The sequence below is a fragment of the Plecotus auritus genome (genome assembly GCF_963455305.1).
Source record: "Plecotus auritus genome assembly, chromosome: 6".
Classification (NCBI taxonomy): Eukaryota; Metazoa; Chordata; class Mammalia; order Chiroptera; family Vespertilionidae; genus Plecotus; species Plecotus auritus.
Window position 1 is genome coordinate 178,071,313 of NC_137773.1, and position 120,475 is coordinate 178,191,787.

Consider the following 120,475-nt stretch of genomic DNA (forward strand, 5'->3'; position numbering starts at 1 on the left):
GACGCTTGTCGAAGGGAGCAGGTTCCCCTCCCCCCCAGTAGAAGCGATGCCCTGCCCTGCGGTTGCTGAGAGCCAGCTGCCGGCCAGGAATTGTGCAAACAGCGCGGCCCCTCGCGATGGCCCTGGGGACACGGGCCTTGCCTAACTTGTTTTCCTCTCCCCGTGGCCAGCGGAGCCTCTTCTGCAAGGTTCCTCATCTGCTCACTGTTCCGGGGATGTCCTCCGGCCTCCCCTGGGGCTCCCTGTGTGTCCCGTTGGCCTGGCACGTGGGGCCCCTCTGGCCATCTGTTGTCCGCAGGGCCTGCCTGGGGACAGAGGTGCCTCGGCACCCCGACTCCCAAGGGCCTGGGTGCAGAGGCGCAGCTCTGTCCTCAGCCGGGCGCTGCCAGGGCCGTGCAGAGGGCACCCACCGCTCCCCGAGGGGCTCTCGCTGGAGATAGCGCTAGAGCAGCCGTGGGCAAACTACGGCCCGCGGGCCGGATCCGGCCCGTTCGGCTGTTCTATCCGGCCCGCGGAGCCGAAAGAGCGGAGGGTTCTCTTGCTCTCCCCTCCGCTCCTTTACGTTGAATTTATATTAGTTCACACAAACACTCCATCCATGCTTTTGTTCCGGCCCTCCGGTCCAGTTTAAGAACCCATTGTGGCCCTCGAGTCAAAAAGTTTGCCCACGGCTGCACTAGACCCTCCAGCTGAGGACGGTCTACACGGGACCCTGCCCGGCCGGCGTGGCTCAGGGGTTGAGCATCGAGCTATGAACCAGGAGGTCACAGTTCAATTCCCGGTCAGGGCACGTGCCCGGGATGCAAGCTGGATCCCCAGTGGGGCGTGCAGGAGGCAGCCGGTTCATGATTCTCTCTCATCACTGATGTTTCTGTCTCTCACCCTCTCCCTTCTTCTCGGAAATCAATAACAATATGTTTAATGAAATTCACAAACGACAGGACCCAGGCCCCTCTGACCCCTGCCCCCCAGGCAGGGCTGGCCCTGGGCCACGGCAGTGTCAGGCCACGGCGCCTGCAGCCACGCGGGCTAGTGAAGGGCCTGGCAGGTCCCGCACTGGGCCGTCTGTCCCTGCGGTTGCACCTGGCCCAGCTCCTGAGGCTTCCCAGGTGAAGCCAGCTGAAAGCTGTGCTGGGTCCGGGAGGCCGGCGTTCTATGGTTCGGTGCCTGGTCAGGGACACAGCCCCCCTCCAGCCTCCGCAGCTTCTCTGACTGGTGGCAGATGGGACAGCAGGGCGGGCTGCCGCAGGGTCCACCCTGTGGACGTCGGCTGGGTCTCTGGTCTCGGCCTCTGGCAGCCTCACCCTGCTTCCTTCCTTCCTCCTGCCCATCACCTGTGAGCACCCATTCCGTGCCAGGCCCCGGCACCTGGCTGGCTCCAGCGCTCGCCTGCTGTGCTCCAGGCGCTACGTGGGGATCAGACTCCTTGGCGAGGTGGCGGGAGGGAGGGAGAGGAGCCTGGAGGACGGTCTTGGGGACGAAGCCGTTGGGGAGCTGGGCTCTGTGTGAGCAGGAACGCGCAGCAGCCACTGGCCCCCTGGGTGGCAGGCAGGGCGCTGCATCCCGCTGGGTCCTGGCTCTGCCCTGCTTGCCATGGGATCGCCCATCCGTGGCAGCCGGGGCGTGGCCGGTTCGGCTTTCTATCTGGTAATGCCCAGCAGGTCAGGATGGCAAGGTGCCCCGGCATCTGCTGGGGCCCAGGCAGGCCTGGGGGCGGGGGTGGAGGGGCGGAGCCAACTTTCCTCTCCCCTAAGGTCCACCCTGCCAGTGTAATACTTAGACAGGAGACAGATCAGCAGGAGAAAATAACCAAGTTAAACCCACACGTCCACTCGCGTACGGGACCCCATGCACGTGAGCGGGTCAGAGAGCAGGAGGGGCTGAGGGAATGGCCTGAGCCGGGCTCGGTCCTGCACCGGGAGCTTCAGAGGTGGCTGCAGGAGGAAGAGCCGCCCTTAGCAGGGTGTGCCCCGCCCTATGGAGGTCCAAGAGGTGACCTCTGATAGCAGCCGTGGGCAAGGCTGGAGTGTATTCTCCGAGTTCAGGGCTGGGCAGAAGGTTCTGCGTCTGCGGCTAACGTTGCCTTTAGCTCAGGACACCCTGCATGGCACAGGCACATGTTGGGATGACGATGCAGGGCCCCCACGGGGCAGCATGCCGGCGGCGGCGTGAGACTGCTCAGGGACTTCAGGGTGTGATGCCAGCCCTGTGCCCCGAGGCTGAGGGGCCCGCAGAGGGCGGCACGCCCAGGCGTCCGGCCTGGTCTGATCTGCGTGCCTCGCCTTCCAGTGTGCATGACCAACTGCCCCACACTCATCGTCATGGTGGGGCTGCCCGCCCGGGGCAAGACCTACATCTCCAAGAAGCTGACTCGCTACCTGAACTGGATCGGCGTGCCCACGCGGGGTGAGACTTGGCTGGCTCTCCAGTGGGCCTTGGGGCCGAGTGGGGGAGGGATGGGAGGGGGCTGGACTGCCGTGTGGCAGGGCCGGGTGGGCCGAGGTCCGGAGTGGGGAGGGAGGGCTGCTGCCGTGGGAAAGCCGGCCTTCCTTTCTCTCCTCCAGAGTTCAATGTGGGCCAGTATCGCCGGGACATGGTCAAGACGTATAGGTCTTTTGAGTTCTTCCTTCCAGACAACGAAGAGGGCCTGCGGATCAGAAAGTGAGTGAGTGTGTGTGTGTATGCACATGCGGGTGTGCGTGCACATGTGTGCGCGCTTGTGTGTTTTGTGCACACGTGCATGTGTGTTTTGTGCACACGTGTGCTTACGTGTTTGTGCATGTGTTATGTGCACATATGTTTGTGTGTTTTGTGCACATGTGCATGTGTGTTTTGTGCATGTGCGTTTTGTGCACGTGCATTGTGTTGTGCACATGTGTGCTTACGTGTTTGTGCATGTGTTTTTTGCACATGTGCATGTGTACGTGTTTGTGTGTTTTGTGCACATGTGCATGTGTGTTTTGTGCACATGTGCGTGTGTGCATGCTTGTGTGTTTGTGTGCATGCGTGCGTGCTTACGTGTTCGTGCGTGTGTGCGTGCCTGTGAACAGAGGGCCCGGGAGCCTGTGGAGTCCGGTTGCCGGTGAGGACAGTTGCTCCTGAGCCCTGGCCTCGCCTGCCCGTGGGCTGTGCCGGGGCTGGTCCCTCGGCCTCTCAGGGCTGGTGTTCGGGGTGTGATGGGGAGGCAGGGGAGAGGGGGTGGTTTCTTGGTGCTGGCCTGGTGGTGATGAGGACGTCCTGAGGGCGGGAGGGGAGGACAGGGCCTCAGGGAGGCTTAGCCAGGGAGGTCAAGGCCGCCCTCCATGGGGACAGCGTCTGGGTGGGAGGAAGCCGAATGGGTGCAGGGCACAGGCCTCGGGTGGCCAGAGTGGGCCACCTCCTGGCAGCTCGCAAAGCCGGAGGGACAGGATCGGGCCCAGAGCTGGGTCTTCCCTCCCGGCCCCGGATAAGCCCTCCCGGTACAGGCGCATCTGGAGGGTGTCCGCTTGTGCCGGCGGGCGCGGGAGACCCTGCTCGGCTTTGAGGGCTGGGTGGCTGGTTCACCCGCCTGCTGTGGTTCTTGAGATGGGCATTTGCATAGGACGCGCGCCCCACCCGCCCTGACCTGCGGCCCCGGCTGGTGGTCTGAGGAGCGGCTGCTCTGGGCAGGTGGCGGCTGCGGGCACAGGAAGCCTCCTCGCCCTCGGTCCTGGCCCGCCGTCGGAGCAGGGCCCTGAGCAGAGGTGGCCGAGCTCCGCTGACCTCCCCACGGCCAGCACAGCCGCGGCCTCCAGGTCAGACGCCCGCTGGGCGAGGGCACTGGGCGGCCAGGGCTCCCCACTGTGGCCTCCGCTCTGGGGACGGGGCGGGGCCAGGCCGCTGCACCGGGAAGGGCTGCCATTCCGGCCGCGGGGACACTCAGGGTTGGGCTCTGGTGACACCGACCCAGACAGAAGGGAGGGGCTGGAACTTGAGCTCCTACTGTGCGCTGGGCATGTGAGCCCGTGGTCACCCTCCCCCATTTTACGGAGGAGGGAACGGGCTCAGAAGCCTCTCACAAGATACCAGGTTATTTGACACCCCCCGTGGGCACACATGGGTTCACACACACACACACACACACACACACATTTCCATGTGTACACGGTTGCACTATACACGTGAGTCTGCACACGTGTGGACACCTCACTCATACGTGTGCAGCTAAGATCACACAGCACACAAGAACACGTGCGCACATACCTGCATACCTCATGCACACACAGAGGCACACTCGGGGTCACCTATGAGGACGTATTCACACTCAGGCACTAAGACAGGGTGAGGGGTCCCCAGGACCCCTCAGGTTCAGGGTCAGTGATTTGCTGGGACCTCAGCGTGCGGCCCTCCTCCTGGCTGGGGTTTATCACAGCAAATGGTACAAAGCAGCACCGGCAAAGGGTTCAAGTCCCGAGGACACCAGGCTTCCGAGCGTCCTCTGCCCCGGACTGCGGCCGGACACACGGCTCCTCCAGCAGGAGCTCGGCCCGGACCCGGGCCAGGGTTTATCGGGGCTGGTCACCCTGTGCCGCGTACACGGACGGCGTTTACACACGCACGTCCTGTATTACACACACCTGCTGAAACCTACACTCACTCACGTGTGTTGGTGCATGCACACATGCCCCGTGTACACGTGTGTGCACCCAGTCAGACCTGTGCCTTTCCAGTCACCGCACACGGGGGCTTGGGGACACGGTGTTTTCTCAGACGCCGTGACGTCCCACAATTCAGTTCACTCCGTCCTGACACTGCTCCCGAGTCAGCTCAGTTTCCAAGGTTACGGGCTCAGTGCCCAGCCCTCCCCGCCGCCCCCCCCCCCCCCCCCCCCGCCGCTGCGTAGCCTGTGACCCTGGCCCTCCTGCGCCAAGGCGGCTGGCTGACCCCGTGTCTCCTCCCGGAAGGCAGTGTGCCCTGGCCGCTCTCCGTGACGTCCGGCAGTTCCTTAGTGAGGAGGGGGGACACGTGGCGGTGAGTGTGACACCCCGTGACACCTGGGGTGATGTGGGAGCCCACACACATCCATCCCCGTTACTCACAGGGCCTCTGGAGGGAAGGCAGGTGTGCGAGGTCTGGACGCCGGGCAGGAGGGCGCGAGGGGCTGGGAGGGGCTGCCTTTGCCCCTGGAGACTTCCCTCTGAGTGCTCCTAGCCACCCCCCCCCACCTCCCTGCCGGAGGGATCCCCTCCCTCCCCCCCTCCCCTCTTTTACTGGGGTCTCAGGATAGAGTGGAGTCCACATGGGTTCAGTGCTCCGGGTTTAACTAGCTCCATGGCATGTCCTGTGCGGCCCTGGGCGCCCCCTCCTGCCAGCTCCCCTGCGGGTGGAGGAGACTGGCCCTGAGCACCCCCTCCCTGAGCACCCGCTCCTGCCAGCTCCGTGCGGGTGGAGGAGACTGGCCCTGAGCACCCCCTCCCTGAGCACCCCTCCTGCCAGCTCCCTGCGGGTGGAGGAGACTGGCCGCCAGCAGCCACCCAGTGGGAAGCCCAGTAGCCTCCACCTTCCCGGGACCAGCGGCGCGTTAACCCCGTGTGGTCCTAGGTTTTCGATGCAACCAACACCACGCGAGAACGGAGGGCGACCATCTTTAATTTTGGGGAGCAGAACGGCTACAAGGTGAGACCTGGGGGCTCACGTCCTGGTTGGGCCGTGGCACGTTGGACCTCCGGGCCCCTTCCCGGCTCCTGATGGGACAGGGCGGCCCCAGGTGGGGTGGGGGGATTGGGGTGCGGGGGCTGCTTTCCTCACCAGCTGGGGCTCCTTCCTGGAGCCGGGTCGCGGTGGGTGCGCCCAGGGTGAGCGGCCCCGCTGTGGCCCCGGGGGAGGAGGGCCTGGGCCTCGGCTTCTGCGGGGCCTGGGCGGGGAGGGCGCTCTGTGGGGCCAGCCCGAGCCCTGATGACCCGGTCCCTCCCTCCTGCCCGCTCCGTCCTGGGTCCCGGCCCCGGTCCCGGCTGCAGACCTTCTTCGTTGAGTCCATCTGTGTGGATCCTGAGGTCGTCGCGGCAAACATCGTGGTGCGTGCCTCACCGCCCTGGGCATTGGGCCTCCACGCTGGGGCGTGTGCCTGGGCCTTACTGGGTCTTTCTGACCTTGGGGCGGCGGGGAGACAGGAGGTGCTGGTCAGGGGAGCCTGGGCCCCCCACCCAGGGCCACTCATGTTGGGGGGCTTTGTGGCATGTGGCATTCATTCTGCCCCCTCTTCCCGTCCCCTCATAGTCCCTGGGCATGGAGAGAAGCGTCAGCCCCTGAGTAGGGGGTGGGGGAGGGGGGTGATATATTTAAAAAATAAATTTTTATTGATGTCAGAGAGGAAGGGAGAGGGAGAGCGAAACAGCAATAATGGGGGAGAACCATTGATCAGCTGCCTCCTGCACGCCCCCCACTGGGGATCAAGCCCACAATCCGGGCCTGTGCCCTGACCGGGAACCACAACCTCCTGGTTCATTGGTCGAGGCTCAACCACTGAGCCGCACCAGCCGGGCTGGGGTGATGTTTACATTTTGAGAAAGAAAGAGACTTGGCTCCTCGTCCCTGTCCCCGCCTTCCACAAGGAGTGAGCATCTGGGTTTGAGGAGCTGGTTCTGGTGGGGAGGGCCCGCTGGCCTCCCCTCCCCCCTCTGGCCTGCCCTCCCCCCTCTGGCCTCCCCTCCCCCCTCTGGCCTCCCCTCCCCCCTCCCCGTCCCACAGAGATGAGGCCTCCGACCTCAGGGTGCCCAGTCACACTCCCTCAGCACCAGCGTGGGAACTCGGACCAGGAGCCACTGCGCCCTTCCTGGTGGGACCAGCCCCCCAGCCCCCAGTGCCCCCCAGCCTTGCCCTCGGCCTCTGGCCCCGTGTGGCCTCCGGCCTGACGCGCGCTTGCTCTGTGCCCGGCCAGCAGCAGGTGAAGCTGGGCAGCCCCGACTACGTCAACCGCGACAGCGACGAGGCGGCGGAGGACTTCCTGAGGCGCATCGAGTGCTACGAGAGCTCCTACGAGTCTCTGGACGAGGACCTGGACAGGTGGGCGCCCGGCGGGGCAGGACCGCACCCCGGCAGACAGCGCGCACCCGGGGCCCCTGCGGACCTGCCGATGCCTGAGGCCCGCCGCCTGCTGCCTCGCCTGCCTGCTGCCTGTGGGGGTGGCAGCCCCTCTGCCCGGGTGCCCAGGGGCCCCAGGGAGTCCAGGGGCGGAGAGGCCTGGTCCGTGCTGGCGGGGCCGGCAGATGGCGGGAGGAGCGTCGGCCAGCGGCTCCCGGGTCCGTTCCAGAAAAGACGGTCTCTGCTCACCTTACGGGCAGGGCACTGAGAGCTCAGAGGTGGGCCGGAGGTCGGGGACACAGCGCGGGGACCGTCACAGGGTGGCCCCACCCACCTCGCTTTGGACGTCGCCTTTAGGGAGCGTGAGCGTTACTTACCTCCCTCAGGGTCTGTCTGGGTGTCACGCGTGGCTTTTTCTTTTTAATCGACTTCAGAGAGGAAGGGAGAGGCAGAGACGGAGAGAAGCATCCATGAGGAGAGAGCATCCCTGATCGGCTGCCTCCTGCACGCCCCGTCCTGGGGATCGAGCCCACAACCTGGGCGTGTGCCCTTTGACTGGAATCAAACCCTGACCTCCTGGTTCATAGGTCAACGCTCAACCACTGAGCCACGCCGGCCGGCCATGTCACGCTTGTCTTGTGGCCCCCTGCACCCCCATCACTTGTCTTGTGGCCCCCTGCACCCCATCACTTGCAGACCAGCTGACACCCGTGTGGTGATGTCAGGCCTGGCGGTCAGAGAAGCAAGGGTCCCCGGCCCCACCACAGGCCTCTCTCTGCACAGGGACCTGTCCTACATCAAGATCATGGACGTGGGGCAGAGCTACGTGGTGAACCGCGTGGCCGACCACATCCAGAGCCGCATCGTGTATTACCTCATGAACATCCACGTGACCCCGCGCTCCATCTACCTCTGCCGGCACGGGGAGAGCGAGTTCAACCTCAAGGGCCGCATCGGTGGGGACCCGGGACTGTCCCCCCGGGGCAGGGAGGTCAGTGTGTGCGTGTGTGTGCTGGGCTCCAGCTCATAGCTAATATGTAGTCGTCGAGATGGATGACCTTCATTCAGTCTAGAAGGTTTCCATCCTGTAGGGCAGGTCACCAGCACCGAGCAGATGCCTGGAAATCTGGCTTCCACTGAGCTGTCACGTGGGGGAGGCGTGGCGTTCGGGGAGTGGCCCGAGCCCCCGCAGTCAGCTGTGCTGGGCCGTGGTCTAGGGGAGATACGGAGGCCTGAGCGGGAGGCCCTGCAGCCTCGGCGTGGTCGGGGCCGGGGGCAGCGGCGGGGCCTCCTCACCGACAGCAGGATCTGGGGAGGACGCACAAGGACAGCCCCTGAGGGTGCGGGGGCTGCCGCGTGGCTGTTCACGCGTCCTCGAGGCGCGCGTGGCCGGGGACCCTGGGGCTGCGGGGCCTGAATCCCCGGCGCCGGTTCAGTTTGCCAGGAGTCTGGCCCAGTTCATCAGCGACCAGAACATCAAGGACCTGAAGGTGTGGACCAGCCAGATGAAGCGGACCATCCAGACGGCCGAGGCCCTGGGCGTGCCCTACGAGCAGTGGAAGGCCCTCAATGAGATCGACGCGGTAGGCAGCCCTGGCCCTCCTCCTGGCCGGCCACGGCGAGTGTCGGGGCAGGGAGCCTGGCTGTGCTTTGTGGTTTCGGGTTTGTTGTTATTAAATCTATTTTTATTGATTTCAGAGAGGAAGGGAGAGGCAGAGAGAGAAACACCAATGACGAGAGAGAGCCGGCTGCCTCCTGCACGCCCCACGCTGGGAATCAAGCCCACAACCGAGGCTCGTGCCCTGACCGGGAATCGAACCCCGACCTCCTGGTTCCCAGGTCGACGCTCAGCCACGGAGCCAGGCTGGCTGGGCTGTTGTTTAGGGTTTTGATTTCTCCCTCCCTCGCTGCCTTTCTTCCTTCTTGCCTTTCTTTGGCATTTGAGTCTCCAGACCAGGCAGAATTTATTCTGACACACACCTTACAAGTGGTCCTTTCCCAGTTAACTCCTTTGCCTCTAACGTCCGTCCTCGTCCTATTGATGTACTTTGCCTCCTTCTATTTTAACCTGACGTGTGACTGTGTGTCTGTTCGTGCACCAGCATCACGGTTTAGTTACGACGGTGTTTCGCTACGTGTACTGGCCAGTTGATGCTTTTGAGATGAGAGGTCTTCTGCTCTCCCCTCCCCCTGTTGGGTTGTCTGCCTTTCCTTGTTGAATTCTAGGAGCTCTTGGTGTGTTCTCTTCCGGATACGATGCCGCCTGGTGACTTTCTGTTCAGTGCTGGACACTGTGCAAGGGATTGTGGAGATGACTGGAGGCTCTGGTTGATGTTACCTTTCTCCAGAGGCAGGCGGGTGGGGGACTGCCTCTCGGGGAGTGGAGTTATTTACTAGAGGCTCGGTACACGAATTCGTGCACCAGTGGGGTCCCTCGGCCTGGCCTGTGGGGATCGGGCTGAAACCGGCCCTCCGACATCCCCCGAGGGGTCCTGGATTGCGAGAGGGCGCAGGCCAGGCTGAGGGACCCCACCGGTGCACAATTGGGGCCGGGGAGGGACATAGGAGGTTGGCCAGCTGGGGAGGGACCGCAGGAGGGCTCCAGGGTGTGTCCGGCCTGTCTTGCTCAGTTCCGATTGGCCAGACCCCAGCAGCAAGCTAACCTACCAGTTGGAGCGTCTGCCCCCTGGTGGTCAGTGCACGTCATAGTGGGCTGTTGAGTGGCCTTAGCATGTCATTAAAGCATATTACACTTTGATTGGTTGAACGGACGACCAGACACTTAGCATATTAGGCTTTTATTATATAGGATTTCGTTTTCAAATATGTTTTTATTGCTTTCAGAGAGGAAGGCAGAGGGAGGGAGAGATGGAAACATCATTGATGGGAGAGAATCATGGATCGGCTACCTCCTGCACGCCCCTACTGGGGATCAAGCCTGTAAACTGGGCATGTGCCCTTGACCAGAATCGAACCGGGACCCTTCTGTCCATGGCTGATGCTCTGCCCACTGGGCCACACTGGCCAGGGCCAGGGGCTCATCCTTTCAGCGGCCGGCGTGCAAATCCACACTGCCTCCCAGGGGAAGGCGGCGTTCCGGGTCAGGCTCACCTCGCGGGCTCTCTCTCATCCAAGGTCCCGGCCTCCTGGGTCTCCCTGCGGGGCGGCTCCATGACGACGTCAAACAGATCACATTGGCGGGTGAGGGGGAGGTCCTGGCTTTTCTAGTTGCTGTCCCTGGAGGCTCAGTCTGAAACAAGCCTGAAGTGGAAGGCGCTGATGCGATCAGATGTGAATCTTAGGACGATCTCCCCAACTGGCATAGAGAATGGTGGTGTGGGGCGAGGGGGTGAGGTGGGGGGGCTGGAGAAGGGAGCCTCAGGTGTTTGCAGGGAGCGGCTGGGAAGGGGATGACGTGGATGGACTCGAGGGGTGTCTATTCATTTATTTGTCACGTATTGATGTGAGCCTGCCCAGTGCCAGGTGCTGGGCCAGGTGCAGGGTGCTGGGTGCTGGGCCAGGTGCAGGGTGCTGGGCCAGGTGCAGGGTGCTGGGCCAGGTGCAGGGTGCTGGGTGCTGGGCCAGGTGCAGGGTGCTGGGCCAGGTGCAGGGTGCTGGGCCAGGTGCGGGTGCTGGGTCAGGTGCGGGTGCTGGGCCAGGTGCGGGTGCTGGGTGCTGGGTCAGGTGCAGTGCTGGGCCAGGTGCGGGTGCTGGGTGCTGGGTCAGGTGCAGTGCTGGGCCAGGTGCGGTGCTGGGTCAGGTGCAGTGCTGGGCCAGGTGCGGGGTGCTGGGCCTGGTGCAAGTGCTGGGCCAGGTGCGGGTGCTGGGTGCTGGGTCAGGTGCCGTGCTGGGCCAGGTGCGGGGTGCTGGGCCAGGTACGGTGCTGGGCCTGGTGCAAGTGCTGGGCCAGGTGCGGGTGCTGGGTGCTGGGTCAGGTGCAGTGCTGGGCCAGGTGCGGGGTGCTGGGCCAGGTACGGTGCTGGGTCAGGTGCAGTGCTGGGCCAGGTGCGGGTGCTGGGTGCTGGGTCAGGTGTGGTGCTGGGCCAGGTGCTGGGTGCTGGGCCAGGTGCTGGGTGCTGGGTCAGGTGCAGTGCTGGGCCAGGTGCGGTGCTGGGCCTGGTGCAAGTGCTGGGCCAGGTGCGGGGTGCTGGGCCAGGTGCCGGGTGCTGGGTCAGGTGTGGGTGCTGGGTTAGGTGCCGGGTGCTGGGTCAGGTGCGGGTGCCGGGGATCAAGCCCCGGTGAAGTGTAGACCTGATGATGACTGATGGGTACAGGGAGGTTCCATCACTTCGCCGGGACCTCGGATGGCAGCCAGTGAGGCGGACGGGGAAGCAGGCAGATGGGGTTACGAAAGGGAAGGCAGGGAGGAGGCAGTGGCCGTGGGCAAGACGCTCCAGGGAGGCCAGACTCCAAACTGACCATGCGGGTGGAGTGACCAAATCAGGGGGGGTTCTTGGCGCGAGCCGGGTGCCGGTGGGAGCGGGTGGCGAAGTGGCGGGAGGCGAGTGCAGGGAGAGCCGGCAGATGAACCGACCGGGCCGGGCAGGGGGGAGAGCGTGAGCGCAGGGGCCTGCGAAGAGGCAGAGGCCGGGTTCCAGGGTGCCAGGTGGGGTCGGGGCAGCGGCCACAGCGCTGAGTCTGTGTCTGCTTCTCAGACCCTCACGGAAGTTCTCCTCATCGGATGGTGACCCCCCTCGGTGGTCACCTGCTCCGCGCTAGGGCAAGAGGAAGCAGCTCTGTAGCCCGCTCTGCAGACGTCCACCGGCCGTGGCTGGTGGGGTGGGAGTCCCCTCCGGCCCCCGGTCTCTTTCTCCCAGAGGCAGGCCTGGGGCCAGCGTGTCCTCCGGGGACGGACCGGCTCTGGCGGCAGCCGCGGCCCTGATTTCCCTTTGAGGTGACCCTGACTGCTTTCCTGGCTGCCTCTGGACCCCCTCCTTTATCTCCACGTTGGGAATCATCCTAGGACCTGCCACCCATTCATCCTCTTCCCGTTTTACGTTTGTTCTTGGCCTTGTTCCGGAGCAGCCTGGGCAGCTCTTCTGCTTCAGCGGGTGGTTTTCCCTTGACCCAGGCCCCAGCCGACGGCTGCTCTCTCTCTCTCTCTCTCTCTCTCTCTCTCTCAGTGAAGCTCTGCCGAGCAGGCACTCCCCATCCTTCCGCGGTGTCTCTTTTCACAGGGTACAGTCAGCTTTAGGGCATTGCACTCCACAAAGCAGCCCTGTGCCCGCCCCCCCCCCCCCCCCCGGGGCAGCCGGCCATCTGCTTGGTGTCTCCATGGCTTGTCCTAGTTGGAAACTTCCGAGAGATGGAATCATACGATGCGTGGTCTTTTGCGACTGGCTTCTTTCACTTAGCATGTTTTCAAGGTGCATACGTGTGGTAGCATGTATTAGTCCTTCGTTCCTTCCTATTGCCGGATGACACCTGACGGATCTGCCGCGTCCGATCTCTCCCTGCTCAGCCGCCGGTGGTCCCCACGCTTTGGCCGAGTGGTCAGGGCTGCCCGCATTCCTGTGCCGTTTGCCTGGAGGGTCTTCCCTTCCCTTGGGGGTACTGAGGCGTGGGCTGGCGGGGTGAGGTGCTTTCTGAGCGGCTGCACCCTTCCCGCCGGGGAGGGCTGACCTCTGCACGTCCTCCTGGGCTGGGGCGCCGGGCAGGGTTCTCGCTGCTGCTCCGCGGCTGTTTGGTCGCTTCAATGGATTTGTCCGTGGAAAGCTTCCTGTGCCGTGCGAGCGAGTGTGGCCTGACAGCGGGGAGTCAGCCGCACGGAGGGGGGTCCCCGCTCAGGAGGCGCACAGCCCGTCCTCCCGACGGCTGATGGGCCGGTAACTGTGGCGCACAGGGGCCGCCCCTGCTCGGGTGCCCACCGGGCCTGCTCTCCCCAGGCGGGCCCAGGCTTCGGACTGGGCGGGCCTCTGTGGCCCCGGAGCCTGGCCCCTCTGCCTGCCACTCTCCCCCGACCCCCCCAGGGCTGATCCCCGCCCGGCTCGGGGGTGACCACCGCGTGTCTCCCAGGGCGTCTGCGAGGAGATGACCTACGAGGAGATCCAGGGCCACTATCCCCTGGAGTTTGCCCTGCGGGACCAGGACAAGTACCGGTACCGCTACCCCAAGGGGGAGGTAGGTGGGGTTCGGGGCCTGGTCCCCCCTGGGCTGGGGGCGGAGATCCCTTTCCCGGACGCCCATCCTCACCGGCCCCAGCGTCCCTGTCCCTCTCGCGGTGACATGTCCCTGTCAGTCAGTCTGGGGTGGGCAGGCCCCAGCACCGAGCGGCCGCCCCGGGCGTGGGGAGGGGTGCCCCCCATGGCTCCTCCCGCCCTGAGGCCTCCGCTGCCCTGCAGTCCTACGAGGACCTGGTGCAGCGCCTGGAGCCGGTCATCATGGAGCTGGAGCGGCAGGAGAACGTGCTGGTCATCGGCCACCAGGCGGTGATGCGCTGCCTCCTGGCCTACTTCCTGGACAAGGCGGCAGGTGCGGGCTGCCCGGGGCGGGGCGGGGGGTGAGAGAGAGCGCGAGCGGGCTGTGACCCCATCTGTGCCCACAGAACAGCTGCCCTACCTCAAGTGCCCGCTGCACACGGTGCTGAAGCTGACGCCCGTGGCCTACGGTAAGGCCTCTCCGGCCTGGCTGCAGGGCCCGGGACTGTCCGCTGGCAGCCACTGAGAGCCGCCCGCCCCCTCCAAGCGCCTTTAAATGTCTTTGTCCCATTTCTGTGGCCCTCCTTCCCCATCGCCACCCCCATGACGGCTGCAGAGCCCACAAACCCGCCCGCGGCCCCGGGCCAGGCGCTCACGTGTTCTGGGAGGCGTGGGTTCGAGCCCACGTCTCTCCGGGGCTGAGACCAGGCGCGGGGTAGCTGGTGGCACCGCGGAGTGTGCTGGTCCCACCGCCCGGGGCACCGCTCGCCGTGGAGACAGGGAGGGGTGGTTTGGGCCTGAGGACTGAGCCAGGGACTCGCTGCGGGGCTAGGCCTGTGCTCCTCCCACCCCCCTCGGCCCGAGGCTGCGCGGGGCATGGCATTGGATGGGCAGGGCCTGGCGGGTGCCCAGGGCGGGAGACCCGGCGAGGCTGCCCCGCCTCCAGCCGCCCTCAGGACGGACGTGCTCTCCCTTCGGCAGGTTGTAAGGTGGAGTCCATCTTCCTGAACGTGGGGGCTGTGAACACGCACCGGGAGAGGCCGCAGGTACCACGGGGCCACTTGGCGCGGGGCTGGTGGGGGCGGCCAGCCGGGCCCAGCAGGGCGGAGGTCCCGGGAGCCCCACAGTCGAGTGAGCCGAGGAGGGGTCCCGGCGGGAAGGGGCGCCTTCAGGCATGGACTGGGTTTTGGGGGGAGGGCCGTGCGCGCCAGGGGCCGGGGCGGGTTCCTGCCGGAGAGCAGTCGCCAGCTGGGCTCTCCGCTTCTGTTTAAGGCAGGAGCTCCGTGAAGTGTCCCCAGAACTGCTTACTGTCCCGGGGTGCCCCTCCCACTGAGCCCGGGCACCCCGCCCTCCACACCCTGTTCCCCAGGCCCTGCTGCCAGGAGGCTCGGCCGCTGCTCAGCGACGGGCTGGGCCTGGGCTGCCTCTTGGCCGAGCCCCTCTGCCCGGCCTCTGCCCCGTCCGCCCTGAGGGTCCGGCCCAGCCCAGCCCGTGGGCCCCACAGGCCACAGGGGGAGTCTGACAGGCGGCCTTTGTGCGGGCCGAGGCCTGACGGCTCCCCAAGGAGCAGGAGCGCGGCCCGGGGCGCCCTCCCCCCGACTCCTGTTCCTGTGTGTCCAGCAGCCTCGCACCCAGGGCCGCGGAGCCCTGGCTCGGGTGGGGGTGGGGGGTGGGGCTGTGTCCGGCAGCCGGGATCCGGGAGGAGAGGGAGCCCAGCGCCCACGTAGCGCCGGCAGAGGGGCCGCGGCACGGTGGGTCCTGGCGGTGAAGGCCTGTGTTCGTTTTCGTGCAGAACGTAGACATCGCGAGGCCCCCAGAGGAGGCGCTGGTCACGGTCCCTGCTCACCAGTGACCCTGCCTCCTCCACGGCGACCCGGAGACCCGGCGGCCGCGATCTCTGCAGACAAGGTCGTTCCGGGCCCTGGCCGCCCGCAGGCACCAGGCAGGGACCCGTCCACGCCCCCGTTTCCTGCCAGCGGGACGGCCATGGGGCTGTCGCACCTGCTGCCTGACCTGCAGCTGGAGACCCTCCAGCCAAGCTTGCCGGCACCTGGCCCTCCTGCGGCCCCGTCAGGCTGGCCTCGTGAAGTGTGAAACGCGGAATGTGAAACGGGGCGTCCCCACCGTGGCCAAGCTGCTGGCATGGGCCCCGGAACCCCTGCAGGCACCCCGCTGGCCCGGGTGCGAGGAGAGCCCTTCCCATCCCCCCTGCCAGGGACGGAGGGCTCCCGCCATGGACACCCGTTGGCCAGGCCGTGTCTGAGCCGCTGGGGAAAGCGCAGGCCCGTGTCAACCCAGCCAGGTGCAGGGAGCCGGCATGGCGGCCCCTCCCGGGAGCACTGAGGAGGAGCACTGAGGAGGACACTGAGGAGGAGCTGTTGGCCAAGGCCCCCCACGACGGCTTCTCAAGAAACCGGGAAGGGTGGGCGGAGCGTGTGTCACCCGCCCAGGGTGCCTGCCCCAGACTCGGCCACAGGGTCTGGATTTGTGGCTGCACCCCGCCGCCCACGGTGCATCGCGCTGATGCCAGCCCAGGACCCCAAGCCCGCTTTGCACCTGCAGCCTTTCCTGGGGTGTCCCTGCAGAACAGCCCGCCTTTCCCAGCACCGGGCTTTGCAGCCGCAGGGGCCCCGGCCCGAGGGAAGTCCGGCGCTGGCCCGGCTGGTGGTGGCAGCGGCTGTGGACAAACAGGGTGGAGGGGTGTCCCGTGAGGCCGGCGGGGCAGGTCCTCGGGGCTTGCCTCCCATCAGAGCCCAGGCCAGGGCGCCACGGCAGCCTCGGGGACAGGTCTGCACCTTTGCTTCTGCGGTGCGTGCACTGGAGTCTTGGTGACTTGTCACGTGGACACACTCATTAGCCATAGTGGTCCCTCCGGTGAGTGGCTCGTACATCCGACGTCCCCGCCTCTCCGGACCTCTGGCTGCCCGAGGCGAGACCGCAAGCCATCTGCTCTGTGTCCATCTGCCTGGCCTGGATGTGTCCCCAGGACTGGGCTAGGGCCGGGGGACGCCGGGGGTCACAGCAGGGCCGTGGGCAGCCCTCCCGCCTCTGCCCGGGACTGGTCTCCGCACAGGCCGCTGGGCCGCCGCCTGGCTGCTCGGCGTTTGGCCAGCACAGTCCTGTGTGGGCTGCAGGCGTTCTCCCGCTCGCCCTGGACTGGGTGGGGTGGGGTCTCGGCCACATAGCACACTGTGTCCAGGGCTCTTTGCAATAAACAGTTTTTAAAATCAAAAGGATCCTAAGGAGAGGCTGCATTTTGTGGCAGCTCTGTGAACCCCATGCCGTGGTCTCCCTCACGGTCTGTAGTGAGGGCCTAGGTCCCGCCCCCACCCCGGGCCTGCCCTCTCTGGAAGGAGGACGGTCGCTCCTGGAGTGAGCCCTGAGCCAGAGGCAGATGTGGGGGGAGAGGGCGGGTCCGGGGTGGAACACCATTAAGCGCAGGGTTCTAGGGTCCCTGGAAAGGTGGGTCCCAAATGCTGGCACCCGTGGGGAGGGGAACCAGGCTTTGTGTCAAGGATGGCCCCGGCCCACGTGGCTCCGTGGTGAGCGTTGAGCTATGAACCAGGAGGTCACGGTTCGATTCCCAGTCAGGGCACAGGCCCGGGTTGTGGGCTTGAATCCCAGTGGGGGGCGTGCAGGAGGCAGCTGGTCCATGATTCTCATCATGGATGTCTCTCCCTTTCCCTTCCTCTCTGACATCAATAAAAATAAACGTTTTGCAAAAGAAAGAAAGACCAATTAGCCCTGCTGGTCGGAGCATCGGCCGCTGCGCGGAAAGGTGGCGGATTCAGTTCCAGGTTGGGACGTTTAAGCGGCAACCGATGGATGTTTCTCTCCCCCTCCCATTTTCTAAAATAATAATAACTTTAAGAGGGGCTATGTGTTGTCATGTTGAAGGGTTTTGCAGCATGTTGGGCTGCTAGGCAATGACGGCCATTAGGCGGAATCAGAGGACACTGGGAGTGAGATTAGTTTCGGCAACATGTGAGTCACACATATCATGTTACTGAGTAAAGTGAACCGACTGTCACCTGCGAAGGAGCGTGCCGCCAGCACCTGGGGCTGCGCGCAGGCCTGTGGGCCCCGTTTCCTCACGGGGAAGCTTCCCGTGTGGCAGGCCCAGGTCAGCGTCTGCCACACCCCGTGAGTGGCCACAGGCCTGGCGGCGGGAGGGTGGGGGCAGCGTGACCCTGTGCTATTTCCACGGGGCACCCTGAGAGGACGCCCACCCCGCTCCAGGCAGGGCCCTGGGCTGGTGACCTGATGTCTGGGGGACGGCTGGGGTGGGGGGGGCACCCTCTCCTGCAGCCAGGTCTCCGTGGGCAGCCGTCCGGGTACCTTGTTCTACTTGTTCTACACCTCGGGGGGTCCCACTGCGTCTCTCCACGCCTCTCCTCTGGCAGCTCAGCACTGCTCCTGGCCCTGCCACCCAGGTCCTGGTCTCTGCATTGAAATCGGGAACCATTTCTGCCCTGGCCGGTGTGGCTCAGTGGATAGAGCGTCGGCCTGTGGACTAAAAGGTCCCAGGTTTGATTCCGGTCAAGGGCACAAGCCCAGGTTGTGGGCTCGATCCCCAGTGTGGGGCGTGCAGGAGGCAGCCGATCCATGATTCTCTCTCATCGTGGATGTTTCTATCTCTCCCTCTCTCTCTCTCTCTCTCTGACATCAATAAACATATATTAAAAAAAGAAAGGAGAAATCAGAAGCCATTTCAACTGGAGTGTCTCCACTCAGAAGCCCCGGCCCACGGGAAACAGTGACGATGGCGTTTGTCATGGGTTGAACTGTGTCCCCCAACCACCAGTCACACCCTGAAGACTGCAGCCCCAGCACCTCACAATGCCACCTTACCTGGAAACAGGTCATCCAGGGGTAGTAAGTTGAGATGAGGTCACCCTGGAGGCAGGTGGGCCAATCAAAGCTTCCTCGCGCCTCCGGAGGGCGGGCGTGCTGCAGACACCTGGTTCCAAACGTCCAGCCGGGACCCTGAGACTAACCTGCAGGTGAAGCCGCTCAGGTGTGCAGGTCACAGCAGCCCCGCCAACGCAGACTTTCCAGAGCCCCTCCCCTCCCCCCCACCCCCACCCCCACCCCGCAAACGCACTTTCCAGAGCCCCTCCCCTTGCCGAACCGCTGCCTGACGCCTTGTTCAAGGAGCCTCTCTGGTCCTCCAGGGCCTGGGGGCGGGAGGGGGGTGCGGGGAGCTGAGCTGTCTAACCAACGCACCCCACATTTGTTTTATTTTCTTCTTATTTTTGTGAATCCTCACCTGGGGACATTTTTCATTGATTTTTAGAGAGAGAGGGAAAGACAGAGAAACATCGATGGGAGAGAAACACATCCATGGGCTGCCTCCTGCACGAGCCCCGACCAGGGCCCGGGCCAGGGAGGAGCCTGCAACCCAGGTACATGCCCTTGACCAGAATCGACCCCGGGACCCTCTGGTCCGCAGGCCGACGCTCTACCCGCAGAGGCACACCGGCTGGGCCCTCCCACGTTTATTTTGAACATATCAGTGGGCAGAGCATCGGCCTGCGGACCAAAGGGTCCCGGGTTCGATTCCGGCCAAGGGCACATGCCCGGGTTGTGGGCTCGGTCCCCGGGGGGCCTGCAGGAGGCAGCCGATCAATGATTCTCTCCCTCCCTCTCCCTCTCCCTTCTTCTCTTAAATCAATAAAAATATAAAAGAAATAGTTGATTAAAAATTAACATTACAAAAACAAAACCCGAAACCCCACGACGCTCAGGTGCCCAGGACGCTGCTCCCACCGCTGAGCCCACGGGCCAGGGCTCTGTCCGCGTGACCGGCTGGGCCCTGGCCTGGGGGGAGCATGTGGCCACGGTGCTTCCTGAGGTGAGGAGAGGGGTGGGGGGCCCGGGGCGGGGGCCCCACAGGCTTCATGTTCACGCTGGCCACGCGGGCCCTGAGGTCAGCCACCCTCTGCTGCCCACGCCCCGCCTGGCGCTGGCGTTCTGGGCGTCACTGGGTCCCGCTCCCCTTGCCAGCCCCATGGGCAGCGTGGCTCAGGGGGTGAGCGTGGGCCAGTGAACCAGGTCAGGGTGCGCTTCCCGGTCAGGGCACATATTGAAAAAAAGAGTATCTATAGCCCTAGCCGGTGTGGCTCAGTGGATAGAGCGTCGGCCTGCGGACTGAAGGGTCCCGGGTTCGATTCCGGTCAAGGGCATGTACCTTGGTTGCGGGCACATCCCCAGGAGGAGGTGTGCAGGAGGCAGCTGATCGATGTTTCTCTCTCATCGATGTTCCTGACTCTCTCTCCCTCTCCCTTCCTCTCTGTAAAATATCAATAAAATACATTTTTTTAAAAAAAGGTTCCAGCCCCAAAACTGATTCCCCTCAGCGGGGAGTGTGGCTCAAGATGCTGGCACTGGAGGTGGGGCCTGTGGGAGGGGAGAAGGCGGAGAGGTGCAGCCTCATGAATGGGGTCCCCGCCCTCCTAAGAGGCCCTCCCGCCAGGTGGGCGCGCAGGGCGGAGCCATCCGTGAGCCAGAAGCTCCCTCTCATCAGAGAATCTGCTGGCGCCTTTAAAACATATATATTTTTATTGATTTCAGAGAGGAGGGGAGGGGAGAGAGAGAGAATCACGGGTCGCCCGCCTCCTGCACGCCCCCCACTGGGGTGGAGCCCGCGCGGCACGTGCCCTTCCCGGAATCCAACTGTGCCCTCCTGGTCCCTCCTGGTCCCCAGGTCGCCCGGCTGGGCTGGTACCTTTTTTAAAGAATTAAATCTTTGTTGCCTTTTTAGAAATTGTGATGTTTTTACTGCTTTTGGAGAGAGGAAGGTAGAGAGGGGAACACCAATGGACTGCCGCTCCTTTGGGGGTCCCTAGAACTAGGGGCGCCCCCCAGGGGCTGAGCCGCAGGGACGGGGCTGGGGGGCCCTAGAAATAGGGGCGCCCCCCAGGGGCTGAGCCGCAGGGACGGAGCTGGGGGGCCCTAGAAATAGGGGCGCCCCCCAGAGGCTGAGCCGCAGGGACGGAGCTGGGGGGCCCTAGAAATAGGGGCGCCCCCCAGGGGCTGAGCCGCGTCGCGTCCTCTGAGCTAGACCCCAAGGGGGACAGGCGTTGGTTGTGCGCCTCCTGTGTGCCGCCTGGGGGCGCCGAGGTCCGCCGGGGCCACCGCACCTGCCGGGCGGCTCGCCGGACTGTTGGTGCCCATCGCGCGGGCGGGGCCGGGGACGCCTCCCCCTCCTCTTCCCCCTCCTCTTCCCCTCCTCCCCCTCCCCTTTCCCTCCGGGGCGGGGCTCCCGGGACCGCGGGGCGGGGCGGGGCGGGGTGTCCGCGCGGGTCGCCGAGACGGGGTGCGCCCGAGCCTGGCGCTTCCGGCTGGCGGTCCCGCTGCACGTCCGTCCGTCCATCCACCGCGCACCATGGCCGCGCCGGCGCCGCGGGTCCTGCTGCTGCTGCTGCTGCTGCTGCCGCCGCCTCCGGGGGGTGAGCCTAGGGGTCCCGGCCGGGGAGGGGGAGTGGGGGCGGCAGCCACGTCCCCGCCGTCCGGCCCGAGCCCAGCGCGCCCCCAGAGCTCCCCAGCCCGGACCCCGTAACCCGAGTGGTTAGCACACCTCCGGGCCTGACCTCCCCGCCCCCCGCGCCCCGCCCGAACTGACCCCCGCGCTCCGCCCGAACTGACCCCCGCGCTCCGCCCGAACTGACCCCAGACCCCAGGCTGCCGCCATCATGGTCTATCCTGGAGTTGGGGTGGCGGCTGTGGGCCCGGATGTTCTGGGGGTGGCCCCCCGGGGCTGGGGCGCGACTCCCTTGGCTTCTGTTTGCGGCTGGGAGCCCCGCCCTGCCCTCCAGGCCCTGAGATCGGAGACAAAACTCCGAGTGGTGACTGGTTGACTGTAAATCTTTTAAAATCATTGATTGTAGAGAGAGGAGGAAGGGGGAGGGAGAAACATGGATTTGCTGATCTGCTTTGTGCCTTCCCCTTGCGTCCTTGTAAGGCCGCCCTGGGGGTGGGGGACCCCCTGCCGGCGGGGCGGTTGACTGCGGACTGAAGATCCACAGGTGGGGTCCGGGCTGGGCCGTTAGGTGAGGAATGGGCACCCCCAGCCCAGGAAGCCAGAGCCGTGGGGGGTGCTTCCTCAGGGAAAGGGCCTTGTTTCCTGGGGGGCTGGGAGGGACCTGAGGGCCTGGGGTGGGAACGTGAGCAGGCAGAACCCTGGCCGGGGTCCAGGGAGGCCGGGAGAGCCCTGGCCGGAGTGTGCGAGGGTCAGAGGACACTGTCGCGGGCTCTGGGCCGAGACGGTGGCCCAGGTGTTGTGTTTGGCCCCAGCGTGGGGGCGCCGGGCGGCCTGCTGGACTGTCCCACGCTCTGCCCTCAGCTTTGCCCCGAGCAGGGCTCTGCCTGGAGCTGCCAGGGACGGAGCACCTCCCCACTCCCACCTGAGCGCTCATAGCCTCCGTGGGTGGCCACTTGCTCCCGCTGGCCCCAGGGTCCCAGATGCCCTGACCAGGCTGCGGCTCTGGAGTCTCCAGGTGACATGGCCACACCTCGGGGTGTATCCTCAGGCCTCTTCCCACAGTCGTTTGGGGCTTGGGGGACTGGCTGGTCCCACTGGGGACCTGTCCAGGCAGAACCCTGGACTGTCCCGTCCAGCTGGCGGGCACCGGCCCTGTGCTGCGCTGGCGTCAGGGTGCCTGGGTTGTGGGCTCATTCCCCCGGGGCGTGCAGGAGGCAGGTCATTCATGGCAACAGGCTGTAGTATCTGGCTGGACGGTTGCCAACCCCGTGGTCACCCGAAGTCCTGGGCCGTTGTCCACACTGTGTCCTGAGGCCCTGTCCTCACCCCGGCCTGCGGGACGTCCTTCGATCCCCCGTCTGTGGCCGAGAGCCGGGGGATGGTTCGGGCCTCAGAGCCCTGGCCCCCCGGCCGCAGGCCCCGCGCAGGGCTGTAGCCGATGGTGAGTCGGTCAGGAGACAGCCGCCATGAGCGTGCGGTCAGGGCTGGGCCCCTGAATGTAGAGTCCAGCAGGGCCTGAGCTGCTGTGGCCGAGGGCTGGGGAGAGGCGATGAGGATCAAGAATTGGCCGGCCCGGGGCCTGGTCCCGGCAGCTGGCCAGGGTGTTACTGTTCAGCGTGTGACGGGGCCTGGGCAGCTCTGGAGGAGGCCTTGAAGGCGCGGGTGGGAAACGCAGCGGGTGGGTGAGTGGGGACGGCCTGGAGTGGGCTGTCCTCCCGGACCCTCTGCCTCCGGCCCCTGCTCCGTGGGCCGCGGACGTGGTCCTCGAGCGTGTGAACCGGGCAGGCTGAGGGGGGATTGGCCCAGGCAGACCCACCCAGAAAGTTCACTCCCCATCAGAGGCAAGGGGCGGGGGGGGGGGGAGGGGAGCCTCGGGAGCTGGGGGGGCGGGGCTGTGCCTGCTGGCTGGGCTGGGGGGGGGGGGGGCTGTGCTGGTGGGATGTGGCCAGGCCTGACGTGAGGCTTCCCCTCGTGGCTACCAGTGAGCAGTGTCTCTCGCTCCAGCCCACGGGGAGGTGTGCATCGTGGCCGGTGGGGACAGCCTCTCCCCCAAGACCTGTCCCGTGTTCTGCTGCGGCACCTGCTCCAGCCAGTACTGCTGCTCCGACGTCCTCAAGAAGTCCTTCTGGAACAAGGAAGGCTGTGCCAACACTCAGGACAGGTGGGTGCGCCAGGGGTCACGGTGGGTGCGCCAGGGGTCACGGTGGGTGCGCCAGGGGTCACCGTGGGTGCGCCAGGGGTCACGGCGGGTGCGCCAGGGGTCACGGCGGGTGCGCCAGGGGTCACGGCGGGTGCGCCAGGGGTCACGGTGGGTGCGCCAGGGGTCACCGTGGGTACGCCAGGGGTCACGGTGGGTGCGCCAGCAGGGCCGAGCAGGGGAGGGAATGGCCTTGCCCCTCCTGCCTCTCAGCCCTTTCAAGATGGTGGGGGCCACCCAGCCCGCATGGCTCAGTGGTTGAGCATCCACCTAGGAACCAGGAGGTCATGGGTTCGATTCCCGGGCAGTGCACAGGCCCGGGTTGCAGGCTCGATCCTCAGTAGGGGGCGAGCAGGGGGCAGCTGATCCATGATTCTCTCTCATCATTGATGTTTCTATCTCTCTTTCCCTCTCCTTTCTTTCTCTGAACTTAATAAAAAATTAAAATTAACAAAATAAATGATAGTGGGGGGCATTGGGCCAGGGGGCCTGGGGGCGTCTCTGCTCTGGGCTGGACTCCCACACCCCGTTCAGTTAAGCTCCTGGCCCCGCTCTCCCCTCCCCTGGAGGCTCCCGCTCACCCAGCCGGGGCTAAGCAGGGTTCCCCGCTGGCCTCGTGCCCACCCTTGGGTGTACTTACGCCAACATCCCCTCCGGTGGGCGGGCACCTGGAGGGCACGGGGAAGGTCTGAGAGCAGGGATTGGCCCCGTCAGTGTACCATGGCTGTGCCCTCCTGGTGGCCCATGGATTGACACTGCCCTTTTTTTAAGAAAAGTAGCCCTGACCGGTGTGGCTCAGTGGATAGAGCGTCGGCCTGCGGACTGAAAGGTCCCGGGTTCGATTCCGGTCAAGGGCATGTACCTTGGTTGCGGGCACATCCCCAGTAGGGGGTGTGCAGGAGGCAGCTGATGGATGTTTCTCTCTCATCGATGTTTCTAACTCTCTATCCCTCTCTGTAAAAAATCAATAAAATATATTTTAAAAAAAGAAAAGAAAAGTAAAGGCCATTCATTCACGGGAGTCAGCTGTCCTCACATCATTTTGGCAGAGACTCCGAGGAGATTCTGCTGTTCTGAGAGATAGTAAGAACTTTCTCGCTCTCGCTCTCTCTGATTTTTGGGTCCTTTTAAAAGAAACACATTTCTGCCCTGGCCGGTTTGGCTCAGTGGATACAGCGTTGGCCTGTGGACTGAAGAGTCCTGGGCTCAATTCCAGTCAAGGGCACATGCCCAGGTGGCGGGCTCGATGGGGGGGCGTGCAGGAGGCAGCTAATCCATGATTCTCTCTCGTCATTGATGTTTCTAACTCCCTCTTCCTCTCTGAAATCAATAAAAATATATTTTAAAAAAAAAGAAAAACAATTTTAAATAAATAAAAGAAACACATTTCTTCTGGATAAACTTCTGGGAGTGGAATTGCTGAGTCATTGAGTGAAGGTGTTCAGTTTTGGAAGATACTCCAGTTTTTTTTTTTTGTTTTTTTTTTTAAATATATTTTATTGATTTTTACAGAGAGGAAGGGAGAGGGATAGAGAGTTAGAAACATCGATGAGAGAGAAACATCGATCAGCTGCCTCATGCACACCTCCTACTGGGGATGTGCCCGCAACCAAGGTACACGCCCCCGACCAGAATCGAACCTGGGACCTTTCAGTCCGCAGGCCGACACTCTATCCACTGAGCCAAACTGGTTAGGGCCAGTTTTGTTTTTTTAAATACACACACGCACACACACGCACACACATATATGTATGTATGTATACTTGATTTCAGAGAGAGAGAGAGAGAGAAGCATCAATGATGAGAGAGAATCTTTGATCGGCCACTCCTGCACGCCCCGTGCGGGGGATGGAGCCCACAACCCGGGCCTGTGGCCTGACCGGGAATCAAACCCGGGACCCTTCAGTCCGCAGACTGACGCTCTGTCCACTGAGCCACACTGGGCAGGGCGGGCGAGGGCGTGTATTAAAGCGTGGACAGTGGAACACGGAAGGGCCTCGGACAGAAAGGCAGCCGGAGAGGGCCTCGGCGGGGCTGCGGGTGGCTCTCCGGGAAGTAGAAGTCAGAGGCAGCGGTGAGCCAGGCGGGGCCGATGCCTCCCTGGGGAGTCAGAGAAAAGGGGGCCTTGGAGACAGGTTCGGGGGTCAGTCCCGGGCGAGCTGCTGATGCCACTGCTCCCTGGTTGCAAGCCTCGTGGGGACCCTGAGAACTGAGGGAGGAAAGAAACACGCCTGAGCCAGAAGGGGGAGGCCTGGGCGGCTTCTCGATGCTTCCTGCTGGGCGCGCCTCCTCGGAGAGCATGTTTTCCTGCCTTTCGTCGCAGGAGTGCTGGTACCAGGTGTGTTTGCTGGAAAACGCCTTTATTTCCCCTCCTTCTAAAGGGCACTTGCTTGCGGTTGCAGATTTCTGGGTGGGCAGCCACCCCCTTCGTCCCATACTTTAAGGGCCGCTGTCCCATTGTCCCCCGATGTCTGTCGTTTCTGGGGGGACATCAGCCGACAGTGGTGCTACTGCTCCTTTGCAAGTCAATGTGCCTTTTCCCTGACGGCCTTCCAGACGTTCTGCCCGTCATCGGGTTCTCAGACGTTCTGTCCGTCATCAGGTTTCCAGACGTTCTGTCCGTCATCGGCCTTTCAGACGTTCTGTCCGTCATCGGGTTTCCAGACGTTCTGTCCGTCATCGGGTTCTCAGACGTTCTGTCCGTCATCGGGTTTTTAGACGTTCTGTCCGTCATCGGGTTTCCAGACGTTCTGTCCGTCATCGGCCTTTCAGACGTTCTGTCCGTCCTCGGCCTTTCAGACGTTCTGTCCGTCCTCGGCCTTTCAGACGTTCTGTCCGTCCTCGGCCTTTCAGACGTTCTGTCCGTCGTCGGCCTTTCAGACGTTCTGTCCGTCGTCGGCCTTTCAGACGTTCTGTCCGTCCTCGGGTTTCCAGACGTTCTGTCCGTCATCGGGTTTCCAGCCGGTTCACCGCGATGCGCCGAGGTGCGGCTTCCTTTGAACTGGTGCTGCCTGAGGTTTACGGCACCTCAGGGGTCACGGGCTTATTTCTCACCAGTTTGGGGAAGTTGGTGGCCGCGGTCCCTGGAAGGTTAGCTTCTGCCCCACTCCCTCCTCCCTCTCCTTCAAGTCCGACTACAGCTCTGTCAGACCTTCGGTGAACTGCCCTCCGCGTTTCACCCACCGAAACCTGTCTTTACGTCATCGGCCACCTTTCCGTGTCCTTGGGCTTCAGACGGTGTGTTTGTTTGGACCTACCCTCCAGTTCACATGTTATACCCTCAGCCGTGTCTAATTCCTTATTTATTTTAAAACTGTTTTTAATCCTCACCTGAGGATGTTTTCCCATTGATTTTAGGGAGAGTGGGAGAGACAGAGGGAGAGACAGAGAGAAACATGGATGGGAGAGAGACACATCGACTGGTCGCCTCTTGCACGCGCCCTGACCGGGGCCCGGGCCGGGGAGGAGCCTGCAACCCAGGTACGTGTCCTTGACCGGAATCGAACCCGGGACCCTTTGGTCCACAGGCCGACGCTCTATCCACGGAGCCACACCAAGTAGGGCTCTAATTATTATTATTTTTTTGTTAGGATATATTTTTATTGATTTCAGGGAGGAAGGTAGAGGGAGAGAGAGAGAGAGAAACATCCATGATGATGGAGAATCATGGATTGGCTGCCTCCTGCAAGTCCCCCACTGGGAATCGAAGCCCCATAACCCGGGGATGTGCCCTTGACCGGAATCGAACCCGGGACCTTTCAGTTCTCAGGCCGACGCTCTACCCACTGAGCCAAGCCGGCTAGGGCAGGGCTCTAATTATTAATCTGCTGTATTATTTTTCAGCCTTCGAATTTTATTATTATTATTTTATTTTATTATTATTTTTTAAATATATTTTATTGATTTTTTACAGAGAGGAAGGGAGAAGGATAGAGAGTTAGAAACATCGATGAGAGAGAAACATCGATCAGCTGCCTCCTGCACACCCCCTACTGGGGATGTGCCCGCAACCAAGGTACATGCCCTTGACCGGAATCGAACCCGGGACCTTTCAGTCCGCAGGCCGACGCTCTATCCACTGAGCCACACTGGTCAGGACTATTATTATTATTTTAATATTTCAAGTTCTCTTGAATTGTTCCACCTTTTCTTTAGTCTCCCTGAACAGGGCGTGTTACTTGAACGTCCGTGTCTGATAAACCCGTGTTGGGAGCCCCCGCACTTCTGCTGGCTGTAGCGTCTGTTGTTTTCTGTTCGTGCTGTCTGGCGGGTGTTCCTGAACATATTTTTTAAAATATATTTTATTGATGTTTTACAGATAGGAAGGGAGAGGGATAGAGAGCTAGAAACATCGATGAGAGAGAAACATCGATCAGCTGCCTCCTGCACACCTCCCACTGGGGATGTGCCCGCAACCAAGGCACATGCCCTTGACCAGAATCGAACCCGGGACCCTTCAGTCCGCAGGCCGACGCTCAATCCACTGAGCCTTTAAACCGGTTTCAGCGTTCCTGAACATTTTTGACTGTGTGTCTGACGTGGCGTTGGCAACGTTGATTGTAGAAATGTGGAGCTCGGGGTCTCCTCCAGGGAGGATGGAAGCGGCCTTCGTCAGGGACCCGGGAGGAGGAGGAGCTGAGCTGTGTCCTCAGTGTCCCCCTTCCTCTTGGGGGGCAACTTTTCAGGCTGAGGTCTAAGTGATCGGCTTCATCGGGGCCTCCCACTCGGTGGGCTCTGGGGTCCTGCCCCGCCTCTCAGCGGCCACCTGGCATCGGCGAATGCCCCCAGGAGGGAGTCTCGGGTACCAGGCTCACGCCCATGGATTTTCCCTCCCAGCCTTCCCGCCCCTGGGTCCCAGCTGGGTACTCCCCACTATGCCATTGTTTGCCAACGCTTGCACACTGATTTTTAAAAATATATATATTTTTATTGATTTTAAATTTACTTTAGAGAGAGAGAGAGGAAGGGAGAGAGAGAAACATCGATATGAGAGAGAAACGGATCAGCTGCCTTCCCCACACACGCTGACCCAGGATTGAACCCAAAACCTGAGCAGATGTCCTTGACCGGAATAGAACCCGGGCCCCTCAATCCACTGAGCCAGCCGGCCAGGGGGAGGTTATTCTTGTTAGAATCTCGGTTGCGCCTGCAGTCACTTCCCCTTTTTTCATCCCACACTTTTTCCTCTTGTATCATTTCTCCTTCTCACGGGGGCTGTCTTGCCGGATGTCGGCCAGCTTTGGTTCTGTTGATCTCCTCTGACTCTTGGTGGCTGTTTCCGTCTTCGCACTTACCTTTCTGACGTCCTTCCTTCTTTGGGGGTTGGCACGATTTTCCCCACCTTCTTGAGTTTAACACCATCTCACTATTAAAGTTCTGTTCCTTCATGATTTATTTAACCCACTGGGTGTTTTTTTTTTTTTTAATTTAAATATTTTTGTACCAGATTAATTCGTTTCCCAAGGTCTGAGTTATTTTTGGCATTTTTTTTAAACAGCTGTGACATTGAAATCCTCTATGACTGATTTTTAAAAATGTATTTTATTGATTTTTTTACAGAGAGGGAGAGGGATAGAGAGTTAGAAACATCGATCAGCTGCCTCCTGCACACCCCCTCTACTGGGGATGTGCCCGCAACCAGGCATGTGCCCTTGACTGGAATCGAACCTGGGACCCTTCAGTCCGCAGGCTGAGGCTCTATCCACTGAACCAAACAGGTCAGGGCCTATCACTGATTTGTAACTCCATCCCATTGTGGTCCGAGAAGGGACTTTGTATGGCAGCTGTCTTTTCACATCTGTTGAGACTTGTGATGTGGCCTCACGTGTGGTCTGTCCTGGGGAAGGTCCCGTGCGCTCTTGAGAAGAATGCATGGCATCGTCACCCGAGACCCTAGGAGCGTGCGTGCCATCCGCCCGGCGTGTTCCGTGTGTGCTGATGTGGTGTGTGTGTTCCTGGCGTGCTTGGTCGTGTTCATCAAGGGCTTTTCTCTCTGCACCTCGGCCAGCGTCAAGAACCTGCTGGAAGAGGCGTCCTCGTCGTTGGAGAAGGCGTCCTTGTCGCTGGAGAAGGCATCCTCGTCGCTGGCGTTCACCTCCGACATAGACACTGACCCCCTGCCCGGGTAAGTACAGCCGGCGGAGGTGGCCAGGGGGCTCGGGGGAGGGCCGTGGCACTGGGATGAGACCGTCATCGGGGTGGAGCCCCCTGAAAGTGTCCCCAGGAAGCCGTCACCGTGCCTTGATCCTTACGCTGGGACGTTGTATCCTTATCATCGTGCTGGGGATGGGAGTGACCATGGTTGGGGGGTTGGCATTTGAAAGGCCAAGGGTGGGGGTTCATGTTGACTCAGGGACGGGGTGGGCGCACTGAGAGGGAGACACGGTGATGGGTGATGGTGGTGAGTGTATCGGGATGGGCGATCGGGCCTGGCTCCCCGGCACATCCCGGAAGGCCAAGAAAACCAGGATGTCCACGGTCACCCATGTATCTCTATCTATCTATCTCTCTATCTCTCTATTTTAAAAGTTTTTAGTGACTTTATTGAAGGGAGAGGGACAGAGAGATTGAAACACTGATGAGAGAAATCAATCGGCTGCCTCCTGCTCAGCCCCCCCTGGGGATCGAGCATGCAGCCTGCGCATGTGCCCCGACACCCACATTTTAAATATCTCTGTATTATGTTGGGGCCCTTTGAGCCGTAAGTCTCTCTGGGATAAAAGATATACTAGCCCTGGCTGGTCTGGTTCAGTGGATAGAGTGTCAGCCCGCAGACTGAAGGGTCCCATGTTCGATTCCAGTCAAAGGCACGTATCCCCGGACCCGGTTAGGGTGCGTGCAGGAGGCAACCAGTGAATGTGTCTCTCACATCGATGTTTCTCTCTCTCTCCCTCCCGCCCTTCCACTTTCTCAAAAAAAAAAAAAAAAAAAAAAGAATGGGAAAATAGGGTCCGTGAGGATTAACAAAAAACAAATAAAAAGACATGCTAGTCTGAGGTTAGGTCCGAAAATCTGTGGAAGAAAAAAACAGTGTTTCTGTGGGAAGTACTCACAGGGTCCTCTGATCATGAATTCCTAAGTGGGCAGGTCCCTTATCTACGAAGAGGCTTATCTTTTCGTTTTACTTTTCAGAGGGGGCGGAGGGGAGAGGGAGAGAAGCGTGTATGGCCCGAGAGGCTGGCCTGGGCCCTGGGCAGCCCCAAGCTGGTTGCCTGCGAGGTCGCACCTGCTGTGGCTTTAAGAGGCTCCGGCTTCCTGCCTCTGACGTCAGGGGAGGCAGGGCCCGGGGTTCGCTTTCCTTTTCCCCCGAAAGAGGAGGCGAGAGAGGAAAGGGGAGGAGATGAAATGGAGTGACCCAGGATGGGAAGAGGGAAGTTCGGCGGAGGACCCTGAGTGAGGGAGGCGGCCATGGGGTGAGAGTGGGCGTGTGTGTGTGACACAGACAGACAGACAGACAGACAGGCAGCCAGCCAGAGGGAGAGCTGAGCGATGGCCTGCCCTCCGGGTCACTGAGTCTGGGAAAGTGTTTCCTGGAGCTCGCGGGGAGGGAGGGGCGATGCGGGGCCTCTGGGCGGGAAGACACCTGCTCCGGGCTGCGCGTCCCGCGAGTGCTTTGCAGCGAAGGGCCTGCCCCTCTGTCCCCGGGCTCTGGAACCCCCGGGGCCCTGTCGGCCCTGAAAGTCCGTGTGGTGACCCTCCGGTCCAGCCTGCTTCTTGCGAGATCCTGGCTCTCATGGGGCCGGCGGGGAGGCCTCCCTTCCCAGGAGGCAGCCCCGCGTGTCTGTCGCGGGGCGGGGGGGGGGGGGGGGGCTCTTTTCCCACCGGGAAGCCCAGGGGTGCACGTGAACCCCTGGCGCAGGCAGGGCGCCCCGGGACAGCCCTGCCCGGACCGAGCCTGCAGCGCAGAGGCTGGCTCCCCACTGCCCTGGGCACGCGGGCTGCTGCTCTCCTGCAGCGTCTGCCCGTCCAGGCCCTGTGACCTCCGCCACCGCCTGCTACAGGGCCTGCGGGCTCCCAGGGGCGGACTTGGTCTGTCTCGCCCATCACTGCGTTTTTGGCTTAAACCACGGCGCCTGGCCGTGGTTTGTGCTCGATGACCAGGTGCTGGTGGTTGGCGGGTGGACGAGACGTGGGGCCGCGGGGGGGGGGGGGGAAGGGGAGGGGACAGACACAGACTCACAGCCGGTCTACCCCGGAGGAAACGGAGGTTGTGGGTTCCAGCCACACGCCCCGGAAGCGGCTCTGACCGCGCAGCCCAGCGTTTCCATTTCAAGGAGGGGTGCCCGGGGTGGCGGGGTCCTGGCTGGGCCGAGGCCCCGGGTCATACCGGCTCTTTGGCAGGTTCGGGGCCACCATAGCCATCGGCCTGACCATCTTTGTGCTCTTCATCGTCACCATCATCGTGTGCTTCACCTGTTCCTGCTGCTGTTTGTACAAGATGTGCCGCCGCCCCCGCCGTAAGCAGGACCCCGCCCCCACCCCGCCCGCCGCGCCCGGGGGCCCGGAGCGCCCAGGCCCTGATTGGGTTACGCTGGAGGGAGGGCGGGGCTAGGAGCCCCCAGGCCCTGATTGGGTTACGCTGGAGGGAGGGCGGGGCCAGGGGCGCCCAGGCCCTGATTGGGTTGCGCTGGAGGGAGGGCGGGGCAAGCCGAGGGTCCTGATTGGGTTGCGCTGGAGGGAGGGCGGGGCAAGCCGAGGGTCCTGATTGGGTTGCGCTGGAGGGAGGGCGGGGCAAGCCGAGGGTCCTGATTGGGTTGCGCTGGAGGGAGGGCGGGGCAAGCCGAGGGTCCTGACGAGGTTCTCTCTGCAGCGGTGGTGACCACCACCACGGCCACCACTGTGGTGCACACCCCGTACCCCCAGCCTCCAGGCGTGCCGCCCAGCTACCCCGGGCCGTCGTACCAGGGCTACCACCCCATCCCCCCCCAGCCAGGGATGGTGGCAGCACCCTACCCGGCGCAGTACCCACCCCCTTACCCGGCCCATCCCGTGGGCCCGCCGGCCTACCACGAGACCTTGGCTGGTGAGTACGGTGCCCGCTCTGCCCTGCCCGGCTCCCGCTCCCGCGGCGCCCACAGCCCCCTCTTCCTCTTTGTTCTCAGGGGATGCAGCCATGGCCTATCCTGCCAGCCAGCCTCCTTACAACCCAGCCTACATGGACCCCCCGAAGGCCACCCGCTGAGCGCACTGCATCTCTGGCTGCCACTTGATGCGTCGCGTGCGCGTGTATATGCGTGTGTGCGTGTGTGTGTGCGCGTGTGTGTATGTGTGTATGTGTGTATGCGTGTGCGTGTGCGGCTATGCAGGCACGGCCTTTCTCCCTGTGCGGTGTGTGTTGCCCTGTTTGTACACTTGTGATGACAAGGTGGGGACGCTCCTCACCAGAGTTGCTGGAACCGTTCTTGGTTCTCTTCCTCACTTCAAATTATGCTTCCTTGAAATCTCAAGCAAAACTCAAAGAAAGGGGGGAGTTCCTGGCCAGACCGCCCAGGGAGGCCAGGTGGGGCCGTGGTCACTAGGACAGCCCAGCTTTTTGTGGGCAGAGAGCACCACGCTTGGGGTGTGCAGGGGCCAGCCCCCTTGAGGCCATGCCTGACCCGGGGCCAGCCCCCTTGAGGCCATGCCTCCCCCAGGTGTGGCCTCCCTTCGCAGAGCAGAGCTGGGATGCCGGGCAGTGGGTGGGCCGGGCTAAGCTGGATTTTGGTCCCCGAGTTCCCTGGAGCCAGGAGCATTCCTGCACCTCCAGGAGACCATCTGGAGGCCACACCTGCCTCGGTGCTGACTGCCCTGGCCCCAGCACAAGTGGTCAGGGTGGCCTCTGTCCACCTACACACTCAGGTGTCCTCCCTGCAGTCTTTGTTACACTTTTAGCCAAACTTTTTTTTGCCTCTTTTCTGTTTTAAAATGTTGCTGAGGCTGAAACCCCTGGGTCCTAGAGGGACATTGTCCCAGAGGAGAAGGACCAGCTGACCTGACAATTCCTGCCTCACACCAGCTCCTGGACCCTCGTTCCATTGTCCTGGCAGCGGGGACACTGGGCCACCAGCCTCTGGACCCGGGTGGAGGGGCCCCGGGTGGCTGCTGGCCCAGATGCGAATACCTCGGTGTCCTGTCCTCTGTGACTGTCCTGCCAGATCTGTCTCAACTTTGTACTGTTGATGCGTTTCTGAGTCTGGGATCTGCACCTTTGTTTATAATAAATGCAGACATTTGGAGCTACTGGCCTCCCTTCTTCAAAGATTTAAAAAGATTGATTTTTAGAGAGGATGGGAAAGGAACGTCAACGTGAGAACAAATCGTTTGGCTGCCTCCTGCACGCTCTCTGCTGGGGATCAAGCTGGCAACCCGACATGTGCCCTGACCAGGAGTCGAACCAGCAGCCTTTTGGTGCCCGGGAGGTCGCTCAGCCAATGGAGCTGCACCGGCCGGGGCTGCCTTGGGCAATGGGCCCGGTACCGGTTCCATCCAGCACTTGGACTTACGGGTTTTCCCTGCTAGCATTGGGCTCAGACGTCTGACCATCCTGCGAGGGAAGATGAGGGACAGAGGGACAAGGATGTGCTGCCTTCTGGGGGCCTGAGCTGGGCAGAGGTGCAGGGGCTCCGAGGCTGCGAGGAAGTAGAGGCACGTGAGCACTCAGGTGGGCGTCTTTATTGTGGGGCTTTCCTCTCAGCTACTGCTCAGGCGCCCTGGGACAGCCCATACAGCGTGGCCAACGCCACGGTCAGCAAGGCCAGCAGGCTCAGGGGGGCCAGGAGCCCCTCCCTGGGCGAGGATCCAGGGCCCTTCCCCGGAGGAAGGATGCTGGCCCCAAGGCTGGGACTGGCATGCCTGGCTCTGCCCAGGAGTGCAGAGGCCGTGGCAGCAGGTGACCTGGAGTTGGCTCCAGTGGAGGCTGTGACCCCGTACATGGGCTCGACGGCACTGAAGGGCCTGGCGTGGGCATCCACCCACTGCAGCAGGGCCTGGGGCCTCCACTGGCAGATGCTGAGCAGGGCGAGGACGTCCCCCTCGGCCGTGTGCGAGTCCGGTGGCGCCTGCCCGTAGAGGCGGGTGTAGATGCTGCCCAGGCTGTAGCTCTTGCGCGGGCCCTGCTCTGGGGACCTGCCGGCCTGCTCCAGAGCCTTCAGGGCGGCGATGCTGTCCACACAGAAGCCACCATCCAGCGCGCTGGCGAGGCCGAGCGCGGCCAGCTCTGCCCGGAGCAGGGGGAAGTCGTAGCGGTCCCCGTTGTGCGCCACGAGGCACCAGGGCTGCGGCTGGCGCTGCAGGAAGGCTCGGAGCAGGTTGACCAGGTTGGCGTCGAAGCACTGGCGCCCGTGTGCTGCCAGCGCCGCCGTGCTCAGGCTGGTGATCTTGCTGGCCTCGGGGCTGCAGGCCTTCCCTGGAGCCACACACAGGGAGAGCTTGTCCACCACGCGGGGTGGGGCAGGCGCCGTGGGGGGCCACTGCGGGGCGGGCGGGCTCTCCAGGGCACATCTGTGCACGGCCAGCAGGCACAGCTCTGTGATCTTGGGCTGGGAGAAGGGCAGGCCGGTGGCCTCCAGGTCCAAGAAGATCAGGGTCTGCATGGGGCCTGGGGGCGGGGCCTGCGAGCTCATGGTGGACGTCTGCCTGGGCCTGGGAGGACAGAGGGGGTGAGTGCCCGGGAACGTGGTGTGAGGGTGGCAGGCACCGCTCTGGCCCCCGCACAGGTGGGCTCGGTGGCTGAGCTCCAGGACCCACTTTCCGGGCAGGAAGCCAGAGGGGCAGGTGGCGTCTTGTGGGATCAGCTCTCAACGGGGGAGGTTTGTTTCTCCCTAGTCCCACTTGGTCTGGGGGAGGGGGCGGAGCCCTTGGCCTTCCCACCCTGCCCAGCCCCAGGGGTCCTCACTTACCGCGCGGCAGGCAGCCAGGTGGGTGGCAATCACTCCCGCACGGAACACCGCACACGCGTTCTCGCTGCTGGCCCCAGAGGCGGGAAGTGAAACTTAGCCAGAGCCCGCCTACAGCTGGTGTGGCTGGGCCCGCCCTGCTCGTCAGCCTGCCTGGTTCCTCTCTTGCCAACACCCGTGCCTCCCAGACCCTCCCCGCCCCCGTGACTCCCCAAAGGCCTCAGATCTGTAGCTGTGCCTGCTGGCCTGCACGGTGCACCTGGCCCTCCCACCAGTGAGAGCCAGCCAGGACGGGCAGTGGTGCCAGGCTGTGGGGAAGGCCCACAGGGACTTCAGCTTGCCAGAAGCCCCTGCCCTGGCACGTGGCACCCAGCCCTGAGCCCCGCTTCCCCAGGGCTGCCTCCTTCCTTGCTGCACACTGGTTTCTCCCCATGGCCTCAGCCCAAAGCCATGACTCAGGACAATCCACGGGCAGGGCAGGGCAGGGCTCCTTCCTCCAGGCAGGCTCGTTACCATGGGGACGCCTCCCGCAGCGGACCGGAAGGAGGATCCAGCCTTCCCTGGTGTCGCTGCTCCATCCCTCCCCCTCGCCAACACAGACCAGACTCAGGCAACACAAAGGCGGCTGTTCTCAGCGGCACTGCTTTAATCAGCCCTGGCGAGGAAGCCCGCGGGCGCCGTGGGCGCGATGCTCAGCCCTCAGCTGCAGTCCATGTCGGGGTCATCCGCGTCGGGCTCGGCGGCGCAGAGGTCATCCAGGGCAGCCTCTGCGCCAAAACAAGAGGGTTCTGCTCTGGCGGAGGCCGGAAGTGCCGGAGCGGGAGCCCGCCTCCCCTCCCCCTCGCAGGAACTGACCCGTCCCCTCCAGCCCAGGCCTCCTCCCTCAGCTACTGGAGCAAAGTGACACCAGGCAATCAGACAGGGATGTTTCTGGAAAACCCATGGCTCTGCCAGGCCGACCCGACAGGAGCCACAGGCAGCTGGCCAAGGCTGTGGACGGAGGGCCACAGGCCAGGAACCGACTTGTCCCTGCACTTCAGGGAGGACCTGCAGGCGGGCGGGGTGTCCCCCCTCCCCGCCACCCGCTCACCTTCGCAGTCGGTGACGTCGGGGAGACTGCGGATGAGCGCGCTGACCCCGGGCACCGCCTGGTCGTACTGGTGCAGGACCCCCACGCAGTGCACGGCGAAGAGCTTGTCCTTCTGGGACAGGCTGTGCAGCAGCAGCGCCACGTCCCGCAGGCACCGCACCGTGCGCCTCTGCTGTGCCGTCCTCGGGGCCCGCCCTGCCCTCCGCACTGTCAGCCACTGTCTGTGCAGCACCACCGTGAGCACCCGGACCACCTGGGGTGCAGGCCGAGGTCAGGTCTCGCGGCTCCTGCACCCCCACAGCCTGCTCAGCCCCCCAAGTGAGGGCTGAGTGGTGGCACTAGGTTGAGAGACTGCTCACCCACCCACAGACCTGCCACGCGCTGCCCCTACCCGCCACCTGCCTGGGCACTCACCTCCACGTTGCACTGGCAGCTGGAGCCAGTAACCGGGGACAAGGGGCTCTGTACACCCAGCTTAGCCAGGAGCCACACGGCCTAGAGCAAGAGCAGACGGCCGAGACCTGGGCTCAGCGAGGCCGCTCTGGCTTCACAGAGCCCCAAGGCTTGCCTGCATGAACGGGGTCCAGGACACGGTGGGGCGCAGCCTTCCCAGACCAGCTCAGGACCAACACCTGTATCCCACCAACGACCCGCATGCCTCCAGCCCCACCCCAGCCCCAGCCCTGAGCCAAGTCCCAGGCCACCCCCCCCCCCACCCGCTCCACCTCCTCGCATCTGGGCGGTGTGACCTTGTTAGTTGCCCCGGAAATCTTGCTCCAGATGAACTAAAGCTCCCTCCCGGGGACGGGGGACGGAGAGCGTGGCTCCCAGGGTGGGCGTGGCGTGCTTACCTCCTGCTCCAGGTGGAGCCACTGTGTGTCTGTGGCCGCGCTGTCGGGCCTGGAGGTGATGTACGTGTACAGCAGCAGCAGGAGGCACCCTTCTGAAAGGGGGTCCACCTCTCGCTCAGGGTCCCCTACGAGCTGCAGGAGCCCTCGGAGCCCCGGCCGGTCCCTGCGCCCCCTCTGCCCGCCTTACCTGAGCGGGAGCAGAGCTGAGGTGCCAGCGTCTCGTGGTCGGCCAGGAGGGCCAGGAGCTCCACCACCAGCAGCACGCTGGGCAGGGCTACGTCTGGGCGGAGGCACCGAGGCAGCAGCGGGAACACACACTGGAACCTGAAACGCAGGCCCAGAGGTGGACACCCCCCTCAACCCCGCAGCTCACCCCCACTTCCCACTGAGGGACAGGAACCCCCTGGCCGGTGCACACGGCCCAGACAGGCCTGACTCAGATGCCACCGCCCACCTCCTTCCACATGCGCGAGCGGGCACTGCCCTGGCTGGACGGCTGTGGCTGGTGGCAGCCTTGCCCGCTCAGTGCCACCCAGGAAGCGGCCTGGCCACACCCTCCCGAGCTCTTTCCTGCCTCAGCTCCCAAAGGGGGCAGGTCTGAACGCAGGTGAGAACTCGTCCTGTGCCCACCCCCCAGGGCCTGGCCCGGCTCCAGAACGGGGACTTGGCTCTGGTTGGGTCTCAGGCCCCCTCCGGGCAAGGACCACCTTCTCCCTTGTCAGTATGAGGAGGTGCGCACTGGGCGAGCCCGGGGGAGGGGCTCTGGGCACACTCTTCTCCGGGTGCCAGGCCTAAGGCACAGCTATTACCAAGGAACCAAGTCCCAAGACAGCCATTTGCTGTTTGTCCAACTGCACAGCCTCGTGGGTGGGGAGGCAGTCCTCCACGCGCCCCCTCCACGCACCCGCAGCCTCTGAGCACAGCATCGGGGGTTGACTATTCCCAGAGGGCACTAGGACGCAAGATCTCACTATTCCGGCCAAACCCTTTTTAGAGCAAATCCTGCCCGGTGGGCGGAGAAGCCGAAGGTGCTCTGTTGCCAGGGATGCTGGGATTGAACCTGGCTGTTAGAAGTGCCCTAACTTGTCCGCTAATGCCCTGAGACTGGCTGCACGCAAAGCCCATCTTTACATACAGCAGTGGGGTCCACGTCGACAGCACGGAGCCTTCTAACCCCGCGCACCCAGGGCCCCGCTCGGCTGGAGGGGGTGAGGGCTCTCCGCCCCTAAGGCCCACCGTCCTAGTGCCTGGGCAGCCCTGGACCTACTGCTACCAGTGTCGGAGGGTGCTGTGCCCTCAAACCCAGTGGGCACGGTGCCCTTCGTGAGGCGCCAGCCCGTCAGCGTCGTGTACTGCCTTAGAGTCGTGGCACCCTCCCTGGTGGCACCTGTCCTGGCTTTTATGCCAAGGTCCAGTGGGAGCTGTGTGGTGGCTCTGCCTGCAAGCGAAGGGACTTGGAGAAGCTCCGAGTGGGAGGCAGTGTCCGTGACCAAGGGCAAAGGCTGGAGCCTCAGCGGTGGGAGCCCACCCAGCACCTGCCCTCTGGGGTCTCGGACCCATTTCCCCGCCTCCACACAGGCCTCCTCACTCAGCCATACTGAGCGCCGGGGCTGGGCTGAGGGGCGGGGCTGATGTCTGCTGGAGGATGGTGTCTGTCCAGAGAAACGGTGAAGACGTGGTCCCTGGTGCTGTCATCTAACAAACACGAAGCCACCAGCCAGCCCCTGAGCTGGGCTGCCTGGCACGTGGGTGCGGCCCTGTGCCCACCAGCTGCCCACATGCACTGGTCCTGCCAGCCCTGAGCACCACCTCAAGGAGGGGCCAGACCAGCCAGAATACCGTCAGGTGGCAGCCAGGACGCGGAAGTGCTTTGGAAACAGCCTGAGCTCCGGGAGGAAAAGATAATGCGGAGCAGCTCTCGGGCAGCAGGGGAGGTGGGCTACTGGCCGAGGGCACGGGCTGGATGGTGTTTCAGGCGCTCCCAGGCGTGAGACTCTGAACCCCAGGCTAGGAATTGAGGACCATAGTGCTCGTGAGCTGGGTTAACTACGCCATCACTTCCCACGAGCCGGTGGCTCACGCGCGAGGTGGGCACAGCGATGATGGGCAGACCCCCCTGCACCCGCTGCTTCCTCGGGGACCCCTTAAATGTGGTGGTGACATGTGGTCTCCGCCTGATCCATGTCCAGGTTCAAAGGCCTCTTGGCCCAGCCTTTGCCTGTCCAGGGCAGGCCACTCTTCCACAGCGGCTAACAGCCACCTTCCATCACGTGCCTTTTGCTTACCTGCTGTCCGGCGGCAGCATTAACCCAAACGAACCACTTCCTTGGTTCTCCCAATACCCAGTCCCACTTCCCATCACTTCAGAGCTCCCTGAACAAGGCCTCGGAACCTAACAAGGCTTAGAACTGAGCAGCAGAGACACGTCAAGATATGAGCCAAGTCCAAGGGCCTCAGGATAACCCTCAAGAGGTCAGGGAAGACAGAACCGCTCGCAGGCGGCATGGTACCTGGGCAAGAGCTCAAAGGGAGAGTTTTCGGCTGATTTCACCAGCACCTTAAGGCACGGGCTCAGGAGGCTGGCTTGAAGGTGCCCTGTCGCTGCAGAAGAGAAAGCTAACAGGCGGAGCAGCGTCTCCAGCAGGGGGTGCTGGCCTTGGTCCCCGGCGGCCGAGGTGGAAGCGGGCTCCTGGCTTCCTTCCCCAGCAGCAGAGCCCGCCCCCGCTCCGGACAGCAGGCGGCGGACCACGGCCCCGCTGTGGCACACCAGCTGCTGGAGGACGCCCAGCGAGGCCACACAGCAGCTCTCCAGGCTGCACAGGGAGTCCTCGGCGCTGGCCTCCGCCCCGGAGCTCCCGCAGGAGGAGCGCGTGGGCGAGCCCCCCGGTGTGCCGCTTCTCCGGGCTGCTGCCGAGTCCTGCAGCGCCTGGCAGTGCGAGCCGACGAAGAATTGCACCAGGGGCAGCAGGTGCACGGCACCAGGAAGCTGGCAGAGCGGGAAGGCCCCTGGGCCCCCCTCTGCTGGGGCCCCGTCACAGGAGTCCTCCTCCCGGGCGATCAGGTTCAGCCCCGTCAGGGCCAGGCTCTGTGCTTCTCGGAGGGCCGGGAGCGGGAACGGCCCCTCGCGAGAGCCCGTGGTCCTCAGGCCTGACATCGCAGCCCCGGTGCTAGCAACAGACACAACGGAAAGGCGCAGTGTGACCTGGGGGACGGTCAAGGCCCAGACAACTTGCCTCCCAGAGTCTCTAGCTGCCCTGTCCAGCCACAGGCCTCCCAGGCTGGCCAAGTCCCAGAAAGTTCTGGAATCTTCTTTCTAGACCAGCTTTGTAGGAGTCATGCTTACCTGCCAAGCCCCAGGGGCTGCAGCAGGGTGCTGGCGGGAGCCTCAGAACCACAGCTCAGGAGGTGGCACAGACCGAGGGGTGACCCCGGGGTCAACGGCTGCTTCAGGAGAAGCGTTATCAAAATGGAACCTGCAGAAAAGAAGGCGACTCTAGACGGTGCTCACAAGGGGGGCCTTTCTGTGGCCTCGGAAGGAAACGGGGTTCCCTGGGTGCCACTAAGCCCCCGGGTCCCCTGGTGCTGGGGGCTCTGGGACACGCCTGCCGTGCCCCTGCCGTTCTCCAGTCTTCTGCTGAGTCACACCCGCCTCCCGGGACCCTCGGAAGGACCGGCCGGGCCGCCAGCTCCCGGCACCGGCTCAGGACGCCGCCGCCTCGCAGAGCACAGAGGGAGCCAGACAGGCCTCCTGCAGGCGGAGCAGGGATTCCGGTACCTCGAGTGTTGGAGCTCCGCATCAGGCTGCCAACAAGACTCTTCTGGGACTCCTCTTGCTTTGTGGGGTCACCTCCCAGACTGTGGGTCTTATTTTCTGAAATATAACATAAAATGTGAATCAAAACCTGAGCACAAAGCACAGGCATATCAGAAACGCTTAAATACAATGCGCTTAGAACAGATTCTTCTACTTCTGGCCAAAGCAGCCCGAGAACCCTCCTGCCTTTCGTCTTCCGCACATGAAACAGGAACTCCCAAAAGAAAAGGGAAAGACACGCAGGCTGTGCGCCCACCTGGGAATGAGCAGTGACACGAAGCGGCAGCCACCGCGTGCACACGGCGCTGCTTACGCCCAGACAGCTCCGAGCGCTGCGCACGTTAGCGCATTTGCTGCCCAGCGACCCGGCCCGGTGTCGTCAGCTGTTGCACACGCAGGACAACCGAGGCACGGGGTAGGAACTCGCTTAAGGCACACAAGCCGGTAAGCAGTGGCAGGGCCTCCTGGCCGGGCGGTGGGCTCCACTCCCGCTCGTCACCCCCGCCCCCCGCGGCTCCTGGACTCCAGGGTGAGTGGCGGAGGTTCTCAGAGGTGGCGACAGCCAGAGCTTGGAAAGGGCTGCGGGTGGCAGGGGAGGGGAGGCCTCTGAGCGGAAAGACGAGCTGGCACAGCAGTCTCAGTGGAACCCTCCCGCTGCTGGGCTGTCTGTCTCTAGACAGCAGGAGCGTCCCTCCGTCTGGCCTGGGCGGGACAAGCTGGAGGCTGGGCGGAGAGGAACAGGTCCCTGCTACGAGCCGTGTTTCTGGCCGGCTCCGATGCTGCCTGCGGGGCTCTAAAATGGCCTGCCGACGCTTTGGCCAGTTCCCTTCCAAGGTGCCCCGAGCGTCCTTCCCCTTCAACGTGGCCCAGACTCAGCGATGTGCTTCCAACCAACGGAACGTGCAGAAGTGCGGCTACGGCTCCTGTGGCGAGGCCACAAGTGGGACAGCCCCCACCTGGCTGCCCCCCGGCCCCCCCACCTGCCCGCTCTCCCCCTCTCTGGGTTCACTAGCTCCAGTGAAAGCCAGTCACCAGGTGATGAGATCACCAAGGAGCCCCGTGGAGGCGCCCGCACGTGGAGAGGAATCCGCTGCCAGCCACGAGACCGAGCCCTAGACAAGCCCGCTGGGATTCTACCCTGCAGAGGCACCCCGTCCCCACCGGGCCGTCAGAACCGCTGGGATTCTACCCTGCAGAGGCACCCCGTCCCCACTGGGCCCGTCAGAACCGCTGGGATTCTACCCTACAGAGGCACCCCGTCCCCACTGGGCCCGTCAGAACCGCTGGGATTCTACCCTGCAGAGGCACCCCGTCCCCACTGGGCCTGTCAGAACCGCTGGCCCGCAGAGACCAGGAGAAAATAAAGGCTCATGGTTGTTTTAAGCCACAAGTTTGGGAGGTCTGTTACACAGCCATCGGTGACGGACAGACGGACTTACCCTCTCGGCCCGTCAGCGACTTGAGCCCTGGCTGTGCGTGGCAGGGCTGGGGAAAGGACATGTTAGCACTGAAAGACTCCTTTGTAGGGAAAGATGGTTTTCCAAATTGTGGAGAACACGCTTCCGGCTTTAGAACCACAGAAGGGCTTTTCCTAGGACTAGAAAAAGGTAACTATGAATGCAAAGTAAGGATCCTGCTGAAAGCACTTCAAAACCTGGTCATAAACTCCTAACAAGCTTTGAACTTTTCACGCCAGGTGATCGGACCGAAGGCTCTATCTGCACACATCTGTCATTCCGTGTCAGGTCCGCAGGTGACAGGGAGGCATTTCGTAAAGAAAGATGAGCCGCTGCCAGTGACACACACGGATGGGTCTTGAGAGCAGCATGCTAAGTGAACTAAGTCAGACAGAAAAGGACGAGAACCATACGATTTCACTCACATGTGGGACAGAAAACAACAAATGAACAAACAGACAAACTCATAGGCAGACCACATCATGGTGGTCACCAGAGGGCAGGGGGTGGGGGACGACATGGAGGGTCAAGGGTCACAGGTCAGGTGATGAGGAGACTTGACTCTGGGTGGTGAGCTCACGTGGAGCAGACAGATGTGTGTTATGAAGGTGTACACCTAACACTTATGTAACGTTACTAACCAATGTTTCCCCAACAAATGAAAAAAAGAAATGTAGTAAGACTTAGCAATGCGGTAATAAATATGCAAAGCAGAAAAAAATTCAAGGCATTTTAATCCAAAGTGATGAATAAGACTTTCATTTATATCCATATTTTTCTAATCCCCCCAAAATATTGGCCATAATTCTATCAAAACATGTTTTCAATGTGGGATGACCGCTTTTTTCACAGGGACTGAAGTCAAAGATTTTCAGTAGAAAGAGGGTCAGTTAGGAGGTGTGTCGTCACCTGAAACTAATATAATATTGAATGTCAACTGTAATTGAAAAGTGAAAAATGATTTAAAGTTTTTTAAATTAAGAAAAAAAAAAGGTGTGTGTGTCCCGCAGCTTGAGGGGAGCCGGCTCCTCAGTGCCACGTCTCACCCGCTGACGGGGCCAGCCCAGGCCCTCTGTGTGCAGGGTGAGGAGGGTGCTCCGCTCTCCTCTCACCTGGACGGCACGAGGCAAGCCGCAGTTCCACACCCTGCCCATTGAGGGCCGAGGCTGCTCACCCCCCAAAAGGCGCCTGAGCCGCACTATTCAAAGGTCAAGGCTGACACCGACACTGTCCTGCCTTCTCTGGCAGGCAGGGCAGGGAGCGGACACAGACCATCAACAAGCTCATCACACCTGCAGCAAGAGCGGGGCTGCTGGACAGAGACCCCAGGGCAGCAAGTGAGGAAAAATGTCCCACTTGCGCTTGGGGCAGAATCAGTTATTCAACACAAGCGACATACAAGTGAAGACTGACGCACCCCAAAGTCTGGAGATGATCTCGCTAGCCTTTTCGAGCCCCGAGGAGGTGTGTTCATCAGGCCCTCCACAGCGGAAGCACGGCTACAGTGAGGGGTTTTATGCTGTGAAGCCCCAAACCATCCCAGCCCCATCCAAGCCACCGAGGAAGCCTTCAGCAAAGAGGACCCAGGGCCACGGGCAGAGTCTCACTCAGGACTAGCTGACACTGTCCTCAGACTTTCCACTAAACACGCGACACTGGTTCTCCCTCCAGCACCACGCTCACCTGCCGTGGGAAGTGGAGGGAACAGCGGGCTTCTGGGCTCGCTCACTGCACTGAAGCTTTGTCCTTAATTCATTCATCTCCGCATCTTTAAACTGGAGCTCAGACTGCAGCGACTGGAGCTGGAGGCAAAGAAACACATGTCACATACACATCGCACGCGCAGATGCCACCACTTCCAAATCCAAGCCCACGAGGAACACACGGTGAGGAAGGAGAACGAAAATGTGCTAAAAAAAAAAAAAAAAAGGAAAGCCTGCTGTGACTTAAGTGCCCGGAAGCAGCCAGCTGTACCTTCTCTCTGAGACAGCATGGTCTTCTAGAAATACCTGTCTCCATGGTGGGCGATCAGGTAAGAACGCCGCTCCAATGCCCGGCACAGAGCTTGGCAAGGGCCCTACCTCAGTCCCTGTGACCTTTCAGTGAAGGTGGCCCACAATCCCAGGCCTTCTGGGAAGTCGGGGCAGAGCACCTGCAAGTTTCACCAAAACCCACGCGTGTGCCGAGACCTGCTGCTCTGGCCTCCGGGCCCGCAGCCACCGCAGCCGTGGTCCTCCCCCCGAGCACGCTCTGGCAGCACGTGTGGTCTCACCGACCCTCCCGTTACTTCCTGGACAGATCAGGGGTGCGCGGCCCAGAGCTCAGGGCACTGCCGAGGTCAGCACTGTGTGAGGAAGCGGGACGCTAACGCTGGTTTGTCTGACTGCTGAGCCCTTGCTCTCACCACGCGTGTGGAAAGGCAGCCCCTGCTGCGGGTGCTGGTTGCTTCCGTCAAGCTTGCTAAGGTTGCTGAATGAAGTGATGGCGCGGGAAGTGCTGAGGGGGAGGGTGGTAGCCACTGGACACCTGCTCTTTTCCTTTGCAGAACAGCACCCCCTGCCCCCCGAGAAGCAGGCACCCCCTACCTCTGACCATGTGAGCTGCAGGAGAGCCACTGTCTCTGTGCTGACAGTGACTGGTTCAGGGACAGGCGCCTGGCTCAGGTCGGACAGAGCATCAATGTTAGAGCTTCCCCGGAATTTTAAAGCTGGAGATGGAGCCGTGCGCTGAGCCCAGGCGCTGGCCGAGCGCGCCCCGCAGCCCAAGGACGGAGCCTGGCTGCAGCAGCGGCTCAAGACGGGCCGGGCCAGGCTTGCGCCACCGCCCCGGCACACCCCACCCGCTTTCCCCAGACTGTTATGGAAGCCGACACCTTTCCTTCTGGCCTACGCTAGATCGGCTGGGTGTCCCCACTTAAACCTGTTCTGGGGTCTAAGCTAGGGATGTCTTCCTGCCAAGGCCAACCACCACAGCAAAGCGGTGCACCCACGCCTTCCCCGCCGCGCGCAGAGCCCGGGGAGAGCTGCTGCCATCTTCCGGAAGATTCCCGGCAACTCTGGCCGCTGCTTCTAAAGAACTCTGCGAGCGGCCGAGCTGGGTCCGCAGGGAGCACACAACAGCGCGGTCACCTTTCTGGAGAACTCCTTCTCCCTGTCGCTGAGTGCTTGCGCTTTCTCCTGCTCCAGCAGGAAATGCGATCTTCTCTGTTCCTCTAAAATGGATTCTGTCTGATGCAGGGAGTCCCGCAGAATTTTAATTTCTCCATTTTTAATGAGGACTTCTTCTTCCATGGCCTTCATCTGGAAATGCCAAAGCGATCTTGTGAAAGTTTGTAAGGGCAGATTACCTATGTACTTAACGTCCACCTGAGGCTGGGAGGTGGAGAAAGCCCCTGTGAAACGTGTCCCGCAGACCAGTGAGCGCCCCAAATACCTTCCCCCCGGACGGCACTGTGGTTTGCTGGGCCTGTTCACTGACTAGCGGATGTTCAGCAAGGCAGCTTACAGACGCACCTGCCACTCACGCATGCAGACTGTAAACCCAGGGAGTCTTACACACTTCACAGAACGGAAATTCCAGTGTGTTCCTGGTTTTCCTAGGGACCCAGGTTGGTCACATGAAGGCTATCTGCTTTTTGTGCAAAATTGCTCCTGAAAACAGTCAGCACTAGGCTGTGTGCTCCTTAGAGGACGCCTGCTGTGGATTCTCTCCGTGCTAACAGGAAGCTGGCCTGTTCTGGGGGGTCTGGGGCAGCGTTTCCTTTCCCGCCTGGTCTGCTAGGAATCTCAGGATTTAGTCTCTTTCAGCCTCACTGTCCTGGCTTTCTTTTCCCAGCCTTCCCCCATTTATGGGGTGACTTCTGGACTCTTGTTTTAAAACTTTTATGTGTTTTATTGCACAATGCATGCATAAGTGAATGGATTCGCTGTAGAAGCCAAAAGTGAAGCCACGTACCTTTTCTTTAAGCTCTTTGTATTGGGCCTGAAGTAACTCTAATTCAAAATTGTCTTTGAATGCAGCACTCTCCCTGTTTCTCCCTGCAGGACCTCTGGACATCCCATCTGATCTGGGGGCGCTATGAACACCTGGAAGAAACAGTTCCCAGCATTTTCCCACTTCTGCCAGACAATGCTGGAAAGAATCACTCTCGAAAGCAAGTTAGAGAAAGATCTAGTAAGAGATGCAGGTATTTTCCGACCTAGGAATGTGATTCAAAGTCAGAAATGACCCCGATGAAATAATAGGTCCCGCCGCCCTCTCCCCCTCACCCCTCCAATGCTAAGTCTCATCTAAAGGCTGAAAGGCGCTGTGAAGATCTCGCGGGTCAGAACTCAATGATCTATTACGCAACAGTATTTACTGAGCACCTACACCCGTGGTCGGCAAACTGCGGCTCGCGAGCCACATGTGGCTCTTTGGCCCCTTGAGTGTGGCTCTTCCACAAAATACCACAGCCTGGGCGAGTCTATTTTGAAGAAGTGGCGTTAGAAGTTTAAGTTTAAAACATTTGGCTCTCAAAAGAAATTTCAATCGTTGTAGTGTTGATATTTGGCTCGGCTGACTAATGAGTTTGCCGACCACTGCCCTACACTATGTCAGGCCTGGGCCAGCCCCCGCAGGCACAATGGGATGGTGAGCAAAGTGGATTGTCCTTATGCCCCTGGAGCTTACAGGACATTAGGAAGAGCGATGTGCAGAGTTTCTGTGTCGCAAAGCAGGGAGAGTTCAAGGAATAAAGGAAGGTCAGTGTGGCTGAGCCCAGGAGGAAGAGGGAAAGGGACGGACCACGCTGGGCCTGTCAGGCCATATGAAGGGTTTTGATTTTTCCACTAGAAACGGCTCAAGTCATTGAAGGGCTTTCAGGAGGGGTTCACGCGCATCCGTGTGAGACGCAGCCCGATCTGAGTTTGGCACAGATCACGCTGGCTGTGGTGTGAAGTCTGACCCGCAGGGAGTCAAGACTGGAATTGGGAAGACAACATCGTAGACTGTTGTCCAGGGGAGGGGCGATGACACCTTAGATCAGGAAGATGGTAGAGATGAGGCAGAGGCCGGATTCCAGGGTAGATTAAGAAGGTGAAGGTACAGGAGTTGGAGGGGAATTATGTGTAAGGCCACGGAAAGGGAGCGTGGCCTGTGCCAGCTGAGAGGCAGCGGTGCCAGTCACTATGGTGCGGAGCATCTGGTCACCAACCAGTGTTTTCTGAAGGCCTGTTTTGCCAGGTGCCAGGCTGGAGATGCTGGAGGACTGGGTCTCCAGGAAATGACTGTGGAATTGAAGATGCCTGCGAGACATCCAAGTAGAGACGCAAGGTGCCCTCAAAACATTTCTCTCTTTTGCCCTAGCCGGCTTGGCTCAGAGAGTGTTGGCCTGCGGACTGAAGGGTCGGTCCCAGGTTCGATTCTGGTCAAGAGCACATGCCCAGGTTTTGGGCTCCATCCCCAGGAAGGCCGTGCAGAAGGCAGCCGATCCATGATTCTCTCCCATCATTGATGTTCCTCTCCCCCGCTCCCTTCCTCTCTGAAATCAATAAAACATATACTTAAAAGAAAAACTTTCTCTTTCTGGGAGCCCAGGACTTCATTCATTCCCCGACTAGATAGCATATAAGCTCCATGATGGAAGGGGCTTTTGTCTGCTCCTTCTCAGTGAGCTGCAGCCCCTAAGGGTTGGGCTCCTAGTTCAACCACTGGTTGTATAAAAGAATAAGTCTCTTGGATCTCCTGCTTCTGCCGGCCCCTTATGCTCATGCAGCTCAAGGGGGATGGTGGCCTTCATGCGACCACCCGCCTCCCACAGGAATGGGTCTTCAGGCGGAGGCGGGGGCGGGGCCGGTTCTGACGGTGGAGGGAGCCGTGTTCCATGGACCTCTGTTAGAACGAACAACGAGCGGCCTTCACTTCGGAAACTCAAGTTACAGGTTCACCTAGCTTCCTGCGTTTCCAATCGGTTGTGTGACATTCCTGATCCACTTCTCCCCCCAGAATCAAAGGACCTTTTGGGACACAACTGCTGCTTAAATCAAGCAGTTCCTAGATTTTATTTTTTAAAAATGTATTTCTATTGATTATCAGAGAGGAAGGGAGAGGGATAGAAACATCAATGATGAGAGAGGATCGTGGATAAGCTGCCTCCTGCACGCCCCCTTCTGGGGACCGAGCCCGCATCCGGGGCCTGTGCCCTTGACCAGAATCGAACCCGGGACCCTTCAGTCTGCAGGGCGACGCTCCATCCACCGAGCCCAGCCAGCAGGGCTAGCAACTCCTAGATTTTAAAGAAGTGAAGGGGCGGTGTGGGTGCGACATCAGGGCCGCGCCCGCCGCGGGCTCCGAAGCCACAGCCGTCGCCCTCCGGGAGGAGACCCCCGGGCGCACTCACTGGACGCGCCCCGAGCCGCGGGCGGGCCCTGGCTCAGGGCCTGCGACGCCAGGATGTCGAGCTCCTCCAGGTCGTCCGCCGTGAAGTCCCCGTGAAGGCCGAACGGGTCTTCGGGGTCCGGGGCTGCTGCCGAGGGGAGGCCCCGCGCCCGCTTGCTCGGGGGCTGCCCGCTGCTGGGCGCCGGGACGAGGCCGGGCGCCAGGGGCCCGCCCCGCCGCCTGCTGCCCGGCGCGGGGGCTCCAGCCATACTGCCGCCCGCCCGCCGCCTCTCGAGGCGCAGAGCCCGGCCGGGTCGCCGCGAGGCCGCAGGTGCACCAACCGCCGCGCGCCGCCTGCCGCCTGCCGCCTCCCGCTGAGGCCACGCCCCCAGCCCGCGGGCCAATCGGCTGCCGGCCGGCGGGGCGCGGAGAAATGACGCACGTCGAGCGCGCCGCGCTCCGCCCAGTGCCCGCCCCCCTGCCCCTGCGGCTGCTCCTCCCCGGGTCTGTGACCCGGCTCTGCGTGGTGAGACCCGAGCCACCAGGGGGTGCGTCCTGGGCTCAGCAGGCCCCCCCGCGCGGGTGGCTGCGCTGGGGCACACGGTCAAGCTACGGGAGCTCGCGTGACCCCCACACGTGCGCACGTGAATCGAGGCAGCCAGCAGGCAGGGGTTCGGTGTCCGCCACCTCGCTTCACCCCGCCTGACCCACCTGGACCCACCTCGCAGACCAGCAGGTTCCCTGGGGGTGGCGTCCAGGAGAGAGGGGTTAGGCGGGGAGTGTGAATAGACAGAGCCGTCGGGAGCCGTTATGCCTGAATCGGTACATGTTGGGAATGTGTACATTTGAGGCAGGTCTTGGGAAGCAGTCTGCGGGGAAGAGGTGATCCTGAAAGGGTTGTGCCTGTGTTGGAGGGCTGGGAGCTCGCTCCTCCGGCAGGTCACAGCATTCATTCTTTTCTCGGAGCGCTTGGGTGTTGTCCCCCCAAGTGCTGGCCATATAGACACGAGCGAAGCTCCAGAGTCACGGAAGGCCCCAGGAGTGGCACCTGGCCGACAGGCTTTGGGCATGAGCACGTGCAGGACCGGTGGCAGGAACAGGGTGCTGGAGAGCAACGGGCAGCACGCTTTCAGCCTCGCATGCTTAGTGCCGAACGGGGCCTGGGACTGTCCTGGGAACGTTTGTGAAGCCGCAAATGAAAGGCAGGTGGTTGTCAGGGCCTAGCCCAGTGGTGGGCAAACTCATTCGTCAACAGAGCCAAATATCAGCAGTACAAGGATTGAAATTTCTTTTGAGAGCCACATTTTTTAAACTTAAACTTCTTTTTTTAAATATATTTTATTGATTTTTTACAGAGAGGAAGGGAGAGGGATAGTTTGAAATATCGATGAGAGAGAAACATCAATCAGCTGCCTCCTGCACACCCCCTACGGGGGATGTGCCTGCAACCAAGGTACGTGCCCTTGACGGGAATCGAACCTGGGACCCTTCAGACCGCAGGCCGCCGCTCTATCCACTGAGCCACACCGGTTAGGGCTAAACTTAAAACTTCTTCTAACGCCACTTCTTCAAAATAGACTCGCCCAGGCCGTGGTATTTTGTGGAAGAGCCACACTCAAGGGGCCAAAGAGCCGCAATGTGGCTCGCGAGCCACAGTTTGCCGACCACTGGCCTAGCGGGTCTTGAATACCTGCGTTTAGTTTTTGAGGTAGTTGGTACTTTCCCTCAGCTGCCCACACGCCGAAGGCTTAGGTCGTAACTGCTGCAGATCTGCAGAGGCAGGAGCCGCCTTGGTTCGCCGGGAGGGATTAGGTTCCACCCCGGGACACTGCGCTGGCACTGGCTCGCTCTGGGGAGGGCTTTCTCAGCAGCCCGGGGCTGGTTGCCAGCTGGCAAGGCCCCACCGGGAATGCCCAAAGCCCAGAGCCCCAAGACGGTGCTGCTGGCCGTGCGGCTTTCCAGGAGAGGACCAGAGCAGGCTTTCCCCTTTGCTGTAGTACCAAGCACGTTAGTCATAAAGCAGGGTTTAGTTTATCAAAACCTTTTCCCGTTCTGACCTAGCAAAATCTGACCATGTCTAGAGACCTGTTGGGGTTTGTTTGTTTTTATCCTCACCCGAGGACATTTTTCCCCCCATTGATTTTTTTTTTTTTTTTTTTTAGAGAGAGTGGGAGGGAGGGAGGGGGGTGAGAGAAACATCTATGTGAGAGAGACAACATCGATTGGTTGCCTCCCCTCGCGTCGGACTCTAGAGGCCCTGTGAACACATTCTGAGAGCGCTCAGCATTACTCCCATAGTTGTATCAGGGGTTCCGGAGGGGAAATTCAAAGACTTGTGCCTCTGAATTGCCTCAGTACGTATGCATTTAGCACACATTATGGATGGCCCCTGTCCTCCAGGAATTAACTCCTGGAGTGAACGGTGATAATCAACCATTGTCAGGAGAAAAAAGTGAAACACGGCCTCCACTTTAGAGTGGTCAGGAAGAGCCGGTCACCTAAAGGGAGTCTGCAGGATCCAGAAGAGTGACAGGCAGAGAGGAGTCGGTGACATGGTGAGGCAGGAGCTTGCTTGGAACATAGGCCACTGAGGCGCAAGATGGATCAGGAGGAGCAGCAGCAATGGAAGGGCAGGGAGTGGTGTCCCGATCCCTTAGGGCCTCACGGTCATTGCAGAGACTCTGGCTTTTGCTCTTGGAAGCCAGAGAGGAATTTGAGCCCAGCAGACACCAGGTAACTTAGCAGTTCAGCACGATCACCTGGGTCCTGACGAAGGAAACAAGGGTCGGGGCGGGAAGACAAGTTTGGAGGTGACTGCAGCCATCCAGGGGAGGGGCTTTAGGGCCGGGGATGGTTCTCAGGAGAAATATGAAGGGGTCCGATTTAATTTTCCTGATGGGTGGAATGTGGGGTATTGGACCCTAGAACCCAGGAAGGACCTTTCTGAAGCCCCAGTGGAAATGCAGACCTGGGGACCCGGGAGTAAGCTTGGTTCTTAGACTCCCAGGAGTCTCTTTCCCCGTTTGCTTCCCTTCAGAGTGCATAGCGTGTCTGTCCTGCTCCCCTCCTGGAGAAGTTCCTGGACAACAGGAACTCCCTGCCGCACAAGCCCAGCCTGCATGTAGCAGACTCTACACCAGGGGTGGGCAAACTTTTTGACTCGAGGGCCACAGTGGGTTCTTAAACTGGACCGGAGGGCCGGAACAAAAGCATGGATGGAGTGTTTGTGTGAACTAATATAAATTCAAAGTAAAGGAGCGGAGGGGAGAGCAAGAGAACCGGATAGAACAGCCGGATCCGGCCCGCGGGCCATAGTTTGCCCATGGCTGCTCTACACCAACAGTCGAGCAGCCGCGTTAAAGGAAAAGGCAATGTGGATGTCAGAGAAGGGTGGCTTTTCTTTCCAAACACAAAGTCTCCCACCAACGTCATGTATTCTTTGTATGTACGACCACACAGAAACAGCAGCCATTTCCAGCAAGTTGGTTTAATTCCAGGTGTTACACAGAGTATCTTGAAGAACACGCTTTGACAGGATTCTGAGCTGGGTTTATTTACTCTGACCACACAGCTAAGGCTGAAATGGCAGACTGAGAAGAACTGAGGAGATGAGCCGATGCATGATTATCATCATCATTTTTTTTTTTTTTATAAAAGTTTATTCTTATATGTACCACAGCCTCCAAGACAACACTTCATTACTTCATTTTAGCTCTAGGTGGCAAGAGATGTGACGACAGGGAATCCTGATGTTAAGACAGGAATGGAATGAAGGATCACCATTGCCCTAGGCACAAGGAACAGTTCACTTTTTGCCGGATTTCTTAATTCCACCTGTGGCTGCAAAAGGGAAACAAGTGTCAGTTAGGGAAGAATACAGTCTGGTAGAAGCCCGGGGCCTGGAGGCAAGCCTAGCAAGGCTCCGCTCTCCCACTGGGCGTTCTCTTTGACACAAGCACGTACGGGCTTTACGGATGTTATCTTTCCGGGGGAAGTAGAGTGAGGATGCGCAGGGGCACAGGAATGGCTGTGCACGGGCCTGCGGCTACACCGTGTCGTGTGCCTCATCGCAGACTGGCTCACTGAGTCTTGTCTCCTACCAACCCATTTTACAGGTGTGAAGCCTTAGTGTCAGGTGTCATTCAACGTTACAAACGGTTATGTGATGAAGCCAGGATTCTAACCGGGTAGTCTGACTTCCAAACCCATATTCTTAACTGTCACATCATACCACACTACCTTCTATATTATGATCCTGGAGTCTGGTTTACTCAGCATCTTATTTTTCCCTGTTTACAAATGACTATATTTGTGGCAAACAGTAGGTAACTTAAGAAATAGTTGTAGAATTAAGTATGCCCACTATAGGAATGAAGATCCTATTGGGACAAAATAAACTTTAAAAAAATTACACGATGTGCCCAGCCCGTGGCCCAGTGGGTGAGCATCCATCTATGAACCAGGAGGTCATGGTTCCATTCCCAGTTGGGGCACATGCCCGGGTTGCAGACTCAATCCCCAGTGTGGGGTGTGCAGGAGGCAGCCGATCCATGATTTTCTCTCATTATTGATGTTCCTCTCTCCCTCTCCCTTCCTTTCTGAAATCAATAAAAATACATATATTTTAAAAATTACATGATGTTGCCTGGCTGGTGTGGCTCAGTGGTTGAGGTCAACCTATGAAAACCAGGTCACTGTTCTATTCCCAGTTAGGGCACATGCCCAGGTTGGTTGTGGGTTGGATCCCCAGTAGGGGGCGTGCAGAAGGCAGCCAAGCAATGATTCTCATCACTGATGTTTCTGTCTCTCCCTCTCCCTTCCTCTCTAAAATCAATAAAAATATATATATATATTTTTAAAAAGGATACCTCATCACATCATTCAAAAAGGAATCTCAGTGCTATGTGGCTAAACAACAACGAAACCCACTGGGAGAGAAGTCTTGGGGAGCCCTGGATGACACTCCCACGATCCCAGCCTCTACTGCCCCCACGGCGGCTCAGTGGTCCAACAGGGCACAGACCCCTGCGGAGGAGACAATCACTAATTTGATGAACGGAAACAGCACTGAAGAAGCACAGAAAACATTGGGGCTGCGGGGCTTGAAGCATCTTTTGGTCTGAAAAGAGGCAGAACGGTAGGGATCCGGTTTAAAGCAGCACGGGCCCGCCAGGCGGCCTGTGCTTTCCGTTTCAGTCCAGGCACATCCCGAAGTAAAAGGACTCGGGGTGCCAAAGCACTTACTACCGTCAGCAATGTGAGCAGTGCGTCACGAAGCAGTGAATACCGACTTTGGGGGCCAAGCGGCTGTGGGGGCTGCCTGGAAACCCATCTGCATGCCTTTCGTGTGAGATACTGTAGGCAGGGCACCTCGGCGTTTCCCTTCCTGCCGCTTCCCTAAGGAAGCGAAGGCCAGGCTGCTGGGAGGCCCGTCTGGCTCCCGCCCCTTCCTGCGGCGGCAAAGCCAAGCCTGGCCACGGCGGACACGGAGGACCGAGACCTCGCCACTCACCGACGCGGCAGGACCGGGACCTGCTCGGCCCGCCTGCAGGCTGATGCTCAGGACAGGCGTCCGGCTTCGGCTCTGCCCGGCCCTCACTTACCCAGGGGGCCCTTCCCCGCGGCCTTCGCTTTCAGCTCCTCGAGTTTCTTCTGCTCCTCCTTCTGCCGCTGCTTGAACGCCTTGTCTTCCTGGGGGGGAAGCAGAGCGGGTTCCGTCCAGGCGGGTTCCCTCCAGGCGGGGTCCCCACCCCTCCGCGCCCGCCCACGCTCCGCGCCGCCCTCACCTCGTCCATCTCCTTGGCCTGCTTCTTGGGCTGCTTCAGGGGCTTCTTCTTGCCACCTGCGGGCGACACGCGCACGCTCATCCGGGCCCCGTGTCGCCGGGTCCCGTCCCGTCCCGCCCCACCCCGCCAAACCCGCACACTCACCTTCGCGGCCGGACATGGTGCCTGCCGCCCCGGCCCCAGACCCTGCCACCGGAAGCGGAGCTCCCGGCCCCGCCCCTGCGCCTGTGCCTCCACCGGGCCCGCTGATTGGCTCCCAAACAGGAAGTTGTATGCCCGCTGCCGGAAGCGGCCTTCTGAAGGCGGGCGCAGGTGCTCCTGTTGGGTTTGCGGCTCCGGCACTAGGCAGGCCAGGTACGGGGGTGGAACAGGTGGTCCCCTGCCGGGGGAGGTCCGGAACCGGGAGCGGTGCTTACCCGGAAGGCGCCCGCCGCGGACCGTGCGTGGGGAGGGGGAAAGCCCTGCAGGTTGAGGGAAGGGCATGTGCAAAGACCTTGGAGCTTGGCGCGTCTGTGGACCTCGGAAGGCACAGCGAGGCTTGGAGGGAGCTGCTAGGGAGGTGGCGGGGTGGGGGTTAGATCACCCGGCCCTAGAGCCTTGGAGGCCCCCCCGAAGGAATCTGGGCTTTATAATATAGTCCAGGTCGCGACTTGTTGCAAATTCTGCTGATGCATGTGGCGTATTTGTGTTGAGTGTGTACTACGTGCAGATGGTGTTCTAGGCATCGAGGACGCAGCAGTGAACGAAGCAGAGCCTGCTCTGGCAGAGCTGACGCCCTGGTGGGTGAGACAGACTGACTCTAAGCCAAGTAAATAAGAGAAATACATAAAGTAGGTCATGTGACATGTCCCTGGAGAAAAATAAAGCAGAGGAAGTGGGTAAGGAGTGCTGGGGGGGTGGGGGGGGTGGCAATGACGTTTGAGCAGGTCTTGGGAAAGGGCAGGGAGCTCACAGTATAGATAGTGAAGGCTGGTGTGAAGGCCCTGCAGGGGGGATAGGCTAGTGTGTTCCAGCCACACCAAGAAGTCCACGCGTGGCAATTATGTGAGCTGAAGGAGGCGTTAGCTAACCTTATTGTGGCAAACGTTTAGCCGTTTGTAGGTGTATCACATCATCACATTGTACCCCTGAAACGTACACAGTGGTACACGACAATAATATCTCAATAAAGCCGTGGGGGAACGGTCCTTGTGATTGGAGCAGAGTGAGGAGAGACTAGTGGGAGGTGAGGTCAGAGAAGAATGAGAGCAGGAGGTGCTTGCCCAGTAGGCCGTGGGGAGGACTGGCTTTTGCCTTGAGAGAAATGGGGAACCGTTGCGGGGTTGGAGCAGAAGAGACATGTTTTGAAAGGACCACAGGAGACTGGAGGGACTAGAGCAGAAGCAGGGAGACCTGTCCAGAGGCTCCCGGGGTAGCCCAGGCAAGTGACGCTGGCCATTGGGACCCGTGGGGGCGGGGGCAGGGGCAAGAGGAAGAGGGATTCTGGGTTAAGAAAGGAAGCGGCGTTGGCTGATGGATTGGATGTGAGGTGGGAGAGAAAGCCGAGTCAGGGAGGAGGAGAGATTGTTGGCCTAAATCGGACGTGGGGGTTTCCATCAGTCGAGAGAGAGAAGGCTGTGGGAAAGGCAAGTTTGGAGGAAGAATGACTTGGAAGTCATCGGTGCGTCCCCTCACGATGTGAAGTCCCGATGTCACCAAGCTCCTGTTCTAGGGAGGGCTTAGGTAACACACAGAAGGCCATGTGTGTCTGACGGGGAAAAGTGAAGCGGGCGAGGTGGACAGGAGGGAGTTCCAGGAAGGCCTTGCCAAGAGGTGCTCTTGGAGCAAAGACATGGGAAGCAGGGTGAGCGGCTGGACTGGTGGAGGCAGCGTGGCCGGGTGGAGGGATGGCAGGGCAGGGGGTCGTGCCTAGCTGGCGGGCTGGCGGAGTGGAGTGCGGGGATGGAGAGAAGGAAGAGGACGAGGGCTTGCTGGCCCCTCAGGACTGGTGTGATGCCAGGTGAGTTGGGCACTGAGGGACGGGACCTGGCGTAGGAGTGAGCAGCCCCTGGCTGCCACGTGAGGAACAGCTGTGCGGGCAGGGCAGGAAGCCGGGCGTCCTCGGAGGCTGTAGCTGCCATCTCTGCCAGGGATGGGTGTCCTGGGGTCCAAGACTGGGCTGGTCGAGGCAGAGCCGGGAGAGGAGGCGAGGAAGGTCGGAGGAAGCGGAGAGGGAGGCGTGATTTCAGGAAGAGAGGCTGTTGAAAGCTGCAGAGGCGGGGGAGAAATCTGAGGAGCTCCAGCTGAACCTGGCAGGTGGACGCGTTGCGGGGCCTCCGGGAGGGCAACGTGGAGGAGTGGGCTCGGGAGAGAAGGGGGTTGAGGAGGGAGTGACAGCCCCGGGACGCCTTTCTGCCGGGCGCGCTTAGGAGGAGAGTGTGCCGTGCTGGGCAGGGCTGCGGGCTTGGCTCTGAGCAGGGGCTCACCCGCAGGGCTGTTGCGGGGTCACAGCCGGTGTGCGGTGGGCACTGCATGAGGCCTGGGTGGCCTGCCAGACCCCTGGGGCAAGGATGGCATGTGCTCTCGTGGGCCTTAGGGCTGGGACTCAGGGTCAGGGGCAGCACCAACCTGGGACCACTGCTCCAGGGATGCCCCTTCCTTCTGCGGCTCTCAGCTCGGGCCTCGTTGCCCAGGTGCCGTGTCCCCACCCTCCAGCGTGGCGTTCAGGAGGCCTCGAGCTTCTCCACGCTCGGCGTGCGGAGGAGGCTGAGGGCTCTGACCCACCTCTGCTCCAGGTCACCTACATCAGGAAGCCGCTCTCTTCATTTGTACCTGCAGCACCTCCCGTGTGTCTCCCTGTCCCAGCGTCCTCTGCCGTGTGGCCACCAGGTGTCGCTCTGACGGCCCGAGCCGGGACTTGGGGGTAGAGGAGGGGTATGGCCAGAGGAGGGTGCTGCTGGCCCAGGTTTGCCCTCTTTTGGGAAGGGGGGTTCCTCCGTCACAGCGGCTCTGGGGCTCGGCAAGGCCTGACTGGATAGTGGAGACGCCCCGTGCTGTTCCTTCAGGTGGAAGAAGTAGGTTGGGCCCCCATCATCCAAGTGAGGCTGAGCAGGGCGGGGTCACAGGAACCCGAGCTGTGGCTGGAGACAGAGAAACGGGAGCCTGTAACCTGGAGCGTGTGGGCGTGGAGGGCGGACGGACAGGCCGGCGGGAACCTGGGACACCCCGTCCTCTGCTGGGACAGGCCTGGGTCCTCGGGTGTAAGCCTCCTCCGGGGAGTCTGGGAGGTTGATGGTCCCCCAAATCCCCTCAGGTCCTCAGTTTCTTAGGGAGTTCGTGGGGCTTTGCCAGCGTGAACACAACTCAGATTTGACCATTTTTTTTTGACGTCAGAAACCTGGGCCCCAGAATTCGGATCTGAGTCCTAACAGAGACCGGGGCTGTGGGTGCCGTAGGGGGGCTGGTGTGGAGGGAGGGGGAGGCATGGTTTCCCACGCACGTGCTTCCCTGGGGCCCGCTGTCCCGGCACAGCAGGGGCGGACCCCTGGCCGAAGCCGCGCCGCCTCCAGGCCCAGCAGCGTGGCACTCGGTTTGGACCTTTTAATGGCAGCTGGTCGGTTCAGAGCTGACCCAGGCCATGACGCCTGGCGTGGCCAGCCTTTCTCAGCTGGGAGCTGACCTGTCTGTGTCCCCCCCACAGACCTCCCGATGACGGGCTGCAGCCCCGTGTCTGCCATGCAGTACGCCGTGGGCGTGCCCCCCGCCCTGGCGCGGAGAGGCCTCCTGGGACGGGACTTCCTGGCGACCAGGACGCTGTGCAGCCCGGGCCCCAGGCAGCCCCGACAGGACAGACCCGAGGAGGAGGCCCTGCGGCTGCCCCAGCGCCTCGCGGTGCAGGGACGGGCCCTGGGGCACCGCCTTCAGCAGCGCGCCGCCGCCAAGGCCACCGCCTGGTGGGAGAGATACGAAGAATTTGTGGGGCTCAATGAGGTCCGAGAGGCCCAGGGGAATGTGGCGGAGGTGAGGAGGGCCCGGGGGGTGGGCCCGTCCTCTGACCCGGGAAATGGGGCCTGCTGGCTCCTGCCCAACGAGTGGCCACACATCCACGTTTGCCTTTTCTTGAACAAATTCCACTCAGGGGGGGGGGGGGGCAGGATTGGAGTGCCCCCCGGGGCGGCCGGCTTTGCTGCTCCTGAAGACAAGCCGCTGACCAGTGAGCCTGGCCACGAGGTCGCCGCGCAGGCGAGTGGTGATGCGGGTTGCCTGCAGGGTGACCGGCCCCTCCCCGTGCTCTCACGGCCCCGCGTGGAACGGAACCTCCCTTGTGGAGGCGGAGGCCGTGGGAAACTTCACACCGTGAGCTGGGAAGCGCTGCCTGTGATTGTCAAGTCCTTTTTTTTAACTCTCACCCGAGGACATTTCCCTTTGATTTTAGGGAGAGTGGAAGAGAGAGGGAAACATCCACGGGAGAGAGACACATCGACGGGTTGCCTCCTGCATGAGCCCCGACCAGGGCCCGGGCCGGGGAGAAGCCTGCCACCGAGGTACGTGCCCTTGGCCGGAATCGAACCCTGGACCCTCTGGTCCGCAGGCTGACGCTCTATCCACTGAGCCACACTGGCCTGGGCCCGCTGGAGGTTCTGAGGCGGTGCTGTCCCACCCTCGGAGGTCATGACCCTGGCCGAGCAATGCCTCGTGGCGCTGTGTGAGGTGTCGATATGGTGACGCACAGAACAGCCTAACCGCGCGGACCAGTGGCCTCACGCTGGCTGCACCCAGTGGCCGGCTAACGTTCTACATAAACGTGAAAGGCAGGCTTGGAAATTAAATGCCCGGTGCATTTCGAAGGCCCTTATGACACGTTCCCACAGCTCAGATCTTTGTAAAGCCCGATACTTTGTGAAACGCTGTGACAGGAAGCGAGACTCCCCCTGCTCCGCCCGCAACGTGCCGAGAGCAGGCTTCTCTCTGGGGTCGGTCAGACGGCGGTCGCTGGCGTGGCACCGCAGGTTGTGCGCGTTCTCAGCTGCCTCCCAGGTCCTGGGGCGTGGGTTCCCACGTGAGTGGGCGAACCCGCTGGTTCTGACGGGGCGCAGGGCTGCCCTTGGAGGGTGCCTGGCTGAGCCAGGGTTCTGTTTCTGAGGCTCCGTCTTCCCGCCGACTCCCCCCTGACCCCCGCCTCCCCCACCAGCCTCTTCTCAGCCTGTCTGGTTGGGAACGAGCCGGGCCGTGTGGGTGAGGAGAGAAGGGGCAGGCAGCTCCCTGTTCTCCCCGCAGGCCGAGAAGGTGTTCATGGTGGCCCGAGGGCTTGTCCGCGAGGCCCAGGAGCAGCTGGAAGTGCAGCAGGCCAAGCTGAAGGAGGTGAGGGACCGCCTGGACCGCATCTCCAAGGAGGACAGCCGGTACCTGGAGCTGGCCACCCTGGAGCACCGGATGCTGCAGGTGGGCCCCCGGGGGGAGCCCGTCCTCACCTGGGCGGCGCCCCGCGGGCAGGCCAGGGAGGGGCCAGGTGGAAACCCCGGCCGGTCTGATGGCCAGGCCTGGGAAGGAGGTAAACCAGAAGCTCCTTGGAGGGACAGGGCCCCGGGCTTGCTCAGCCCCATCGCCCACGTCCTCCTGGAGCGCTGGGTGGACGTGCCGGGCATGTGCTCTGGCCCCAGATGGCCAAGGAGGGGGCACCAGAGCGTGCCAGACATGCCCCTCCGGCGGCACGTTCCTTGTCTGGCAAACACCAAGACGGCTCGGGTCGGAAGGTAGCGCGGCCGCTTCGGCCACCCCGACTCCTTTGCTCCGCCCACACCAGGCGTACGCTGCCTGCGTCCGTTGGCATGTCATCTGCGCCAGGCACGGGGCCGAGCCTCAGGGGTGACAGTGGGAATCCGCTGGCAGCTGTGGGGCGGGGCCACGATGCACGTCGCTGCTGTGTAACCTGCTCTGCTTGCGCAGGAGGAGAAGAGGCTGCGCACAGCCTACCTGCGGGCCGAAGACTCGGAGCGGGAAAAGTTCTCCCTCTTCTCCGCGGCCGTGCGGGAAAGCCACGAGAAGGAGCGCACGCGGGCCGAGAGGACCAAGAACTGGTCCCTCATCGGGTCGGTCCTGGGCGCCCTGATCGGCGTGGCCGGCTCCACCTACGTGAACCGCGTGCGGCTGCAGGAGCTGAAGGCCTTGCTGCTGGAGGCCCAGAAGGGGCCCGCGAGCCTCCAGGAGGCCATTCGGGAACAGGCGTCCAGCTACTCCCTCCAGCACAGGGACCTCCACGACCTCATAGCGGACCTGAGGGGCCTGATCCAGGCCGAGCCGGGGCTGAGCCCCGGGTCCCAGGCAGGGGCCCCCGCCCGAGACAGTGACGCAGACGTCCTCTCAGCCGCCCTGAGGGAGCAGCTCAGCCGCGCCCAGCAGGTCTGCTCCTGCCTGGAGGGTTTGCGGGAGCAGCTGGACAGCCTGCAGAAGACTTTCGGCCAAGTGGCCGGGGTGGTGCCGCTCGCGAAGGCCGCAGACCCGGCTCGGCCTGGCTCCGCGCTGGAGCCGGGGGGCCTGGTCTTGGTGCTGCCGGACATGGAGCAGCGGCTGGAAGCCCGGGTCAACAGGAACACCATCTACAGCACGCTGGTCACCTGCCTGACGGTCGTGGCCACCATGCCGATGTTCTACATGCTCTTCAGGGCCAGCTAGCCCGGGCCCACTCAGAGGGCCTCGGCGGCTGGTGTGGCTGCAGGAGAGGGTCCTGGTGGTGAAGTGACTCTTGGGGGACACACGCCGCCGCAGCCTGGGCACCATCTGTGGGGTGCACGGCAGACAGACACACTTTCCTTCGCAGGCAGTGCTCATGTATATTAACTATGAAAACTTCGTGCTGACATCTCATTAAAAGGTCTTTGAGTTTATGTTATTTAAAGTAATTTATATTAACTGAGTTTTACTTGTTGAAAATTGAGATTCAAGCCTCGAGGGTTTGCAGAGAACTCACACACTTACTAGAGGCCCGGTGCGCGACATTCATGCACTGGAGGGGGGCGGGGTCCCTCTCGCAGCCCGGGACCCCTCGGGATGTCCGCAGTCCGGGACCCCTCACTCCTTACTGCCCGCCTGCAAGCAGAGCGGGAGAGGCTCCCGCCACCACCGCTGCGCTGGCCAGCCGTGAGCCCGGCTTCTGGCTGAGTGGCGCCCCCCCTGTGGGAGTGCACTGACCACCAGGGGGCAGCTCCTGCGTTGAGCGTCTGCCCCCCGGTGGTCAGTGCGCATCATAGCGACTGGTCGTTCCATCATTCGATCAATTTGCGTATTATGCTTTTATTCTATAGGAAATTTGCATATTATGCTTTTATATAGGATATGCATTGCCCACGGACACGGGCAATAGGGCAGTGAAGACCTGGGGGGTGTGAGGAGGAGGGTTAAAGGGGGGGGGGGATGGGAGATATCTGTAATACTATCAACAATTTAAAAAATTAAAGCTATATTTTAAAAATAGAATAAAAACAACAAAAGACTCGAGGGCTGGTCTGGAATTGCAGACTCTCCCCCTTCAGCTCCTCTCATCTCACGGTCTCCTTGGTCTGGGATGCGTTTACCCTTGAGGTCTGGACTTTTTATTTTGGGTTTCCGGGCCTGCCCTCTGCTTGCCCCGCCGTCCCGAGCCAGGAAGCCTGGGCATTCCAGTGAGCGGAGCCTCATCTGCTGCCCGGCGTTGGTGACCATGGTTACTGCCCCGCTCTGGATCACTTTCTCTGCCACGGTGGGGGTGGGGGGAACCTTCTGGTTGTAATGCTGGACAGATACTCAGGGGAGAGCAGGGGAGGGGCTGAGGGGGGGGGGGTGATAAATATTCTGGAGACATAATGAGGGGACTGGTGGCCAGTCTGGGTCCCTGGTGCAGTGCTTTAGGCTGTGTCCCCCTACACAGCCCCGGGGTGGCCCTTACAGGCCTGAGCGGAGGTCAGCTTGCCAGCAGGCCGCAGGAAAGGGAGGCAGTGTGGGGGGAGGGCCCCCCAGAGGTGGGCGGTGCCTGGGAGGCATGAGGCTGACTACCCTGAGGACCTCTGACCTGCTCTTTTTCCAGGGGGAAGGGCAACCTTTGACCTCCCGGGCTAAATGGCGTGGGTGGCCTTGTGTGTAAGCAAGGGCAGTGGGGAGGCGCTCGCACTCCCGCTGGGCGCTGGGGACTCCTTTCAGAGCACCCCAAGGTGGTGCCCCCGGGGCGTGCTGAGCGGAGGCCCTGGAGCAGTTTCCCAGGAGGTTCCCTCCCTCCTTCCAGCTGTGCTCAGTCCAAGTGACCACCCCACCCCCCTCCCCCGGGTGCTATGAACCGCTTGGTCATTTGGTCACTTCATCCCTGGCGAGGTTTTCTTTGTTTTTGTTGTTTTTATTTTTACTGATTTCAGAAGGGAGAGAGAGAGGTACAGTGATGAGAATCATTGATTGACTGCCACCTGCACACACCCCCATCGGGGATCAAGCCCACAACTGGGGCACGTGCCCTGGACCGGAATCGAACCCGGGACCCTGCAGTCCGCAGGCCGACGCTCTATCCACTGAGCCGCACCGGCCAGGGCGGCAAGGTCTCCCTTGTGATGGTCCCCAGGATGGACTGGGATGAGAAGACCTCTGCACGTGGGGTGTGCAGACTCCTGACGGGGCAGCAGGGGCCGTGTCTGTGGACAGATGAGGGCGACTGTGGGGGTTGCAAGTCCCAGGTCCCCCTTTGGGTGAGGTAGGTCCTGAAGGGTGTGCACTTGAACAACTGGATTTAGGGAGGAGAGGGTTACAGACGCTGAAGGGCTGCGCGGGTAGGAAAGCTGTGATCCGGCTCCGGGGATGGCTGTGGGGCACGTAGAGCATAAGGGGAGAGGATGAGGCGAGGAGCTGGGGTGCCAGGTTAGCAGGCACCTGGGGTCCTGGTGTCCGAGGCCCGGGGTGAGGGAACTGGGGAGGGGGTCGAGGAGAGGGGGTAACCTGAGACGTTGGGAAGGGGAATTTGGGAGGCAGAGTTGGGTAGACGAGAGTGAAGGCGGACTCTGTCTTTGTGTCCTCACTAGGGGACATTGCCCATTGATTTTAGAGAGAGGGGAAGAGAGGCAAAGGCAGAGAGAAACATTGACGGGAGAGAAACACATCGATGGGTTGCCGCCTGCATGAGCCCGGACCAGGGCTCGGGCCAGGGAGGAGCCTGCAACCGAGGTACCTGCCCTTGATAGGCATCGAACCCGGGACCCTTTGGTCTGCAGGCTGACGCTCTATCCACTGAGCCACACTGGCCAGGAATGAAGGCAGACTCTTGATGGAGGCTGGCAGGTGGGAAGAGGTGCTGGTGGTGGTAGCTCTTTGTGTGGATGACCTGAGCCTTCCGGTTCACACATGCGTGCGCGGGCACACTCACACACACACACACACACTCACACTCTCTCACACACACAGAGACTCACACACACAGACACACACACACTCACACACTCTGTCACACACACTCACACACACACACAGACTCACACACAGACACACACACACACACCACACACACTCTCACACTCACACACACTCACACTCACTCACACACACACTCACACCACACACACACACACTCACACACACTCACACTCACACACACAGACTCACACACACTCACACACACACACTCACACACACCACACACACACACTCACACACACACTCACACTCACACACACACAGACTCACACACACACCACACACACACACTCACACACACACTCACACACACACACACACTCACACACACACTCACACTCTCACACACACACTCACACACACACTCTCACACACACACACACACTCACACACACACACACACTCACACACACACACTCACACGCACACTCACACACACACTTGCCGAGCCCCTGGGAGCTTCCGGGGTGATGTGTGGGTGACCAATGTGCCTCCCAGGGGCCTGGAGCCACCTCCCACCAGGCCGCTGGGACTGGCGGGGTCCGGGCTGCTTTGCCGCGGGCGGCGGGTGCGAAGGGCCCGGCAGGGGGCACACATGGGCCTCGGGAGCGGAGCGCCTTCTGCCCACGGCCCGCCCCTCGGGAAGTCCAGGTATTCGCTGCCGAGGGAGTTGGGACTTGCCCAGGGCTTCGCGGTGGGGTGGGTCCCGCGGGCCTGTGCGGGAGGGAAAGCGCCTTCGCTCGCGCCCTCTGCAGCCGCCGGGCCTCGGTCAGCGGCGGGCGAGGGGCGCATCCCCTCCGGTACCGGTGAGCACCCGGGCGTGCACGTGAGTGTGAGTGTGAGTGTGAGTGTGAGTGTGAGTGTGAGAGTGAGAGGTGAGGGTGCGGTGCGGGGGGTGGGGTGGCGGGTCAGGTTCCTCGGCTTAGTGATGGCGCAAACCCAGCCCCAGCCCCAGCCCCAGCCCCAGCCCCATGCCCGCGCTCGGCCCGCACGGCCCGAAGGGGGGGGGCCGGAAGCGGGGGGCCTGTCCGCGAGTCCTGGGCGCGGGGCAGGGCCGGCGGGCGGGCGAGGTGGGGCACCGGGCGCCCAGGAGTTCAGGTAAACAAACTTGGGGGAGGCCGCCCCGGAGCCAAGTGTTGGAGGGGAAGGGAGCTGGGCACCGCGGGCGGAGCTGGCAGCGAGCAGCGAGCAGGTGAGGGCACGGCTCCCCCGGCCCCTCCATCCCGGGGGTCCCCAATTCCCGTCCCTCGCGGCGCGCAGGTGAGGCCGGCGGGGCGGGGCCGCCCGCGCGGGGGGGACCCACGGCCCCCACCGCCGCGATCCGGTTGCCGTGGCTGCCTCCGGGGCGCAGCCTGCCCCCGCCAAGGGGGTCCCCCGCCCTTCGCAAGTCGGAGCCTGCGGGGTCCCGGGCAACTCGGGGCGCGCGGCTCCGGCGGCTTCCGGCCTGGCGGGCGGCGGGGGGAGGGCGGCCGGCGGGCGCGGGGGACGGAGCGGCCCGGCGAGCGCGCGGCTTTGTCTCTTTTGTTCCCGCGGTGGCAGCGCCGCGCGGGCGGGGCGGGCGGGCGGCGGGCGCAGCTTTCCGCCCCTCGGTCTCCGGGTAACAGAGCGGCGCCGCCAGGCCCACCCCCGGGGCGCGGGGGGGGGAGCGCGGGCTGCGAGGTGGCCGCGCAGATCCCGAGCCCGGAGCCCGGAGCCGCCTCGCGCGCTGGTCCCGCGGGCCCCGCGGCGGTGAGTGCGGGCCGGGGGCCGGGGACCCGGCGGGAAGGGCTGGGGCCTCGATCCCGGGGGCGGGGGCAGGGGCGGCCGGTGCGTGGCGGCGGGCGGCTTCAGTCCTGGAAGTTGGGACACGCTTCTCCGCGCGAAGGGAAACTCCGGCGGCTCCGCCCGGAACGCGATTGGGAGACGGAGGAGGTGGAGCTGCGCCTCCGGCCCCCTCCTCGCCGCCCCGCGGAGCCCGCCGGCCCCCTCCCCGCCCTCCGAGGCCGCTGTGGGGTCCTGCCCGCGGCCCGAGAGGAGGGAGGGAGGGAGGTCGGGGAGGAGCCGATGGGGGGTCAGGCTCCCCCCCTGCAGGCTGCTCGGTGCCGCCGACAGATGCGCGCGGTGAGCCGCCGGCCGCGCGCCGCAGGGGGACCCTCAGGGCGCCCGGGCGGCGCTTCAGCCTCGCAGGTGCCGGTCCCCGCCCGGTCGGCGGTGGGCCCTCCCACCCCAGGTCACGCAGACCGCGGGGCAGCGGTGTGCACGCCGCTCTGTCAATGAGTAACTCCCGGTGGACGTGGGACCCGCGGGGCCGGAAGGGAGAGAGAGGGGCCCCCAGGGTTCCGAGAGGAGGGCGCGTGTGACTGCCCAGGTGGGGAGGGGCAGAGTCTGCGCGCCCCTCGCGTTGTGCGGACAGCGCCCCAAGGCCCCCGGGGGGTGCTTGCTCTTTGCAGACGGGAATCGGGCAGCCTTGGGCCTGCGGCCGCCGAGGCAGAGCGCTGGGCGGGAGAGACCTCTGGCCCCGCCGGCGGCGGCACGCAGAGCGAGGCTGTGGCCGGCAGCTGGGTGGGGCCAGGGCGCTGGGGAGTGGGCAGGAGGCCCCGGGCTGTGCAGGTTGGGGGCATGAGGCTGGCTCCACGCCCTCCGGCTCCCTCCACGCTGGCCTGCTCCCTTAAGAAAAGGGGGGCTGCCCTGGCCGGTGTTGCTCAGTGGGTAGAGCGGCGGTGGGCCTGCGCATTGAAGGGTCCCCTGGTTCCATTCCAGTCAAGGGCAGGCACCTCTGTTGCAGGCAGGCTCCTCCCCGCCCAAGGCCCTGCAGGAGGCAACCAATCCATGTTTCTCTCTGTCTGTCCCTTGCTGTTCCACTCTCCCTGAAAATCAATGGGAAAATATCCTCGGGTGCGGATTAAAAAGAAAGAAAAACTAAACAGGGGGGCTCACACCGTGCCGTCTGAGGCACGGAGCTTAGAGAGCCGTCTCTCCCCCGCGGCCGGGCTTCCTGGACTGTGAATGGCGCTCCCCCAGGGAGCCCCTGCTGTGCCCGGCTGCTCTGGCACCTCTGCTCTGGCCCAGGGGCCGGGGCCTCTGAATAAAAGCCAGCCTCCTGCTGTCAAGGAGCTTCAGTCCGGAGTGGGGGGGGGGGCGAACGGGGAGGAAAGCGGCCTTGGCTGGTGCCACTAATGCCAGGCATATCCCACGTCATGTGTCATGGTCAGAGCTACATAGCCACCCGGGGAGTGGGTACAGCAGCCCCCGGTAGGCGGGGGCGGGGGGGGGGCTCCCCCAGGAATGCGGGTTGAGGGTTGGGTTAATGAGATGGAGGGGGAGTGGGCATTCAGCCTGTGGGATGGCAGGGAGGAGGGAAGCGGCCTGCAGGTCAGGCCGTGGGGCAGGAGGGGCGTGCGTGGGAGAGGAGCATGCGTGGGAGAGCCCGGGCATGTGATGGGAGAGGCTGGGCTGGAGGGGGTTGACCTTTCTCACAGGGCCTAGGGTGCCCCTGAGACTCCGGGGGGGAGGGGAGGGATGGGGTGCGATTCTGCCTGAAGACCCTGTGCAGAGGGATTGACGCAGGGCTGGGCTGCTGTGTGGCCTGTGGCAGAGGTGAAGGAGACGTCGCCACGTCCTGTTCCTGCTCCCCCACCCGCGGTCACTGGGCGACGCCGCGGAGGTCCAGGCCTGGGTCAGCGATGGCCAAGCCGCCGCCTTTCCCAGAGGGTCAGCCTCAGCCTGCTCTTCCGGCGGCCTGGGGCTGTGTGACCCCGCCCCTCCTCCTCCGGGGTTGGGGGGGCCACCCCGCCCCGCTTTTACATTTGGGGAGTGTCTTGGTGGCTGCTCCCTGAGGCCTGGAGAACCTTGGCACACAGACAGCTCTGAGCAAATGTTTGTCAGCGAATACAGGGGGGAGCAGCGCTGGTCTCACTGTGGACCCCCTGCCCCGGGCACGCCCCTGAGCGGGAGGCGGGGAGGCAGGGCAGCCCCTGCCATCCTCGGGCACACCCTGTCTTCCTGCAGGAAGGCACTCTCCCCTGGTCCCCTGGAAACGAGGTGGGGGGGCTCCTGGGAAGCGGTCTCTGCCTCAGTCCTGGCTCCTGGCTGGGTTCACGACTCTCCCTGCTGCCCCCTCCCCCGCCCCCTCGGGCGGCTAACAGAGGCCGCCTTGTTCGCCGCTCCCATAGAGCGGCCCTGTTCTCCGCACACTAAAAATGGAAACCCCCAGGCTATTTCGGGAGCAGTGCCCAGCCAGGCTGTGGCCTCGGCTCCCACTGGGCCGCTGGACCCTCCTTCGTGCCGCGAGCCTCCGGCCCAGCCCCGCTCACTGGCTCACTGCGGGGCGGCCTCGGGGGACACCCAGGGCCCTTGCTGGGAGGAGCTGACCTGGGCCGAGGGAAGCTCTCCAGGGCAGGCTGGCAGCTGGGTGGCTGGAGGGGCTGGGCAACGTGGCCTGGGCACAGGAAGTCGGGCAGTGTCTCATGGCCTGTGGGGCACAGCCTGTCCCGGCGCTTCACCAGCCTCGGTGCTCCTGGTAGGGGACCACCGGGCCTGGGGAAGATGGCGTTGCCATGGTTTCCTGGTCCTCGCAGGCCATAGCTGGGGCCTCTGAGGAAGGGTCTGTGCGGAGACCAGACACCCAAGGTTTGGGGAGCTCCCGGGGATGGGGTCACAGCGGGGCACGGTGTCTTATTCTAGGACATCCATCCCTCCCCGCTTCTCCACACCAGGTCCTGGCCCGGCTTTGACCTGCTGGAGAGGAAATAGCAGGAGGTGGCCTGGCCCCACAGCCCTCGGCCCAGGGACGTGTGCATGCGTCTGTGGGGTGTCTGGATGTGAGCATGCCTTTGGTATGTGGGTGTGGCATGTGCCTGTGTGAGGTGCCACAGGTGTGTTTCTGTGTGTCAGGAGGTTGTCTCCGTGTGGATGTGTCTTGGTGCAGGTTGGCCAAGTGTGGGTGGTGGGTCTGCCTGGGTGTCTGCGTGTCCAGATGGTATCTGGGTGTGTGCAAGCACTCGTGTGCTTGTATGTGGGTGTGTGCCAGCATCTCGGTGGCACGTGTGCTTTTTGGTGTGTGTGAGCATGTGTCTGCCTGTGAGCCGGTGGCGGTGCGGGCTAGGACAACCCGGCCGCGTGGAGGTGTGTGCCTGGTGCCTGGATGGGTGGCGTTTGCGCCGAGGGTGAGGATGGAGCGTGCCAAGAAGGGAGCAGCGGCTGCCGGGGGACGGGGCCGTGCTGGGTCCCACGGGGCCTGCCAGCCGCGGGGCCTCCTTCCTCCCCGCCCTTTCCCAGGCCCCGAGGGCTCCGGTTCCGCCGCCCCCTCCCTGTGTGGGCTCTGCGGAGGCGTCCCCTGTGGAATGTGTTCGGTGGCCGAGGGCCAGGCTGGGCCCAGCTCCACCAGCGGGCTGGGCAGGGAAGGGTACCTTGTGCTGCCTCCACATGCCTGTCTCACGCGCTGCCTTCTCCCCGGCTAGGTCATGCTGTTGTCTGCTGACCCAGCCGGCCCCGCCAGGTGAGCCTGACCTCCCCCGCCCCAGGCATCCAGGAGACGGGACTCCCACCTCTACTCGGGCTCCTCCAGGGCGGGCCCCGCCTCTCAGGCCTCGTCCCCTCGGCCCTGACCCCCTCTTCTCTCCAGCCCTTTGGCTCTGTGCTTACTGCTTCCTGGATTCCTGCCTGAAGGCCCTTCCCCCAGCTCCCGCCCTGCCCTAACTTGCAAGTGGCCGTGGGGGGGGCCGCACCCTCCCTCCTGCTGCCCAGGAACTGCCAGCTGGGAAGAGGGCCCGCCTCTCCTCTGAGCTCTGGGCCCCTCCTTCCCATCCCCTGCTCTGTCCTGCCCCCTCCGGGCTGTGTCCCTGGGGATAGGAGGTTTCCCACGTCTTTGACCCTGTGGTGGTGACCCAGGGCAGTCGGGGTGAGGGGGTGGGGCAAGGTCTCCCTCCCGAGAGGGCGGTGCGCGCAGGGACCCAGGGACCGGGCAGTTTGGAGCTCTCAGGAAGGACCTGCCCGCGCTAGTATGTGGCCTGGGCTCCGCCTGGACCATGGTGCCTCTGCTCACCGCCAGGGTTGGGGGGGCACCTTGGCGACGGCCTAGCCCGCCCCTCAGGGTGCTCAGGTGGCCACGTGAGCCCGCTCCACCTCCCCCTCTCCCCCCCCTGCCAGGTGACCATGCCTGCCCTCGGCCCAGCCCTCCTCCAGGCGCTCTGGGCCGGGTGGGCCCTGGCCCTGCAGCCCCTCCCGCCGCCGGTGGCCTTCACCCCCAACGGCACGCACCTACAGCACCTGGCCCGGGACCCCGCCTCCGGCACCATCTACCTGGGGGCCACCAACTTCCTGTTCCAGCTGAGCCCGGGGCTGCAGCTGGAGGCCACCGTGCCCACCGGCCCCGTGCTGGACAGCAGGGACTGCCTGCCGCCCGTGGTGCCCGAGGAGTGCCCGCAGGCCCAGCCCACCGACAACCCGAACCAGCTGCTGCTCGTGAGCCCCGGGGCCCTGGTGGTGTGCGGGAGCGTGCACCAGGGCGTCTGTGAGCAGCGGGGCCTGGGCCAGCTCGCACGGCTGCTGCTGCGGCCGGAGCGGCCCGGGGACACCCAGTATGTGGCCGCCAATGACCCCGAGGTCAGCACAGTGGGACTGGTGGCCCAGGGCTCAGCTGGGGAGCCCCTCCTGTTCGTGGGGCGGGGATACACCAGCCGGGGCGTGGGGGGTGGCATCCCTCCCATCACCACCCGCGCCCTGCGGCCCCCGGACCCCCAGGCCGCCTTCTCCTACGAGGAGACGGCCAAGCTGGCCGTGGGCCGCCTGTCTGAGTACAGCCACCACTTCGTGAGCGCCTTCGACCGCGGGGCCAGCGCCTACTTCCTGTTCCTGCGGCGGGACCTGCAGGCGCAGTCCCGCGCCTTCCGAGCCTACGTGTCCCGCGTGTGCCTGCGGGACCAGCACTACTACTCCTACGTGGAGCTGCCCCTGGCCTGCGGGGCAGGTCGCTACGGGCTGGTCCAGGCCGCAGCCGTGGCCGCGTCCAGGGAGGAGGCCCGGGGCCAGGTGCTCTTCGCCGCCTTCTCCTCGGCCGCGCCCCCCGCCGTGGGCCGGCCCCCGATGGCCGCTGCCGGGGCGGCGGGGGGCTCTGCCCTCTGCGCCTTCGCCCTGGACGAGGTGGACCGGCTCGCTAACCTCACGCGGGACGCCTGCTACACCCGGGAGGGCCGTGCGGAGGACGGGGCCGAGGTGGCCTACATCGAGTACGACGTCAACTCGGACTGTGCGCAGCTGCCCGTGGTGAGTCCCGCTCTCCCACCCGGAGGCCGGGCCAGGCGTCCGCTGCCACGCAGCTGCCGGAGTGGGGAGCTGGGGGTGGTGTGGGGGCCCATGAGGTCCATGGTTGTTGCTTCCTTTGTATCTGGGTGGTGGTGGGGGGAACCTCATGGCATTCAGGGGAACAGAGCTGCCGGGGGATGGCGGGGGGAGGGGGGCTGGACCCGGAGGGACTGCGTTTGTGTAAGTGACCGAGAGGGTGTTTGGGGCTCTGGGGGATGTGGGACCGCCACCCAGAATGGGGTGGGGGCTGGGACCGGTTGCGATAGTTTTTTGAGCAAGAGGGCAGGTGAGGGCGAGGCGTGTTCGGCTCTAGCCTCAGGATGGATTCAAAAAGGGAAGAAGGGCCTGGCCGGCGTGGCTCCGTGACGGAGCGTCCACCTAGGAACCAGGAGGTCACGGTTCCATTCACAGTCAGGCACACGCCCGGGTTGCGGGCTCCATCCCCAGTAGGAGGCGTGCAGGAGGCAGCCGATCCATGATTCTCTCTCCTCATGGATGTTTCTATCTCTCTCTCCCCCTCCCTTCCCCTCTGAAATCAATTTCAAAAGTATGTATTTTTTAAATACATATTTTATTTTTATTTATTTTTAATATTGTTCAGATTATTACAGGTGTTCCTCTTTTTTTTCCCCCCATAGCTCCCCTCCACCTGATTCCCCACCCCACCCCATGCCCTTACCCCCCGCCACTGTCCTCATCCATAGGTGTATGATTTTTGTCCAATCTCTTCCCGCACCCCTCACACCCCCTTCCCCCTGAGAATTGTCAGTCCACTCCCTTTCTATGTCCCTGATTCTATTATATTCACCAGTCCATTCTGTTCTTCATATTTTTTATTCACTTGATTTTTAGATTCACTTGTTGGTAGGTATGTATTTGATGTCATTTTGTTGTTCATAATTTTTATCTTTACCTTTTCTTCTTCCTCCTCTTCTTAAAGAATACCTTTCAGCATTTCATGTAATCCTGGTTTGGTGGTGATGAACTCCTTTAGCTTTTTCTTGTCTGTGAAGCTCTTTATCTGACCTTCAATTCTGAATGATAGCTTTGCTGGGTAGAGTAATCTTGGTTGTAGGTTCTTGCTATTCATCACTTTGAATATTTCATGTCACTCCGTTCTGGCCTGCATAGTTTCTGTTGAGAAATCAGCTGACAGTCGTATGGGTGCTCCCTTGTAGGTAATTAACTGTTTTTCTCTTGCTGCTTTCAAGATTCTCTCTTTGTCTTTTGCTCTTGGCATTTTAATTATGATGTGTCTTGGTGTGGTCCTCTTTGGATTCCTCTTGTATGTGGTTTTGTGCGCTTCCTTAACTTGTAAGTCTATTTCTTTCACCAGGTGGGGGAAGTTTTCTGTCATTATTTCTTCTAATAGGTTTTCAATATTTTGCTCTCTCTCTTCTTCTGGCACCCCCAAAATTTGGATGTTAGTACACTTAAAGTTGTCCCATAGGCTCCTTACACTATCTTCATATTTTTGGATTCTTCTTTCTTTTTGTTTTTCTGGTTGGGTGTTTTTTGTTTCCTCATATTTCAGATCTTTGGTTTGATTCTTGGGGTACGTTGATCTACAGTTGAGTTTCTGTATATTCTTTATTTCAGACAGTGTATGCTTAATTTCCGACTGGTCCTTTTCCATTTTTTTGGCATTCTCATTAAGATCCTTAAAGGTCTCACTAAGTTCCTCAGCGGTTTTTAGAAGATTCCTGAGTAACCTTATAAATGTGGTTCTGAACTCTATGTCATCCAGTAGTTTGCGTTCCTCCATTTCTTTCATTCGTGACATGTTTCTTTGTCTCCGCATTTTGCTGCTTCCTTGTGTTGATGGAGTGGCTTTGTGTGGTAGGTGACCTATAGGGGCCAGTAGCTCAGCCTCCCCAATCACCTGAGGTGGACGCCTTTGGTACACCCCTTGTGGGCTGAGTGCACAGTCTTGTTGTAGTTAAACCTTGATTGCTGTTGGTATACTGGGAGGAATTGACCTCCAGGCCAATTGGCTGTGAGGACCCGCTGTGTCTATAATGGAAGAACTGCTGCGCTGGAGACACCCTTATGAGGCAGGACTTGTTTCAGTGGGGCTTTGGTGCTCACTGAGTCTGCCTCTTGAATGTGTCACTTATGGATGTGAGGAGTTGAAATCTGGTGTCTCACTCTGACCACTAGATACACTGGCTTCTGGATCTCCAATGGGGTGCAGGTCAGCCACTGTCTGAGGCCACCCAGCAGGAGCTACAGCGAGAACTACAGTTTTCTCCTCTTTGCTTGGGGTTTGGAGGTTTTGGAGCTGTCTGACCCGGGCTGCAAGTTTGCTAGGTTAAGCTGCGATAGGGCAGGCCATTCATATGCTAAAGCCGCTGCTTGGAGCTTGGGTGGGTTTGTAGATTGTGCGGGTAGGGTCTCAGGGTGTCACTAGGCTAGGGCGTGGCAAACAGCGATGGCTGCCAGTTAGACGGCTCTGCGTCTCCAACCGCGTCCCTGAGTCCCAGCGCAGTAAACAATTATTCCTGCGCACAGCTATGTAAGCAAGCCTCCCTCGCTTTCTGACCCAATGGCAGACAGTCCAGCTTCTCCCCATAGGAGTTTGGGTCCCCCGCGTCTCCCCAGAAACTGGAGTTCGGAGTAATCGGGGGCTTGTCTCCCTTCGGGTTGAAAAAAGCAGCGCTCCCAGGTGCCCGCGCCAGCCCGGATCGCGCAACTCCATACCTCAGCTTTTCAGCGCTTGTGCACGTCTCAATGCTCTTTTCTCTTTTCTTCTATTGTAGAACTTCCACTCCGCCAGCTTTCCCGTGGTTCTGGGTGATAGACGTCTTGTCTTTTAGTTGTAGTTTTGAAATTGTTGTGCGAGGCAGCAGTTTAGGTGTTTACCTATGCCGCCATCTTGGATCCTTCTGTCTAAAATATATATTTTAAAAAATACCTATTTTATTGATTTTTTACAGAGAGGAAGGGAGAGGGAGAGAGAGTTAGAAACATCGATGAGAGAGAGACATCGATCAGCTGCCTCCTGCACACCCCCTACTGGGGATGTGCCTGCAACCAAGGTACATGCCCTTGACTGGAATCGAACCCGGGACCCTTCAGTCCGCAGGCTGACGCTCTAGCCACTGAGCCAAACTGGTTAGGGCTTAAAAAATATTTAAAAAAAAAAAAGGGTGGGGGAGCCACACCACGGGGCGGGGCCCGGTGAGTGGATTGGGCATGGTGCCGCCTGCGCGAGGCTTTGGAGAAGTGGTCTGGGAAGAGGCTGAGCTTACACACACCTGGAAGCAAAGGGGGATGGGCAAAGGTGGGGCCCAGACAGGTGGGGATCTAGAGGAGAAGGCGCCGCCGGAGGGGAGATAGCCTGGGAGGCAGGGCTGAGTGCTAGTGCGCGGCTGTGGGCGATGTTGTCAGCGAGGCTGGCCGAGAGCCTGGGGCAGGGACCAGGGTGTCCCAGAGGCCCAGCCGAGAGGACAGAATTGTTCCCGGAGAACTGGCCAGGAGCCCAGGGAAGGCAATGGGCTTGGCCGGAGGGCGGGGCGGGGAGGTTCTCCAGGGAGGGCTCACGGAGGCTCCCTGCTGCCTGCAGGACACGCTGGATGCGTACCCCTGTGGCTCGGACCACACGCCCAGCCCCATGGCCAGTCGGGTCCCCCTGGAAGCCACGCCAGTTCTGGAGTGGCCGGGGGTTCAGCTCACGGCGGTGGCAGTGACCGTGGAGGATGGACACACCATTGCATTCCTGGGTGACAGTCAAGGGCAGCTGCACAGGGTGAGTCCACAGGAAGTGCTGGGCCCGCCGGAGGTCTGGAGGGGACAGGCTGTGGGGGACCCGGCCTGGACCGAGCTGCCCCTGTGACCCCTGAGGCTGAGATAGGGCATCGGGACATATCCCCAGCCCCAGGTTCCTCTTCCTAGGGCTGGGCGGTGTCTAACTGTGACCCCCACCCCTTCTGATCCCCCTTCGGCCCCCAGGGCCGGGTGGTGAGACCTGCACTGCCTGCGAGGAAATCTACCTGCAAATTGCTTCCTTTGGGGGCAGCGCTACCCCGGGCCTGTGGCCATGGACTTGTGGTTTCTGATCTCAGGTGTTCCTGGGCCCAGGAGGTGATGGGCACCCGTACTCCACGCAGAGCATCCAGCCAGGGTCTGCGGTGAGCAGAGACCTCACCTTCGATGGGGCCTTGGAGCACCTGTACGTCATGACCCAGAGCACCGTGAGTGGCCGGCGGACCTGGCTGCCGGGAGGGCCTTGGCCACCACCAGTGCTGGGACCGCGGGCCTCAACCCTCTTTGCTGTCCCAGCTTCTCAGGGTCCCGGTGGCCACCTGTGCTCAGCACCTGGACTGTGCCTCTTGCCTTGCTCACAGGGACCCGTACTGCGGCTGGTGTGTGCTCCTGGGCAGGTGGGTGCTGCGCGGACGCCCGACCTCTCCCCAGCCCCAGCCCTAACCCCAGCCTCCTGCCCTCCGTGCTCCTGCCGTTATAATGGCCCTGTCCAGGCCCCAGCTGGTGTTGCTCAGTGGATAGGGCGTCGGCCTGCGGACTGAAGGGTCCCGGGTTCGATTCCGGTCAAGGGCACGTGCCCGGGTTGCGGGCTCCATCCCCAGGAGGGGCTGTGCAGGAGGCAGCCGATCCGTGATTCTCTCTCATCATGGATGTTTCTCTCTCTCCCTCTCCCTTCCCCTCTGAAACCAATAAAAATAGATTAAATAATAATAATAATAATAATAATAATAATGCCCTCTCTAGGATTCCTGGTCCTTGGCTCTTGCCCCTCAACCCCTGACCCCTGCGTGCCCCAATCCCCCACTCCGTCCTCCGCCCCGGGGATCAGGGCCTGGCCAGGGCACCCCCAGCCCAGTGTCCTGGCCCAGCTGAGGGTACTGCCCAGGTGTCCCCAGGGCTGAAGGTGTCCCTGCCCCGTGAACGTCCCCCGGCCCTGGAGGTCCCAGTGGGCACCGGTCATTCTCGCCCAGGTGCAGCCGCCGTGCTGAGTGCTCGCCGGGCCAGGGCCCAGCCCGATGGCTGTGGAGCTTCGGGCCGGAGCCCGGCTGTCTGCAGGTGGCAGCCATGAGTCCTGCCAACATCAGCCGAGAGGAGAGGAGGGAGGTGAGTGAGAGCAGGTGGGCCCCGGGGGGAGGGCTCCGGTGATGGGTCCGCGCCTTAGATGTTGGTGTCAGATGTACCGAGGGCCACGTGGCCGGCACAGGCCACCGCTCGGGGCCTTGCTCCCGCTGGCTGTTACTGGCCAGGCCCGAGGGTGCCTGGGGCAAGCCCCGTCTGCTGCCCACTGGCTCCGACCGCGTGTCCTGGCCTCCCTCGGCAGGTTTTCCTGTCGGTGCCTGACCTGCCCCCCCTGTGGCCGGGGGAGTCATATTCCTGCCACTTCGGGGAATACCAGAGCCCTGCCCTGCCGACCCCGTCCGGGGTGAGGTGTCCCTCCCCAGACCCAAGCGGGGCCCCAGCGCTGCCGAGAGGAGCCGGTGGGTGAGAGAAGGGGCCAGCCCCCCCCCCACCCCCGAAGCCCTGCCTGCCTCCTGCCTTGCCCCAGGGGGTGTGGGTGGGGCCCAGCGTCCCCCCACTAGTCCCCAAGCCCCTAAGGTGCCCATTTTATTCCCAGTGGACTCTGTCCCCCGACCCAGCATGCCTTCCCCACTCTGAATGGTCTCGGGACGTTGGCTGGGGGCCTGGAAACCCCTGCCCCCTCCTCAGCTGGCCCTCCCCCCCCCCCCCCCCCCCGCTTGCAGACCACGTGTCCGTGAGCCTGGAGCTCAGACTGGGCACGGTCGTGATTGCCAAGGCCCCCCTCTCCTTCTATGACTGCGTGGCCATCACCGACCTCCACCCGTCTGCGCCGTGAGTCCCTCCCCTGACCCCCAGGCCCGGCTGCCCCGTGCCCCGTGCCCCGTGCCCCACGGCTGTGTCTGTGCAGGTGCCAGGCCTGCGTGCGCAGCCGCTGGGGGTGTAACTGGTGCGTCTGGCAGCACCTGTGTACGCACAGGGCCTCGTGTGACTCCGGGCCCGTGGTGGCCAGCCAGCAGGTGAGCGTGACGCCGGCTGGGCCCTGCGGGGGCGGGGGTGCCCGGGTAAGCGTTGTTCCACGGCCCGGCCTGTGCCTGCCCGCCCCGCGAGGCTGCCGTGCGCACCTGAGCGGCCCACCGCCCGGGAGGGGCATTTGCAGCTGAGAGGCAGCGAGGTCTGGCCGCCCCCTCGGCACAGACCCCGGAGCACCCCCTCCCACCCCCCGCCTCCTCTGGGGAGTTAATGGGCTGTTTTTTTTCTCTTTCCCTTGGTCTCCTCTCCTCCTAACACATCCTTTCCTGCCTGCTGCCTGCTGCCTGCTGAGGGGCCCTCCTGCCTTCCTCTGCCTCCCCCCAGAGCCCGCTGCTGTCCCCGGCCCCTCCCGCCAAGGATGCCCCCACCCCCTCCCCATCCGCAGCCCCCACGACCACCGTCACCCCTGCCCCTGACACCCCGCCCGTGGAGCCCGGGGCGCCCTCCTCCGCCGCAGCCTCAGAGACCCCGCCTGGGACCCGGCCCTCCCCGCTCAGCACCTGGGGGCCGTGGGCAGGCCCCAGCCCCACACCTGCCTCAGCCTCCACAGGGTCCCCTCTGCACGAGGGTCCCCTCCCTCCCAGCCCCCTGGACGGACCTGGAACCACTGTCCCTGCTCTCACTGACGTCGAGCCCACGGCCACCCCCGCGGACCTGGTGGCCTCCCACCCATCACCCTCCGACGCGGCCCCCGCCGACCCTGGCCCCGGGGCCTTCCCCTCCGCCGTGTCCCTGGCCCAACCCCCCAGCGCTGCTCCTGCCACCGCTTTCCCAGGGGCCGCCGGCGCCACGAAGCCCGCCCTGGACTGGCTCACGAGAGAAGGCGGCGCGCGGCCCGAGGCGGACGAGTGGACGGGGGGTGACACGCCCGCCTTCTCCACTTCCCCCCTCCTCTCAGGTGATGGAGACTCGGCGGAGCACGAGGGCCCTGCCGCCCCCCTCCTCCTCCTGTCCAGCCTCGACTACCAGTTCGACAGCCCCACGCTCTGGGAGCTGGTGAGGCCCGGCTCGGGAAGGAGGCCTGGGGACCCGGGCAGGTGCCTGCCCGCTGGGCGGCCCTGCATCGCCCCATCGAGGGCCCTGGGCTCCGTGCGGGAGAGGACCGGCGGGGGGCGGGGGGGGCTCCATGCCTGCCTTGCTCGTCTCTACAGGAAGAGGGGAGCTGGGGGGCCAGCTCCTGCCCCTGCGTGGACAGCGTCCAGGGCTCCACGCTGTTGCCGGTCCACGTGGAGCGACAAGTTCGGCTGCTGGGCAGGAACCTGCGTCTCCTCCAGGTGAGCGGGCCGCCTGGCAGGGGGTGTGGAGGCCTCCTTGCTGTTGGCAAACTCGATGCCAGCCCCGGGTCTCGGGCCCGGCCCAGGGCGGTGCAGGCCCCTGGGGCTCTCAGGCCCCGCTCCTGACGCTGCCCCGCTGCCCCGCGCCCTCAGGACGGCCCCGGAGACAGCGAGTGTGTGATGGAGCTGGAGGGCCGACAGGTGGCCGTGGCGGCCCAGGTGGAGTGCGAGCTGCCTCCGGATACGCGGTGCCATGTCACGTGCCAGCAGCACCAGGTGCAGACCTCGGTGCCTGGGTGGGCAGAGGTGGCCTGGCTGCAGCCTCAGCGGGCGCACCACACCCAGCCCAGCCCCAGCTCTGACCCTGTGACCCCAGGGAGTCTTGGGACCCCCTCTCTGACCTCTGACCCTGTGTTCCATGGGGCCCCTGGATGCCAGCCCGAGCTCTGACCCTGTGACCCCAGGGAGTCTTGGGACCCCCTCTCTGACCTCTGACCCTGTGTTCCATGGGGCCCCTGGATGCCAGCCCCAGCTCTGACCCTGTGACCCCAGGGAGTCTTGGGACCCCCTCTCTGACATCCGATCCTGTGTCTCAGGGGCCCCGGGATCCCAGCTCTGTCTCTGGCCCTGACAGAGGGGTCTCGGTAGCTCTGACCTCTGGCTTTGTGTTCCCACAAGAGGTCATGTTGGTCCTTTCTCTGACGTGGAACCCAGGGCCACCCCTGCGTACCTGGGGGCCTCCCACCCATCACCCTCGCAGCGGAGGCCCTGTCCCCTGCCACCTCCCCCCACCTGCTGCCTCCCAGCCCCCGCTCTGACCCTCCTGTTCCTGCAGCTCAGCTACGAGGCCCTGCAGCCAGAGCTCCGGGTGGGGCTGTTTCTGCGCCAAGGCGGCCACCTGCGCGTGGACAGCGCCAGCGGGCTGCACCGTGAGCGGCGGGCGGAGGGGCGGAGGGGGGCCCCGGGCTCGCCCATGCCGGCCTCTCACGCCCACCTCCGCCTCCCAGTGGTGCTGTACGACTGCTCCGTGGGACACGGGGACTGCAGCCACTGCCAGACGGCCGCGCCCCAGTACGGCTGCGTGTGGTGCAAGGGGGAGCGCCCACGGTGCGTGGCCCGCGAGGCCTGCGGCTCGGCCGAGGCTGTGGCCACCCAGTGCCCCGCGCCCCTCATCCACTCGGTGTGTTGAAGCGCTGGCACGCCCCTCCTCGCTGCCGCCTGGGAGGGAGCGTGGGCCGCTGAGGGTCCCGGTCCCCCGAGGGCGCCGGGCCTGTGCCTCCAGGCTGCTGGCGGGTGTGAGCAGTCCTTGTCCCGGGACAGGTGGAGCCACTGACCGGGCCTGTGGACGGAGGCACCCGCGTCACCATCAGGGGCTCCAACCTGGGCCAACGCGTGCGGGACGTGCAGGACACGGTCCGAGTGGCCGGAGTGCCCTGCGCCGTGGACGCGCAGGAATACGCGGTCTCCAGCAGGTGAGCGGGCGGAGGAGGCGCAGGGACAGGCTGTGGGCGCCGAGGCTGGCTTCCTGCTCAGAGCCCACCCCCACCCCCACCCCGGGCGCCTCTGCCTCCCTGGCCCCTGCTTGGTCCTGGTCGCCAGGCCTCAGGGCTGGGGCTCCTGGGGGTCGTTCATCCCCAGGCCTGGGCCCAGCGCTGCCGGAGCTGGGGGTGGAGCTGGGGGTGGAGGCGGGGGTGGGGGGTGGGGCAGCAGGTTCTCCAGGTCCCTGGCGGCTGTGCGCAGGGCTGGCCTCGCCAACGACCCTCCCCCGCCCCCATGCACCGCCCTGGGCCGACTCCTCCGGAGGGTAGGCGTGGGGCTCACCCGCTGGGGGCCGGAGGCTCCGTCCAGCCCGGGAGCCCGTGCCTTCCCAGGCTCCTGGTACAGAGGCCTGGCTCCCAGGAACCTGGCTGGGCTGTGCAGGCCACAGTGCGTACATGGGACGCTCCCACGACACTCCGTCCCAGACCAGCAGAGACGGCCAGACCACGCAGGGCAGCCCTAGGCTGGCGTGGGCACCTGCGTGGGTGGAGACGGGCGCCTGTGTTTTACACAAGATGGGGAGCGTGGAGCCCCCCCCCCCCTCCCCGTGTGATGACTGAGAACGGCAGGGCTGTTCCGACAGTGAATGAGTCTAGAACTGTGGTCGGCAAACTGCGGCTCGGTTGCCGACCACTGCCTTAGGGAAAAACACTTAAAAAAACATGTTAATGATGTACCAATGTCTTCCACCTGAAGTCCAAACTTCTGGGTAAGGGGAATGCCTTAGAACCACGGACCCCCTGCGGGGAGCGCCCGGCCTGGCTCCGGTCCGTTTGCGCTTCCGCCGAGTCCATGCCTGTCGGCTAGTAATTGGCCCCGAGTCCTGCTTTCTGGCGGAGACCGGCCTGTGCTGAGGTCACTGCTTCCCGCTCACGCCCATCCCCGCACTGACCGAGCTTCCGGGGGCTGTTTCCCACGCGGAGGTCAAGGTCCCTCCACTCTGCAAGGGGCGCCGTCCGCCGGGGCAGTAGCTCGGCCCGCTCCTCCCGCTCCTCCCCGTTGTGCCGCTCAGAGAATTCTTCCTTCGGGGCCGGCGGCTACCTGAACGGTTGAAACCACGCGGGTGGGTGCCCAGAATGCAGAGCCTCCAGGAGGCCCCGCGGAGCTAGCTCCCTCCAACGCGGAGGGCTCCGGTCCACCCCGGGGGGGATGGGGGCAGGGAGACCGCCCTTGGCATGGCCTGGCCCCACCCAGCCTCCCTGTGCCCACAGCCTCGTGTGTGTGACTGAGGCCAGCGGGGAGGAAGTGACAGGCGCTGTCACTGTGGAAGTTCCAGGAAGAGGACGAGGTGTCTCGGAGCACGACTTTGCCTACCAGGTGCCTGGCTGCTGAGGCCCCCACTGCTGAGGGGCCACCCCCTCTGCCGGCCCCTCCCACCCCCTCTGTTGGCTCCTCCCACTCCTCTGCTGGCTCCTCCCATCCCCTACTGGCCCCTCCCACCCCTCTGCTGGCCCCTCCCACCCCTCTGCTGGCTCCTCCCACCCTCCAGTGGCTCCTCCCACTCCCCTGCTGGCTCCTCCCACCCTCCAGTGGATCCTCCCACCCCCTCCAGTGGCTCCTCCCACCCCTCTGCCCCTCTGCTGGCCCCTCCCACCCTCTGCTGGCTCCTCCCATCCCCTACTGGCCCTTCCCACCCCTCTACTGGCCCCTCCCACCCCTCTGCTGGCCCCTCCCACCCCTCCAGTGGCTCCTCCCACCCCTCTGCCCCTCTGCTGGCCCCTCCCACCCTCTGCTGGCTCCTCCCAGCCCCTCCAGTGGCTCCTCCCACCCTCTGCTGGCTCCTCCCAGCCCTCTGCTGGCTCCTCCCAGCCCCTCCAGTGGCTCCTCCCACCCTCTGCTGGCTCCTCCCAGCCCTCTGCTGGCTCCTCCCAGCCCCTCTGGTTTCCTGGGCTCCGGGGCCCCAGGGCCTTTGTGTCTGCCTTGGGCTCCCGGCCTCCCTGTCTCTGGCCTGACGGTCTGTCCATCCGGTGCCCTTCCCACAGGACCCAAAGGTGCATTCCCTCTTCCCGTCCCGAGGCCCCAGAGCCGGGGGCACCCGCCTCACGCTGCTCGGCGCCAAGCTCCTGACTGGGCGGCCGGAGGACATCCGGGTGGTGGTCGGAGACCGGCCTTGTCACCTGTGAGGGCTGCTTCCTCCTGCAGGAACCCCGGCCCGCGGGGAGGGGTGCTGGGGGACAGGGCGGAGGCCAAGTCCACTCCGTGGGGAAGGGGCCAGGCCCTCCCGAGCCGCGGCGGCGAGGGGTGTAGCTTGCAGGGCCCCGTGGGAGGGAGGTCAGCACTGCAGGGCAGGGAGCTGAGGCTCGCGTGGGTCCCCGTCCCGGAACCAGCCCCCCTCCTTCCCGGGCCCTCCCGGCAGCCTGGCCCGCCGGCCACCCGCCTCCCTTCCCCAGGCTGCAGGGGCAGCAGGCGGAGCAGCTGCGGTGTGAGACCAGCCCGCACCCCGCGCCCGCCGCGCTCCCCGTGGCCGTGTGGTTCGGGGCCACGGAGCGGAGGCTCCCACACGGCCGGTTCGAGTACACGCCCGACCCCAACGTCACCTCCGCGGGCCCGGCCAAGAGCTTCCTCAGGTGCTGCGCCGGTTGGGGGGCTGGGGGGCTGTGACCCCACCCGCTGGGGAGGCCCCGGCTGGGGGCGGGCGCTGTGGCCGCTGGGGAGGCCCCGGCTGTGCCGTGAAGCCGGCCTCCAGGCCACGGGCGGCTCCTGTTGCAGCGGAGGACGCGAGATCCGGGTCCGCGGCCAGAACTTGGACGTGGTCCAGACACCGAGGATCCGCGTGACGGCGGTGCCCAGAGCGCAGCAGCCGGGCGGAGGCCTGGGGCGCAGGCGCCGCGTAGTCCCGGAGACACCATGTCCCCCCGGAGCCCCCTGCGGCGGCATTCACGTAGGACACCCCGGGCGCCCCTGCCTGTTCTGGGCTGGCCGCCACCCTACCCCCCACCCCCACCCTGAGGACAGCCGTGGGGTGGGCACTGTCTTTGCGGGACCCCCTGACTCTCCCCGTCCCCCCTCTCGGTCCCCCCACCCTCTCCCGCCCCCCTCTGCCCCTCTGTACCCCCTGACCCTCCCCCCGCCCCGCCAGGTGGAGGAGCCCTGCCAGGTGAACTCCTCCCAGCTCCTCACCTGCCGCGCGCCTGCCCTCCCGGGGCCGCCCCAGGACCCCTGGGTGCGGGTGGAGTTTATCCTGGACAACCTGGTCTTTGACTTTGCCACGCTGAGCCCCACCCCCTTCTCCTACGAAGCCGACCCCACCCTGCGGCCCCTCAACCCGGAGGACCCCACCGTGCCCTTCCGCCACAAGCCGGGGAGCGTGCTCTCTGTGGAGGTACCCGGCGTGGCCGCAGGGCCGGACAGCATTGCCGTGGGCGCGGGCGGAGGGCGCAGACTGCAGAGCAAGGGCCCGTGGCCGCCCCTGGCACCGCCCCTTTCACGCAGCGAGGGGCTGGGGGTGGGTGCCAGGCCTGATGCACCCGGCAGGGCCTGGCTCCTGTGGCCTGGGCCCGGCATGCCCGCAGCAGGATCTGCAGGACGAGGCGTGAATGGCTTGGCTCACAGCAGGCGGGTGGCGTGGCGCACAGCTGCCTGGGAAGAGAGGGAGGGAAGGGCAGAGAGGGGTCGGCCGGGGTGGCCGCTTGGAAGACACCCATGGGCGGACAGGGTGATGACACGGGGGTCTGGGCCAGCTCTCCCGCATTGGGGGGGTGGAGTCTGAGTGACCCCAGCTCGCCCCCGGGGGAGCAGCTCTGAGTGCCAGCCCAGTGACCCGCCTTCCAGGGGGAGAACCTGGACGTGGCCATGACCAAGGAGGAGGTGGTGGCCATGATAGGGGCCGGCGCCTGCGCGGTGAAGACCCTGACCCGGCACCACCTGTACTGCGAGCCCCCCGCGGAGCAGCCCCCGCCCCTGGGGGCGGCGCCCGATGCGCTGCCGGAGTTCATGGTGGGTGGGCAGGCCGGCCCCGGGCGGGCGGCCCCCCGGGCTCGCGGGGAGCCTTGCTCACGGGCGCGTCCCCGCAGGTGCAGATGGGGAACCTGCGCTTCTCGCTGGGCGCCGTGCAGTACGACGGCGAGAGCCCGGCGGCCTTCCCCCTCGCAGCCCGGGTGGGCTTGGGGGTGGGCGCCTCCCTCCTGGCTCTGGGAGTCAGCGTCGTCGTCCTCGTGTACAGGTGGGCGCCGCGGGCGTGGCTGCCTCGGGGAGGGGCACGCCGGGCCGGGGGTGGACACGCCTCCTCGGCAGGGCCGGAGAGTCAGGAGTCCAGGCTCTGTGGGCGGGCCGGGCGGGCCCTGCTGACTCTGCCGTTAGAGCGCAAAGCAGCCGTGAGCCGGGCTGCGTGCCGGTAACCCTTCCCGTTTTTCTAGTTGATTGATTGGTTGTAGAGGGAGGGAGGGAGGGAGAGAGAAGCATCCGTTAGCTGTTCCACTTACTGAAGAATTCATTGGTTGATTCTTGTACGTGCCCTGACCGGGGATCGAACCGCCACCTCGCTCTAACCATTGGACCACCTGGCCTGGGCCCCGATAAACCTTTATTCGGGAAAACAGGTCCCGGCTGACCCCTGTGCTGGGCTAGACAGGACAGAGGCGGGTTTGACTTGCCCGGGATGAGACAGGCCACGTTATCCAGGGCTAGGCCTGGGCATGGGTGGGCTGGACGCTGGCCCAGGCAGGCCTGGGCCAGGTGGGACCAGCGGGGGCTCCGGCCTCCCCAGCCTTTCCCGTCCTTGGTGCCGAGCAGGAGGAAGAGCAAGCAGGCGCTGAGGGACTACAAGAAGGTCCAGATCCAGCTGGAGAACCTGGAGAGCAGTGTGCGGGACCGCTGCAAGAAGGAATTCACGGGTGAGGCCGCAGGAGGGCCCCGGCCCCGGCCCCCTCCCGCCACGGGCCGAGTGCCCAGACCTGGCCTCTTCTGCCCACAGACCTGATGACCGAGATGACGGACCTCACCAGCGACCTGCTGGGCAGCGGCATCCCCTTCCTGGACTACAAGGTGTACGCCGAGCGGATCTTCTTCCCCGGGCACCAGGAGTCGCCGCTGCACCGGGACCTGGGCGTGCCCGAGAGCAGGCTCCCGACGGTGGAGCAAGGACTGGGTCAGCTCTCCAACCTGCTCAACAGCAAGCTCTTCCTCACCAAGGTACAGCGCCCCCCCCCCGCCACCCCTTCCCCCCCCCCCGCCCCTCTCCATCTCTGGGTTTCTCAACGGCCCCTCCCTCCCTCCCTCCCACCCCTCTCCCCATGCCAGTTCATCCACACCCTGGAGAGCCAGCGCACCTTCTCCGCGCGGGACCGCGCCTACGTGGCGTCTCTGCTCACCGTGGCTTTGCACGGGAAGCTCGAGTACTTCACGGACATCCTGCGCACGCTGCTCAGCGACCTGGTGGCCCAGTATGTGGCCAAGAACCCCAAGCTGATGCTGCGCAGGTCCGTGTGGGTGTGGGGAGCAGTGGGGGCCACGCCGCTTTGGACACCTGGAGTCCGGAGCCGAGCGGGGACCCGCCCCCCAGGGCCTGGGGGTCTGCAGAGCAGAGAGCCTTGCAGCCCGCCTGCTGACCCCGCCCCGCCCCTCCTGTCACGCAGGACAGAGACGGTGGTGGAGAAGCTGCTCACCAACTGGATGTCCATCTGCCTCTACACCTTCGTGAGGGTGAGGGGGCAGAGGGGCGGGAGGGGCGTCTCCAACCATGCGGCCCCTCGCCCCACGCGGCCTGTGCACGCCTGCCCAGCGTGTCCTCAGTCCCTTAAGCCCTCTGCAGCCTGCATCCTGTCCCTGTGCCCCGTGTGGGTCATGTCCCGTACACCTCTGCCCCAGGCCCGTCACCTGCCCCAGGCCCTTCTCCTGCCCCAGGCCCTTCGCCTGCCCCAGGGGCGCTAACTGCCTGCCCCATGCCCGTCGCCGGCCCGAGGGGCGCTAACTGCCTGCCCCGGGGGCGCTAACTGCCCGCCCCGCCCCCAGGACGCGGTAGGGGAACCTCTGTACATGCTCTTCCGTGGGATCAAGCACCAAGTGGACAAGGGGCCGGTGGACAGTGTGACGGGCAAAGCCAAATACACCCTGAACGACAACCGCCTTCTCCGAGAGGACGTGGAGTACCGGCCCCTGGTGAGGGCTGGGCGTGCGTATGTGCGTGCCTGGAGTGTCCCGATGGCGGCTGTGTGGTTGTGTGTGTCTGGGCACAGAACCCGCCAGACCTCTGCGAGAGAGACCTTTAGACCAGCTCAGCGGATAGACGCTTGAGGACGGGGCCTCAGAAGGTCCCCAGGCTTGGGATGGGGTCAGAGCGGACACAGCCAGGGTCTGGGGAGCAGCCGGCCCTGGTCTCCCTGTCCTGTCGGGGATGTGATGTGCCCGCCAGGCGGGGAGCCACCCTGGCAGACCTGCCTGCGACGTCCTCTGGGTTTGCTTTCCCCTTCGGGACCCACCAGATTTCCTTTGGGAAGACCCCATTTGGCCTTCGCCAGACCTGCTCGTCCGTTAGGCTGCGGGCGGGGGAGGAGGGGGCGTCCCTCAGGTGCCTGAGCCTGACCCGCTGAGCCAGGAGCCTGGGGCCCGAGTTAGGAGGGACTCCTGCTCACCGTGTGTTTTTTAATGCATTTGTATTGACTTCAGAGAGAGGGGGAGAGAGAGAGAGAACATCAATGATGAGAGGGAATCATGGATCGGCTGCCTCCTGCAGCCCCACCGTGGGGATCGAGCCCCAGACCCGGGCCTGTGCCCTGACCAGAATCAAACCGTGACCTCCAGGTTCATAGGTCGACCTCCACCCCTGAGCCACGCCAGCCACACCGGCCGGGCCTCGCCCAGATTTTATGCCTCTCACCCCATAGATGTTTATAGGGCGTGGTGCGTGGTGCTGGGCCACGTGGAGGGAGCCCCGGAGGCTTTGTCACGGCGGTCCTGTCCTGGCCGTGCACCCGGCCGTCCTCCGGGGGGCCGAGCCCTGATGCTCCATGTACCCTGTGTAGACGTTGAGCGCGCTGCTGGCGGCGGGGCCGGGGGCGGGAGAGGCCCAGGGCGTGCCCGTGAAGGTGCTGGACTGCGACACCGTCTCCCAGGCCAAGGAGAAGATGCTGGACCAGCTCTTCAAGGGCCTGCCGCTCGCCCAGCGGCCCGACGCCCGCACCCTGGATGTCGGTGAGGGCGGCGGGGGTGGCTGGGGCCGGAGCCCACCTTGGGCTGGGCTGCGCCTGGGCCTGCTCTGGGGACAGAGCTGGCCGTAGAGGGACCATCTCTCACCTGGGGCGGGGCGCCTGCTCCCGGTTCTTGGTGAGGTGGGGGGGGGGCTGCCCCCGATGGAGGGCCGTGTCCCCTGGAGGAAGGGGCAGGCTCCGGGGGTCCTGGACCAAGCCCCACCTTCCCCCCTTGCAGAGTGGCGGTCCGGGGTGGCCGGGCACCTCATCCTGTCTGACGAGGATGTGACTTCCGAGGTCCAGGGCCTGTGGAGACGCCTCAACACCCTGCAGCATTACAAGGTGGGGTGGGGGGGCTGGAGGAGGTAACTGAACACCCTGCAGCATTACAAGGTGGCGGGGGGCTGGAGGAGGGTCTGGGGGGGGCGGCTGGCAGAGGGGTCACCAGCTGTGGTCAGCAGGTCCCGGATGGAGCGACTGTGGCCCTGGTCCCCTGCCTCACCAAGCACACCCTTCGGGAAAACCAGGACTATGTCCCTGGAGAGAGTGAGTGCCTCCCCCTCCCCCCGCCCTCTGCGCTTGCTCTGCCTGGCAATGGTGCCCGGCAATGGTCCCGGCAGTGGGGAAAGGACCTGGACCTCAGGGTGGGCCTGTGTCTGCCTCCATTCCACCCAGAGGAGCCTCCCCAGGTGCCCCCGACCCGGGAGGTGGCAGGACCCCAGCTCAGGGGAGAGGCAACTGACGAGGGGCATTTGGGCGCAGGGACCCCAATGCTGGAGGACGTGGATGAGGGGGGCATCCGGCCCTGGCACCTGGTCAAGCCCAGCGAGGAGCCGGAGCCACCGCGGCGGAGGAGGGGCAGCCTTCGGGGCGGGGAGCGCGAGCGGGCCAAGGCCATCCCCGAGATCTACCTGACCCGCCTGCTGTCCATGAAGGTGCGGGCACGATGGCGATGGGTCTGGGCTTGGGGGGCAGCAGCCCCTCGTGGGGTTTGGGGGTGGCCCGGGGCTCACACAGGCCTAGGGCCACGTGTGTGCGCTGGGCCGGGGCTGGGGCCCCTCGCTGACCGCCCTCCCTCCGGTTCCCGCCCTGTCCCCGCAGGGCACCCTGCAGAAGTTTGTGGACGACCTGTTCCAGGTGATCCTCAGCGCCAGCCGCCCCGCACCCCTGGCGGTCAAGTACTTCTTCGACCTGCTGGACGAGCAGGCCGCGCAGCACGGCATCTCCGACCAGGACACCGTGCACATCTGGAAGACCAACAGGTGGGCGGGGCCGGCCAGGGCCGCGGGCCTCCTGCCGCCTCCGCCGCAGCTCACCAGCTCACGGCCGCACCCGCCCTGCCCGCAGCCTGCCGCTGAGGTTCTGGATCAACATCATCAAAAACCCGCAATTTGTGTTCGACGTGCAGACCTCAGACAACATGGACGCGGTGCTGCTGGTCATCGCGCAGACCTTCATGGACGCCTGCACCCTGGCGGACCACAAACTGGGCCGGGTGAGCAGTCAGGGGACACAGAGGCCGTGATTGGGCAGGGCAGCGTGGGCCGGGGGTGGTACATGCACACAGATGGATCCCAGGCTCTCCATGCACACAGATCCCAGGCTCTCCATGCACACAGATCCCAGGCTGTCCATGCACACGGATCCCAGGCTCTCCATGCACACAGATCCCAGGCTCTCCATGCACACAGAGAGATCCCAGGCTGTCCATGCACACAGAGAGATCCCAGGCTGTCCATGCACACGGATCCCAGGCTCTCCATGCACACAGATCCCAGGCTCTCCATGCACACAGATCCCAGGCTCTCCATGCACACAGATCCCAGGCTGTCCATGCACACAGATCCCAGGCTGTCCATGCACACGGATCTCGGGCTTCCCATGCACACAGATAGATCCCAGGCTGTCCATGCACACGGATCCCAGGCTCTCCATGCACACGGATCCCAGGCTGTCCATGCACACGGATCCCAGGCTGTCCATGCACACGGATCCCAGGCTGTCCATGCACACGGATCCCAGGCGTCCATGCACACAGAGAGATCCCAGGCTGTCCATGCACACAGATCCCAGGCTGTCCATGCACACAGAGAGATCCCAGGCTGTCCATGCACACAGATCCCAGGCTGTCCATGCACACGGATCCCAGGCTGTCCATGCACACGGATCCCAGGCTGTCCATGCACACGGATCCCAGGCTGTCCATGCACACGGATCCCAGGCTCTCCATGCACACGGATCCCAGGCTCTCCATGCACACGGATCCCAGGCTCTCCATGCACACGGATCCCAGGCTCTCCATGCACACGGATCCCAGGCTCTCCATGCACACGGATCCCAGGCTCTCCATGCACACGGATCCCAGGCTCTCCATGCACACGGATCCCAGGCTCTCCATGCACACGGATCCCAGGCTCTCCATGCACACGGATCCCAGGCTCTCCATGCACACGGATCCCAGGCTGTCCATGCACACGGATCCCCGGCTGTCCATGCACACAGATCCCCGGCTGTCCATGCACACGGATCCCAGGCTCTCCATGCACACGGATCCCAGGCTCTCCATGCACACAGATCCCAGGCTCTCCATGCACACAGAGAGATCCCAGGCTCTCCATGCACACAGAGAGATCCCAGGCTCTCCATGCACACAGATCCCAGGCTCTCCATGCACACAGATCCCAGGCTCTCCATGCACACAGATCCCAGGCTGTCCATGCACACGGATCCCAGGCTCTCCATGCACACGGATCCCGGGCTCTCCATGCACACAGATCCCAGGCTCTCCATGCACACAGAGACATCCCAGGCTCTCCATGCACACAGAGGCTTCCTGAGAACCTCAAGAGGGGGAGGGCCATGGCAGGCCCCTGCCTCCAGGCCCCAGGCCAGGCTTTGTCCCTGGGCCCCCTGGGAAGTGGTGGTGCCTCATTCTTGAAGGATGAGCAAGGACCAGACAAGCTGCTGATTCACGGGGTTAAGACAGGGCAGCCTGCAGGTTGGCAGGAGGCCGGCCGCTGGGTGAGGGCTTTGCCTGAGGGGGTGCTGGGAGCCCCTGAAGGCCTGGGAACAGGGTGGGGGTGGGCTGGTGTCAGACCTGAGGGGCGGAGCCTTCTGGCAGCTGTGCTGTGGGGTGGGCTGGAGGCAAGCCGGGCTGTTCTCTGGGTGAGCGGTGGCCAGGTTCAAGGTGGACAGGGGGGGTGGAGGGCAGGCAGAAGCTGTGGGTGGATGTGGGGGATGAGGAAATGGAGGGGTCATCTGGGGTCCCCGGGCTGCTGGGTGTAGTGAGCGTGGACTTGCAGGAGGTGAGCCCCAGGGGATGGTGGGGCCACCAGAGCTCCGGGGTGCCGGGTGCATTTGAACCCTGGGGCAGTGCCTGCCTGCCACTCGGCAACAGAGGGGCGAGGCCAGGCGTGGGGGCGGGGTGGCCAGGGGAGCGGGGAGCAGAGAGACGTGGTCAGGGCTGTCTGGTGGCACGGGGTGGGGTTGTGCTGTGCCCTTAGTCCAAGCCCAGAGTCGGTGACATATATGGGGTCGCCCAGCAGGCAGGGCCCTCCAGGGGCTGTGCTTTGTCCAGGCCTGACAGCTGCCCTGTGACCTCCTGCGGGAGAGATCTCTGCATCTCTGTGCTGCTGTCTTTGGTGAAACCGCCAGGAGCTAAGACCGCAGGCCCCAGGGCCCTCCGTGGTGCCCAGGGGGGTGGATGGGTTTCTGTCCCAGCGTCACTGCCTCCCGTTGCCAACAAACCTGCAGATGCCTCCTGGGCAGCTCAGGAGTACCCCCACGGGGAGTGCCAGGCATCCCCCACGGAGCAGGCGCGCATCCTGCCCGGCCCGGGCTCCCGTCCCCGCTCGTCAGGGCCCAGCGCCATCGCGCCTCAGCCTCCCAGCAGCGCCAGGAGGAGGCAGCAGGTCGAGAGAAGGAAGCTGCCGCCCAGAGCCCTCAGCCGGGGGCAGAGCTGGGAGCCGCCCCAGGCGGTGGTCGAGGGGGCGTCTGCTGTTGACTGTTGCAGGCTCTGATCTAAGAGGCTTGCTCCCGGGCCCAGCTCAGCCACGCGGGAGTGGGTTGGCCTGGGCAACTGACTTCATTTCCCCGGTCAGTTTTCTTTTCTTTTTTTAAAAAAATACATTTTTATTGATTTCAGAGAGAGGAAGGAAGAGGGAGAGAAACATCCGTGATGAGAGAGAATCAAGGATCAGCTGCCTCCTGCATGCCCCCTACTGGGGATCAGCTCGCAACCCAGGCATGTGTCCTGACCGGGAATCGAACCCTGACCTCCTGGTTCAAGGGTCAATACTCAACCACTGAGCCACGCCGGCTGGGCTCCCCGGTCAGTTTTCTGATTTTAAAAATGATCACCTGGGGGCCCTGGCTGGTGTGGCTCAGTGGGTAGAGCGTCAGCCCGTGGACTGAAGGGTCCCGGGTCCGATTCTGCGGGGCGTGCAGGAGGCAGCTGATCCATGATTCTCTCTCATCACTGATGTTTCTGTCTCTCCCTCTCCCTTCCTCTCTGACATCAGTAAAATAAATAAGTAAATAAAAATGATCACTTGGGGAACAGGCAGCACCCGGGAAGCAGGAGGGCTGCTCACGGCACCGGCCCCACCTGCCCTGCCTGCTGGGTCCCTGCTGGGTCGAGGGGGAGGCCCTCGGAGACCCTCGAGCTGGGAAGGACCTTGGAGTAGGAGGGGAGGAGCTCCAGGCAGCCGCTCAGGGGGCGAGAGCAGGGCCGGCTCGGGAAGGCGGGCGGAGGAGGTCCTAGCGGAAGGAAACGGGGGTGACGTTCCTGGGACGGTTGGTCACGCTCACGGGTTCATCCTGCCTCCCCTTCACACCTGCCTGCGGCACCCAGGACTCCCCCATCAACAAGCTGCTGTACGCCCGGGACATCCCCCGGTACAAACAGATGGTGGAAAGGTAGGAGGGCGAGGGCGGGGGCGGGCCTGGGGGGCGGGACGGGGGTGGGGGGTGAGGCCCAGGGTGGCGGCGGGGAGGGGGCAGTGAGGGGGGGGTTGTGCGCCAGCAGCTGCTGGCCCCACGACCTCCGATCTCCGGCAGGTACTACGCTGACATCCGACAGACCGTCCCCGCCAGCGACCAAGAGATGAACTCGCTGCTGGCCGAGCTGTCCCGGGTGTGGCCCTCGCTCTGCGTCTGGTTAAGCTCAGGCCTCCCGGGGCCCGGGGGGGTGGGGGGCCTGCCCCCTTCACATGCCTCCTTTGCTGGGGTCTGTGGACAACAGCCCAGGCAGCGAGGTTGCTGGGGTTCAGCCACGCGCCCCACCTTCTCCTGAAGGAGCTCCGAACATCAGCCCCGGCAATGCACACACCAGGTTTCTGAACCCATGGCCATTGCAGCCACCGTGACGGCAGCTCTGGTTTAGGGTGTTCGGAGTGAGATGGTTCCGTTTGCTTCTCATTGGGCCCCTGTGAGAGCTCCCCAGGGAGGGGACCTCAGCTCCACTGTCCTGAGACGCCCCCGGGAGGGGCCCGGTGACCTCAGGGAAGATGGGTGAGGCCAGAGCAGCCTGGGACGACCCAGGATCCCAGCATCCCAGCGGGAGCCCCAGGCCCTGCTGAAACTGCAGGCTGCGTCCCTCCTCCAACTCGAGGCCCTGCCCCTGCCCCTTCCTTGGGTCTGGGCCTCCTTGGGGGAACGGGGAGCTCATCTCTGTCACCTCTCCGTCTTCTCTAGAACTACTCTGGAGACCTCGGGGCCCGCGTGGCCTTGCACGAGCTGTACAAGTATATCAACAAATACTACGACCAGGTGGGTGAACGTGGGCCCTGACGGGGGTGGGGGGGGCAGGGGAGACGGACGTGGGAGGGTGTCGGGCCCCGCGATGCTCATGGGGGCCTCCGGGTCTCCCCGCCTTTCAGATCATCACGGCCCTGGAGGAGGACAGCACAGCTCAGAAGATGCAGCTGGGTTACCGGCTACAGCAGGTCGCCGCGGCCGTGGAGAACAAGGTCACGGACCTGTAGGGCCGCGGGCCCTGCTGCGTGCCCCCGTGGGGCAGCCCTGGCGCCTCGAGGGGGAGCCACCTTCGTAGATGCCTTAGCGCCTACATGACCAGCACTTAGTGGAGGTGGCGCCCCATCTCCTGGCGGCCCCTGGCCTGGGCGGGCCCCGCCGCGCTCACCCCGCAGGCCCGCGGCCGGGAGGCCCATGGGGTGGCACCCGCCTGCTCCCCGAGTCCAACGGCCCCGTGGGCTGTGTCCAGTGCTCTCGGCCTGCGGGGTGTCCGGTACGAAGGGGAGACTGGACTGTCCTGAACACTGGCCTTGTCCCTCCGGGATTCGAGAAGAAGGAGGGGCCCCTGCTGTCTGTCCCCCCTCCCTCCGCCCTGACCTCAGTTTAGCTGCCTCGGCCTCTGCTGCTGCCACGATCCCAGGTCCGAGAGACGAGCCCCTATTCTAGGCCGCTGCGAGCTGACCCCTCCGAGGGCTGGCCGCCTCGGGCCACCCTGCTTCGGGCGGCCGCGGTGAGGGCACTGCCCGCAGGGCCGTGGAGAGGGTGGCCGCCCGCCCGGACCAGCTCCTCATTAAAGGATAACACACTGCCTGGCGTCTGCTCGCTGGTGGGAGGTGCCAGCTGTGCCCGGCAGGCACGGGGAGGGGTGGGGAGGTGGGCTCGGCATCTGGGGGAGGTCTCCTGCCCCCCCCCCCACGCTCCCACCTGGGCTGGCCGGGCTCTCCCTGGCTCCTGGGCAGGGCTGGCTGGGGTCCGAGATTGCGGGAAGGAAGTGAGAGCTCAGCGGGGCCAGGGCCGGGGTCGGTGGCCTCCTCAGGGGCTGTCTCCTCCGCAGTCAGGGCTGACTCCTCTGTGCATGTGTCCTTGTCTGGAAGGGACGGGCAAGGATGGCATCGTGGAGCCTACCGAGCCGCGTGGCTCACAGCCCGGCCCACGGTCCTGTGTCGGAGCTCCCCACCCCCACCCCACCCCCTGCCTGGGGTTGTAAGGGACTCAGGGGTCCTGGGCTGTCTTCCCAGCACGCTGCCTCCTGCATGAAGGCGTCCTGCGTGGGGGTCCTGATTGGTGGCTGGAGGTGGCTCCGGGGGCTTTCCCGGGTCTCATGTTGCTGGCTGGGTCTGCAGGGCAGGCTTGATTGTCATTTGGGGTTTGGTTGATCAGCCTTTGGACTACCTGGCTGATAAGTGCAGATCGGGGACCCCAGGTGCCCAGGTGAGGTGGGTAGCAGCGTACCGCCACCTTCTGGCCGCAGCGAGGCATTGACCACATGAAACCGTGAGAGGTTGGAATCCGGTCTCGCTAGGGCGTGTGGGTCCTCCCCTGGTCTCCCCGAGTTCTGGTTTAGCTGTGAGACGGCTCAGGAGGCAGTGGAGGGAGGCGGCGGCAGCAGCGGCTCCTCAGGAAGCAGACGGGCGGTTGCAGCAGGAGGCTGGCTGATGATGAAAGTGTGGGGGCCCTCCCGGGCGTGGGGGCTGGAGGGGTAAACCTCCCCGGAGCGCAGTGACCGGAGGCCGGTGCCTGCAGGAGCTGCCAGGGAGGAGGCGGCGCCCTGTATCTGAGCCCCGCTGACCCGTCTATCGCCAGATCTCGGCCGGGAGCCAGCGCCGGAGGCAGGAGGCTGGACCCCGGGTCTGGTTTCTGCTTCCCTGCCCGGCGGCCCCTGGGGAGGAGGCAGGCCGCGTGGCCTGTGGCTGCAGCCGCCCTGTGTCGGTCAGACCTCAGGCGGACACCCGCAGGAGGGCTGCCAGCCCCGAGAAGCGGGAATGGGAGCGCGGAGCCCAGGGCACTGACAGCTGTGGGCGCTGGGGCACCAGGGAGGCCTGCGAGAGGCGGGGACCCCGGGCAGCGCTGCAGGACGGGATGCCCCGACCCCGCCCCGGCCCCGGCCCTCGCCCTCCGCAGGGAGGGGCTGGGGGAGTACTTGCCCTGCCCCCTCCTCCTCCCTCCCCGCCTCCGCAGCCCCCCGACTGGGACCAGCCACACGTGGCAGCCGGAGCGCAGGGCGCCTGGTGCATGGGCTCCGGGGTGCAGGGCAGGCAGGGGCGGCCCAGAGAGGCGCTTCTCACCCCAGGCCGCGGGCTCCTGACCCTGGTGCCCTCGGGCGGTGCGGTCCGGCCCCCGGAGCGACCTCGGGGACCCAGCTCCTCAGGGCGCGTGGGTGCTGGGCGGGCGAGGAGCGGCCCAAGGAGACGCAGCTGCAGGCGAGGAGCGCGCTCAGGACCGGCCGCTGCGGCTCAGGCGGGAGACCCCGGCGGGGCGGGGCGGGGCGGGGCGGGAGACCCCGGCGGGGCGGAGCGGGCGCAGAGCCGGGATGCGGGAGCCACGCACCGGCCTTCCCCGCGCACCCGCGTTCCTCACGCACCGAGATGTGTGCACGCACTCCCGCCCCCACCCCACCCGGCGAGAGGGCACTTCGGCCGCTGCCTGGATCGCGGCGCGTGTGGTCCGTGTGCAGGTGTGTGCGCAGGTGTGTGTACCTGTGCTTGCTGCGTGGGCGGGGTGCTGGGGTGCGGGAGCTCGGCACCCGGGCTGGGGCCTGGCCTTGGCACTGGCCGCCTGGGGACCGTCTCCCCCAGGAGCCGGGGGCTCCTCTCCCGGAAGATGCGGTCCCCGAGCACCTTTCAGGGGGGACCCTGGGGCCACTGCCCACACGCAGTGACGCAATGTAATAGCAGGTGGAACGAGTAACGGGTTCACACTGACACCTCTGGGCCCCCCAATAAAACACGTCGAAATGCGTAAGGAGCCCCGGCCAGTTCCTGTGGACAGAGCGTCGGCCTGCTGACCAGGGCCCCGGGTTCGACTCTAGCCAAAGGCACATGCCCAGGCCGCGGGCTCCTCCCCAGTGGGGGACGTGCAGGAGGCAGCCCATCAGCGATTCTCTCTCCTCACAGATGTTTCTCTCTCCCTTCCTGTCTGAAATCAGTAAGAATATTTTTAAGTGTTTTTAACTAAAAAAGCAAGTAGAGGAGGAAAGGTGAAAAATAGATAAGAAATAATTTCACATTACAATTCTAAAAAAGACTAAACATTTAGGAATAACGTTGTTACAAACATTTATGTGCAGCCCAGCCGGCGTGGCTCGGTGGTCGAGGGTCAACCAGGAAGTCCCGGGTGGAATTCCTGCTCAGGGCACATGCCCAGGTGGCGGCTGGAGCCCCAGCGTGGAGCCAACCGGCCAGGGCCAGGCCCTCCTTCCTGGCGGCGCTCTCCTCCTCCTCCTCCTTCTCCTCCTCCTCCTCCCCCTCCTCCCCCCTCCCCTCCTCCTCCCCTCCTCCTCCTCCCCCTCCTCCTCCCCCTCCTCCTCCTCCTCCTCCTCCCCCTCCTCCTCCCCCTCCTCCTCCCCCTCCTCCTCCCCCTCCTCCTCCCCCTCCTCCTCCCCCTCCTCCTCCTCCTCCTCCCCCTCCTCCTCCTCCTCCTCCTCCTCCTCCTCCTCCTCCTCCTCCTCCGGCTGACTCTGCTGCACCCAAGGACAGCATCTCGGCTCCAGTGATGGAGGCCGCGTGTGCTGTGGCCTTGAGGGGGGGCGGCCCGTCCGTCCGTCCTCGCTGAGCTCCGGGTCAGTGGCCTTCCTGCCTCCCCCCCTCGCCCTGACCCTCCCCAGGCCGAGGCCGAGGCCGAGGCCGAGGCCGAGCACAGGGCGGCCCTACCTTTGGCAACATGCCTGGGTGGGCCCCGGAGGCGAAGACCCACTTCCTGTTGGGCGAGCAGTGCAGGTGGTCCACGCTGTAGTCGAACGCGTTCACGAGGGACACGCTGTCCAGCTGGGGCACCGTCAGCGTGTAGATGTCCCCTTCGGAGTCACCCACCTGCAACCAGGGACGCCCGCCCTCGTCACGGGCAGAAACCCTAGAGCCCCGGGGGGGGGGGGGGGGCAGCCTGGCGGCAGGGGCGGGGCCACCATGTCTGTCTGTCTTTTTTTATTTTTATTTATTTATTTATTTTTATATTTTATTGATTTTTTACAGAGAGGAAGGGAGAGAGATAGAGAGCTAGAAACATCAATGAGAGAGAAACATCGATGAGCTGCCTCCTGCACACCCCCTACTGGGGATGTGCCCGCACCCAAGGTACATGCCCTTGACCGGAATCGAACCTGGGACCCTTCAGTCCGCAGGCCGACGCTCTATCCACTGAGCCACACCGGTTAGGGCTTTGTTTCTTTTTAAAATATATATTTTCATTGAAATAAGTCAGTCCGAGAAAGACAAGTATCACATGATCGCACTCCGACGCGGAATCTAAGTAACAAAATAAACTGATGAACGGAGCGGGTCCAGAGACATGGATGCAGGGAACAGAGTGCGGACCCTCAGAGGGAAGGCGGGGGGGGGGGGGCGGGGGGAGGTAATCAACCAAAGACCTGTGTGCACGTAGGCATCAGCCATGGACACGGACAGTAGGGAGCTGAAGGCCTGGGGTGGGGGAGGGGGTGGGCTGGAGGGGGTCAAAGGGGGGTCAAGGGGGGCGGGCATATGTAATACTTTCAACAATAAAGATTAAAAATACATTTTTAAAAATTCATTTCAGAGAGGAAGGGAGAGGGAGAGAAACATCAATGATGAGAGAAAATCACTGACCGGCTGCCTCCTGCTCGCCCCCCCCCCCTTACTGGTCCCCTTCAGCAGGGTCAGGGGGAGGCTGAGCCATGGCTCTGGGGCCAGGTAGGCACCCAGCTGCCCTGGAGGCCTGTGCCACCTGCCCCTCTGCAGACGGGTCCCCGCTGGTGGCTGCACGGCGCAGGCCGAGCCCTCCAGGAGCGGGAAGGCAGCTCGTTCGGGGGGGGGGGGGGGGGACGGGGCACGAGGGTGGAGTGCCCACCTGCTATCTGCACCCCTTTATCCAAGGGGTTAGGCTGCTCGCTTCTCCATCACTCGGTCACACCCCCGCCCAGACCTCCTGGTGCCTGGTCCAGGCTCCCTCGGGGCACGCAGCCCGATGCCAACAGGCACCATCACGCAGCCTGTGGCGCCCTCTCCGCGTCACTCCCTCGGGCATCTGCCCACGCAGGTCCTGTGGCCTAGGCAGCTGATGTTTTAAAGTTTTTATTTCCCTTTTCGTCCGTTTTTCCATGGGCCCACGAGTCTTCCCTGAGCGCCTCATCGCAGGCAGGAAGGGGTGCCTGTGCCCCGACCACCCCCCTGTTTGCACATCCTCCTGGGGCATCGATATGATTTCCAACCTGTTGTCTTCGTCACGTCTGTACTTTGATGTTTATTTATTTTTTTAAATATATTTTTATTGATGTCAGAGAGGAAGGGAGAGGGAGAGAGGGAAACATCCGTGATGAGAAAGAATCATGGATTGGCTGCCTCCTGCTCGCCCCCCACCGGGAATCGAGCCTTCCACCTGGGCATATGCCCGGACCAGGAATCGAACCGGTGACCTCTTGGTTCCTGGGTCGACGCTCAACCGCTGAGCTACACCCGGCTGGGCTGATGTTTATTTTTTAAAATATATTTTTTTATTGATTTCAGAGAGGAAGGGAGAGGGAGAGAAACATCCATGATGAGAGAGAATCACGGATCGGCTGCCTCCTGCACGCCCCACACTGGGGATCGAGCCCACAATCCGGTCATGTGCCCTTGACCGCGAATCGAACCCTGACCTCTTTGGTTCATAGGTCGGCACTCCACCGCTGAGCCACGCCGGCCGGCCGGGCGGTCCTTATCGATGGATCGCTGGCCTTACCTCAGTCGTGGCATTCTGAAGGACTGCAGCGGGGAGACAGGGCCTCCGCCTCGAGGGAGGTTTCTCTTCCCCGGCGGCCGCCTTTCCCGGGAGTGTCAGTGTTCTGCTTTGCAAACTTGAACAACGTCTAGGACTGCCCTGGGCAGAAAGTTTTCTTTCCACATTTTGACTAATCTCTGAAAAAGGGAACAGCAACTCAGTGTTTATCTCCCTTTAACTTATTCTGAAATCACAGAACCTGGGGGACCCGACGTTCCCGTCCGTCCACAAACCACACTCCTTGTGCTGGCGCACGCCGATTCCACGGAGTTTACGTACTTCTTCCTCCGTCGCGTCTTCCGTCTTGGTGTCCCCCCGACCTGTTACCTTGCTCTATCACAGAGACAGAGGTTCCAATAAGGAAAACGGGGTGCCCAGTGGGTGTGGCTCGGTGGTTGAGCATCGACCTATGAACCGGGAGGTCACGGTTTGATTCACGGTCAAGGGCACATGCCCAGGTGGCAGGCTGGATCCCCAGGGTGGGGGCGTGCAGGAGGCAGCCGATCAGTGATTCTCTCTCATCATGGATGTTTCTCTCTCTCTCACTCTCCCTTCTCTGAAATCAGTAAAAATATATTAAAGAAAATGGGTCAACTGTCTCTCTTCAGTCACTATGGCTACTTTTTTATTTTATTATTTTTTAAAAAATATATTTTATTGATATTTTTACAGAGAGGAAGGGAGAGGGATAGAGAGTCAGAAACATCAATGAGAGAGAAACATCGATCAGCTGCCTCCTGCACACCTCCTACTGGGGATGTGCCCGCAACCAAGGTACATGCCCTTGACCGGAATCGAACCCGGGACCTTTCAGTCCGCAGATGGCTACTTTTATTTAAAAAAATATGTTTTTATTGACGTTAGAGAGAGAGGAGCGGGGGAGAGAGAGAACCATCGATGGGCTGCCTACCTCACGCCTCCACCGGCGATGGAGCCCACAGCCCAGCACGCGCCCTGACAGGATTGCATCGGTGACCCTTAGGGCACAGGACGATGCTCAGCCAGCTAGCCACACCGGCCAGGGCTCCAGACTCCTTTTAAATCCATTTTCTAAATGGCCATGAAAAAGACGTCTTAAAAACATAGGTCTAAAAAACATGGGTCTTTTTGCTCCTTTGCTAAAAAAAATAAACAATTCCTCTCGCCATTGCACTTAATATGTTACGTGTGAGTTACATCCTGCAAATGTGAGTCGACACTTTCGACTTTCCGCCTCGTCTTCGCGTCCCCTCCCCATCGCGACCCCAGCCACACAGACTCCCTTCGGTTCTGAATCAGTGAGCTGGGCCTCCAGGCCTCCCAGGCGCCCTCCCCACCCGCCGGGCCCTGCCCCACAGCCCCTCCCGGGGGCTTTCCCTCCCTCCCCACCCCCAAAGTCAGAGGGGTTGACCCCCGGGGTTCCAGGCTCGATTTGCTAGGAGTCGCTCAGGGGGGCCAGCTCTTCATCAGATCCATTCCCGTGGGCACAGTCCTGTGACTGAGCCTTTGATGTATTTTTTCTCGGTCGATTATCAACCTCTATTTTTCACCCTGGCTGGTGGGGCTCAGTGGATAGACGCAGGGGTGGGCAAACTTTTTGACTCGAGGGCCACAATGGGTTCTTAAACTGGACCGGAGGGCCGGAACAAAAGCATGGATGGAGTGTTTGTGTGAACTAATAATAAATTCAAAGTAAAGGAGCGGAGGGGAGAGCAAGAGAACCGGATAGAACAGCCGGATCTGGCCCGCGGGCCGTAGTTTACCCACGGCTGGGATAGAGCATCAGCCTGTGGACCGAAGGGTCCCGGGTTCGATTCCGGTCAAGGGCACATGCCCGGGGTGTGGGCTCCATCCCCAGTAGGGGGTGTGCAGGAGGCAGCCGATGCATGATTCTCTCTCATCATGGATGTTTCTATCTCTCCCTCTCCCTTCCTCTCTGACATCAATAAACATATATATATTTTAAAATTTCTACTTCCCTAACGCATCTCCTTTGGCTTAGGGTTCACAGGATGTGGTTGCTTGCAGGCTACCACACTGACAAGCGGACTTAGGCGCCTTCCCTGTGAACCAGCCTCAACCGTAACCCCCCTTCCCCCCGAGAAGATGCGCCCGTGGAATGGTCCGGAATAGTGTCTTCGTGTGACCATCCACGTCCCGCCCCCTCAGCGTTCCCACCGTCCCCGGTGCGCGGGCGAAGGGGACGTTGCTCGCCCTCCGTCGTCCAAGTGTGTGACCTGTGTGCCTGTCACGGTGACTGACGCGTGATGGGTCCAGCACTGCTGGTTTCTCGAATTATCACCGAAATAACCGCTCTGGGTTTGCAAACAGAACTCTCTTTACTACGGCGAGGAAGTCGGCCGGCACCCAGCGGCCCGCGTTCGTGGCCGGATCACGTCGGCAGAGAATACATCACCAGGACGCTGGCCTCCCGGCTCCGGGACACCACGCACACCACACTGGCGTGGTCGCAGAGCGCGGTGGAGTAGTAGCTGCCAAAGGAAGCAACAGCAGCCTCAGCGCACGGAGGGGAGTGTAGGTCTATTGTGGGGGTTTTGTGTACTTTTTACATTTTTATTGATTTCAGAGAGGAAGGGGGGGGGGGAGAGAGAGAGAGAGAGAGAGAGAGAGAGGGAAACATCAGTGATGAGAGAGAATCGTTGATCGGCTGCCTCCTGCACATCTCCCACTGGAGATCGAGCCCTCAACTGGGCATGAGCCCTGACCAGGAATCGAACCTGGGACCTTTCAGTCCGCAGGCTGATGCTCTATCCACTGAGCCAAACCGGCGGGCGCATGCCGAAACCGGTGTGGCTCGGTGGATAGAGCGTCGGCCTGCGGACTGAGGGGTCCCGGGTTCGATTCCGGTCAGGGGCATGTACCTTGGTTGCGGGCACATCCCCAGTGGGAGGTGTGCAGGAGGCAGCTGATCGATGTTTCTCTCTCATCGATGTTTCTAACTCTCTATCCCTCTCCCTTCCTCTCTGTAAAATATCAATAAAATATATTTAAAAAAAAAAAAAAAAAAAAAAAACGGCGGGCGCAAAGGATCATTTTTTTGTTGAGACCTTAGGATCCCTTTGCTTAACTGGACATTGGAAACCGCGAGGAAGCGTCGGCGCAAAGCAGGGCTCACCAGCTGGGCGTGCGGTCGGCCCGCCTCTGCTCCAGGTGACAGCAGCTCTGGAGGCGCGGGCCGCAGCCCTCCTCCTCCCACATGTACAGGTGCAGGTAGTTGTCCATGGATGTGGTGAGGACGTGGACCGCGTCCTGCGGAGGAGAGCCAGGGTGAGCCGACGCCCCCCTCGGAGCCCGCGCGGCCGGAGGAGGGCGCACGCACCATCCACAGGTGGCAGATGGCGTCCTGGTGGTGGTCGAATCGCTGCAGCAGGCGGCCGTGGATGGAGAAGAGGAACAGGTGTGACCCGCTCTCGAAGACGATCGTGGCCCCGTCCCGGACCCCCATCCGAAACGGGCTCTCCATCCCGTCCGGCAGAATGAAGCTTGCAACCTCATGGGCTGTTTTCGGGGGAAACGCACACACTGTGACCAGGCTGACTTCGGGTCCTCACCCTGAATGAAGAGACAGCCGCCCGCCCGCCCGCCCGCCCGCGGGGCTGAACCAGGAGGTCAGGGTTCGTTCCGGTCAGGGCACAGGCCCGGTTTGTGGCTCGATCCCCAGTGTGGGGCCTGCAGGAGGCAGCCGATCCATGATTCCCTCTCATCACGGATGTCTCTCTCTCTCCCTCTCCCTTCGTCTCCGAAATCAATAAAAACCTATTTTAAGAATAAAAACGCATCAGACAGGCCTCCGGTGGAGCCGGCCCACCTTCCACCACGGTTCTGCCCGCAGGGCTCCGGGCGGCCAGGTCAAAGGTGGTGAAGCCGGTCCTGCGGAACGAGGCTCTCCGGAACATCATCGTCACCCTGTCGGCGCGCTTCAGGGCCCAGCAGGCCTGGCTGCAAAACGCGAACGGGAGAGAGACGCACAGCGGGGCGCTGCCTCCGGGCCTGAGCAGGCACTCCGCGGAGAAGACCTGTGGGGAGAGCAGGGCGCAGGGGCTGCCGCAGCTCCATCTCCGAGCAGAAGCGACGCCAGGAAACCCTCCTCCAAACCCGCCCCTGCGCGCCCAGCTGCCGTGGCCGGGGGGCTAGAGCGTGAGCCTTCGGACGGGAGGGTCCCGGGTTCGATTCCGGTCAGGGCCCATGCCAGGGCTGCAGGCTCCATCCCCAGGGGGGGGCAGCGGACCCATGACTCTCTCTCTCGCTGCTGTGTCTCTCTCCCTCTCCCCTCCTCTCCCCTGAGTCTCAGGAAAGCCTTTCGCCGTCAGTCACTCACTGTCTTCCTGTCCTGCCCGGCAGGTCCAGGGTCACACACAGAGTCCCCAGCGCCCCTCCCGGCGGCATGCCCGTGGCGTCCAAAGCCGAGTGGCCGCACCGCACGGGACCCCACCAGGTTGCGGGAGGTTCTCCCTCCTCGGGGACTTGCCAGGCGCCTCCCTGAGCTCCCTGCTCCCCATGCCCAGGCCCCTGCACACAGGCCTGCACCCCGGCCGCTGTGGTTCAGTGGAGAGAGCATCGGCCTGCGGGCCAAAGGTCCCGGGTTCGATTCTGGTCAAGGGCACATGCCAGGGCTCTATCCACTGAGCCAACCGGCCAGGGCCTGGCCCTCCTTCCTGGCGGCGCTCTCCTCCTCCCCCTCCTCCTCCCCCTCATCCCCCTCCCTCTCCCCCTCCTCCTCCCCCTCCTCCCCCTCCTCCCCCTCCCTCTCCCCCTCCTCCTCCCCCTCCTCCCCCTCCTCCCCCTCCTCCCCCTCCTCCCCCTCCTCCTCCCCCTCCTCCTCCCCCTCATCCCCCCCCTCATCCCCCTCCTCCTCCCCCTCCTCCCCCTCCTCCCCCTCCTCCCCCTCCTCCCCCTCCTCCTCCCCCTCCTCCTCCTCCTCCTCCCCCTCCTCCCCCCCCCCTCATCCCCCTCCCTCTCCCCCTCCTCCTCCCCCTCCTCCTCCCCCTCATCCCCCTCCCCCTCCTCCCCCTCCTCCCCCTCCTCCCCCTCCTCCCCCTCCCCCTCCCCCTCCTCCCCCTCCTCCTCCCCCTCCCCCTCCTCCCCCTCCTCCCCCTCCTCCTCCTCCTCCCCCTCCTCCCCCTCCCCCTCCTCCCCCTCCTCCTCCCCCTCCCTCTCCCCCTCCTCCTCCCCCTCCTCCCCCTCCTCCCCCTCCTCCCCCTCCTCCCCCTCCTCCTCCTCCTCCCCCTCCTCCCCCTCCCCCTCCTCCCCCTCCTCCCCCTCCTCCTCCTCCTCCCCCTCCTCCTCCTCCTTCCCCTCCTCCTCCTCCTCCCCCTCCTCCTCCTCCTCCCCCTCCTCCTCCTCCTTCTCCTTCTCCTCCTCCGGCTGACTCTGCTGCGCCCAAGGACACAGCGTCTCGGCTCCAGGGATGGAGGCCACCTGTGCTGTGGCCTTGAGGGGGCGGCCCGTCCGTCCGTCCTCACTGAGCTCCGGGTCAGTGGCCTTCCTGCCTCCCCCCCCTCGCCCTGACCCTCCCCAGGCCGAGGCCGAGGCCGAGGCCGAGCACAGGGCGGCCCTACCTTTGGCAACATGCCTGGGTGGGCCCCGGAGACGAAGACCCACTTCCCGTTGGGCGAGCAGTGCAGGTGGTCCACGCTGTAGTCGAACGCATTCACGAGGGACACGCTATCCAGCTGGGGCACCGTCAGCGTGTAGATGTCCCCTTCGGAGTCGCCCACCTGCAACCAGGGATGCCCGCCCTCGTCACGGGCAGAAACCCTAGAGCCCGGGGCAGCCTGGCGGCGGGGGCGGGGCCACCATGTCTGTCTTTTTAAAAAATATATTTTTATTGATTTCAGAGAGGCAGGGAGAGGGAGAGAGAGGAACATCAGTGAGGAGAGAGAATCATAGATCAGCTGCCTCCTGCACGCCCCACCCTGGGGATCGAGCCCACAACCAGGCACGTGCCCTGACCAGAATCGAACCCGGGGCCCTTCCGTCTACAGGCCGATGCTCTCTATCCACTGAGCCACACCGGCCAGGGCGGGGCCACCACGACTTCACTCACAGAGTGGAGACGAACTCCTCTGACCAGCCTGCCCCGCGGGGTCGCGGGGATGACCCCAAGGACTACGATGTCCTAGGCCCCGAGCACCAGGCTAGTGACTCCCTCGCACAGTGACACCCTGCTTTTTTCTCAATGTCTCCCCAAACCCGCGCCTCTCCCTGCATGGCGTCTGTCCGGGCTCACGTCCTCCACGATAAGACACGCTTGAAGGAGAAACCAAAGATGAAGCAATCCCGGGAGGGCTCTGTTTTTAGAGGAATTGCTGAGGAAAGGTGGCCAGAACTCACTGGTGCTGTGGCTCCAGAGGAAGCGAGAACAGAGACGCCTCAGGAGGACAGGGGGAGCCCTGGCCGGTGTGGCTCAGTGGATAGAGCTTTGGCCCAAGGCCTGAAGGCTCCTGGGTTCAATTCCAGTCCAGGCCACGTTACCTCGGGTGCAGGTTCCCGGTCCTGGTTGGAGGGCGTGCACGAGGCAACCCATTGATGTGTCTCTCTCACATGGATCTTTCCCTTTCCCTTCTACTCTCTCTCTAAAAAAAAAAAAGTCAATGGGAAAATATCCTCAGGTGAGGATTTACAAGAAAATGCCTGACCGGCATGGCTCAATGGTTGAGCATCAACCTATGAACCAGGAGGTCACGGTTCGATTCCCAGTCAGGGCACATGCCCAGGTTATAAGCTTGATCCCTAGTGAGGGGTGTGCAAGAGGCAGCCGGTCAATGATTCTCTCTCATCATTAATGTTTAGCGCTCTCTCTCTCTCTCTCTTTTTCCCTCTCCCTTCCTCTCTGAAATCAATAAAAATATTTTTAAAAAGATTAAATGCAATCCCCATTAAAATACCAATAGCATATTTCACAGACCTAGAATAAACTCTCCAAAAATTCATCTGGAATAAAAAGAGACCCTGAATAGCCACAGCAATCCTGAGAAAGAAGAATGAAGTTGGAGGGCCAAAACCGGTTTGGCTCAGTGGATAGAGCGTCAGCCTGTGGACTGAAAGGTCCCAGGTTCGATTCCAGTCAAGGGCACGTACCTTGGTTGCGGGTACATCCCCAGTAGGAGGTGTGCAGGAGGCAGCTGATCGATGTTTCTCTCTCATCGATGTTTCTAACTCTCTTTCCCTCTTCCTTCCTCTCTGTAAAAAATCAATAAAAATGTATAAAAACAAAAAAAAAGAATGAAGTTGGAGGGATCCCAATACCAGATTTCAAGCTGTATTACAAAGCCACTGTTCTCAAAACTGCCTGGTACCGGTCCAAGAACAGACACATAGACCAAATGAACAGACCAGAGACCCAGAAATTGACCCAAGCCACTGTGCCCAATTAATATTTGACAAAGGAGGCAAGAGCATGCAATGGAGTCAACACAGTCTCAGTAAACGGTGCTGGGAAATTGGTCAGATACAAGCAAAAAAATGAAACTAGACCACCCACTTACCCCATAACCAAAAACAAACTCAAAATGGCTAAAGGACTTCAATGTAAGACAGAAAAACATAAAAATCTTAGAGGAATCCACAGGCAGCAAAATATCAGACATATGTCTTAGCAATATGTTCACCGACACAGATCCTAGACCAGTGGTCGGCAAACTCATTAGTCCACAGAGCCAAATGTCAACAGGACAACGATTGAAATTTCTTTGGAGAGCTGAAAACCGACGTCTGCGCCTGGGCCACGAAGTTTCAATCGCACTGTACGTGCGCGCCTGCCCGTGGTATCTGTGGAAGAGCCACACTCAAGGGGCCAAAGAGCCGCAGGTGGCTCGCGAGCCGCGGTCTGCTGACCACTGTCCTAGGGCAATGGAGACTAAGGAGAAAAATAACAAATGGGACGACATCGAAATGAAAAGCTTCTGCACAGCAAGAGAAACCATCAACAAAACGAGAGAGCCCACTGCATGGGAGAACGTATTTGCCAACATTATCTATGGTAATAATAATAAAAGCATAATATGCTAATGAGACCAGACAGCCCAACGACCTTCCGAATGTCCTTCCGGGTGACCTTTGGGACGAAGCTGGGGCGGCGAGGGCCAAGGCCCTTGCACGAGTTTTGTGCATCGCATCGGGCCTCTGGTATCTGATAAGGGTTTAGTCCAGCCGTGGGCAAACTACGGCCCGCGGGCCGGATCCGGCTGTTCTATCCGGTTCTCTTGCTCTCCCCTCCGCTCCTTTCCTTTGAATTTATATTAGTTCACACAAACACTCCATCCATGCTTTTGTTCCGGCCCTCCGGTCCAGTTTAAGAACCCACGGTGGCCCTCGAGTCAAAAAGTTTGCCCACCCCTGGTTTAGTCTCAAAAAAATAAAAATAAAAGGAAGGCAGGCTGGGAGGTGGCCGTCATGGGGCCCAACCCCGGCCCAGGCAGCGGGCAGCGGGCAGCGGGCAGCGGGCACCGGGCCCCCCCCCCCCCCCCGCCAACGCGGGGCTCGCTCACCATGAGGATGGGGCCGTCGTCCGTGAGGAGGGGCTCCAAGGAGAAGCAGCACTTGGGCATGCTGCGTGTGGCCAGGGGCTCGGCGTCCTGGCAGTTCCACACCTTGACGGTCTCCTCCTGGTCCACGGTGAACGCCAGCGACCTCTGTGGCAGGGTGGCCAGGTGCTTGATGGTGGCCTGCTGGGCGGGGCTGGACCAGATCATCGAGCCCTGGGAGGAGAGCGGGGTCGGTTCAGGGGACGCTCCCCCCGCGGGCGCGGGTCCTCCCCCGCCTGTTTGGAAGCTTCCTCCGAACCAGGCGTCGTCTTTGCAGGAAGAGAACGAAGGAAGTTCTGCGACATCGCAGCCACGTGTGGGGTCGTGAGCATAAGGAGTTAGGAAGCCCCGCCCGGTGTGGCTCAGCGGCTAGAGCGTCGGCCTGCGGACTGAAGCGTCCCGGGCTGGATTCGATTAAGGCAGCCTTGGGCAAACTATGGCCCGCAGGCCTGATCCGGCTGTTCTATCCGGTTCTCTTGCTCTCCCCTCCGCTCCTCTACTTTGAATTTATATTAGTTCACACCAACACTCCATCCATGCTTTTGTTCCGGCCCTCCGGTCCAGTTTAAGAACCCATGGTGGCCCTCGAGTCAAAAAGTTTGCCCACCCCTGGACTAAGGGCACACACCTCGGTGCAGGCTCCTCCCTGGCCCCGGGCCCTGGTCAGGGCTCATGCAGGAGGCAACCCATCCACGTCTCTCTCCCATGGATGTTTCTCTCTCTCCCCCTTCCGTTCGCTCCCTTCCACTCTTTCTAAAAAAAAACAATGGAGCCCTGACCGGTTTGGCTCAGTGGATAGAGCATCGGCCTGCGGACTGAAAGGTCCCGGGTTCGATTCCAGTCAAGGGCATGTACCTTGGTTGCGGGCACATCCCCAGTAGGAGGTGTGCAGGAGGCAGCTGATCGATGTTTCTCTCTCATCGATGTTTCTGGCTCTCTGTCCCTCTCCCCTCCTCTCTGTAAAAATATCAATAAAATATATAAAATAAATAAATAAAAATAAATAAATAAATAAAAAACAATGGAAAAACATCCTCAGGGGAGGGTGGAAAATTTAAAAAGTGAATTCTCTAGTCTAAGCGAAGGGTCGCAAGTTGCCGACCAGAAGACCTGATTGGAAGCTGTTTCTGTTGCCCGTCGAGCGGCCCCTCCCTGCCCGCGCGTACTCGCCTGTGGGACGGGGTGGCCGAGGGGCGCGACCCGTGTGCTAGACTCACCTCCTGCACGTCCCAGGCGTAGAGCATGCGCCGGGAAGACGCCGAGCAAAGGATCGACTTCTGTCCCCCAATGGAGGGGTCACTTCCTGAGAAATAAGCCAAAGGCCCCAAGATTCCTGGAAGGCAACACAGGCCGTGCTTGGCCACCAGACGCTCGAGGAATGACCCACTGAGTAAGGAGAACTCTGGGACAATAATGTTACGTCTCCTGCAACCTTCATGGAGAATAGGGTGGAAACTTCAGCCACTCAAACCTGGCCACTGGGGAGATGTTGACGGATTTGTTCTCCCTCCTTAATCTCAGTTTCCATAGATATAAAATGGGGATTGAAAATAATTCCATCGGGTCCTAGCCGGTGTGGCTCAGTGGATAGAGCGTCAGCCTGCGGACTGAAGGGCACAGGCCCGGGGTTGCAGGCTCCGTCCCCAGTGGGGGGCGTGCAGGAGGCAGCTGATCCATGATTCTTTTTTTTTTTTTTAATATATATTTTTATTGATTTTTTACAGAGAGGAAGGGGGAGGGATAGAGAGTTAGAAACATCGATGAGAGAGAAACATCGATTAGCTACCTCCTGCACACCCCCCACTGGGGATGTGCCCGCAACCAAGGTACATGCCCTTGACCGGAATCGAACCTGGGACCCTTCAGTCCCCAGGCCGACGCTCTATCCAGTGAGCCAAACCGGCTAGGGCATGATCCATGATTCTTATCATTGATGTTTCTATCTCTCCCTTCCTCTCTGACATCAATAAAAATAAATAAGTGAATAAATGTTCTTTTCCTTTAAAATGTGTGTTCTAGGAGGGATGGGAGGCCTTTGGGAAAAGGGAGGCACGGGCCGGTTTTATGTTGTGCAAAGATCCCTCTGGCTTCTCCAGGCAGCCAGGGGACAGGGCCCGGGCCGGAGCAGGGACCAGTGCTTGTCATCACAGCTGCCCAGTCCCCTTACGTCTTCCTTCCCTTCCTCTTCGCTGAATGAGTGCGCGCACGCACACACACACACGTGCACATACATGTGCATGCACATACACCGTGCATGCACGTGTGCCATACGCATGCGCACACATGTGTCATGCATGCACATGCGCTGTGCATGCATACACGTGCGCCATGTATGCACACACAAACACACATACACATACATACACGTGCAGACACGCATGCGCGCACACAACCCAAACCAGTGCATCTCCTGCGCAGTGACCCGTGTCGCCCGTCCCGCACCGAGGCTGCCCTTGGCCTCCCTGTAGGAGAAGTCCTGCGGCTGGGCCCTCGCCATGCGGAGCTCGCGCCGGGCCTGGGCCAGGAAGAGCTGCTTCCATGCGGGCACCTGCGGGGCCTCCCAGGAGCCGCTCCATCTGCTCCGACACAGGCTCCTGGAAGGAGTCACAGTCCCGTCAGGCGGCCCGGCCCCGGGCCCCCGGGCCCCGCCTCTACCCGCTGCAGCCCCCCCAGCCTCGCACCGCCCAGCCACCCCCAGGCCTCCGCTCAAACCCCAGGGACACCTGCCTCCTCCCCTCCCTCGCCTGCTCCCTTCCCCCCTCCCCTGGCCCTACCTCCACCTGCCCCTGCCCAGCCTCCCCCCTCTCCCCTGCCCCCTCCCCCTCCCCCGGCCCTACCTCCACAGGTGCTCATGATCTGCCATCTTGTTCCAGTACTTGGGGAGAGAAGGGGAGAAGCAGGCAACTGGTACCCAAACGTGGCCCCTCCTTCACCACCTTGTTCGGGGAGCAAGGCCCACGCGGGGCAGCGAGCCACCACCCGGCTCTCCAAGCCGCCCAGGCGGGGCCCACGGACGTGGTGACGGCCGAGGCGGTCGCTGCCAGGACAGGGCCCTCCTGGGAGACTCGGGGGGCTTCCTGGGCTGGACACGGGGCTTCGAGAGCCACCGTCAGCACGCCTCCCGGGCACCCCGTTGTCATGTTCATGGAACAAAACAGGCTCCGAGGGTGCGGGCTGCTGACCCCACCGGCCACGTGCCGCCTGCCGTCTGCTAACTGGCACTCACAGTGTCCAGGAGCCGCACTGACGCCCAAGGACACAGGTGGGCACGCCGGGCCTGAACGAGGTCACGTTAAGGGACAGAGATGCTGGGGGCGCCAAGATCCCGAGGCCCGAGAGCAAGGGGGGGGCGGTCCTGTGCTGGCACCAAGGAGGCAGACAGAGCGGGGCGGGGCGGGGGAGGGGAGGGCTCACCTTGCTCACCTGGCCCGCCTGCAGCAAGCTGGCGGCGTCCAGGAAGGAGAAGATGTGCAGCATCGGCACCTCAGGCAACGGCAGCTGCAGCTGCACCTGCACCTCCACCTCCACCTCCATCTCCTGCTCCATCTCCATCTCCATCTCGTGGCCGAGCCCGCAGCCAGGCTCCCTCCCCCTCTGCAGGCCGCCCTGCATTTAACGGCCACCGCTGCGCCCGGGAGGGTGCCCACCTGCCGCCCCGGGAGGGTGCCCACCTGCCGCCCCGGGAGGGTGCCCACCTGCCGTCGGGCTGGAGCTGGAGCAGAACCAGCTGCAGGTGCGCGGCCGCCGCCTCCGCTCCACCTGCTGAGGGCCGGCGCTCTTACTCCGGGGCAGTCCACGCACCCGCTGTCCTGGAGGGACGCTGCGTTCCCAGGGAGAGCTGCTGTTTTGCTTGAATCTTTGTTATTTTATTCATTTACCTTTTTAGAGAAAGGTGTCCCTTTGTACAAACTATATGTGTATTCATTTCAGAGAGGAAGGGAGGGAGAGAGAAACACCCATGATGAGAGAGAATCATGGATGGGCTGCCTCCTGCACGCCCTCCCCACCCCCCCCCAACTGGGGATCGAGCCCACAACCCAGGCCTGTGCCCAGACCGGGAATCGAACTGTGACCTCCTGGTTCCTAGGTCAACGCTCAGCCACGGAGCCACACCGGCCGGGCAAACCTGTTCTCTTCTTAACGTCTGTACTTTGATGCTTAAAGGCATCTCAGACTTGGCATGTTCGCACAGAATTCTTTCTGGTCCCACCCGTGTGCATTCTCTGTGTCCCATGAGTCACCAGTGTCACCTGCATTCACCCACCTGCACAACGGTGCCTAGATTTCTCGTGGCCTGTGACCCCTCCTCTTCTCTTGGAGCCCCCGTCCCTTCCCCCACATACTGCTCTCCCCGCTCACATACTATCTCCACACCCAGTGTTCCCCTAAAGCCGTGGTCGGCAAACTGCGGCTCGCGAGCCACATGCGGCTCTTTGGCCCCTGGAGTGTGGCTCTTCCACAGAATACCACAGCCTGGGCGAGTCTATGTTGACGAAGTGGTGTTAGAAGAAGTTTACGTTTAAAAAAATGTGGCTCTCCAAAGAAACGTCCATCGTTGTGCTGTGGTATTTGACTCTGTGGACCAAGGAGTTTGCCGACCGCTGCCCTAAAGGAACACTGCCCATCCGGTTCGGCTCGCTGGCTCCTTGGCTGCTCTCGTTCCCGGCAGAGCGGCAGTGAGGAGGTAAGTGAATTAAGCCCACGTGTTGGTGGGTCTGTTCTCTGTCTCTCCCCTCCAGGGCTGTCATCTCTCTGATGAAAGGAACCTGTCTCTCCGGCTCACTTGGGAGTCACAGGCCAGGCTTGTTTTGGAAACAGAAGATTGGATTACACTACAACGGAGGGAGGGCTGGGCGAAGGCGCCTGGGCTGATGGGCAGCGCGAGGCCCTGGGGGCCGGCCCTGCGGCGACCCTGGTGCACGCCAGGAGCCCCCCCTACAATGACCCTGGTGCACGCCAGGAGCTCCCCACTACATGACCCTGGTGCACGCCAGGAGCTCCCCCCTACATGACCCTGGTGCACGCCAGGAGCCCTCCCCCTACAATGACCCTGGTGCACGCCAGGAGCTCCCCCCTACATGACCCTGGTGCACGCCAGGAGCTCCCCCCTACATGACCCTGGTGCACGCCAGGAGCCCTCCCCCTACAATGACCCTGGTGCACGCCAGGAGCTCCCCCCTACATGACCCTGGTGCACGCCAGGAGCTCCCCCCTACATGACCCTGGTGCACGCCAGGAGCCCTCCCCTACAATGACCCTGGTGCACGCCAGGAGCCCTCCCCCTACAATGACCCTGGTGCACGCCAGGAGCTCCGGCCTACAATGACCCTGGTGCACGTCAGGAGCTCCCCCCTACAATGACCCTGGTGCACGCCAGGAGCTCCGGCCTACAATGACCCTGGTGCACGCCAGGAGCTCCCCCCTACATGACCCTGGTGCACGCCAGGAGCTCCCCCCTACATAACCCTGGTGCACGCCAGGAGCCCTCCCCCTACAATGACCCTGGTGCACGCCAGGAGCTCCCCCCTACATGACCCTGGTGCACGCCAGGAGCTCCCCCCTACAATGACCCTGGTGCACGCCAGGAGCTCCCCCCCACAATGACCCTGGTGCACGCCAGGAGCTCCCCCCTACATGACCCTGGTGCACGCCAGGAGCTCCCCCCTACAATGACCCTGGTGCACGTCAGGAGCTCCCCCCTACATGACCCTGGTGCACGCCAGGAGCCCTCCCCCTACAATGACCCTGGTGCACGCCAGGAGCTCCCCCCTACATGACCCTGGTGCACGCCAGGAGCTCCCCCCCACAATGACCCTGGTGCACGCCAGGAGCTCCCCCCCACATGACCCTGGTGCACGCCAGGAGCTCCCCCCCTACATAACCCTGGTGCACGTCAGGAGCCCCCCCCCACATAACCCTGGTGCACGTCAGGAGCTCCCCCCTACATGACCCTGGTGCACGCCAGGAGCTCCCCCCTACATGACCCTGGTGCACGCCAGGAGCTCCCCCGTACATGACCCTGGTGCACGCCAGGAGCCCTCCCCTACATGACCCTGGTGCACGCCAGGAGCTCCCCCGTACATGACCCTGGTGCACGCCAGGAGCTCCGGCCGGCCGGATGCAGGGGCAGGTGGGAAGGAAGCTCAGGCTCCGTTTTCCCTGTTGAAAACAGACACGATTTCCGTCCCTTCCCTTCTCTTCGAGCACTGACCCTGGAAATCCCATCACTGTGCCTGCTTTCTCTATCTCTCTGACAGGTATGCAAAGTTTTTATCTTATTTATTTTTTTAAATATATTTTATTGATTTTTTACAGAGAGGAAGGGAGAGGGATAGAGAGCTAGAAACATCGATCAGCTGCCTCCTGCACACCCCCTACTGGGGATGTGCCCACAACCAAGATACATGCCCTTGACCGGAATCGAACCTGGGACCTTTCAGTCCGCAGGCCGACGCTCCATCCACTGAGCCAAACCAATCACGGCCTTCTAAAAACTTTGCATACCTCCCTAACCGGTGTGGCTCAGTGGACCGAGCGTCGGCCTGCGGACTGAAAGGTCCCAGGTTCGATTCCGGTCAAGGGCATGTACCTTGGTTGTGGGCACATCCCCAGTAGGGAGTGTGCAGGAGGCAGCTGATCGATGTTTCTCTCTCATCGATGTTTCTGACTCTCTATCCCTCTCCCTTCCTCTCTGTAAAAAATCAATAAAATATATTTTAAAAAAAGAGAGAGAGCCAGACCTACTTGAAGAGGCCCTAAAAAAAAAAGTTTTTGAAGCTGTGTAAGTCTCATACCAGCTGTAAGATTCAGGAATACTTTTCTAAAGGACCTGGAGGCCATCTCTGTGAAATACAAACACCCTAGCAGCCTAGCCAGTTGGGCTCAGTGGCTAGAGCGTCGGCCTGGGGACCGGAGAGTCCCGGGTTCGATTCCGGCCAAGGGCATGTACCTTGGTTGCAAGCACGTCCCCAGTAGGAGGTGTGCAGGAGGCAGCTGATCGATGTTTCTCTCTCATCGATGTTTCTGACTCTCTATCCCTCTCCCTTCTTCTCTGTAAAAAATCAATAAAATATATTTAAAAAAAAAAAAAAAAGAAAACTGGGATCGATTTAAGGAAGAGGGGTGGGGAGGCGGGAGCCGGAGGGCAGGGCCACGCGGCTCTGAGCTGGCGGAGGGTGAGGGGTCGGCCTGCTTGGCTCACTGAGAAGCCGGAGGAAAGGGGGCCCTGGAGGCCGGGTCAGGGCTCAGCCCAGGAGGGGCTGCCGCTGCCCCCTGCTCCCCTGGTTGGAAGTCTCCGGGTCCCTCAGAGGGAAGAGGTGGGGAGGGAGTGGCGTGGGCCTGCTCCCGGGGGAGGCCCACGCTGGCGCCCTTGTGCTGAGGGTCTCTCTCTCTCTCTGTCTCTCTGTCTCTCTCTCTCTGTCTCTGTCTCTCTGTCTCTCTCTCTGTCTCTCTCTCTCTCTGTCTCTGTCTCTCTCTGTCTCTGTCTGTCTCTCTGTCTCTGTCTCTGTCTCTCTCTGTGTCTGTCTCTGTCTCTCTGTCTCTCTGTCTCTCTGTCTGTCTCTCTCTCTCTGTCTCTCTGTGTCTGTGTCTGTCTCTGTCTCTGTCTCTCTCTGTCTCTGTCTCTCTCTCTCTGTCTCTCTCTGTGTCTGTCTCTGTCTCTCTCTCTCTCTGTCTGTCTCTCTGTCTCTCTCTCTCTCTCTTCCTCCCCCTCTCAGGTAGGACTCTGGGGAGGGGCAGGGGGGCTCAGTAGGGTATTGGTCGGCTCCCAGGTGAGTTCTGTCAGGGCTGCGGGCCGCACCCGTCCCGTCGGCGGCACCAGGACAGGGGTCGCTAGTCGAGGCTGCAGCTGCCGTCACCCGTCTGGTTTGGCAGCTTTTCTGGGCCTGGAGCTGAAACCCAACTGAGGCCTGGATGTTACCTCCAGGGAGGAAAGGTCAGGGTTCAAACCGCCTGGCCAGCGATGTGCTGGGGGGAGGGGAGGTCACCCTAGGGACGAGGGTCTTGTTTTCTCATTTTTACGCCTTGCTGGGCGCCCAGGGCTTCCCACCCTGGTGACCCGTGCCTGGCCATCGTCCCCGTGCCTGCCCATCGTCCCCGTGCCTGGCCATCGTCCCCGTGCCTCCCACCCTGGTGACCCGTGCCTGCCCATTGTCCCCGTGCCTGGCCATCGTCCCCGTGCCTGCCCATCGTCCCCGTGCCTCCCACCCTGGTGACCCGTGCCTGGCCATCGTCCCCGTGCCTGCCCATCGTCCCCGTGCCTGCCCATCGTCCTGGAAGAGACACGTGAATTTCCTCTCCACGGCTGGGGACGCTCAGACGTTGGTGGGGGGCCGGGCCTTGTTCACTGCGTCTCCCTGGCAGCCCCATCACACGGGTTTTGGGGTCTCACGGTGTGCAGGTGCCTGGGCGGGGGGTCTGTGAAGGAGGGCACAGGTTTGCGCACTCAGGGCGTCTCCCCTCGGACAGTGGACGGAGGCTCTCGGCAGTCACGTGCTACCTGGGGCTGTCCGCGTCCCGTCCCGTCGCTCTGGAAATGGCCGGAAAGTTTCTCCTCCAGTTAATGCTGACGTTCTGTTTGGGCACTTTCATTAGCTACTAATAGTTGTTCACACTGCTATTTTTAAAAAACATTTTTATTGCTTTCAGAGAGAGCGATAGAAACATCAGCAATGAGAGGGAATCATTGATCGGCTGCCTCCTGCATGCCCCCCCCGCCCCCGGGGATCAAGCCCGCAACACAGGCATGTGCCCCTGACCAGAATCGAACCCAGGACCCTTCAGTCCGCAGGCCGATGCTCCACCCACTGAGCCCCACCAGCCAGGGCCACACTACTTTTTAAAACATACGTTTTTATTGATTTTTGAGAGAGAGAGAGGAAGGGCGAGGGAGAAAGAGAAACGTCGATGGGTGCCTCCTGCACCCCCCTCCCGGGGATCAAGCACGCCACGCATGTGCCCTGACCGACCGGGAATCTAACGGGCCACCTTTGGGCCCGTGGGACAGCACTCAACCTGCATGCCTTCAAACATCTAAGCCCGTGCTATTGTCCTACCACATGGCGAGACCTCAGCTCCTTCCCCCAGCACCCCCCTCCATCCCCGCATGAAATGATTTTCTCCTCAGAGCCCCCCGCGCGGAGAGTTCCAGGAAACGTGTGCTTGGAGGTTGAGATCGCGCCCGGCCCGGAGCACCAGGTTGGGGCGTCCTGTGCCTCGTTGCGTGCTGAGAACCGAGAGCGAGCGGGACCCCCGGCGGGGCGGGCTTCTGGGGAGGGCAGGGGGGCCCCGGTGTTGGCGCTGCCCGCCTTCCATTGCATTTAGGGTCCTCTCCTACGGATGCCTGTTGTGGAGCCAACGCGAGTGAAGAGCACTGGAGTCCAGACCACATTGCAATGTAGGGAGCCTTTATTGGCCGGCCGGCGACTGCCCTCTCTCCACGCAGGGAGGTCAGAGAGCAGCTCGGACCCTTTTTAAGCACATTAACCACATCCTGTTTTTGCAGACAAAACAGTTTTTCCCAAATAATGTCAGGGCCATGCTATTGACGACCATGTTATTCACAGGGTCATCCTGTTCTTCAGAAAGCTGACAGGGTTCTATCCTGCAAGGCTATTTTGTGAGGTGCAGCTGGGAAGGGGCCATGAGACCGTATCTCAAGGCCTGGCCTGGTGTCAGCACTGACCGCCCTATCTGGGGATGGTCCACGGCCTCTCCGGAGCGCTCACACATTCCCACTCAATGCCCATTGGCTCTTTCACGCTGACTCCAGTGAAAGTTGATTTTAAAAGAATGTAGGATTCTAGCCCTGGCCGGTGTGGCTCAGTGGATAGAGCGTCGGCCTGCGGACTGAAGGGTCCCGGGTTCGGTTCCAGCCAAGGGCACATGCCTGGGCTGCGGGCTCGATCCCCGGTGGGGGGACATGTAGGAGGCAGCCGATCAATGATTCTCTCTCATCATGGATGTTTTCTATCTCTCTCTCCCTCTCCCTTCTCTCTGAAATCAATAAAAATATATTTTAAAAAAATAAATAAATAAAAATAAAAGAACGTAGGATTCTAAACTTTCCCGTGACGTCTTCTGTACAAACGTTACTTTTACACAAATCTTCGGAACAGGCTGATTTTTCTGTTTCCGTGGAAAGGAGTGAGATCTTCGCATTCCCGTTCTCCGAGGGCATGTGCCGGCGGCTTTTGTTTGTTTTTGTTTTTTTGTTTGTTGTTTTTAAAATATATTTTATTGATTTTTTACAGAGAGGGAGAGGGAGAGAGAGTTAGAAACATCGATGAGAGAGAAACATCGATCAGCTGCCTCCTGCACACCCCCAACTGGGGATGTGCCCGCAACCCAGGTACATGCCCTTGACTGGAATCGAACCCGGGACCCTTCAGTCCACAGGCCGACGCTCTATCCACTGAGCCACACCGGTCAGGGCTTGTTCGTTTGTTTTGTCTCCGAGTTGGAGGTAGTTAGGGAGCCAGAGTCCAAGCCCCCTTTTCCCGGTACAGAATTGGAGGATCTGCGATCCCACCATCCCTTTTGAGAGCTTTTCTGTTGTTATTCCTGCCCCTGCACACCTTTTCCTCCCCCTGCCTGCCATTCTCACCCTCATATTTGTCTCCATCGAGGCCTTCGGGGCACGGATGGCTCCATGAGCTGACTATTGAACGGAGATGAACCGCTGCCTTGGGTGAGTGATACGGGGAAGTAGTTAGGGGGACAGCCATCGCCCTGGGAGGAGGTCTGGAGAAGAGGCTGTGTGGCTGGCTGAGACCTGGTCTCTGGCTAGTGCTTGGTTGACGGAAATAACCCCTCTGTAGTGGCTTACGTGTCCTTTTCTCACATTTCCGGGTACTAGTATGTAGTCACGTGTTTTCAGTCGCTTAGCGTGGGCATCACCCCTGTCCCCCTACTCTGAGGAAGTCTGGAGTCGGCTGGGAGTCAGCGTTTCCACCCTCCTGGCTCTGGGCCGGAGCTCCCTCCTCTGCCGTCTGGCCCAGCGTGTCTCCAGGTGACAGGTGACAGGTGTGGCCGCGGGCCGTGTCCCCAGGAGGCTACCCAAGCTGGCCCCGCCCGCGGCGACCTGCTCGCTGGCTCCCTGCAGGATAGAGCTCCCTTCCAGGGCTCTCGCCTCTGCCTGTTGGTTTGTTTTCCCCCTCCCACGCGGCCTGATTGCTGGAAACGGAGAGTTTGTGCCCAGCTGTGAAAGCCATTTGGCGGTTCATAAAGATCTACTCACTTCTTCTTTTTTTTTTTTATTATATATTTCTAAATACATTTTTATTGATTTCAGAGAGGAAAGGAGAGGGAGATGGGGAGATAGAAACATCCATGATGACAGAAAGTCATTGATTGACTGCCTCCTGCACGCCCCCACTGGGGGTCGAGCCCGCAACCAAGGTACATGCCCTTGACCGGAATCAAACCTGGGACCCTTCAGTCTGCAGGTCGACACTCTATCCACTGAGCTACACCGGCCAAGGCATCTACTCACTTCTTTATTTTTTAAAAAAAATATATTTTATTGATATTTTACAGAGAGGAAGGGAGAGGGATAGAGAGCTAGAAACATCGATGAGAGAGAAACATCGATCAGCTGCCTCCTGCACACCTCCCACTGGGGATGTGCCCGCAACCAAGGTACATGCCCTTGACCGGAATCGAACCTGGGACCCTTCAGTCCGCAGGCTGACGCTCCATCCACTGAGCCAAACCGGTCAGGGCTTGTACTGATTTTTTTATAGAGAGGAAGGGAGAGGGAGAGAGAGTTAGAAACATCGATGAGAGAGAAACATCGATCAGCTGCCCCCTGCACACCCCCCACTGGGGATGTGCCCGCAACCAAGGTACATGGCCCTGACCGGAATCGAACCCGGGACCCTTCAGTCCGTAGGCCGACGCTCTATCCACTGAGCCACACCGGCCAGGGCATCTACTCGCTTCTTCTTCTTCTTTTTTTTTTTTTTAAATATTTTATTGATTTTTTACAGAGAGGAAGAGAGAGGGATAGAGAGTTAGAAACATCGATGAGAGAGAAACATCGATCAGCTGCCTCCTGCACACTTCCTACTGGGGATGTGCCCGCAACCAAGGTACATGCCCTTGACCGGAATCGAACCTGGGACCTTTCAGTCCGCAGGCCGACGCTCTATCCACTGAGCCACACCGGTTAGGGCTACTCGCTTCTTTATATTTACTTTGTACCCATGCTAGTACCAGACACTATTCATTCCAAGCATTTGCATTTATTTTTGTTTTAAAAGATAATTATCCCTTATAAGTAAATGCTTTATTTTTTTTTTAATTGTTCATTCCTCTCTTTGTTTCCTCTCCTCACATTGGCTAGAACAGAAAAATAGTAAAAAAAAAAAAAAAATACCACCGTGATAATGCCACTCAGATTTGTTTGTGCCTAGGAAGTAAATTACGCCTTCGTTTCATTACCCTAGTGTCACAGGACTTATGTAGTCTGGGAACGGTTTAGTTCTCAGGTTTTATACTTTTCACGTGCAGTTTAATATAATTCCTTTACATCTGTTTTAACCTTTCATGGTTGTTCAACATGAAATGTAATCTCGAATATACAACATCAATTAAAGCACCAACAGCAATAGGAGGAAGAATAGCCTGGCCCCGTGTGGCTCAGTGACTGAGCATCGTCGTCGACCCAGGAACCAGGAGGTCACGGTTCGATTCCTGGTCCCACATGCCCAGGTTGCAGGCTCGATCCCCAGTGGGGGCGTGCGGGAGGCAGCCAATCAATGGTTCTCTCCCATCATTGATGTTTCTATCTCTCTCTCCCCCTCCCTTCCTCTCTCTGAAATCAATAAAAACATATTTTAAAAAATAGATAAATAGCCCTAACCGGTTTGGCTCAGTGGTTAGAGCGTTGGCCCAAGGACCGAATGGTGGTGGGTTCAATTCCCAGTGAAGGGCACGTACCTCGGTTGCAGGTTCGATCCCAGCCCCAGTCGGGCACGAGTGGGAGGCAGCCAATCAATGTGTCTCTCTCTCTCTCTCTCTCTCTCTCTCTCTCTCTCTCTCTCAATCCCCCTCCCCCTTCCCTTCTACTCTCGCTAAAAAATTAATGTAAAAAAAAATATCCTCAGGTGAGGATTAAAGGATAATTATAATAAATAAGAATGAAGTATTTTCCTATATTTATAAGAAACTGACAAAAATATGGTATTTATAGTAAAAGATGTTAAATTTGATAGATGGCTTCATCATAATTCTGTGTCTGTAAAATATGAAAAAACAGCCCTACCTTACACCGTATTTAGAACTAAGCTTTCGATATTTAAATTACAAGTATCCAGATAACTTAAGATTTAAAGTAAAAATATAAAACAGAATTTTACCAAAAATAACACAAAAAACTATGGACTACATCGAATATTTAGGGACAAGGGTAACCATATCAAACAAGACATGAACGAGAAACTCTGTAATAGAAAATATAATTATTTTGTTAACTACAAAGTCAAAATAGTTGAGTGATACTACATTCCACA

At 62.1% G+C, this 120,475-nt stretch overlaps 8 protein-coding genes across 13 annotated transcripts in view; 4 read left to right on the top strand and 4 right to left on the bottom strand.

Annotated features, from left to right (window-relative positions):
* The window catches only part of PFKFB4 (6-phosphofructo-2-kinase/fructose-2,6-biphosphatase 4), a gene marked incomplete at its 5' end in the record, with an annotated part of 23,749 nt that extends 7,338 nt beyond the window's left edge, over positions 1 to 16,411 (top strand). For both annotated transcript variants that reach the window (XM_080671673.1, XM_080671672.1), the window contains 13 exons: positions 2,290 to 2,406; positions 2,565 to 2,661; positions 4,923 to 4,989; positions 5,560 to 5,634; positions 5,976 to 6,032; positions 6,899 to 7,020; positions 7,822 to 8,029; positions 8,475 to 8,621; positions 13,054 to 13,158; positions 13,380 to 13,509; positions 13,583 to 13,645; positions 14,157 to 14,221; positions 14,968 to 16,411. In XM_080671673.1, the coding sequence (XP_080527799.1) occupies positions 2,290 to 2,406; positions 2,565 to 2,661; positions 4,923 to 4,989; positions 5,560 to 5,634; positions 5,976 to 6,032; positions 6,899 to 7,020; positions 7,822 to 8,029; positions 8,475 to 8,621; positions 13,054 to 13,158; positions 13,380 to 13,509; positions 13,583 to 13,645; positions 14,157 to 14,221; positions 14,968 to 15,027 (1,313 nt within the window). In that variant the 3' untranslated portion in view covers positions 15,028 to 16,411. The remainder of the gene's footprint in view (positions 1 to 2,289; positions 2,407 to 2,564; positions 2,662 to 4,922; positions 4,990 to 5,559; positions 5,635 to 5,975; positions 6,033 to 6,898; positions 7,021 to 7,821; positions 8,030 to 8,474; positions 8,622 to 13,053; positions 13,159 to 13,379; positions 13,510 to 13,582; positions 13,646 to 14,156; positions 14,222 to 14,967) is intronic.
* A 4,044-nt stretch (positions 16,412 to 20,455) lies between these two features.
* On the top strand, positions 20,456 to 33,069 carry SHISA5 (shisa family member 5). 2 transcript variants are annotated; one of them, XM_080676969.1, is made up of 6 exons: positions 20,456 to 20,626; positions 22,663 to 22,819; positions 28,863 to 28,979; positions 31,196 to 31,311; positions 31,665 to 31,877; positions 31,957 to 33,069. In XM_080676969.1, the coding sequence occupies exons 1-6, from the start codon at positions 20,563 to 20,565 to the stop codon at positions 32,034 to 32,036; spliced, it is 747 nt and encodes a 248-aa protein (XP_080533095.1). In that variant the 5' UTR covers positions 20,456 to 20,562; the 3' UTR covers positions 32,037 to 33,069. The 2 variants fall into 2 exon arrangements, with proteins under 2 accessions (XP_080533095.1, XP_080533096.1); XM_080676970.1 differs by lacking the exons at positions 20,456 to 20,626; positions 22,663 to 22,819; positions 28,863 to 28,979 and adding an exon at positions 30,150 to 30,267.
* Positions 33,070 to 33,534: 465 nt separating this feature from the next.
* Positions 33,535 to 34,455, bottom strand: TREX1 (three prime repair exonuclease 1; the record flags this gene model as incomplete). Its single annotated transcript, XM_080676963.1, has 1 exon — positions 33,535 to 34,455. One exon carries the CDS (start codon positions 34,453 to 34,455, stop codon positions 33,535 to 33,537), a length of 921 nt encoding a protein of 306 aa, XP_080533089.1.
* An 896-nt stretch (positions 34,456 to 35,351) lies between these two features.
* ATRIP (ATR interacting protein) lies at positions 35,352 to 48,658 on the bottom strand. Its single transcript, XM_080676962.1, has 13 exons — positions 48,320 to 48,658; positions 45,895 to 46,025; positions 45,069 to 45,239; positions 43,624 to 43,742; positions 41,923 to 42,080; positions 40,445 to 40,540; positions 40,013 to 40,142; positions 39,180 to 39,836; positions 36,857 to 36,993; positions 36,670 to 36,761; positions 36,233 to 36,313; positions 35,819 to 36,071; positions 35,352 to 35,495 (listed from the first exon to the last, which is right to left on the bottom strand). Exons 1-13 carry the CDS (start codon positions 48,564 to 48,566, stop codon positions 35,428 to 35,430), a joined length of 2,340 nt encoding a protein of 779 aa, XP_080533088.1. The 5' UTR covers positions 48,567 to 48,658; the 3' UTR covers positions 35,352 to 35,427.
* Positions 48,659 to 51,676: 3,018 nt separating this feature from the next.
* Positions 51,677 to 54,322, bottom strand: TMA7 (translation machinery associated 7 homolog; the record flags this gene model as incomplete). Of its 2 annotated transcripts, XM_080674264.1 has the most annotated exons (4): positions 51,677 to 52,137; positions 53,901 to 53,988; positions 54,084 to 54,139; positions 54,228 to 54,322. In XM_080674264.1, the coding sequence occupies 4 exons, from the start codon at positions 54,241 to 54,243 to the stop codon at positions 52,103 to 52,105; spliced, it is 195 nt and encodes a 64-aa protein (XP_080530390.1). In that variant the 3' UTR covers positions 51,677 to 52,102. The 2 variants fall into 2 exon arrangements, with proteins under 2 accessions (XP_080530390.1, XP_080530389.1); XM_080674263.1 differs by lacking the exon at positions 54,228 to 54,322 and having other exon boundaries at positions 51,772 to 52,137; positions 54,084 to 54,164.
* A 36-nt stretch (positions 54,323 to 54,358) lies between these two features.
* On the top strand, positions 54,359 to 61,525 carry CCDC51 (coiled-coil domain containing 51). Of its 3 annotated transcripts, none has more exons than XM_080674260.1 (4): positions 54,359 to 54,437; positions 57,763 to 58,082; positions 59,340 to 59,504; positions 60,009 to 61,525. In XM_080674260.1, exons 2-4 carry the CDS (start codon positions 57,771 to 57,773, stop codon positions 60,732 to 60,734), a joined length of 1,203 nt encoding a protein of 400 aa, XP_080530386.1. In that variant the 5' UTR covers positions 54,359 to 54,437; positions 57,763 to 57,770; the 3' UTR covers positions 60,735 to 61,525. The 3 variants fall into 3 exon arrangements, with proteins under 3 accessions (XP_080530386.1, XP_080530387.1, XP_080530388.1); XM_080674261.1 differs by lacking the exon at positions 54,359 to 54,437 and adding an exon at positions 56,049 to 56,082 and having other exon boundaries at positions 60,009 to 61,524; XM_080674262.1 differs by lacking the exon at positions 54,359 to 54,437 and adding an exon at positions 57,054 to 57,136 and having other exon boundaries at positions 60,009 to 61,524.
* A 2,631-nt stretch (positions 61,526 to 64,156) lies between these two features.
* On the top strand, positions 64,157 to 93,298 carry PLXNB1 (plexin B1). The gene is made up of 38 exons (XM_080676054.1): positions 64,157 to 64,291; positions 68,924 to 68,961; positions 69,612 to 70,727; positions 74,332 to 74,514; positions 74,831 to 74,959; positions 75,048 to 75,148; positions 75,722 to 75,854; positions 76,072 to 76,228; positions 76,493 to 76,601; positions 76,678 to 76,786; positions 77,124 to 77,795; positions 77,951 to 78,073; positions 78,227 to 78,349; positions 78,909 to 79,002; positions 79,081 to 79,253; positions 79,394 to 79,545; positions 80,824 to 80,929; positions 81,595 to 81,731; positions 82,003 to 82,179; positions 82,322 to 82,493; positions 82,692 to 82,934; positions 83,384 to 83,548; positions 83,626 to 83,774; positions 84,344 to 84,444; positions 84,525 to 84,742; positions 84,851 to 85,029; positions 85,186 to 85,252; positions 85,562 to 85,708; positions 86,572 to 86,740; positions 86,975 to 87,078; positions 87,198 to 87,282; positions 87,499 to 87,671; positions 87,838 to 87,998; positions 88,084 to 88,231; positions 91,589 to 91,653; positions 91,795 to 91,870; positions 92,431 to 92,505; positions 92,616 to 93,298. The coding sequence occupies exons 3-38, from the start codon at positions 69,618 to 69,620 to the stop codon at positions 92,718 to 92,720; spliced, it is 6,390 nt and encodes a 2,129-aa protein (XP_080532180.1). The 5' UTR covers positions 64,157 to 64,291; positions 68,924 to 68,961; positions 69,612 to 69,617; the 3' UTR covers positions 92,721 to 93,298.
* A 1,129-nt stretch (positions 93,299 to 94,427) lies between these two features.
* On the bottom strand, positions 94,428 to 110,498 carry FBXW12 (F-box and WD repeat domain containing 12; the record flags this gene model as incomplete). The annotated part of the gene is made up of 12 exons (XM_080675552.1): positions 94,428 to 94,529; positions 96,360 to 96,518; positions 100,835 to 100,910; positions 101,555 to 101,688; positions 101,759 to 101,937; positions 102,248 to 102,455; positions 103,998 to 104,156; positions 106,929 to 107,138; positions 108,182 to 108,297; positions 109,407 to 109,540; positions 109,802 to 109,839; positions 110,379 to 110,498. 12 exons carry the CDS (start codon positions 110,496 to 110,498, stop codon positions 94,428 to 94,430), a joined length of 1,635 nt encoding a protein of 544 aa, XP_080531678.1.
* Positions 110,499 to 120,475: the final 9,977 nt, after the last annotated feature.

Bases quoted from the DNA above. Each gene is read 5' to 3' on its own strand.
- ATRIP (XM_080676962.1), bottom strand. From the start codon at position 48,566: ATGGCTGGAGCCCCCGCGCCGGGCAGCAGGCGGCGGGGCGGGCCCCTG. The intron at 42,081-43,623 runs GTGAGCGTGGTG...ACCTTTTTCTAG, and splicing joins CCCTCCACTTCCCACGGCAG to TCCTAGGAAAAGCCCTTCTG. The intron at 40,541-41,922 runs GTAAGTCCGTCT...GTTATATTTCAG, and splicing joins GTCGCTGACGGGCCGAGAGG to AAAATAAGACCCACAGTCTG.
- CCDC51 (XM_080674261.1), top strand. The intron at 58,083-59,339 runs GTGAGGAGGGCC...TTCTCCCCGCAG, and splicing joins CCCAGGGGAATGTGGCGGAG to GCCGAGAAGGTGTTCATGGT. The intron at 59,505-60,008 runs GTGGGCCCCCGG...CTGCTTGCGCAG, and splicing joins TGGAGCACCGGATGCTGCAG to GAGGAGAAGAGGCTGCGCAC.
- PLXNB1 (XM_080676054.1), top strand. From the start codon at position 69,618: ATGCCTGCCCTCGGCCCAGCCCTCCTCCAGGCGCTCTGGGCCGGGTGG. The intron at 78,350-78,908 runs GTGCAGACCTCG...CTGTTCCTGCAG, and splicing joins TCACGTGCCAGCAGCACCAG to CTCAGCTACGAGGCCCTGCA. The intron at 79,546-80,823 runs GTGAGCGGGCGG...CTGTGCCCACAG, and splicing joins GAATACGCGGTCTCCAGCAG to CCTCGTGTGTGTGACTGAGG.
- SHISA5 (XM_080676969.1), top strand. From the start codon at position 20,563: ATGGCCGCGCCGGCGCCGCGGGTCCTGCTGCTGCTGCTGCTGCTGCTG. The intron at 20,627-22,662 runs GTGAGCCTAGGG...CTCTCGCTCCAG, and splicing joins GCTGCCGCCGCCTCCGGGGG to CCCACGGGGAGGTGTGCATC. The intron at 28,980-31,195 runs GTAAGTACAGCC...GCTCTTTGGCAG, and splicing joins GACACTGACCCCCTGCCCGG to GTTCGGGGCCACCATAGCCA.